Source organism: Pleurodeles waltl, chromosome 4_1 (genome assembly GCF_031143425.1).
Source record: "Pleurodeles waltl isolate 20211129_DDA chromosome 4_1, aPleWal1.hap1.20221129, whole genome shotgun sequence".
NCBI lineage: Eukaryota > Metazoa > Chordata > Amphibia > Caudata > Salamandridae > Pleurodeles > Pleurodeles waltl.
The window spans coordinates 56,759,208-56,903,386 of NC_090442.1; the positions used below are offsets into that span (position 1 = coordinate 56,759,208).

Sequence of the window (144,179 nt, forward strand, 5' to 3'; positions counted from 1 at the left end):
TGCCCTCCCAGGGGGCTGTGGTTCTATGCAAAATAGGGGGTGCACCACGGGCCGTCCCCTTTCCTCTCTCTCGCCAATATCTTTCACCAAAGCTGAGCCCTGCAGGTAAATGTATCTATCTGGCTGAGGGGCCAGGGAGGGCCTTTGCCTGCAGTCTTACAAGCCAGAGTGCAGAGAAGGCAGCAGCTCTGGGACCGGGACTCTGCTCAAAGACATATCTAATATGCCACAGTGGAGCTGAGATGGGCAAGACACGTGTCTCACAGGCTGGCAGCACACCAAGACAGTGGCAGGAAACTATGCTAACAAGGAAAGAGAAAAGTCACGTGTCTCGTGGCCTTCCCACCATTAGACAGTAGTCTGCGCAAGAAAACATCCAACAGTGACAGGACAACCAAGCAAATGACAAACGCCGTGCTGAATAAAGTCATCTTACATGACATTTCGTACAAAGGCCCAGATCATGGGGATGATCGCGCAGCAGAAGCAGCAAGTATCAGAGCCACCGAACCTGGGGTGAGTTACACGAGGAGAAAGGGCGACATGGGGACAGGGGCTATGGGCTCAGGGAACAGCTACCACAATGCAACCTAGGGTGTGGGGATGCCACTCATTGCGGGTACCGCCCTGGGATTTCCTTTTAGAAAGAATCGCTGGTTAAAGTGTAGTGCACAAAAAACCCAACTCCTCGATTACACTATTAGATAACATCCTTTAACTGCCCCACCCACCCTGTGTGAGTCTCACCCACTTCCCGCCTGCTCCCTCTAGTCTGAGAGTTGTATCTCCACAAAAAACACACAGTGGGGCTCAATGAGCTGCTCATGTCTGACATGGACACCTAAGCAGTGCTGGATTCACAACCTGAAAGCCTGCAAAGGAAAGTGTGCCCGGCAGAAGATAAGCTGCCTGGCAACTCAGAACTTTCTTCTAAGAGAAGTAAGACATGTCACAATGGAGTCTAAGCCTACCTGTCTTATGCCAGGACCTTAGAGCTGCAGACAGGAGCACAAAGGTAAAAACATATATCGAGTCCCAACACGCTCACTGCAGTGGTTGGTCTCTGTGGCGCAATCGGTTAGCGAGTTCGGTTGTTAACCGAAAGGTTGGTGGTTCAAGCCCACCCAGGGACGTATGCTTTTGCCTACATCAAGTCCTGAATTAAAACACAGCTGTCTGGCTTTGCTCTTAGAGCTCTCGCTTTGCCTGCATGACATGCTCTATCTCAACATTTCTATCTTCTCTCATCTCTTCACCTCTGGTCATTTCCACCAATAGGACTGGAAACGGGACACCAAGCCTTCTACTTTAACCACAGGCGTACTGAGGGCCAATAAAAGGCACAGAAGCATTTCTTGATCCGGGGCTGAGAACTGCACTCACAGGGACCTCGTGGCGCAACGGTAGCGCGTCTGACTCCAGATCAGAAGGTTGCGTGTTCAAATCACGTCGGGGTCACTCTTTGACATTTTTTACCCCACCAAATCTCTATCTCTGACTTCTAAAGCAAAGCCAAAAGAAGGGCGCTTTGCATTGGCTGGGAATCGAACCCGGGCCTCCCACGTAGCAGGCGAGAATTCTACCACTGAACCACCAATGCTTCCCTTACTTAGGCTGAGCAGAGAGCCCTGCCGTAGACAGTAGTGATGAGGTCCATGCATTCGCATGGGACACCTATGAACAAAGTTTGCATGGCAAGCCTTGGACTGCCAAACGTTCACATGCTGATGGTAGGAATCAGATGCAGGAGACTGAAAATATGAATGTTTCTGCTTTAGCTAAGGACAGTGGTTTGGGGCCAGTGTTGTGCTTGACAGAGCACGACATCAGCCTGCTCTCTGGCTGCTCCCGGGAGAAGTGGCTGACAGAAAGCACCCTCCAGACCACCAGCAATCTTGTGTTTCACAACATGCCACTGTCACTGGACTTTCCTCCTGGGAAAGCCTAGTCACTGACCTGGCCAGATTCCCTGTCCTCCCCAAAATCCTGGGGAGAAACGGGCAGAGTTCTGCGCCCTGCGCCCTCTTTCGCGTCCCTAACGCGCTCCCAACGCGCCCTACAGCCCTGGTCGGGCACAGCCCTGGTCGGGCTCATACCACTGGGGCCTCTGCCGAGGAAGAGCCCCGGAAGCCTAGGGCCAGGCCTATTGCACAGGCATCTTAGAGCAGGCCATTCCGGGATTGCTGTGTTTCACGTCCTGCCCTTCAACACTCCTGGGAGGGCTTTCCCTGAGAACCCTCATGTCTCTGCCCTCCCAGGGGGCTGTGGTTCTATGCAAAATAGGGGGTGCACCACAGGCCGTCCCCTTTCCTCTCTCTCGCCAATATCTTTCACCAAAGCTGAGCCCTGCAGGTAAATGTATCTATCTGGCTGAGGGGCCAGGGAGGGCCTTTGCCTGCAGTCTTACAAGCCAGAGTGCAGAGAAGGCAGCAGCTCTGGGACCGGGACTCTGCTCAAAGACATATCTAATATGCCACAGTGGAGCTGAGATGGGCAAGACACGTGTCTCACAGGCTGGCAGCACACCAAGACAGTGGCAGGAAACTATGCTAACAAGGAAAGAGAAAAGTCACGTGTCTCGTGGCCTTCCCACCATTAGACAGTAGTCTGCGCAAGAAAACATCCAACAGTGACAGGACAACCAAGCAAATGACAAACGCCGTGCTGAATAAAGTCATCTTACATGACATTTCGTACAAAGGCCCAGATCATGGGGATGATCGCGCAGCAGAAGCAGCAAGTATCAGAGCCACCGAACCTGGGGTGAGTTACACGAGGAGAAAGGGCGACATGGGGACAGGGGCTATGGGCTCAGGGAACAGCTACCACAATGCAACCTCGGGTGTGGGGATGCCACTCATTGCGGGTACTGCCCTGGGATTTCCTTTTAGAAAGAATCGCTGGTTAAAGTGTAGTGCACAAAAAACCCAACTCCTCGATTACACTATTAGATAACATCCTTTAACTGCCCCACCCACCCTGTGTGAGTCTCACCCACTTCCCGCCTGCTCCCTCTAGTCTGAGAGTTGTATCTCCACAAAAAACACACAGTGGTGCTCAATGAGCTGCTCATGTCTGACATGGACACCTAAGCAGTACTGGATTCACAACCTGAAAGCCTGCAAAGGAAAGTGTGCCCGGCAGAAGATAAGCTGCCTGGCAACTCAGAACCTTCTTCTAAGAGAAGTAAGACATGTCACAATGGAGTCTAAGCCTACCTGTCTTATGCCAGGACCTTAGAGCTGCAGGCAGGAGCACAAAGGTAAAAACATATATCGAGTCCCAACACGCTCACTGCAGTGGTTGGTCTCTGTGGTGCAATCGGTTAGCGCGTTTGGCTGTTAACCGAAAGGTTGGTGGTTCAAGCCCACCCAGGGACGTATGCTTTTGCCTACATCAAGTCCTGAATTAAAACACAGCTGTCTGGCTTTGCTCTTAGAGCTCTCGCTTTGCCTGGGTGACATGCTCTATCTCAACATTTCTATCTTCTCTCATCTCTTCACCTCTAGTCATTTCCACCAATAGGACTGGAAACGGGACACCAAGCCTTCTACTTTAACCACAGGCGTACTGAGGGCCAATAAAAGGCACAGAAGCATTTCTTGATCCGGGGCTGAGAACTGCATTCACAGGGACCTCGTGGCGCAACGGTAGCGCGTCTGACTCCAGATCAGAAGGTTGCGTGTTCAAATCACGTCGGGGTCACTCTTTGACATTTTTTACCCCACCAAATCTATATCTCTGACTTCTAATGCAAAGCCAAAAGAAGGGCGCTTTGCATTGGCTGGGAATCGAACCCGGGCCTCCCACGTAGCAGGCGAGAATTTTACCACTGAACCACCAATGCTTCCCTTACATAGGCTGAGCAGAGAGCCCTGCCGTAGACAGTAGTGATGAGGTCCATGCATTCGCATGGGACACCTATGAACAAAGTTTGCATGGCAAGCCTTGGACTGCCAAACGTTCACATGCTGATGGTAGGAATCAGATGCAGGAGACTGAAACTATGAATGTTTCTGCTTTAGCTAAGGACAGTGGTTTGGGGCCAGTGTTGTGCTTGACAGAGCACGACATCAGCCTGCTCTCTGGCTGCTCCCGGGAGAAGTGGCTGACAGAAAGCACCCTCCAGACCACCAGCAATCTTGTGTTTCACAACATGCCACTGTCACTGGACTTTCCTCCTGGGAAAGCCTAGTCACTGACCTGGCCAGATTCCCTGTCCTCCCCAAAATCCTGGGGAGAAACGGGCAGAGTTCTGCGCCCTGCGCCCTCTTTCGCGTCCCTAACGCGCTCCCAACGCGCCCTACATCCCTGGTCGGGCACAGCCCTGGTCGGGCTCATACCACTGGGGCCTCTGCCGAGGAAGAGCCCCGGAAGCCTAGGGCCAGGCCTATTGCACAGGCATCTTAGAGCAGGCCATTCCGGGATTGCTGTGTTTCACGTCCTGCCCTTCAACACTCCTGGGAGGGCTTTCCCTGAGAACCCTCATGTCTCTGCCCTCCCAGGGGGCTGTGGTTCTATGCAAAATAGGGGGTGCACCACAGGCCGTCCCCTTTCCTCTCTCTCGCCAATATCTTTCACCAAAGCTGAGCCCTGCAGGTAAATGTATCTATCTGGCTGAGGGGCCAGGGAGGGCCTTTGCCTGCAGTCTTACAAGCCAGAGTGCAGAGAAGGCAGCAGCTCTGGGACCGGGACTCTGCTCAAAGACATATCTAATATGCCACAGTGGAGCTGAGATGGGCAAGACACGTGTCTCACAGGCTGGCAGCACACCAAGACAGTGGCAGGAAACTATGCTAACAAGGAAAGAGAAAAGTCACGTGTCTCGTGGCCTTCCCACCATTAGACAGTAGTCTGCGCAAGAAAACATCCAACAGTGACAGGACAACCAAGCAAATGACAAACGCCGTGCTGAATAAAGTCATCTTACATGACATTTCGTACAAAGGCCCAGATCATGGGGATGATCGCGCAGCAGAAGCAGCAAGTATCAGAGCCACCGAACCTGGGGTGAGTTACACGAGGAGAAAGGGCGACATGGGGACAGGGGCTATGGGCTCAGGGAACAGCTACCACAATGCAACCTCGGGTGTGGGGATGCCACTCATTGCGGGTACTGCCCTGGGATTTCCTTTTAGAAAGAATCGCTGGTTAAAGTGTAGTGCACAAAAAACCCAACTCCTCGATTACACTATTAGATAACATCCTTTAACTGCCCCACCCACCCTGTGTGAGTCTCACCCACTTCCCGCCTGCTCCCTCTAGTCTGAGAGTTGTATCTCCACAAAAAACACACAGTGGGGCTCAATGAGCTGCTCATGTCTGACATGGACACCTAAGCAGTACTGGATTCACAACCTGAAAGCCTGCAAAGGAAAGTGTGCCCGGCAGAAGATAAGCTGCCTGGCAACTCAGAACCTTCTTCTAAGAGAAGTAAGACATATCACAATGGAGTCTAAGCCTACCTGTCTTATGCCAGGACCTTAGAGCTGCAGGCAGGAGCACAAAGGTAAAAACATATATCGAGTCCCAACACGCTCACTGCAGTGGTTGGTCTCTGTGGCGCAATCGGTTAGCGTGTTCGGCTGTTAACCGAAAGGTTGGTGGTTCAAGCCCACCCAGGGACGTATGCTTTTGCCTACATCAAGTCCTGAATTAAAACACAGCTGTCTGGCTTTGCTCTTAGAGCTCTCGCTTTGCCTGCGTGACATGCTCTATCTCAACATTTCTATCTTCTCTCATCTCTTCACCTCCAGTCATTTCCACCAATAGGACTGGAAACGGGACACCAAGCCTTCTACTTTAACCACAGGCGTACTGAGGGCCAATAAAAGGCACAGAAGCATTTCTTGATCCGGGGCTGAGAACTGCACGCACAGGGACCTCGTGGTGCAACGTTAGCGCGTCTGGCTCCAGATCAGAAGGTTGCGTGTTCAAATCACGTCGGGTCACTCTTTGACATTTTTTACCCCACCAAGTCTATATCTCTGACTTCTAAAGCAAAGCCAAAAGAAGGGCACTTTGCATTGGCTGGGAATCGAACCCGGGGCTCCCACGTAGCAGGCGAGAATTCTACCACTGAACCACCAATGCTTCACTTACATAGGCTGAGCAGAGGGCCCTGCCGTAGACAGTAGTGATGAGGCCCATGCATTCGCATGGGACACCTATGAACAAAGTTTGCATGGCAAGCCTTGGACTGCCAAACGTTCACATGCTGATGGCAGGAATCAGATGCAGGAGACTGAAACTATGAATGTTTCTGCTTTTGCTAAGGACAGTGGTTTGGGGCCAGTGTTGTGCTTGACAGAGCACGACATCAGCCTGCTCTCTGGCTGCTCCCGGGAGAAGTGGCTGACAGAAAGCACCCTCCAGACCACCAGCAATCTTGTGTTTCACAACATGCCACTGTCACTGGACTTTCCTCCTGGGAAAGCCTAGTCACTGACCTGGCCAGATTCCCTGTCCTCCCCAAAATCCTGGGGAGAAACGGGCAGAGTTCTGCGCCCTGCGCCCTCTTTCGCATCCCTAACGCGCTCCCAACGCGCCCTACAGCCCTGGTTGGGCACAGCCCTGGTCGGGCTCATACCACTGGGGCCTCTGCTGAGGAAGAGCCCCGGAAGCCTAGGGCCAGGCCTATTGCACAGGCATCTTAGACCAGGCCATTCCGGGATTGCTGTGTTTCACGTCCTGCCCTTCAACACTCCTGGGAGGGCTTTCCCTGAGAACCCTCATGTCTCTGCCCTCCCAGGAGGCTGTGGTTCTATGCAAAATAGGGGGTGCACCACGGGCCGTCCCCTTTCCTCTCTCTCGCCAATATCTTTCACCAAAGCTGAGCCCTGCAGGTAAATGTATCCATCTGGCTGAGGGGCCAGGGAGGGCCTTTGCCTGCAGCCTTACAAGCCAGAGTGCAGAGAAGGCAGCAGCTCTGGGACCGGGACTCTGCTCAAAGACATATCTAACATGCCACAGTGGAGCTGAGATGGGCAAGACATGTGTCTCACAGGCTGGCAGCACACCAAGACAGTGGCAGGAAACTATGCTAACAAGGAAAGAGAAAAGTCACGTGTCTCGTGGCCTTCCCACCATTAGACAGTAGTCTGCGCAAGAAAACATCCAACAGTGACAGGACAACCAAGTAAATGACAAACGCTGTGCTGAATAAAGTCATCTTACATGACATTTCGTACAAAGGCCCAGATCATGGGGATGATCGCGCAGCAGAAGCAGCAAGTATCAAAGCCACCGAACCTGGGGTGAGTTACACGAGGAGAAAGGGAGACATGGGGACAGGGGCTATGGGCTCAGGGAACAGCTACCACAATGCAACCTCGGGTGTGGGGATGCCACTCATTGCGGGTACTGCCCTGGGATTTCCTTTTAGAAAGAATCGCTGGTTAAAGTGTAGTGCACAAAAACCCCAACTCCTCGATTACACTATTAGATAACATCCTTTAACTGCCCCACCCACCCTGTGTGAGTCTCACCCACTTCCCGCCTGCTCCCTCTAGTCTGAGAGTTGTATCTCCACAAAAAACACACAGTGGGGCTCAATGAGCTGCTCATGTCTGACATGGACATCTAAGCAGTGCTGGATTCACAACCTGAAAGCCTGCAAAGGAAAGTGTGCCCGGTAGAAGATAAGCTGCCTGGCAACTCAGAACCTTCTTCTAAGAGAAGTAAGACATGTCACAATGGAGTCTAAGCCTACCTGTCTTATGCCAGGACCTTAGAGCTGCAGGCAGGAGCACAAAGGTAAAAACATATATTGAGTCCCAACACGCTCACTGCGGTGGTCGGTCTCTGTGGCGCAATCGGTTAGTGCGTTCGGCTGTTAACCGAGAGGTTGGTGGTTCAAGCCCACCCAGGGACGTATGCTTTTGCCTACATCAAGTCCTGAATTAAAACACAGCTGTCTGGCTTTGCTCTTAGAGCTCTCGCTTTGCCTGCGTGACATGCTCTATCTCAACATTTCTATCTTATCTCATCTCTTCACTTCTAGTCATTTCCACCAATAGGACTGGAAACGGGACACCAAGCCTTCTACTTTAACCACAGGAGTACTAAGGGCCAATAAAAGGCACAGCAGCATTTCTTGATCCGGGGCTGAGAACTGCATGCACAGGGACCTCGTGGGACAACAGTAGCGCGTCTGACTCCAGATCAGAAGGTTGCGTGTTCAAATGATGTCGGGGTCACCCTTTGACATTTTTTATCCCACCTAGTCTATATCTCTGACTTCTAAAGCAAAGCCAAGAGAAGGGCACTTTGCATTGGCCGGGAATCGAACCCAGGCCTCCCACGTGGCAGGCGAGAATTCTACTACTGAACCACCAATGCTTCACTTACATAGGCTGAGCAGAGAGCCCTGCCGTAGACAGTAGTGATGAGGCCCATGCATTCGCATGGGACACCTATGAACAAAGTTTGCATGGCAAGCCTTGGACTGCCAAACGTTCACATGCTGATGGCAGGAATCAGATGCAGGAGACTGAAACTATGAATGTTTCTGCTTTTGCTAAGGACAGTGGTTTGGGGCCAGTGTTGTGCTTGACAGAGCACGACATCAGCCTGCTCTCTGGCTGCTCCCGGGAGAAGTGGCTGACAGAAAGCACCCTCCAGACCACCAGCAATCTTGTGTTTCACAACATGCCACTGTCACTGGACTTTCCTCCTGGGAAAGCCTAGTCACTGACCTGGCCAGATTCCCTGTCCTCCCCAAAATCCTGGGGAGAAACGGGCAGAGTTCTGCGCCCTGCGCCCTCTTTCGCGTCCCTAACGCGCTCCCAACGCGCACTACAGCCCTGGTCGGGCACAGCCCTGGTCGGGCTCATACCACTGGGGCCTCTGCCGAGGAAGAGCCCCGGAAGCCTAGGGCCAGGCCTATTGCACAGGCATCTTAGACCAGGCCATTCCGGGATTGCTGTGTTTCACGTCCTGCCCTTCAACACTCCTGGGAGGGCTTTCCCTGAGAACCCTCATGTCTCTGCCCTCCCAGGAGGCTGTGGTTCTATGCAAAATAGGGGGTGCACCACGGGCCGTCCCCTTTCCTCTCTCTCGCCAATATCTTTCACCAAAGCTGAGCCCTGCAGGTAAATGTATCTATCTGGCTGAGGGTCCAGGGAGGGCCTTTGCCTGCAGTCTTACAAGCCAGAGTGCAGAGAAGGCAGCAGCTCTGGGACCGGGACTCTGCTCAAAGACATATCTAACATGCCACAGTGGAGCTGAGATGGGCAAGACAAGTGGCTCAAAGGCTGGCAGCACACCAAGACAGTGGCAGGAAACTATGCTAACAAGGAAAGAGAAAAGTCACGTGTCTCGTGGCCTTCCCACCATTAGACAGTAGTCTGCGCAAGAAAACATCCAACAGTGACAGGACAACCAAGCAAATGACAAACGCTGTGCTGAATAAAGTAATCTTACATGACATTTCGTACAAAGGCCCAGATCATGGGGATGATCGCGCAGCAGAAGCAGCAAGTATCAGAGCCACCGAACCTGGGGTGAGTTACACGAGGAGAAAGGGCGACATGGGGACAGGGGCTATGGGCTCAGGGAACAGCTACCACAATGCAACCTCGGGTGTGGGGATGCCACTCATTGCGGGTACTGCCATGGGATTTCCTTTTAGAAAGAATTGCTGGTTAAAGTGTAGTGCACAAAAAACCTAACTCCTCGATTACACTATTAGATAACATCCTTTAGCTGCCCCACCCACCCTGTGTGAGTCTCACCCACTTCTCGCCTGCTCCCTCTAGTCTGAGAGTTGTATCTCCACAAAAAACATACAGTGGGGCTCAATGAGCTGCTCATGTCTGACATGGACACCTAAGCAGTGCTGGGTTCACAATCTGAAAGCCTGCAAAGGAAAGTGCGCCCGGCAGAAGATAAGCTGCCTGGCAACTCAGAACCTTCTTCTAAGAGAAGTAAGACATGTCACAATGCAGTCTAAGCCTACCTGTCTTATGCCAGGACCTTAGAGCTGCAGGCAGGAGCACAAAGGTAAAAACATATATTGAGTCCCAACACGCTCACTGTGGGGGTTGGTCTCTGTGGTGCAATCGGTTAGCGCGTTCGGCTGTTAACCGAAAGGTTGGTGGTTCAAGCCCACCCAGGAACGTGTGCTTTTGCCTACATCAAGTCCTGAATTAAAACACAGCTGTCTGGCTTTGCTCTTAGAGCTCTCGCTTTGCCTGCGTGACATGCTCTATCTCAACATTTCTATCTTCTCTCATCTCTCCACCTCTAGTCATTTCCACTAATAGGACTGGAAACGGGACACCAAGCCTTCTACTTTAACCACAGGAGTACTAAGGGCCAATAAAAGGCACAGAAGCATTTCTTGATCCGGGGCTGAGAACTGCCCGCACAGGGACCTCATGGAGCAACGGTAGCGCGTCTGGCTCCAGATCAGAAGGTTGCGTGTTCAAATCACGTCGGGGTCACTCTTTGACATTTTTTACCCCACCAAGTCTATGTCTCTGACTTCTAAAGCAAAGCCAAAAGAAGGGCGCTTTGCATTGGCCGGGAATTGAACCCAGGCCTCCCACGTGGCAGGCGAGAATTCTACCACTGAACCACCAATGCTTCACTTACCTAGGGTGAGCAGAGAGCCCTGCCGTAGACAGTAGTGATGAGGCCCATGCATTCGCATGGGACACCTATGAACAAAGTTTGCATGGCAAGCCATGAACTGCCAAACTTTCACATGCTGATGGCAGGAATCAGATGCAGGAGACTGAAACTATGAATGTTTCTGCTTTTGCTAAGGACAGTGGTTTGGGGCCAGTGTTGTGCTTGACAGAGCACGACATCAGCCTGCTCTCTGGCTGCTCCCGGGAGAAGTGGCTGACAGAAAGCACCCTCCAGACCACCAGCAATCTTGTGTTTCACAACATGCCACTGTCACTGGACTTTCCTCCTGGGAAAGCCTAGTCACTGACCCGGCCAGATTCTCTGTCCTCCCCAAAATCCTGGGGAGAAACGGGCAGAGTTCTGCGCCCTGTGCCCTCTTTCGCATCCCTAACGCGCCCTACAGCCCTGGTCGGGCACAGCCCTGGTCGGGCTCATACCACTGGGGCCTCTGCCGAGGAAGAGCCCCGGAAGCCTAGGGCCAGGCCTATTGCACAGGCATCTTAGACCAGGCCATTCCGGGATTGCTGTGTTTTACGTCCTGCCCTTCAACACTCCTGAGAGGGCTTTCCCTGAGAACCCTCATGTCTCTGCCCTGCCAGGAGGCTGTGGTTCTATGCAAAATAGGGGGTGCACCACGGGCCGTCCCCTTTCCTCTCTCTCGCCAATATCTTTCACCAAAGCTGAGCCCTACAGGTAAATGTATCTATCTGGCTGAGGGGCCAGGGAGGGCCTTTGCTTGCAGTCTTACAAGCCAGAGTGCAGAGAAGGCAGCAGCTCTGGGACCGGGACTCTGCTCAAAGACATATCTAACATGCCACAGTGGAGCTGAGATGGGCAAGACACGTGGCTCACAGGCTGGCAGCACACCAAGACAGTGGCAGGAAACTATGCAAACAAGGAAAAAGAAAAGTCACGTGTCTCGTGGCCTTCCCACCATTAGACAATAGTGTGCGCAAGAAAACATCCAACAGTGACAGGACAACCAAGCAAATGACAAACGCTGTGCTGAATAAAGTCATCTTACATGACACTTCGTACAAAGGCCCAGATCATGAGGATGATCGCGCAGCAGAAGCAGCAAGTATCAGAGCCACCGAACCTGGGGTGAGTTACACGAGGAGAAAGGGCGACATGGGGACAGGGGCTATGGGCTCAGGGAACAGCTACCACAATGCAACCTCGGGTGTGGGGATGCCACTCATTGCGGGTACTGCCATGGGATTTCCTTTTAGAAAGAATCGCTGGTTAAAGTGTAGTGCACAAAAAACCCGACTCCTCGATTACACTATTAGATAACATCCTTTAACTGCCCCACCCACCCTGTGTGAGTCTCACCCACTTCCCGCCTGCTCCCTCTAGTCTGAGAGTTGTATCTCCACAAAAAACACACAGTGGGGCTCAATGAGCTGCTCATGTCTGACATGGACACCTAAGCAGTGCTGGGTTCACAACCTGAAAGCCTGCAAAGGAAAGTGTGCCCGGTAAAAGATAAGCTGCCTGGCAACTCAGAACCTTCTTCTAAGAGAAGTAAGACATGTCACAAAGGAGTCTAAGCCTACCTGTCTTATGCCAGGACCTTAGAGCTGCAGGCAGGAGCACAAAGGTAAAAACATATATTGAGTCCCAACAAGCTCACTGCGGTGGTTGGTCTCTGTGGCACAATCGGTTAGCGCGTTTGGCTGTTAACCGAAAGGTTGGTGGTTCAAGCCCACCCAGGGACCTATGCTTTTGCCTACATCAAGTCCTGAATTAAAACACAGCTGTCTGGCTTTGCTCTTAGAGCTCTCGCTTTGCCTGCGTGACATGCTCTATCTCAACATTTCTATCTTCTCTCATCTCTCCACCTCTAGTCATTTCCACTAATAGGACTGGAAACGGGACACCAAGCCTTCTACTTTAACCACAGGAGTACTAAGGGCCAATAAAAGGCACAGAAGCATTTCTTGATCCGGGGCTGAGAACTCCACGCACAGGGACCTCGTGGCGCAACGGTAGCGCGTCTGGCTCCAGATCAGAAGGTTGCGTGTTCAAATCACGTCGGGTCACTCTTTGACATTTTTTACCCCACCAAGTCTATATCTCTGACTTCTAAAGCAAAGCCAAAAGAAGGGCGCTTTGCATTGGCCGGGAATCGAACCCGGGCCTCCCGCGTGGCAGGCGAGAATTCTACCACTGAACCACCAATGTTTCACTTACATAGGCTGAGCAGAGAGCCCTGCCGTAGACAGTAGTGATGAGGCCCATGCATTCGCATGGGACACCTATGAACAAAGTTTGCATGGCAAGCCATGGACTGCCAAACTTTCACATGCTGATAGCAGGAATCAGATGCAGGAGACTGAAACTATGAATGTTTCTGCTTTTGCTAAGGACAGTGGTTTGGGGCCAGTGTTGTGCTTGACAGAGCACGACATCAGCCTGCTCTCTGGCTGCTCCCGGGAGAAGTGGCTGACAGAAAGCACCCTCCAGACCACCAGCAATCTTGTGTTTCACAACATGCCACTGTCACTGGACTTTCCTCCTGGGAAAGCCTAGTCACTGACCTGGCCAGATTCTCTGTCCTCCCCAAAATCCTGGGGAGAAACGGGCAGAGTTCTGCGCCCTGCGCCCTCTTTCGCATCCATAATGCGCTCCCAACGCGCCTTACAGCCCTGGTTGGGCTAGCAGGGTCCCAGTGACACATATCAAACACAGTGACAAATAGGGTTTCCACTATGAGCACTGGGGTCCTGGCTAGCAGGATCCCAGTGAGACAGTAAAAACACCCTGACGTATACTCACAAACAGGCCAAAAGTGGGGTTAACAAGGCTAGAAAGAGGCTAACTTACTACACTAAGCTGCTAGAACACTACTACATTTGACTAATAAGGGATAACTTGATCTGGTGTGAGGTTTAAGTACCCCCCAAGGTACCCACTACAAACCAGGCCAGCCTCCAAATTGGTGGTTCAGCGGTGGGATAAGTACTTACAATTGCTTTACCACTTTGTTACTAGTGCTTTTCACAAAAAAGGCTTGCTCCAATACTTCGAGCTATACATAATATATGCCTAGAAGTAATTTCTAACTTCTATAAAGTTCTTTAAACTTTGCAAAAGTTTTACAAAGTTTCTGAAAGGTTTTCTTTTCTCTATAAAGTTAGCTCAGTTAGTCTACTAACTTTTTATTCACTTTCCTAAACTTTTTCTCTTTCAATGTGTCTTCTGTAGAAGATATCCCTAGAGTTGTAAAAACTACCTATGAGAATGTAAACTTTAAAAGTCTGAGGGGTCTCTGTATTGAAAGAAGTTTATGGATTGGGAAGAACCCCAATAAGGAGTTCCTCTTAAATCTTCTCCTCCAAGATGACCAGTGCTTCAGCACTGGTCCAGATCAGACAGAGGGGGGCGTGGTAAAGGAACATTCCAACCAGGCAGGCTCAGAGGAGCACACTGATAATCCTGGGAAGGGTCCTTCCACTGATCTTTCTGTTACCAGGCCCCCTAGTATATAACTGGGAGAGGGAAGGGTTCACACACTAGTAGGGCTCCCTTCACCCCTAAAGGCCAGGTGTAGGAAAGTACCATCTTGCCTGGCATGTTACCCCCATTTTTACTTGTGTGTCAGTTTGTTTTTGCCTGTGTCACTGGGATCCTGCTAGCCAGGATCCCAGTGCTCATAGTTTGTGGCCTATATGTGTTCCCTGTGTGGTGTCTAACTGTATCACTGAGGCTCTGCTAACCAGAACCTCAGTGTTTATGCTCTCTCTGGTTTTAAAAGTGTCACTGCAGGCTAGTGACCATTTTCACCAATTCTGATTGGCACACTGGAACACCCTCATAATTCCCTAGTATATGGTACCTAGGTACCCAGGGTATTGGGGTTCCAAGAGAGCCATATGGGCTGCTGCATTTCTTTTGCCACCCATAGGGAGCTCAGACAATTCTTACACAGGTCTGCCACTGCAGCCTGAGTGAAATAACGTCCATGTTATTTCACAGCCATTTTACACTGCTCTTAAGTAACTCATAAGTCACCTATATGTCTAACCCTCACTTAGTGAAGGTTAGGTGCAAAGTTACTAAGTGTGAGGGCACCCTGGCACTAGCCAAGGTGCCCCCACATTGTTCAGGGCAATTTCCCCGGGCTTTGTGAGTGCGGGGACACCATTACAAGCGTGCACTACATATAGGTCAATACCTATATGTAGCTTCACAATGGTAACTCCGAATATGGCCATGTAACATGTCTAAGTTAATGGAATTGTCCCCCATGCCAAATCTGGTATTGGGGTGCCAATCCCATGCATCCCCGGGGCTCCAGCATGGACCCCGGGTACTGCCAAACTAGCTCTCTGGGGTTTTCTCTTAAGCTACTGCTGCTGCCAACCCTCAGACAGGTTTCTGCCCTCCTGGGGTCTGGGCAGCCCAGTCCCAGGAAGGCAGATCAAAGGATTTCCTCTGAGAGAGGGTGCTACACCCTCTCCCTTTGGAAATAGGTGTTAAGGGCTAAGGAGGAGTAGCCTCCCCCAGCCTCTGGAAATGCTTTGAAGGGCACAGATGGTGCCCTCCTTGCATAAGCTAGTCTATGGGCATACCAGTTCAGGGATCCCCCAGCCCCTGCTCTGGCGCAAAACTGGACAAAGGAAAGGGGAGTGACCACTCCCCTGTCCATCACCACCCCAGGGGTGGTGCCCAGAGCTCCTCCAGTGTGTCCCAGACCTCTGCCATCTTGAATGCAGAGGTGTGAGGGCACAATGGAGACCTCTGAGTGGCCAGTGCCAGCAGGTGATGTCAGAGACCCCTTCTGATAGGCTCTTACCTGGTTAGGTAGCCAATCCTCCTCTGAGGGCTATTTAGGGTCTCTCCTGTGGGTTTCTCTTCAGATAACGAATTCAAGAGCTCACCAGAGTTCCTCTGCATCTCTCTCTTCAACTTCTGCCAAGGATCGACCGCTGACTGCTCCAGGACGCCTGCAAAATCGCAACAAAGTAGTAAGACGACTACCAGCAACATTATAGCACCTCACCCTGCCGGCTTTCTTGACTGTTTCCTGGTGGTGCATGCTCTGAGGGCTGTCTGCCTTCACCCTGCACTGGAAGCCAAGAAGAAATCTCCCGTGGGTCAACGGAATCTTCTCCCTGCTAACGCAGGCATCAAACTTCTGCATCACCGGTCCTCTGGGTCCCCTCTTATCTTGACGAGCGTAGTCCCTGGAACACAGGAGCTGGATCCATGTGACCCTGACAGTCCAGTGGTCCTTCTGTCCAAATTTGGTGGAGGTAAGTCCTTGCCTCCCCACGCCAGACAGTAATACTGTGTACTACGTGATCTGCAGCTACTAGAGCTTCTTTGCACTTTTGCAAGGATTCCTTCGTGCACAGCACAGCCCAGGTCCCCAGCACTCCGTCCTGCATTGCTCAACTCACTGAGTTGACCACCGGCTTTGTGGGACCCTCTTTTGTTGTGTTGAGACGACGGCCATGCTCAGATCTCTTGAGCGCTTGTTCAAGTGCTACTGCGGGTGCTGCCTGCTTCTACATGGGCTCTCTGTGTCGCTGAGCGCCCCCTCTGTCTCCTCCTCCAAGGGGCAACCTCCTGGTCCTTCCTGGGCCCAGGCAGGCAGCACCTATTTTCTTCAACCATGGCTCTTGCAGCTAGCAAGGCTTGTTTGCGGTCTTTCTGCGTAGAGCAACTCTGCATCCTCCAGCATGCCGTGGGACATCTTCTGACCAAAGGAGAAGTTGCTGGCACCTTCCGTTGTTGCAGAATCTTTGGCTTCTTACACCCAAAGGCAGCCGTTTTGCACCTTCATCCGGGGTTTAGTGGGCTCCTGCCCCCCCTGGACACTTGCGTGATTCTTGGACTTGGTCCCCTTCCTTTGCAGGTCCTCAGGTCCAGGAATCCGTCTTCAGTGCTTTGCAGTCAGTTGTTGCCTTTGCAGAATCCCCTATCTCGACTTTACTGTCTTTCTGGGGTAGTAGGGTAACTTTACTCCTACTTTTCAGGGTGTTGGGGTGGGGTATCTTGGACACCCTTAGTGTTTTCTTACACTCCCAGCGACCCTCTACACACTACACTAGGCCTGGGGTCCATTTGTGGTTCGCATTCCACTTTTGGAGTATATGGTTTGTGTTGCCCCTAGGCCTATTGTGTCCTATTGCATCCTATTGTATTCTACATTGTTTGCACTACGTTTCTAACTGTTTCCTTACCTGATTTTGGTTTGTGTGTATATTTTGTGTATTTTACTTACCTCCTAAGGGAGTATATCCTCTGAGATACTTTTGGCATATTGTCACTAAAATAAAGTACCTTTATTTTTAGTAACTCTGAGTATTGTGTTTCTTATGATATAGTGCTATATGATATGAGTGGTATAGTAGGAGCTTTGCATGTCTCCTAGTTCAGCCTTAGCTGCTCTGCTATAGCTACCTCTATCAGCCTAAGCTGCTAGAACACTACTAATCTACTAATAAGGGATAACTGGACCTGGCACAAGGTGTAAGTACCACAAGGTACCCACTATAAGCCAGGCCAGCCTCCTACATTGGTGGTGCAGCGGTGGGATAAGTACTTGTAACTGCTTTACCACTTTGTCATTGGTGCTTTTCATAAGAAAAGCATATACCAAATACTTCAGAATATACACAGTTAACCTGAACAGTTTAACTTTCCTTCTTTAAACTTTCTAAAAAGTTTTAGAAAAGTTTTCAAAAGTTTTAAAAAGTTTTTCTCTTTTCTCTAAACGTTTCTAAACTTTTTTCTCCCTGTCTTAAACCCTTTTTAACTATCATATCTACAGTAGAACTTGCTCCCACACTTGTCCAGGCAACCTATGGTAGTTTAAACTTTAAAAGTTTAAGGGTTCTCTGCATTGAAAGAGGTTTAAGTTTTGGGAAGAGTCCTACAAAAGATCTTCTCCTTAGCCTGCTCCTAGAAAGTGACCAGAACCAGTCTGGTCCATCCCAGGATCAGGAGGTAGAGGAGGGGGGTACCCAGCCAGACTCAGAGGAGTCCCTTGAGGATGCTGGGGAGGGTTCTTCCAAGAACCTGTCAGCTAACAGGCCACCTAGTGACACTGGTAGTGGGAGGGGGGTCACACACTAGTAGGGCACCTTTCACTCCAAAAGGCCAAGTTACTAGAGTCCAGCAAGTTAGGGACAGGTCTAACTCTCACAATTCCCAAGCCTCCCACCCTGAGGATAACTTAATAGAAAGGGAACTCAGAAAGATGAGGTTGGAAGAGGCCAGGCTGAAGCTTAAACAGCAGCAGCTGGCCTTAGACAGGGAATCTCTGGATGAGGAAAGGGAAAGACAGAGGTTGGGGTTAGTTCCCCATGGTGGCAGCAGCAATGTTTTTATAGCACTCCCATGAGAGAACAGGATTACAGAAACCTGCATAAGATAGTCCCCCCTTACAAGGAGGGGGATGACATTAACAAGTGGTTTGCTGCACTTGAGAGGGCCTGTATGGTACAGTTGGTCCCTCAAAGGCAGTAGGCTGCTATCTTGTGGCTTTCACTGGTAAGGGTAGGGATAGGCTCCTTACTGTCAGAGAAAGTGATGCTAATAACTAAAAAGTTTTGAAGGATGCACTCTTGGATGGATTTGGCTTAACCACTGAACAATACAGGATTACGTTCAGAGACACCAGAAAATAGCTAGCCCTCTCAAGACTGGACAGACTTTGTAGACTGTTCAGTGAAGGCCTTGGAGGGTTGGTTACATGGCAGTAAGGCCACTGACTATGAAAGCCTGTATAATCTAATCCTGAGAGAGCATATTTTGAATAATTGCGTGTCTGATTTGTTGCATCAGTACTTGGTAGACTCAGATCTGACCTCTCCCCAAGAATTGGGAAAGAAGGCAGACAAATGGGCCAGAACAAGAGTGAACAGAAAAGTTCATACAGGGGATGACAAGTATGGCAAGAAGAAGGATGGTAAGTCTTCTGACAAGGGTGGAGACAAAGATAAAAAACATTCTGAGTCTTCATCAGGCCCACAAAAATCCTCTTGGGGTGGTGGGTCCAAATCCTCTTCTCACATTCAGAAAAAGCCATGGTGTTATTTATGTAAAGTAAAAGGCCATCATGCAAGTGATGCCACTTGTCCAAAGAAAAACACCAAGGCTCCCACTACCACAACCTCAGCTGCAACCTCTAGTGCCCCTAGTAATAGCAGTGGTGGTGGGAAGTCTACTACAAATACAATGGTGTAGCTGGGCTCACTATTGGCAATGTAGTTGGGGTTGGTATTGTTAGGGAGACCACAGAGGCTGTTTTAGTCTCTGGCGGTGGCATTGACTTTGCCACCTTGGTTGCTTGTCCCCTTAATATGGGTAAGTACAAGCAACTACCCCTAATCAACGGTGTTGAGGTTGAGGCCTACAGGGACACAGGAGTCAGTGTAACTATGGTGATAGAGAAACTGGTTCACCCTGATCAACACCTACTTGGTCAGCAGTACCAAGTGACAGATGCTCATAGTAACACACTTAGCCACCCCATGGCTGTTGTGAATCTCAACTGGGGGGGGGTTACTGGTCCAAAGAAAGTTGTTGTGGTAGCCACTGAATTACCTGTAGATTGCTTAGTAGGCAATGATTTGGAGACATCAGCTTGGACTGAAGTGGAGTAGGAGGCTCATGCAGCAATGCTGGACATTCCTGGGCATATTTTTGCTTTGACAAGGGCTCAGGCTACAAAGCAAAAAGGACAGGGAAACTTGGATCCTGGAACAATGGGCCAAGTGCTCCCAAAAGCTAGGGGTAGAAAGGGTAAATCCCTGCCCTCTATCCCTCCCTCTCCAGAAGATTCCCCTTTTGAGGAAGAGGAATCCTCTCCCTGTGTAGAGCCTACACCAGAGGAGCTGGCAGCAGACACTGCTGAGCTTTTGGTGCAGGAGGTGCCTGCTAAGGAAGAGCTGAGTGTGGTACAGCAGACCTATCCCACACTAGAGGGTTTAAGACAGCAAGCTGTCAAGCAGCAGAATGGGGATGTCAGTGATAGCCATAAGGTGTATTGGGAAGACAACCTCTTGTATACTGAGTCAAGGGACCCTAAGCCTGGAGCTGCCAGGAGATTGGTCATTCCCTTGCAATACAGAGAGTTTCTTCTTACCTTGGCACATGACATTCATTTGGCTGGGCATTTGGGCCAAAGTAAAACTTGGGACAGACTTGTTCCCCTGTTTCACTGGCCTCATATCTCAGATGACACTAAAGAGTTTTGTCGCTCTTGTGTGATCTGCCAAGCCAGTGGCAAGACTGGTGGCACTCCAAAGGCCCCCTTAATTCCACTTCCAGTGGTGCCCTTTGAAAGGGTAGGGGTTGACATAGTTGGCCCCCTTGACCCTCCAACAGCTTCAGGAAATAGGTTTATCCTGGTGGTAGTGGACCATGCCACTAGGTACCCTGAAGCCATCCCCTTAAGGACCACTACAGCTCCTCCAGTGGCAAAGGCCCTCCTGGGAATCTTTTCCAGAGTGGGTTTCCCTAAGGAAGTGGTGTCAGACAGAGGTAGTAACTTCATGTCTGCATACCTCAAGGCAATGTGGAAGGGGTGTGGTGTAACTTACACGTTTACTACTCCTTATCATCCACAAACAAATAGTCTGGTTGAGAAGTTTAATAACACTCTCAAAGGTATGATAATGGGACTACCACATTGGGTCCTGATCTAAGGAAAAGATCGTAAAAAAGAGAGAAGAAAGAAGAAAGAAAGCCAGGTCCCTGGAAAATTAATTATTTTGGAACAAGAGCCCTCACTCACCAAAGGTGACATGCTTCATCCTCGGGCTTTGCTCCACGTCAGGCCGGCGCTGCAATGCCTGACGGGCCCCTCAAGGGGGGCTCTTTGCCGGAGATCTTTTGAGATATATGCCCGGTTTAGAAAGAATAGGGTATAGGATTGGAAAAATTCTATTTAAAAATAACTAGAGGTTAGGCAAATTTTATTAAATAATCCAACCACTGTCATGATTAAAACCAAAGAGCGGGGAGAGAAAAGAACAAGGTCTACGCTCCCCAAAATATTATTCACTTCCTCACTCAATTTGAGGTTAGGAATTGTACGCACAGGATCCCCTGTACGATTCACCAGAAGGTCAACATGTTTCTCGCTATTGATGTCCTATGGATCTAACGCGATTCTTCAGGACCTAAACTACCTAATCCTATGTGTAAATATAACCTATAATAAGGAATATTAGTACAATGCAGGGACCTGAAATGAGAAGAATAACAAACAAAAAGAACAACACATTATTCACATGCACAATATCAACAGCAATGTGCTCTGTGCAAATCCACACATAGGTGAAGTATGCCCACTGTGGATCAACGTGTAAATCAATGTGAAAATAATGATGAAATAAATGCTTACCCTCCTCATACTAGTGGATGGGCCGCATCAGGTAAAGCACCAAGTAACGGAGGTCCTACTGAGCTAAATGCGTGAGTTCAATTATCCTCTGATACTTCCGATGACTCGGACAGTTCACTACATAGACCTCGGGGCTCACATCCCAGCTCCAGTTCGGATGAATGGAGCAGTGATGAAGGCCGAAAATCTTATCAGAATCGTCGGGTCCCATTAATGAATATGACACCGAATTTCCCATACCATCAATTTCCTATGTGGCAACAACCGCCATACCCATTTTTCCAACCGCAACCCCAGTTTGGTTTCAATCCTTTTTTAGGGAGAGGCCGGGGCAGAGGCAGAGGCAGAAACAAAAGAAGAGGCAGGAACGTGCACTGGGCCCAGGAAGAACCACAAATGGTGACCAGGAGCCGCAGTGCGACACCAACAAACAATCCTTAGTGGTTAACCTGTCTGGCACCATACTATCTCCCTCTGAACTGTCAGTTTTGGAAAAGGGCTTAGGTTTTGTACCTACCCCAAAAGAAGACCAGTTCCGGCTAAATTGCGAAATTTCAGCAATGTTTAGGAAGGTACGTTTACACTTCTTCTTTAAGGATCGTATCCCCTCGATACCCCTGGGTGATACGAATTTAAGGAATCCGTCATCCTTCATGCCTCCGTCCACTTCTGTTCCAACAGAAGTTCTAACCTTTGAGAAGGCGATACGGCATGAATTACAGCATCTTTTACCTACTCGTCCTTTTCAGAATATGTCTAGATTAGAAAGAACAGCCATTAGTTCTTTATCTTCGAATCCTGACATTACCATCAAACTTGCGGATAAAGGAGGTGCTATTGTGATACTCGATACCACCTTCTATAGACAAGAATGCCTGAGACTCCTAAGTGATGATACATACTACGAACCTATTAATGTTGATCCTACAGCCCGCCTTCAACACATCATTCGTGGAATGATTAGCGAAGCAGAATTAGCAGGTTGGATCACACAACAGGAAGCCAAATTCCTTGACACCAAAGAACCTAGGGTGCCATACTTCTACTGTCTCCCCAAAATTCATAAGGGCACCCCCCCTCCAGGCCGACCGATTGTATCAGGGATAGGATCCCTGTTGGAACCTCTCTCTAAATTTTGCGATTTCTTCTTTAAACCTATTGTACAACAAACTTCCACTTTCCTAAAAGACACTAAGGATACTCTCGTCCTTTTAGATCACATTAACACTACAGGCTTAACGGATATGTTAATTTGTCTTGACGTTGAAGCCCTATATACTAACATACCCCAGGAAGCTACACTTACAGCAGTACAAGACACATTGATGTCCACTCCCTGGACTCGCAATACCCCCATCAGTTTTATAATGCAATGTGCGAGCCTGGCCCTTAAAGAAAATTTCTTCCAATTTGAAGATAACTTATATCACCAGGTACAAGGTACATCTATGGGCAGCACTTTTGCACCGAGTCTGGCTTGTCTGTATATGTACACCTTCGAACAAAACAACATACTGGTTCCTACTCAACCCTTCTTTTCCAACATCAGACTGTGGCGTCGTTATATTGACGACATACTAGTGGTTTGGAAAGGAGATGTGGATCAAGTTAAAGCCTTCATCCAGTGGATTAATACTCTTGACGTGCATCTTCGCTTCAGTGCTGAATATTCTGACAAAGAAGTTTCCTTTTTAGATCTACGGATCATACTTACAGATGGAGTACTACATTCATCCATCTTTCACAAACCCACTGACAGGAATAGTCTCCTGCTCTACGACAGTCACCACCCTAAATCCTTAAGGAACAATCTTCCATTCGGCCAATTCTTAAGGACAAGACGTAACTGTTCTGATTTGGCTGATTTTCATACACAGGCAGATATTTTGAGTCAAAAACTTAAAGAGCGGAACTATCCCAACTCTGTTATAAAACAGGCTAAGAAGAGAACTAAGAATATCCCAAGGGATACATTGCTAGCCACCAATGTCCGAGAACCACTAACCAGACTGACATGTGTCACTACCTTTACTCCTCTGAGTAACCGTGTCAAGAAGGTCATTTTGAGACACTGGAGTATCCTGAACAGTTCGGGAGAATCCCTAGAACGTCCTCTTTTTGCTTTCAAAAGAACTCAAAACATTAGAGATTTACTAGTCCATACCAGACCTGTTGTGCCAAAACCTAGAGAATTGATAAAGACACGTTGGCTGGGGGTCAGGGGACATCATCCTTGTGGTGGGTGTAATGTTTGTTCACTTACCACTACCACCCAAGAATTAGATTTGGGAGAACCCTATACCTGGCAGTTAAGGATACATACCAATTGCCGTACTAAGAATTGTATCTACATGATCACTTGCCCGTGTAAACTACGATACATAGGGATGACCACTAGGATGATCAAGATTCGGATAAATGAACATCGCAGTACTATTAGATGTCAGAGGTCCTCCACAAAATTGACGAAACATTACATTGATTTACATCACACCCCTAATGATCTCAGGTGGGTTATACTTGAGACCATCAGAGACCAAAGAGAATCCACAAACCGCCTTTTTGAAAAAGAGCAACGTTGGGTCTATCGACTTAAGACACATATTATAGGACTTAATGATGACATACCATGGACAGACTTTGTGCATCGATCATGATTAAGGAATCTCTTGACCAGGTTTAAGTACACTCACTACTGGTTGTGGCTATTCCATCTCTTTCCATAGATTTTATGCTTATTTAAGTCTGAGCAATTTGCCTCTTAATCCCATTCTTTTTTCCGATACATATATTTGAGCCTTAGTTCTGTGTCTTTTAAATTGGTTTTCTGTAACACTAAGATGGCCGACCCCTTTCTTCCTTTTTTTTGGGGCTTACATGATGGAGTCCCTCTTTAATTTCTATCCCACTGCTGGACCTAACACAAGATGGCCGCCATTTCTGTCCTCTTTCTATGCTGAGGCTTGAAGATATATAGCCCAGCCTACCGGGTGCTCTTTCCTATTCCAGGAACACCGAGACGGGGCAGGTGATGCCGCAAACTTCGGACAGGTCCCAAGTAAGTGGATGGTAATATTGTTGGGTGTTTAGATGGGAATCCTTAGGATCATTTCACGTTACTTTGGGAAAAGGCAGTTATATACCCTTTGATTTGGTCCTTTGTTGTTTACACGCATTTCCCACCACGAACACTCGTGTGTAGACACTGCCGCTGCATACTTGGCTACAGCGTTTTTGAGCACGTTATATATACTTATACATATATGTGTCTATGACATTCCTTATATATGCTGTCAACATCTGCAATCAGCACACCACGTATTTTACGTTTATTTGATGTTTTCTCAGCTAAGTGAACTTTAAAAACCTGGTCAGTCAGAATATGTGTACCATCCTGCTACATTTGATTATGGGACACGTGAATGTTTGGCAAACGCTATATCCCTCAACTTCCCGGTATTACTGTTTTTGTCTTTCTCCCTAAATACAATCTGATAATTGAACTCACGCATTTAGCTCAGTAGGACCTCCGTTACTTGGTGCTTTACCTGATGCGGCCCATCCACTAGTATGAGGAGGGTAAGCATTTATTTCATCATTATTTTCACATTGATTTACACGTTGATCCACAGTGGGCATACTTCACCTATGTGTGGATTTGCACAGAGCACATTGCTGTTGATATTGTGCATGTGAATAATGTGTTGTTCTTTTTGTTTGTTATTCTTCTCATTTCAGGTCCCTGCATTGTACTAATATTCCTTATTATAGGTTATATTTACACATAGGATTAGGTAGTTTAGGTCCTGAAGAATCGCGTTAGATCCATAGGACATCAATAGCGAGAAACATGTTGACCTTCTGGTGAATCGTACAGGGGATCCTGTGCGTACAATTCCTAACCTCAAATTGAGTGAGGAAGTGAATAATATTTTGGGGAGCGTAGACCTTGTTCTTTTCTCTCCCCGCTCTTTGGTTTTAATCATGACAGTGGTTGGATTATTTAATAAAATTTGCCTAACCTCTAGTTATTTTTAAATAGAATTTTTCCAATCCTATACCCTATTCTTTCTAAACCGGGCATATATCTCAAAAGATCTCCGGCAAAGAGCCCCCCTTGAGGGGCACGTCAGGCATTGCAGCGCCGGCCTGACGTGGAGCAAAGCCCGAGGATGAAGCATGTCACCTTTGGTGAGTGAGGGCTCTTGTTCCAAAATAATTAATTTTCCAGGGACCTGGCTTTCTTTCTTCTTTCTTCTCTCTTTTTTACGATCTTTTCCTTAGATCAGGACCCAATGTGGTTTTCCTGATTATACTTACGTTGTGGAACTTTGTATACCTTGTTTTTGTACATGTATTGGGAGCTCTATACACAGGACCAGGATTTTTTTATCCAAATCTCCCTTTTTCCAAACCCCTCTTTTAGTTGGTTTTTGATGATAATGGGACTCCCTGAAAAACTCAGAAGGAGATGGGATGTCCTGTTACCGTGCCTCCTTTTTTGATTACAGAGAGGTATCCCAAAAAGGAGTGGGCTTTAGCCCCTTTGAACTCCTCTTAGGGCACCCTGTGAGAGGTCCCTTGCTCTTGTTAAGGAGGGTTTGGAACAACCTTTAAAAGCTCCTTGTACTTGCGTGAATCTTGGAATTGGTCCCCTTCCTTTACAGGTCCTCGGGTCCAGGAATCCGTCTTCAGTGTTTTGCAGTCAGTTGTTGTCCTTGCAGAATCCCCTATCTCGACTTTACTGTCTTTCTGGGGTAGTAGGGTAACTTTACTCCTACTTTTCAGGGTCTTGGGGTGGTGTATCTTGGACACACTTAGGGGCTCATTCCGAGTCCGGCGGGCGCCGCCCGCCGGGCAGAAACCGCCCAAAGACCGCACCGCGGTCAAATGACCGCGGGGGTCATTTTGACTTTCCCGCTGGGCCGGCGGGAAAGCCCCTGCAACGAGGAAGCCGGCTCCGAATGGAGCCGGCGGAGTTGCAGGGGTGCGACGGGTGCAGTAGCACCCGTCGCGATTTTCACTGTCTGCATAGCAGACAGTGAAAATCATGGTGGGGCCCCACGACGCCCGTTCCCGCCATCCTGTTCCTGGCGGGTTTTACTGCCAGGAACAGGCTGGCGGGAAGGGGGATGGAGGATTCCCTGGGCCAGGGGAAAACCGGCGGGAAACCGCGGTTCCCCTTTTCTGACCGCGGCTTTACCGCCGCGGTCAGAATAGCCCTGGAAGCACCGCCAGCCTGTTGGCGGTGCTTCCGTTGCCCTCCACGGAATGAGGGCCTTAGTGTTTTCTTACACTCCCAGCAATCCTCTTGGAATTGGTCCCCTTCCTTTACAGGTCCTCGGGTCCAGGAATCCGTCTTCAGCGTTTTGCAGTCAGTTGTTGTCCTTGCAGAATCCCCTATCTCGACTTTACTGTCTTTCTAGGGTAGTAGGGTAACTTTACTCCTACTTTTCAGGGTCTTGGGGTGGTGTATCTTGGACACACTTAGTGTTTTCTTACACTCCCAGCAATCCTCTGCACACTACCCTAGGCCTGGGGTCCATTCGTGGTTCGCATTCCACGTTTGGAGTATATGGTTTGTGTTGCCCCTAGGCCTATTTCTCCCTATTGCATTCTATTGTGTTCTACATTGTTTGCACAACTTTTCTATTACTTACCTGATTTTTGGTTTGTGTGTATATATTTGGTGTATATTACTTACCTTCTAAGGGAGTATATCCTCTGAGATACTTTTGGCATATTGTCACTAAAATAAAGTACCTTTATTTTTAGTAACTCTGAGTATTGTGTTTTCTTATGATATAGTGCTAAGTGATATAAGTGGTATGGTAGGAGCTTTGCATGTCTCCTAGTTCAGCCTAAGCTGCTCTGCTATAGCTACCTCTATCAGCCTAAGCTGCTAGAACACTTCTAATCTACTAATAAGGGATAACTGGACCTGGCACAAGGTGTAAGTACCACTAGGTACTCACTATAAGCCAGGCCAGCCTCCTACAGAGACGAATTGTTAAATACCTCAGGACATGTCTGATTAGGCTTGTGTGTGCATCTTATTTCTAAGGAGTCCTGATCTCTGCGATTCGGGGCCACGTGTTGGAAACCATGTTGTGTTTATCCTAATGTTATGGTGGATCCTCTTAACTCCAAAAGGATATGTACCCTTGACAGATAGGAGGAGAACTTGGCAGTCCCTCTTCGAGCAAGTCATGCTTGGTTAGAGTTTTAGGACTCAGACAAATCTTTCAGAGAATCTCTTTTTTGCTGATGATAATAAAATGGAGCTCCATCCTTGTACCCCAAACTAATATGCACACACAATGGTTGGTATTTTACTATCACACAATCACTTGTTTTGCAGTATTTGTCTACAGTCTATCAAAATGATCATTATTATAAACAACTCAGCAGATAATGTGCAAATTAAGATAAATGTTCCATCAGCCCGTTGCCATTTTTAATCATTCATCCCTAATATTATTCTGTTCCTTAAGAAAGTGTCTAAATGTTGCCAGCCGTCTAACCTATGTGGCTGCTGTCAGACTCCATTCAGGGGGCCACTGGGCAGGTGGGGGCTACTTAGTGGGCGTCAACTGCAGGGGTTGACGTAGTTTGCCTAAGATATCCCACTCCCCATCCTACTATCGATCAGATCTGGAAACTGTGCCAAGTAAAACTCTTTTTACACTGGAGTCTCGTGGCAGCAGAGGTGAGCAGTCACAGGCTTCTTAGGGAGGTAGTGTGGGTGCACTCAAGCTAAACAGTCGACCAACTAACCTAGTAAAGTGAATGTCCATTACTCACACAATGGTATTCAAAATTACACACTACAATAAACAAAAACAAGTGTCTCTGGGTGCTTTGTTGGCAAGAGCTGCGCCTTCCAGCTCCGTTTTTGTCCCCTGGTTCTCTTCATTGGTTCTTTGTTCCCACTTTTTTCTACTGGGATTTCAGACGTAGCATAAATATAGTACAGGTGCAGATGAATTTCTTCCTGTGTATTTGGAACCCTCTGGGTTGTCAGGCCACCTCGTACTCTATTACTATGCTAGCACACTTAAGAGAGTAGTAACACCACTAGACATTTGTAGAGTTCCTTCGGCGCGGTGCTGCGACCTGCCGCATGCCCACTCAGTCTTCACTTTGCAGTTGCTTGAAGATCATCAGTCCTCAGAGTTGCGGTCCACCCTGAACTGTTGGTAGGTGCGGCCGTTTGGGTACCTGGCAATTGCTGCCAATGCCTTGCCAGGCTGGACTACAAGTGTAGCCCTCAACAGGGCTTTCAGCACTTGGCAGTTATAGCACTGTACCTTGTAGAAGCAGCCCCACCTGAGCCAGACAGGAATTCAGCAGATGCAGCCTTGTAAGGACCAGTCAGTAATTTGGCAGATGAAGTCCTATGTGGGTTAAATAGGAATTCAACAGATGCAGCCCCAAACGCACTAGTCAGGAATTCAGCAATACACAAATACAGCCCAATCTGGGCCTCAACAATCGTCATTGTGGAGTTATGGGTATCCTGTCTGAAACAGGAGAGCCTGCAAAGGCCATTTGACACCCAGGTCCTCCTGAACCACTCTGTGTAACAGCCAGCTGTTTTGGGTGTCCCATACCAACCAGAGACGTGCTGAACTTTGCTCTTTGCTGGACATTCTCTCCTCCTGAAGGCTAGGCAGGCGCCTTTCCTCTCTAACAACGCTGGCAGACTTCTAGGTGCTTCAGAACAGCTTCTGCAGCAAGTGATCCATTCTTCAGATGATGTCCTCTCTCCTCTGGGAGACTGGCTGTCCTGGTTGTGCAGCAGCCCTCAGAGTACGCTGCAGAACACTGGTCAGACAGGACTTGTAACTGGAACAACAAAGTATAGTTGTGAGTCCAGTTTTTTAGACAATGGCAGACCACTCTCTCAAACTGTAGAACTAGTTAGGGGTGGTTCTTCTTTTAGGTGTCCTTTCCTGGCTGTTCTCCAGCCTTTGTGTAGAAAGATGTCTATCATAGCACGGCCGTGTCCATCCTTCTCCAACCCAATAAAGTCTACTGCATAAGGCTGTCATCAGTCCAGGCATTATGAGGGAACGCTTTCCTGACATGGTCACGTTGGGCAGGGTCACAGCTGTGATTCGAATGTAGGATACATTGCTATGCCAACATCTGCTCTGCCCTCTTCCTTCAGCTACTCCTCCTCCACCCCTGGTCCATCTGCTGGCCTCGCTACCAGCCAGGACATCCGTGGCCCCCCTCTTGCAACAATCTATCCTCTGAGCTGTCAAACCACATATTAATTTGTGTGCGAACGGTGAATTTGCTACTACCAACGCAAGCCTGCCTTTGCATGCCTTGATCCCAAAGAACACCAGGGAAAAGAAACCCTCTGTTGTGCGCGAGTGGGCGAGCAGATGGCGAGATAAACAAAACCCAAAGAATTGTTGTTAATGTGGGCCTGGACCAGATCTACATCCAGGCATTCAGTTTCACACATGATTCTGTCTCCCACTTGGAGATCTGAGGTTAGCCCCCATACATAGAGGTAGTCTAAATTGGCACTGAGAACAGATCTTACTGCCAGCTGTTAGTTGGAAAACAGGCTAGTTTATTCTGTTAGAAGCTTCATGACTTGTGGAAATTAAACTAACCTGCATTCGTTATTGCCGCTACATTTATCTTTCTAGACATTTCCAACTTTATCATTTAGTTTGCTAAGGTGTTAAATAGACGTTTTCTGATTGCTTGAGGCCATCATATTTCCACAAGCACCTGTGACTTACCGGGTACATCCTTCATCCATCCTGCACATGGGTTAGGCTAATGCTGGACACCTACCATTTAATGGTAGGAGGACAAAGTCATGTTTACCATCCATTCACACGTTTAGATTCTGCTGGTGTTCTCACAGTACAAGAGAAACCTGCTAAGGGCAAAGAAAAGTTGAGCAATATATATTTTAGGGTATAGCAGCAGGATCCAATACTGATTATCTCGTAGGTTTAGGCTATGATCTTCTCTGGATTGTACTGTTAGGAATCAGCCTGAGGCTTGGAGTTCTTAATGGGCCACCGCTACAGAAAAATATTTCCAGCAATTTAGCATGTCTCTTTCCAAGGTCCTAGCAAATTACAGCAGTGCCACAAACACATACAGGCCTGGAAGCTTTGGAAGAGGGGGACGTGTAGACTGGGATGGCATTTTACATCTGGGGCTGCCAAGTTCAGGTCAGTGGCAATTAGGAACTAGTTTATCTTCTGGGCTATGAGGCAATGACATTTAAAATGACATTGAGCATGGTGGACTGTGCTTGTCAACAGAGGTAATTAGGCTTCCTTTGCTTCTGTTTCAGTTTGCACTTGTTTGGCGTTCACACATGTTTTTTGTGTTCTCCCTTTGATCGGTTTCCTCAGCAGTTAGTTCCGCCTACCATTTTTACTCAACCTCCCAGTTTCCTGCAGTCCCTTGTAACTTACCAGTTGGTGTTCCTCCAGTGTGTTGGCTTGCTTACAGAAGAGTGCATTTCTGAAGGTTCACTTGACCGATACTCCATACCTTCTTGGTTCTCAGGCTTATCCTGATAGCTGAGGGATTAGTTACAGAGCGTCCCTTACCAGGCCCTGGGAAGCACAACCTTGACCTTTGGCCCCTCATCAGGAGGCCTCAGCAGCTTGCACCACCCATTACTAGAACCACTGCTGCCAATGACAGTACCATCACACTGCTACAAATGTGACAATTCAGACTATTTGAGGCCCCAAAGCTATAAGCTATAAGAATGGCGTGGCAGCAGGTGTTATTTGTTGTTAATGTATACTAAATTAATAAAAAACATTTTGTTCTGCTCATGTTGAAATTACACAAACAGCACCACAATGTACCAGCTATCATAAGCATGGGTGTTGACAATTAAGTGCCAGTGCCAAGCATCGGAAACCACCGGTTCAAATTCAGCACTAATGAAAGGGCACCGTTGAGAGCTCCAAGGCTAAAGGCAGTACTAGTTTTTCACAGTGCCTATCAGTGGGTCATAAAATTATTCAGAGGGTATGCATTTTCAACTCTTGGCCTCTGCAGACAAACAGTGCCATTTGTAGCTGTGTGAAAGATGTACACAGCTGTCTAAATACTCACTGTGGGTGGTGTTGAAATGGTAGAGATGCAAGAAAATACATACAGGAGAGTGAAAAGATGGTGTTGAAGAGGCAGGAGTGTTATGCAGTACCTAACTTGATAGTAGGACTGCATGTTTAAGACGTCAGGACTACAACGTGTTGGAGACTGAGTCTATCCATGCAGTGAGTAGCTGCTGGTCTAACCCCTGGCTAGCTCACAGTGCCTCACTAAACCTACATACTCACTGGGGAAAGGGTGACTGGCAACCTGGCTCCCTTAGAGAAGTAATGGAAATAGATGGTACCTCTTTCTCTCAGTTACTTATGCATGCTGGGGCGAGACAAAGATGTGAGTAAAATTATCAGTTTCAATGCATTTATTGAAACAATTGCAATCTGAAGTATAGTGAATGAGCTGTGATTATTAGGCAGATGAAGCAAAGCAATGTAATCTGGTTTACGAGCATTGTAAAAAGTGTGTGGTTCTAGAGAGTGTAGAGGTTCCTACCTATTCCTATGCCTATCTCTGAGAGCATAGTGGTTGTAACCCTCTGCCTGGCCCGATTTAAGGGATGAGCCCCAGCCCCATACCTGGATAAAGGGTATCAGGAATCAGTCTGTCATGAAAATGGCAGTCCTCTCAGAGGGATGTCAGGTTAGCACCAATCAAGCTGCGTGTTACAGAGCATATGTCCCAGGGAACAAAGGCAGGAAAGCCCTCCCCCTGAGAGGACGGCCATCTTCATGACAGACTGACATGCAGCCCTGCTGGCCCGACCTTCATCTTGTCTTTCGTTTTAGCACCACTCTGTTTTTTAGTGCACTTGTGGTGATTGGTGCTTGACACTATTGGTATTTTGGCACAACATATGGGAATGTACTTTGCAGTATCCACGATATGAGCACTTGACTATAATTTGAATGGTTTGGATGCTTGGATCATATACTCTCACCCTGATATGCGAATAAATTGATGTTATTACTTGTTTTACAAGTAATCCCTGAGCATTTGTGCAAGAAGTGGTGAGAAAGGTCACTGCATGAGACTCTGCCACCACGTATCATACAAATTTCTGATAAAGAGGTGTGGTGAGTGTGAGTCTAGGGTTCTGAAACCTGAAGAAGGCCAACGACCCAGAGTGGTGCTAGCTAGGCCGAAACATGTTGACAGCAAATGCGATGACAGGACAATAATGTCCCTAGTTAATCACAGGAGATGTTTCTAACCCTGCCTTGGGAACCCAAAGTAAAATGGAACAGGGTCACTCCTAAGGTAGTTTTAACTGTATAGACTGCACAGTCGTTCCCTTTAAGCATTTATTTTTAAACTACAAAATAAAAACTGTTGCTACACCCCTAGCATTGGTCTGCGAATGGGTGTTACAGAACGCCCAATGATGAAACAGGCCTCTATTGGGGGGAGTAATTTTAAAACAATTTATGGTCCCACAGAGGGTGATATCCTTTTAACTTTACCTGCTCATCCCTTAGTGTACTAGGTTATTAGTCAGTGAGGACGGTTGAGTAATTGTACCTCTGACCCCTTTTTCTTGTGTGTATGGAGACATACTTACCACCAGACAACATCAAAACCCTCTTGTTGATGTTCTAGAGCAGAAAGCAATCAGTAATAATATTTTCATTGAGGCTGTGAAGGTCCACACAAAATCTCAATCCAATTTTTTGGTGATGACTACGGGGGTAAGCCATTCAGCAGCTTCCAACGGCTCTATAACACCTTCTGCAACCATGTGTTCCGAAATGTCCTTCACATCGCCTCTTATGGCGATTGGAATCCTCCCAGTCATATGTCTGACGGGTATGGCTCCTTTCTTCAGAAGGATTTTGTGGACATATCCTTTAGCTTCACCCAATCTGTCTTTAAATATAATTTCACATTTGTGTAGGATATCGTCCATACCCAAACCATCACCTGAATTTCAGTCCTAGGATTAACAATTATATGCAGATCATATTGATGCACCCACCCCAATATGGGCAGAAGTGATTCTGCAACATATACTTTTCCAGATATTTAACATTCCTTGAATTTGATCCTTCCTGACACAAATCCTATGACATCAGTGTTCACTCCCTGATAACCTTTCAAATAAGTAAATACATGTTTATTGCATAGTTAATTAAAACCTATCCAGAGCAAATTACAGTATAGTAGAATATATAAAAAAAAAAGGTATACAATATACAGCAGCTAGAATACATTGTTCGATTAAAACCAACTTATTCTATGTACAGGGCTCAGATACCGTAGTACGCAACAGTTTACACACACTTAGAATATGTTTTTTTTATTTAAAAAAAAGAAAAGCCAGCGACACAGTAGGTAAAATGCATTGTTCAGTAAGAAGACCTCAGTAGAGAAAGGTGCCCAAGTGTCGAGGTGACAACCAGGGTACCAATAAGGATTCTGTTTTCCACCCTATTGTTGGAAAGAAGGCACTCTCACCGATATTCCCTACATTGTTCACAATAGAATGTTAAAGTGCAAGGTGCCAAAGTGCATACGTAGAAGTTCTTTATGAACAGATGCATCATTCTTATTGTAGCCAGGTTTTATTGTCCCTGAAGGCTCCTATGTAGTAATGGTTAGCATTTGTGATGCCAAGGCCAAAAATGTCATAGTTTGGGTGTTAAGGTGAAGGTTAAGCCCATTGTAGCACTCAATAACAGCTTGCTTGCACCTTTGTTCCCCCAGTTGTTTAAAGTGGGGTGCGCAGCAACCATCTTCGTTCCTAGAGCAGTGCAGGGCAAATCAATATTACATGAATTACTGTCTCCTGTGCTAGATGGCACCAACTGCATAATTTATCAGAAGACATGTTCCGCAATCAAGGTTGGTAATCCATAGTTGGCAACCCCCCACCCAGATGTTTATTTATGGAATGCATTTTGATATGTTTTGAATAGCAACTAGCTAGATAGGGTTGTATGCCAGGCTGGCAACAGCTCTTTATCATAATCCATGCATGTGACCTACTTGCAAACATTTGTCTTCGAGGAAAGAAACAGAGGCAAGGGACCCAAAACCTGGTGCCACCAGGAGAGTGGTCATTCCCTTACAGTATAGTGAGTTTCTTTTGACCTAAGCACATGACATTCCCCTTGCTGGGCATCTAGGGCAAAGCAAGACCTGGGACCGACTAGCCCCTCACTTTCACTAGCCTCACATGTCAGAAGACACAAAAGAGTGTTGTCGCTCTTCTGTCACTTGCCAAGCCAGTGGTAAGACTGGTAGCACCACAAAGGCCCCCTTGATCCCACTATCAGTGGTTGGGGTGCCCTTTGAAAGGGTAGGGGTTGACCTTTCTGGTCCCCTTGACCCTGCTACTGCTTCTGGCAATAGGTTAATTTTAGTGGTACTGGATCATGCCACTAGATACCCAGAAGCAATACCTCTGATGACCACTACAGCTCCTGCAGTGGCAAAGGCCCTCCTGGGAATATTTTCCAGAGTGGGCTTTCCAAAATAGGTGGTGTCATTATCATGCCCAAACAAATGGGTGGGTTGAGAGGTTTAATAAAACTCTCAAAGGTATGATTATGGGACTCTCTGAAAAGCTCAGAAGGAGATGGGATGTCCTGTTACCATGCCTCCTTTTTGCCTACAGGGAGGTACCTCTGAAAGGAGTGGGCTATAGCCCCTTTGAACTCCTTTTTGGTCACCCTGTTAGGGGTTCATTAGCTCTTGTGAAAGAAGGGTGGGAGCAACCCTTGAATCCCCCTAAACAAGATATAGTGGACTATGTGCTTGGCTTAAGATCTAGAATGGCATGACCATGGATAGAATGGCTGAGTACATGAAAAAGGCCACTAAAAACCTTCAGGGACGCCAGGAGTTACAGAAACAATGGCATGACCAGAAGGCTGTCCTGACTGTGTACCAACCAGGACAGAAGGTGTGGGTACTGAAGCCTGTGGCACCCAGATCACTCCAGGACAAATGGAGTGGACCACACATAATAGTGGAGAAAAGGGGTGAGGTCACTTATTTAGTGGACCTAGGCACTCCAAGAAGTCTTCTTAGAGTACTTCATGTGAACCACCTAAAGCCCTACTATGACAGGGCTGATCTAACCCTGCTCATGGCCACTGATGAGGGACAGGAAGATGAGAGAGTGACCCTCTCTCTGATCTCTTCTCCAACACTGAAGCTGATGGCTCAGTGGAAGGAGGTATTCTTGCAGACTGCCTCTTAAGACCAGAAGGAGGACTGCAGGACCCTCTTGGGTCAATTTTCAGAACTCTTGTCTCTGGCACCTGGTCAGACTACTTGGTGTGAGCACACCATGGATAATAGAGACGGTTTGCTTGTCAAAAGTAAGATTTATAGACAGCCTAACCATGTCAATCTGAAGTTCAGAAAATGCTTGACCTATGAGTGATTGGGCACTCTGATAGCCCCTGGGCCAGCCCAGTGGTGCTTGTACCCCCCCCCCTCATTCTCAAAATGGAAAAAAAAGAGATTAGGTTTTGTGTAGATTACAGAGGGCTCAATACAGTCACAAAGACTGATGCTAATTCTATACCCAGGGTAGATGAAGATGAGCTTATTGATACACTGGCATCTGCCAAGTACCTCCGCACTTTTGATTTGACTGCAGGGTATTGGCAGATCAAACTATCAGAAGATGCAAAACTCAAAACAGCTTTCTTTACTATTGGAGGGCACTATCAGTTTACTGTTATGCCCTTTGGTATGAAGAATGCACCTGACACTTTTCAGAGGTTGGTGAACGCAGTCCTCCAAGATCTGGAAGCTTTTAGTGCAGCATATCTTGATGATATTGCTGTCTTCAGCTCCACCTGGGATGACCACCTGGTCTACCTGTGGAAAGTTTTGGAGGCCCTGCAAAAGGCAGGTCTCACTATCAAGGCTTCAAAGTGCCAGATAGGGCAGGGAAAGGTGGTTTATCTGGGACACCTGGTAGGTGGAGAACAGATTGAACCACTACAGAGGAAGATCCAGACTATTTTAGATTGGGCTCCCCCTACAACACAGACCTAGGTCAGAGCCTTTCTTGGTCTCACTGGGCATTACAGGAGGTTTATTAAGAATTATGGCTCCATTGTTGCCCCTCATAATGACCTCACATATAAGAAAATGCCTAAAAAGGTATTGTGGACAGCTAGCTGTCAGAAAGCTTTTGAGGAGCTAAAGCAGGCCATGTGTTCTGCACCTGTCCTAAAAAGCCCAAACTACTCAAAGAAGTTTATTGTCCAAACTGATGCTTCAGAGGTAGGGGTTGGGGCTGTGCTATCACAAGTAAATTCAGAGGGCCAGGATCAACCTGTTGCTTTTATCATCAGAACGTTTCCCCATAGAGAAAAGCATTGGTCAGCCACAGAGAGGGAGGCCTTTGCTGTGGTCTGGGCCTTAAAGAAGTTGAGACCATACCTCTTTGGGACTCACTTCATAGTTCAAACAGACCACAAACCTCTCTTATGGTCAAAACAAATAAAAGGTGAAAACTCTAAATTGTTGAGGTGGTCCATTTCCCTACAGGTATGGACTTTACAGTGGAACATAGACCTGGGAGTAAAAACTCCAATGCAGATGGACTCTCCAGATATTTCCACTTAGACAATGAACACTCATCTGGGCAAGGTTAGCCTTATTGTCCCTCGTTGGGGGAGGAGGGGAAAGGGTTATGTAGGAAAGTACCCTCTTTTTGGCATGTTACCCCCAATTTCTGCCTGATGTCAGTGTATTTGACTGTGTTCACTGAGATCCTGCTAACCAGGATTATGCTCTCTCTCCTCTAAATGTTGTCACTGCATACTGGTAACCCAGTATTTCACCCAAAATTGGCATACTGGTGCCCCCCTATAAGTCCCTAGTATATGGTACCTAGGTATTGGGGATCAGGGAATCCCTATGGGCTGCAGCATTTCTTTTGCCACCCATAGGGAGCCCATGCGTGTTCTGCACCTGTCCTAAAAAGCCCAAACTACTCAAAGAAGTTTATTGTCCAAACTGATGCTTCAGAGGTAGGGGTTGGGGCTGTGCTATCACAAGTACATTCAGAGGGCCAGGATCAACCTGTTGCTTTTATCATCAGAACGTTTCCCCATAGAGAAAAGCATTGGTCAGCCACAGAGAGGGAGGCCTTTGCTGTGGTCTGGGCCTTAAAGAAGTTGAGACCATACCTCTTTGGGACTCACTTCATAGTTCAAACAGACCACAAACCTCTCTTATGGTCAAAACAAATAAAAGGTGAAAACCCTAAATTGTTGAGGTGGTCCATTTCCCTACAGGTATGGACTTTACAGTGGAACATAGACCTGGGAGTAAAAACTCCAATGCAGATGGACTCTCCAGATATTTCCACTTAGACAATGAACACTCATCTGGGCAAGGTTAGCCTTATTGTCCCTCGTTGGGGGAGGAGGGGAAAGGGTTATGTAGGAAAGTACCCTCTTTTTGGCATGTTACCCCCAATTTCTGCCTGATGTCAGTGTATTTGACTGTGTTCACTGAGATCCTGCTAACCAGGATTATGCTCTCTCTCCTCTAAATGTTGTCACTGCATACTGGTAACCCAGTATTTCAGTCAGTCAGTCAGTCAAATAACTTTATTCGGCAATTGCCATAAAAGTACAAACCAAGACACATTTCCCAATCTATAAATAGTAAAATAAAACTTTAAAACCATTACTGGAAGCACCAGATGAACATCCAATCTGAAACCCCTTGACATACATAGATAAATATACTAGACATGATTAAAAATCACAAAGTCAGAAAAGTACAAATGTTAGCGTTAAAAAGATATACTATACGTACATAAAATATTTAAAAAGGAGTAGGCCTTTTCCTAATGCGTAAAGAAGCTGTGACAAAGTCTAATACATGGTGACAAATTTGGATATTAGGCAATCTCTGAAGGTATAGCAGGGCTTCCTTATAATGAATAGGTCTAAAAAGACGTAACGTGGGTAAAATAAAGGCCCCTCTAGGTGCAGCATATAAAGGGCAAAAAAGAAAAATGCAAAGTGCTCTGGGTTGATTTGGAGTCACAGGGACAAAGCGGTAAATCCTTTTTCCAGAAACATGGTTCAGGGAAAGCTACCTTAAAATGAATTAGATTAAGTCTAAAAAGTGTTAAAAAGGAAATTATTTTAAAACTTGAAAACCAAGACAAATAGGGTTCAAGGCATGGAACAGTCACAATCCGAGAATAAGAATCAAAAGATTTCAATTTCAGGGAACTATAAAATCTCAGCTCTGATATGTGCTTGGAATAAGTAGACTTCAAAACAGACCTAGAGTTTGTGGTTAATAGATGGGGATCATCAAACATATATCTAAGCCCTAGGTTCTCAAAGGAGTTTTGCAGAAACATAAGCCAGGGAATCCTATTTGAGTATTCCAATTGAAGACAATCAGTGATACAGTCTTGGACCAAACTTGCCATAGGGTTTGACCAACATTTGATCCACAGCAGTAGGGGAGCCATAAAGACCCTGTCCTCCAAAAAGCACTGACCCAGTTCTTCATGGCAGATTATGTTTGCGAACCCAGTATTTCACCCAAAATTGGCATACTGGTGCCCCCCTATAAGTCCCTAGTATATGGTACCTAGGTATTGGGGATCAGGGAATCCCTATGGGCTGCAGCATTTCTTTTGCCACCCATAGGGAGCCCATGCAAAGGCTTCTATAGGACTGCCATTGCAGCCTGTGTGAAAAGGTGAATGCACCCTTTCTCTGCCATTTACACTGCACCAGGTCACTTATAAGTCACCCCTATAGCAGGCTCTTCAAGTACCTGTGTGTGAGGGCACCCATGCACTAGCAGAGGTGCCGCCATGAACTTCAGGACCATTTTCTCAGACTTTGTGAGTGTGGGGACGCCATTTTACGATTGCACTGAACATTGGTCACTAACTATGTCCAGCTTGACAATAGTAACTCTGAATATGGCCATGTTTGGTATCAAACATGGTGACATCATACCCCAAGGCTTTTGCAAACATTGTTTGTATGTTTCTATGCACTCTGGGGTCTCCTTAATGGACCCGCAGTATTGCCATTCCAGCCTTCTGAGGTTTTCCAGGCAGCCCCAGTTGCTGCCACCTCTCAGACAGGTTTCTGCCCTCCTGTTGCTTGAGCAGCTCAAGCCCAGGAAGGCAGAACAAAGGATTTCCTTTGGGAGAGGGATGTTACACTCTCTCCCCTTGGAAATAGGTGTTACAGACATGGGAGGGGTAGCCTCCCATAACCTCTGGAAATGCTTTGAAGGGCACAGATGGTGCCCTCCTTGCATAAACCAGTGTACATTGGTTCAGGGACCCCCAGTCCCTTCTCTGGTGCGAAACTGGACAAAGTAAAGGGAAGTGACCACTCCCCTGTCCATCACCACCCCAGGGGTGGTGCCCAGAGCTCCTCCAGAGGGTCCCTGGGTTTCGCCATCTTGGATTCAAGGTTGGCAGGGAACTCTGGGAGCATCTTAGTGGCCAGTGCAGGCAGGTGACATCAGAGCCCCCTCCTGATAGGTGGTCACCCAGCTAGGTGATCAATCCCCCTATCAGGGCTATTTAGGGTCTCTCACTTGGGTGGTTCCCCAGATTCGGTTTGCAAGACTCAAGCAGGATTCCTCTGCAACCTCCACTTCGACTTCTGACCAAAGAAACTGATCTGGACGCTCCAAGCACTGACAAGCTGCAACAAAGAAGCAAGAGGCCTCCTGAAACATTGTATCGATAGCTCCTTCCAGCAACTGCAACATTTCTCTGGTCGTGCATCCTCTGAGGACAGCCAGTCTTCAGCCTGCACCAGAAAGAAGAAGGAATCTCCCTTGGGGTGAAGGAGTCACTCCCCTGCATCTGCAGGCACCAACCGCAATGACAACCGGCTGTGTATCCCCTCTCCTGCTGACCTGCTTGGATCCTGCCTCACGGGTGATGGACTGAAGTGGTCCCGACGGTCTTCTCTTCTAGATGTCCAACTTGGGTGAAGGTAAGCCCTTGCCTGCCCACGCAGGATAGTACCCCCATGCACTGCATCATTTACAGCTGCCAAGGCTTGTTGGCATCTTTTCCAAGGGATCTTTATGCATCTTGAAGCTCCAGCCCCCAGCACTCCATCCTGCGACGCACAGCTCCCTCAGTGGTTCTTCGACTGCGTGGGATCCCTTTTCGTAGTGCTACATGGGCTCCTTCTTCGACTTTTGTATCCCCATCCTGTGGGTGCTGCCTGTGCTTCTGTGGGCTCTCTGTGTTGCTGGAGGCCCCCTCTTACTCCCTCTCCTGGGTAGAGTCCACCTGGTCCTTCCTGGTCCAGGGCAGCTCCACTTTCCACTAACTGCGAGTTTTGTGTGTGCCAAGGCTTGGTGGTGGAATCCCAAGATGCAAACCGGACTGCAATCCTCCTTTCGGCGTGGGACATCACCTGCATCCTCCAGGAACTCAACTTCGTCTTCTTGGGTGCAGTGCTGACTCTCCTTCATCACTGTCGACTCATCTTTTGCACCTTCAGTCTGGTGGGTAGGGGCTCCTGCCCTTCCTGGACTCTGATGTGCTTGTTGGACTTGGTCCCCTTCTTCCACAGGTCCTCTTGTCCAGGAATCCACATTTATGGTAATACTGTTAGTTCTTCTTCATGAGGCTTTAAAAAAAATATAATTTACCTTAAGAGGTACAGCATAGGTTAGAAGAGTAGGTGATTTCTGAAACTACTTCAGTACATTTCTAGATGCAATACAAGAGCTTGGCTAATGCTTTTAACCTGTACTGCCAGCCTAAGTGTTCTTTCTGACTAGTGTTGAGTCTAATAGCATTTGTACCTCCTTCCATGAATGAAGGTAACCAATTTAATTTATCACTGGCACTGCAATCTTAAAAGGCATTAACTAAAATGGAACATTCAGTGCAGTATGATTTATTACTAGGCAGTTGTCTATGCCTTTTTGTGGGAAGATGGGTTTTGGTTGTAGTAACACGCACACTTTTTGCCTAGAACCTGATGTGGTTTTGAACTGTAAGTGCCTTGGGCCCCTGCTAGACAGGTCCCCAGGGCCAGATCTCTTTTCCCAAAACTGTACAATGTTTGGCACTTCAGCCACCTTTGTAAGTCACCAGACAATGGTACCCGTGGTACCTATGGCATGGATACTGAAGATGGTCCCTCAGAGCTGCAGCACCAATTTTGTGTGCCACTCTGAGAGCCCCCCACACCACCCTCATGCAGATTGCCAGTGCAAGTGCATGACCTGGTGTATTTAAAAGTTACCAACTCCACATGGCACTCACCAAGAGTGCCCTGTCCACTAACACTGCATGCACTATAGGTAAGTCACCCCTCTGGCAGGCCTTACAGTACTTAGGCAGGGTGCACTATAATGCTGTGAGGGCATATGTTTGCATGAGCAACTATGCCCCTACTGCGTCTTTACAAAACCTTAAGGCATAGTAAGTGTAAAGGGAAGCCATAGCAAATACATATGCTGGATGCTGGTCATTATACGTTTCCTAGTTACATGATGGCTTCCCTGAGCCCTGTGTTGTTTGGTATCAAACAACTCAGTATAATAAATCCTCACTGGTATCAGTGGTGGATTTATTATGAAATGTACCCAGGGACCACCTTAGAGGTGCCCGTGCAAAACCTACACCACCCTGGCAGGGTTACTGGCTCGTCCAAACCAGCCTGCCATCCCCAGACATGATTCAGGATCCCTGGGGTAAGAGCTCCTGCTCTCTGGGACCAGAAGACAAAGCCTTTCCTGAGCAGAGGTGTCACACCTCCTCCCCCAGGAATGTGCCCTGCTCTGGCAGGAAGCTTCAATGGCCATGCGTCTTTCAAGCACCGCTCCAGCCATTTGCTGCTATCACCTAGACGCCACTTTTGGCTGGAGGAACGGCGGGAAAGCTCACAAAGGATAGGGGTATTGACCACCCTCAGCCTGCACCACCCCTCAGGTGTGGCAGACCAGGTGACCACTCCATTTCATTTTCCTCTATCTTGGATGGCAGGAAAATAGCCAACCAGGGTTAGGGATATGATCCCTTGCCACAGGAGGTGGTCTCATAGTGGGTGTAGCCACCCAAAGGTAAGTGGCCCATTGGCCACTACCAGGAACCCCTCTAAGGGTCACTAAATACAGTATTTAGTGGGCACCCCAAGACCCGAACTGGAATTCAGATTCGACAGACAGAAGAAGGCCAGTGACAAAGAAGACCCAAGGATCGAGAACAGAAGTCCTGCTACCAGAAGAAAAAGGTGCCAAACCCTGTCTGCTGCACCCAGAAGTCAACAATCACTGCTGAGGGGTCAGTAGATAAAGGACGGACTCTAAGAAACCCCAGAGAACCTCTAACCTTTTAAAAATCGCCAAGAACCTCCCTCTGAGTGAAGGCATCACTTCCTGCACAGAGAAAGCAGGAAACCAGTGAAGTCCAGTTCACTGACTGGCCATTGACCAATGAACCGGACACAGCAACCAGACCAAATTTAACCCAACGGACCCGGATGACAAACCCTATAAGTGTGCCCAGTTTTGTGGCACTACAGCCTCCAGTGGCGGAGATGTTTCGTAGCCCAGGGTACTGGACCCCCAATGCCAGACACCCAGAAGAAAAGTCCACGCCAGACTCTCCGAGGACCAGAAGGAAGCTCAAGATGAAAGACTTCAGGACACCCAGGAACCACCCCCCAGAGTGGCCCTGCAGACCTGCTATTCACCCTCAAAGTGACCTGCACCTGGCTCCAAAGAGTCCTTGATGCATGACCCTTGGCTGTTCTACCTGCTCTGCACCCGGCCTCCCTGGCCCCTGCATTGGAGAACCAGCTGTGCTCTAGAGGTCCCTAACCCCTTGCAACCTCAACCCTCCAAGGGAACCCACCGGATTTACCTCTAAGTCCCCTTGTGCAGTGTGTTTTTAAGTGGTCGCCTTCCCTGTGATGCACCTGATCTAAGACTTTCAGCCCCTGCTCCCGTCGGAACGGGGGGCTGCCCGAACTTGTCCGGCTGGCCCACATGGCATCTCAGTGAACTCGACCTAGAAACAAAAGGTGACACTTGTGATTTTATATGCAATTTTAAAGTTTTCTCCCATTGATTAATATGGTGAATAATTGCGTACAGAAACAGAACATTTTTTAAACTTAGAAAAATCATAACTTAAAAAGTACTTACCCGATTTTGATGATCTTTGTCTTACAACTTCTATAAAAATCAAAAGTATTTTTGTAAATTGGTCTCGAGTTATTGTTCCAAGTGTGTGTCCACATTTATTGATACTGTGAGTACAACAAATGTTTAGCATATCTCCTGGATTAGACTAACTGCTCAACCAAGCTACCCCAAAAATGGAGCATTGGATGATCTATTGTTGCCTTTGGAATCCAAGGTGGGGGATGCTCAGATTCCCTGCACAGTGTACATCGTTTTTGTACACTATATAGAGAGCCAGCCTCCTACACTTTGATCACAACTTGCATATATATTTTACATTCCATAAGTGGAATATGGTGACTTTGTCAGGTTTTGTAAATTCTCTGCCCGGGGTACATGGAATAAAATGAATGGAACCACACTGCCTTTCTTGGTAGGAGTAGCATATCATTCAGTTAGAAAATGGTATTTTAAACCTACAGATGCCTGTGAAAAGGTTTCTATCTGAACTGCAACCCACTGCACCCTTTATTGTGGGCAGGGAAAAAGGGTCCATCCCTGAATGGCATATTATTGTTATACCACTTTAATGAGCTTTGTTTACTTTCACTGGGAGAGGGGAAGGGAACAAAGTGCAAAATGTTTCACATGACTCTTGCTGAAGCCCAAACCTCTCACCCGGAGTAGATGGAAAAAAGGAAAAAGAAATACTGTTGAGACAGGAATGCCTACTACATAATGTACAGTCATGTGCTGAATGTAAGTATCTGGTATGCTGGTTTTTGATTTTTGCCTGATCTTCACACTAATAATAATTTATAACGCATATGGCTACTCCGATAGAAGTGTCCCAGCACTGGGTAAGTGTGAGTCAGGAGCCTAAAGCAGAGAAACCAATGACGGAGAGCCACCTGTAGGAAACTGGCCCCTTGTTTGCAGTCAACCCCCACACGTTTTGCCTGGTATCTGATGCTAACTTGACTGAGTGTATGCTGGGATCCTGCTAACCAGGCCCCAGTACCAGTGTTCTTTCCCTCAAACTGTATCATTGTTTCCACAATTGGCACACCCCTGGCACACAGTTAAGTCCCTTGTAAGAAGTACCAGTGGTACCAAGGGCCCTGTGGCCAGAGAGGGACTCTGAGGGCTGCAGCATGTATTGTGCCTCTTGCCAAACACATGCAACACCAAACACATGCACACTGCCTTTGCACCTTGTGTGTGCTACTCAGGGAGCCATGCCCACAAACCATTGCCTGTGGCATAGGTATGTCTCTAGCAGACCTTCTAGCAAACCTTTCAGCCCAAGGCAGGGTGCACTATACCACAGATGAGGGCATAGCTGCATGAGCAATATGCCCCTACAGAGTCTAAGTCCATTCCTAGACCCTGTAAGTGCTATGTAGCCATAGTGAGTACATGGGCTGGGAGTTTGTCATTACGAACTCAACACCTCCATGTTGGCTCAAATGAAGACTGAAAATTTGATATCAAACTTCGCAGCACAATAAACCCACATTGAGGGCAGTGTTTGATTTATTGTAAAATGCACACAGAGGGCATCTTAGAGAGGCACCCCGTACCCTTAGCAACCCTTTAGTGTTAGGCTGACAGGTCTGTGTCAGCCTGCCACTAACAGACGAGTTTCTGACCCCCATGGCGTGAGAGTCTTTGTGCTCTCTGGGGTCAGAAACAAAGCCTGCTCTGGGTGGAGGTGCTTCACACCTTCCCCCTGCAGGAACTGTAACACTTGGAAGTGAGCTTCAAGGGCTCAGGCCTCCTGTTACAGTGTCCCAGGGTACTCCAGCTAGTAGGGATGCCTGACCACTCCCGGGGCCCTGTACACAAGAAACTCCAAAAGGGACTCCAGAACTGCCCCGGGTCCACGAGCCTTGACCACTCTGCACCCGATACCACTGCCCGCTTCCAGGTGGCCCACAGGTCCAGAGCAGGTCCCCAGGCGATTCCAACCTTGTGTCCACCCTGGGTTGACCCCTCCTGGCCAACACGCCGACCCCTGCTACCGGACCCGATGAAGATTCCGACACCTAAATATACTGCTGCATCCGCAGCCCCCAGGCCTTGGGGAATCTGACCGATGGTTCAGCTACATTCAGCAGGCAGTCCACCTCCTTGTCCAGTCTTTGGTTTTCCAGAACCGACCACCTGGACCCAGCCTGCAGCATCTTTGTGATCCCCGGGGCTCCCCTATTGAAAAGCATTGGGAGCCCAACGCTGTGTTTGCATTCTAAACCCGGCCGCCCCTGTGCCACTGAGAGTGTGTGTTTGGTGCTAACCTGCGGCCCCATCGATGCTCACCTAAACACCCCAGGTCTGCCCTCCGAAGTCACAGGTACTTTACCTGCCAGCAGATCTGTTTACGAATGCCCTCAGTCTCCATAGAATCCTATTCTAAATTCAACACCAATTTTGACCTCTGCACCTAGCCAACTCCATGTTGCTGGTGGTGCATGTTTGGGGTCATCTTGAAGTTTGACCTGTGGACATCCTAACCCCAGGAGACTGGAATAGTAAGTCAAGTTAACTATACTAGTACACCCTGTAGGAGGCTGGCCAGGCTTGTAGTGGGTACCAATGTTACTTACACCTTATGCCAGGTCCAGTTATCCCTTATTAGTAGAGTGTAGTAGTGTTCTAGCAGTTTAGGATGATAGAGGTAGCTATAGCAGAGCAGCCAAGGCTGAACTAGGAGGCATGCAAAGCTCATGCAATACCACTTATATCATATAGGTAATATATCATAAGAAAGACAATACTCATAGTTACTAAAAAATAAAGGTACTTTATTTTAGTGACAATGTGCCAAAAATATCTCAGAGGATATAATCCCTTAGGAGGTAAGTAGCATACATAAAATATACACAACTAACCAAATCAGGTAAGTAAAACAGTCAGAAAATAGTGCAAACACTGTAGAATAGAATAGAATGCAATAGGCCTAGGGGCAACACAAACCATATACTAAGAAAGTGGAATGCAAACCACAAATGGACCCCTAGGCTAGTGTAGTGTGTAGAGGGTGGCTGGGAGTGTAAGAAAACACTATGGGTGTAAAGGAGACCCCACCCCAAGACCCTGGAAAGTAGGAGTAAAGTACTACTATTTCCAAGGACCAAAACAGAGTGCAAAGCACTGAAGATGGATTCCTGGACCTGAAGACCTGCAAAGGAAGGGGACCGAGTCCAAGAGTAGCTAAAGTGTCGGGGGGGGCAGGAGCCCACTAAACCCTGGATTAAGGTGCAAAATGGCTGCCTCCGGTTGGAAGAAGCTGCAGGTTTTGCAACAACGAAAGGAGGTAGGAGGTTCTTCTTCATGCAGAAGATGTCCAACGCCGTGCGGGAGGATACAGAGTTGTTTCCTTGGAAAAATACCGCCAACAAGCCTTGCTAACTGCTAGAGTCACAGTTGGAGAAAAAGGGTGCTGCCCGGGCCCGGGAAGGACCAGGATGTCGCCACTTGGGAGAGGAGACAGAGGGGGCCCTCAGCAACGTAGAGAGCCCTCAGACAGGAAGGAAGCACCGGCAGAAATCCTTGAGCACGGGTTCAAGAAGGCTGAACACGGCGGTCGTCTCAACACTGCAAAGAGAGGTCCCACGACACGGGAGATCAACTCAGAGAGCTGAGCATCGCAGGACGGAGTGCTGGGGACCGAGGCTCGGCTGTGCATGCAGGATTTCTTGGAAATGTGCACAGAAGCCCTTGTAGCTGCAGATCACGCGGTGCACAGGATTACTGTCTGGGGAGGGGAGGCAAGGACTTACCTCCTCCAAATTCGGACAGTTGGACCACTGGACAGTCTGGGTCACTTGGGTCCACCACCTGTGTTCCAGGGGCCACGCTCGTCAGGATGAGAGGGGACCCAGAGTACCGGTGAAGCTGTAGTTTGGTGCCTGCTGGAGCAGGGGGAAGATTCCGTCGAACCACGGGAGATTTCTTTGTGGCTTCCAGTGCAGGGTGAAGGCAGGCAGCCCCCAGAGCATGCACCACCAGACAACAGTCGAGAAAGCCGGCAGGATTAGGCGCTACAATGTCGCTGGTAGTCTTCTGCTACTTTGTTGCAGTTTTGCAGGCGTCCTGGAGCAGTCAGCAGTTGATCCTTGGCAGAAGTCGAAGAGAGAAGTGCAGAGGAACCCTGGTGAATTCTTGCAAGTCGTAATCTGAGGAAAAGCCCACAGGAGAGACCCTAAATAGTCCTCAGAGGAGGATTGGCCACCTAGTCAGGTATGCACCTATCAGGAGGGGTCTCTGACGTCACCTACTGGCACTGGCCACTCAGAGGCCTTCAGAGTGCCCTCACACCTCTGGAAACAAGATGGCAGAGGTCTGGGATACACTGGGGTGGGGATGGACAGGGGAGTGGTCACTCCCCTTTCCTTTGTCCAGTTTCGCACCAGAGCAGGGACTGGGGGTTCCCTAAACCGGTGTAGACTGGCTTATGCAAGGAAGGCACCATCTGTGCCCTTCAAAGCATTTCCAGAGGCTGGGAGAGGCTACCCTCCCCAGCCTTTAACACCTATTTCCAAAGAGAGAGGGTGTGACATCCTGCTCTCAGAGGAAATGCTTTGTTCTGCCCCCCCTGGGACTGGGCTGCCCAGACCCCAAGAGGGCAGAACCCTGTCTGTGGGGTGGCAGCAACTGTAGCTGCAGAGAAAACACCAGAGAGCTGGTTTGGCAGTACTGGGGGTCCATAGTGGAGCCCCCAGGATGCATGGAATTGGTTCCCCAATATCAGATTTGGAAGGGGGGGACAATTCCATGATCTTAGACATGTCACATGGCCATATTCGGAGTTACCATTGTGAAGCTACATATAGGTATTGACCTATATGTAGTGCAAGCGTGTAATGGTGTCCCCGCACTCACAAAGTCCGGGGAAATGGCCCTGAACTATGTGGGGGCACCTTTGCTTGTGCAAGGGTGCCCTCACACTTAGTGACTTTGCACCTAACCTTCAGCAAGGTGAAGGTTAGGCATATAGGAGACTTATAAGTTTTTTAAGTGCAGTGAAATGGCTATGAAATAACGTGTGCGTTATTTCACTCAGGCTGCAATGGCAATCCTGTGTAAAGGTTTGTCTGAGCTCCCTATGGGTCGCAAAAGAAATGCTGCAGCCCACAGGGATCTCCTTGAACCCCAATACCCTGTGTACCTAGGTACCATATACTAGGGAATTATAAAGGTATTCCAGTATGCCAATTAAAATTGGTAAATGTAGTCACTAGCCTATAGTGACAAATTTAAAGGCAGAGAGAGCATGAGCACTGAGGTTCTGATTAGCAGAGCCTCAGTGACACAGTTAGGCACTACACAGGTATACACATTCAGGCCACAAACTATGAGCACTGGGGTCCTAGCTAGCAGGATCCCAGTGAGACAGGCAACAACATACTGACATACATGTAAAATTGGGGGTAAAATGCCAAGAAAGATGGTACTTTCCTAAAAACCCGCGCAGACTCTATGGACTAAAACTAAAATCAAACAAAGTACATTTGCTACATATGCTTGGTACCTACTTACAACAGTACTTACTTTCCGGTTCTAGTAATAAAATAAAAAAATATATATTTTTGCTATATAAACACTATTGGCCTGGAGTTAGTCCCTGAGTGTGTGCCTCATTTATTTACTGTGTGTGTGTACAACAAATGTTTTGCACTACCCTCCGATAAGCCTAAATGCTCGACCACACTACCACAAAAGAGAGCATTTGTATCATCTACTTTAGCCTCTGTTAAGCCTCTGGGGAACCCCTGGACTCTGTGCACAATATACCTCACTTTGGTATAGAGCCAGCTGTCTACACTGCCGGCCGATAGAAGTGACCTAACCAACCAGGTTTTTAGCTTTTTCCGGAACACTAGTTCCAAAGGTGCAGGGATTTCCATCGTTTGGCAGCTAGGAAGCTGAAAGAACAGCCTCCAATTCGTGCCTTTCTGACCAGGGGCACCACTGCTAGAAAAGAGCCTGCAGATCTTAAGTTCCTCACAGGAACGTAAGGCTTGAAGAAAGGATGCAAGTAGCGAGGACCCTTATTTCTCAGGGTCCCGTGACAGAAGCACAAAGCTTTAAAAGTAAGTTGTTTTTCGAGAGGCAGCCAGTGCAATTTTGACAAAGCCAATCCCAGAGATGACCGTCTAAGGATATTCAAGAGCAGACAAGCTGCCACATTTTGTACCCGCTGGAGTCTCATCAGCCGGGTCTGCACCACTCCTAAGTAAAGGACATTACAATAGTCCAGCCTTGAAATGACCAAAGCCTGGACTTCTGTCTTTCTGCCAGCCTCCAGAAGAAAAACTAGAATTTTGCTAAGGACTATTAAGATTCTGAAGCACTTGCCAGCTAGGGCTGTGATCTGGTTATTTATAGAAAACTTCATGTCGAACCAGATCCCAGGGTTCTTGACTTTTGGTTTCAAGGAGCCAACTACTTCTGGCCACCAGACAGAGAACCAGATAGATGGCTGGTTCCCAACAATAAGCACCTCCGTTTTCCCAGCAGTTCATGTCCATCCATTGGGCTACCTCCAGTAGGCAAGCCCGTAGAAGCGCAGCAGTGTCAGTGTCCTCCTGAGCCAGGGTAATAACCAGAGGAAGAACTGCGATTGAAAAGATTTTGTCAGCATCTGAAAGGATCAATCCTGCAAGAAGGAGGCTAACCCCTGCAGATCCTTGATCCCAACACCGCATTTCCAGAGTTGTTCAAGCAGAAGGTTGTGTGACACGGTGTTGAAGGCAACGCCAAAATCTAACATCAGCTCCGCTACTGTGGTGTCCCTGTCCGTAATTTGATGAATGGACTCTGATGTTAGCAGCAACGCCGACTCTGTACTGTAGGAGGGGCGGAAACCAGACTGAGTTCTATGGAGAAGCTCTTTCATCTCAATGAAACCAGCCAATTGCTGATTCACCCATTTGTCAGCCACCTTAGAAGTGAACGCCAGTAGCGAGATCAGCCTAACGTTTTCTGGTTTAGTTGGATCAATTCCCGGTTTCTTCAAGAGGGCAAAACCATGGTGTGCTTCTAAATTCAAGGAACCTTACCCATATCGAAAGAGGTATTCAAGAGGTCACATAACAAGAGTGCTATAACAGACATACCCCGCTCCAGGTCCTCCGAGGCTGCCAGGTCGGCAGGGAAGCCAGACTTCAATGCTGCCACCAGGAAAAACAACTCCTTTGGTTCAATAGCTTTGAAAGAGAGTAGCCCAGCATCATCTGATAGGGGACCAAACCATAAGCTGCAGCATGATGCAGACCTAGCCACCTCAGGACATGTAGAGTAAATGGCTGCAACCTTGTCAGCGAAAAACTGAGCTATTGTATTTCAACGTTCCTCTGAAGGTGTTGCTGTTGCTGAGACACGATCTAAAGAGGACAGAGATTTTGCAATTGAAAAAATTTCACGCATAGAATTATGCGCTGCCCCAATTTTATCAGCATAAAAACATGATGGGTCGCCTTAATACATCTCTGATATCCCTTCAGGGCCAGCTGATAGCTGGACTTGATGGTTGGGTCAAATTTCCTGCACCAAATGCGCTCTTGGCACTTGCAATCCTTTTTTAAGGCAAGTAATTCATCATTAAACCATTTGACCGAAGGTTTGTATCGCTTAATAGTGTGATCAATATTGGGTGTAATTTGTTCAAGTGCATCCAATATCTAATCTGCCAAATGAGCATTAGTTGTGTCGACACATTTATCAAGGCTTGGGCGTTTCCAGGCCAGAGACTGAGGAAAGTTGGCCAAAGTTACCCTTGCCCATTTGCCAGTCCTTGCCACCTGACCAAGACCAGGTAAACGTATAGAGTTAACAACAAGCACCTGAAAAGGAGTGGTAATATGGTTGAACTATATCAGAGGCAAGGGACAGTCTACTGAAAGACGTGTTGAGTTTGAGAAGACCGGGTCCAAGATATGACCCAGTGTGTGCGTGGGGAGTCTTACAGTTGAGTAAGTTGGAGGGCTTCTAGATCTGCAGTTAGTGAGACCACCACACCGCCTGAGAAGCCACCAAAGTGGAGATTAAGATTCCCCACAACCATGCAGTTGGAATAACGCATAACAAAAAACTGCAGTAGCTCAGTTAATACAGCCTTAAAGCCGGTGTTCTGTCTTTAGCCGCTCCCCATCTGAATCGGGTCGGCTCTGTTATGTGCGCATGCGCACCAGCGATTTTGTCAATTTCGCTGTCTGGAACTGCTCCCCTCAACAGGCACATCTGGAGCGCATGCGCGCTTTGAATTTTACTGAGGATGACGCGCATGCGCGTTTTTCATTCCAACGGTCGGCATTACCAGGGGCACAACAGATTGCGGTCGGAGCAGCATTACCGCGTTACGGACACATCGGAGCGGCGCTATCCCTTCTCTAACGTCAGCACTCGGGCCGATTATATATTACATTATATATATAATCTCGGCTTTCCTCTTTTACTGAGTTTCTTTTGTGTCACTGCCCTTCTACTAGTTACCTGTTCCCGAGCTGTGTCGCGGTGTTCTGCCTTTAGCCGCTCCCCGTCTGAATCGGGTCGGCTCTGTTATGTGAGCATGCGCACAACTGTGCGCATGCGCACCAGCGGTTTTGTCAATTTCGCTGTCTGGAACTGCTCCCCTCAACGGGCACATCTGGAGCGCATGCGCGCTTTGAATTTTACTGAGGATGACGCGCATGCGCGTTTTTTATTCCAACGGTCGGCATTACCAGGGGCACAACAGATTGCGGTCGGAGCAGCATTACTGCGTTACAGACACGTCGGAGCAGCGCTATCCCTTCTCTAAGGTCAGCACTCGGGCCGATTATATATTCTATATATATAATCTCGGCTTTCCTCTTTTACTGAGTTTCTTTTGTGTCACTGCCCTTCTACTAGTTACCTGTTCCCGAGCTGCGTCGCGGCACCCCATTGGGCCATTAAAAGCAGCTCGGGACGCCGCACGCATTTTGTGAGCACTAAATAAATGGCAGTTAGCGCGATTACCCTTATAAAATGCGAGCCTCTGTTTAGGTGGGGCCAGGATCGCAGGCATGAATGTTACTGTTATTAGGGTGACCACCTGTCGGTAATTTCCACGGACTGCCCGTAATTTGGCCTTGCCGCCCGTTGTCCGCGATGAAAGGGTTAAGGGACGGTATTTGTCCGTTATTTTAGCCTTTCACCAAAAGGACAACGGAGGCAGAGCCAAATTACAGGCAGATTAGTTTCCCCAACTGGACTGAAAGGCAGGAGGTCTCCTGTGCTCAGAGGCAGGGAGGGGCAGATAGATAAGAAACTGCCTTCTTGCCAGGGGGTCTCCTTCCCTGAAGAAATGCAAACATGGGCAACTGGTAAATCTGCAAACATAAAGGGGCTTGAAAACCTGCATTGACTTTCACCAAAGGAGTCACTTGAAGTTTTCTAATAGCAAAGATATTTTCTTTCAGAGAGATACTGTAATGGTGTTCCAAGGTGATCTGTGGAGTGTGTGGTTTTATTAGACTGTTATAAAAAATGTTAGTACTAGGTATAAACTATATATTAATCAAATCTGTATTTGAAAAACACTTTTTTTTAAATTTAACTGAAATGTATTTGCGTATTTTGTAGCAGCCTATATTATGATGTAATTGTATTTATATAGCATTTACTACCCCCGACGAGGCATCAGTTGCATGTTTAAAACAAGGACTTACACATTCACAGTTCTTTCAGGGACCTCATACCTCATAGTACTAACAGGCATTGGCAAAGCCAATAGGTCTTGTCTACGCAAGAGTTATTGGCTTTGCCAATGTGTTTTAACCAGAGTGGCTGCTGTTTAGCATGGCTATAAGTTAGTGGCATAGTGGCGTGAAGTTCATTTGAGTGGCGTAGAGTACAGTGCAGTGGGGTACTGTGCAGTTGTTTAGAGTGCATCTGCGTAGAGTGCAGTGGCATGGGACAAAGTAGAGTAGAGTGGCATACAATAGAGTGGCAGAGTGCAGTAGTGTAGAGTCGTGCAGTGGCATAGAGTGCAGAGTAGACTTGCGTGGCAGAGAGTGCAGTGGCGTAGTGTTGAGTGGTGCAGTGCAGAGTTGATTATAGTGCTGTAGAGTGGATTGATGTAGAGTGGCACAGAGTGCAGTAGCGTAGAATGCAGTAGTACAGAGTAGATTGCTGTACAGTGGCGGAGAGTGCAATGTTGCAGAGTAGAAGGTAGTGGTGTACAGTGTAGTTTAGAGTGCAGTGGCATGGGGTAGAGTAGCATAGAGTGGAGTAGAGTGGCATACAATAGAGTGGCAGAGAGTGGAGGGAGGGGCTAAAATGGCGTCCGGGGCGGTCGCTTGAACTGAGCGCTCCGTCCCGGGCTTCACCGAAACTATCCTGAAAGGCGCCCCTCGGGATGTCGCGGCCGCGCTCGAGGCGGGGGTCCGCCCGGGACGGTCCGGCGCTCTCGCTGGGGGCCGGGCTCGGGCCCGTCAGGAGTTTGGAGCCGGGGACCGGCCAGGAAGGACCCGCCCCGAACAAGGCGACCGGGTGGAGTTGCTACGGCAGCTCTACCCGCGCCTTCATTTTGCACGGCCGGCGCCGGCCTGCCTCTGGTGCGATCGCGGGTGCCGGAGCACCGCGGTCGCGCCTATTGACTTTGGGCCGCCGACCGGGCCCGGTTCATTGCTCGCCGGGACCCGGGGACGGTGCCTTGAGCCCTCCCGGCGCGGCAGTCGGCCGGCGCGAGGTGGGAGCAAGAGCTGTTGGACCAAGGCAACAGGTCATCAAGGCGCCGTTTAAGGAATCGCTGCGGCGGCCCAGGAGGGGCTCATCTCGTTGGGCAGTAAGGGCACTCCTGCCCTGGATTAAAAAAAATAATAATAAAAAAAAAACACAACGGCTGGAGGACTGCAGGGAAGCTAAGGAGCACATCTACAGGACAGTGTATTGCGGTAAGGGGGGGTGAGCTGGAGGGGGTAGCTTCATCTACGTGGCCGGGACATTATTGAACCTATGGGCACCCCCCCTCCCCCCCCTGAATGGACGGCCCCACAACAGTCCTGTGCCCCTTATAGTGGAGGCAAGCAGCGCTGGAGGGCTTATGCCCAGTGCGTGCCGCAGACCTCTGCGGACTCTGCCTAAGTAGCTCGCACGGAGTGAACGTTCCCCAGGCATTGTGTATCTTTGATATAATAGCAAAGCTAAGTTATAGGGGTTGCGCGGGGGATAGACTGTGGGCGGCGGGTGGCGTTGGAGAGAGCGGTCTTGCGTCCCGGGGGGCGCCTAATGGTATAAGCAGACTAAGCGGGTCATTCTGACCCTGGCGGTAAATACCGCCAGGGCCGGGGTCGGCGGTAGCACCGCCAACAGGCTGGCGGTGCTCCGCCGGGCATTCTGACCGCGGCGGTACAGCCGCGGCCAGAAGCGGAAAGCCGGCGGTGTACTGCCGACTTTCCGCTGCCCATGGGAATCCGCCATGGCGGCGCAGCTTGCTGCGCCGCCATGGGGATTCTGGCACCCCATACCGCCATCCAGTTCCTGGCGGTTCACCCGCCAGGAACAGGATGGCGGTATGGGGTGTCGTGGGGCCCCTGGGGGCCCCTGCAGTGCCCATGCCAATGGCATGGGCACTGCAGGGGCCCCCGTAAGAGGGCCCCACAAAGAATTTCAGTGTCTGCTTTGCAGACACTGAAATTTGCGACGGGTGCAACTGCACCCGTCGCACCTTCCCACTCCACCGGCTCCATTCTGAGCCGGCTTTCTCGTGGGAAGGGTGTTTCCCGCTGGGCTGGCGGGCGGCCTTTTGGCGGTCGCCCGCCAGCCCAGTGGGAAACCCAGAATGACCGCCGCGGTCTTTTGACCGCGGTACGGTCTTCTGGCGGTTCCTGCTTGGCAGGCGGCTACCGCCGCCCGCCAAGCTTAGAATCAGGGCCTAAGTCTGCAGAAAGATGTGTGCCCCTTGTAAGAGCCACATCTGGAAGATATGAGAATCCCAATATGCAAATCCAACCGGATATGGGTTAGTTTATGTGTGTTTAGGTTTAGTAGTTTTATGCTAGTGGTAGGTAGCAATGGGGTTCTATCGTGGGGAGTTGGGGATTGTAGTTTAGCAGTAATGCATGTATCCAAATCACTCAAAACACAAAATAAACAGCTGCACTCGCTATATCTAATAAATAGCTGCTGTAGAAGGGTAGTGACCAGGTGGGCCAACACCAAAGCTCAGATCTTAAGCGCAGAGACTTATCCCCCAAACTACGTAGGATTCCCCCTGGGATTAACAATAAAAACCAGTATATCATAGTGACATGGAATGACTAGGAGTGCACATTGCCATATTACAAGAGGCACATATGCTAGAAGGGGACTTACACGACCTGCGCGCGAAATGGGGATGCCTACTGATAGGCACAACGTACTCGGCCTATGCCAGAGGGGTGATGGTCTGGATAGCGGTGGGAGTCCCATTCTTATTAACAGCACATAAAATAGACCAAGGCGGAAGGTACGTAGTAGTGGAGGGCAGATTAGATGGCAGGCAAATAGCAGTGGTTGGCATATACGCTCCAAACAGTGGTACTACGGGATTTCTCAGCACCCTCACTCCAACATTATTGTCTCACCCCATGGCCCTGGCCCTCTGGGGCGGCGACTTCAACAGCACACCATCTGCAATATTGGATAGATCCTGTACCCAAGCGAGCTCACCAGTAAACAGGAAACCCACAGGCCCCCTACAAGACTGGGCAAGCGTAATGAGTCTACACGACATATGGCGACTAGGTCACCCAAAGCAAAGGGAATACTCATTCTACTCAGCACCACACAACACCCACACCAGAATAGATATAATATGGGGCACCCGAGATATAGGGACACTGGTCAGCGAGTCGGAATATTTAGCAAAAACTCTGTCAGATCACGCACCACTGAGAATAACACTGAACTGGGGTAGATCACGACAGGCGATTCCCACCTGGCGGTTCCAAGCGGAAGCACTTCACGACCAGGCATTCGCCGAAACATTGAAAGAATCTATAAGCCAATACTGGGATATTAATGCCATGTCTGCAACAACGCGCGCAACAGAGTGGGCCGCCCATAAAGTAGTAGTACGCGGAGTATGCATATCCTCCACGTGGGGAGTGAGACGCTCCTTGCAGGCGGAGATCGGCAAACTAGAGAAGGAACTCAGAGCAGCAGAAATAGCGGTAGCACTAGGAGAAGTCCCTCATACTGTCCTAAAAGAGAGGCGCTCAAAATATAATAACGCCGATAGCAAACTCCGTTGCCATGACTATAACTATCACTTAATAAGGCTGCTAACAGAAGGGGACAGATCAAGCAGATTGTTAGCTTGGCTGCTCCGCGAGGACAGACAGCAATCTCCAATAGGGGCCATACGTGTGGGTGCTCAAGCTATGGCCACCACGCAGGCAGAGATAAACGAGGCGTTTAGGAAATACTATTAAAACTTATACACCAAACGCACCTCATGCATTACTCCACAACTTGAGGCCTTTCTCGCTGACTCCCTACTGCCGCAATTATCACAAATAGACAGAGAAAAAATAGAAGCCCCCATGACAATGGATGAAATAGAATTAGCCCTTGCACAGCTGCCTAGAAATAAAGCGCCTGGCGCAGATGGCCTCCCGTCGGAATATTACAAAGCCCATCTAGCTTGCCTGAAACCTCATCTTTTAAGGGTGTTTGCAGAAGCGTGGACTAATGAATGCCTGCCCGCATCCCAAAGAGAAGCTATGATAGTGGTACTCCCTAAAAAAGGTTGTGATCCCACTGATGTCAAATCCTATAGACCACTATCACTTCTAAACGTAGACTGTAAAATACTAGGCAAAATACTAGCCAACAGATTAGCCCCCCTCATGCACTCACTGATACATACAGACCAAAATGGCTTCATTCCGAGGCGCAACACCTTTCTAAATATTCGCAGACTACTGGGCATAATGGGGGATACTCCCCGTGACACACAAGAGGAAATAGTGCTTTCATTAGATATCGAAAAAGCCTTCGATACGCTCGAGTGGGATTACCTCTTGGCTACAATGGCCCGCATGGGATTAGGTCCCAACTATATCCGCTGGGTCCGGACATTGTACTCCAGCCCAAGCGCAAGGGTGAAGACGGGTGGGGTGATTTCCGACAGCTTTTCGATTTTCCGGGGTACGAGGCAGGGCTGCCCCTTATCCCCGTTACTGTTTGCTATGGCAATGGAACCTCTAGCGGCAAGAGTACGCCTTATGGAACACGAATGGGGAATAACCAGGAACGGGCTCTATCACACGATCTCGCTATACGCAGACGATGCCTTAATATATATCCGGAATGACCGTGCACTCGTTCCCTTTGTGATATCCTTACTGGCTGAGTTTGGAGACCTGTCAGGCCTAGTGGTAAATTGGGAAAAGTCGTGCGCGTTTCCTCTGGCAGGGCGGTCACCCATGAATCAGGATGCTCCTCAGATAGGGCGTCTAAAGTGGTGCCCGGAAACGTTCAAATACCTCGGGATAAACATATACCACAACACAGAAGACCTGAGAGATGGAAACCTGGGGAGGGCGCTGACCTCCATAAAAGGCTCACTGCAGTTCTGGAACAAAGTCCTGCTCTCGCCGCCTGGCAAGGTGGCGATCGCAAACATGTTGATCCTACCCAGACTCCTATACTATTTCGCGGCCCTACCGATAACCATTCCCAAAAGCTTTTTCCGAAACTTAAACACAGTGCTGCTGCAGCTCATTTGGGGAGGAGGCAGAGCACGTGTGGCCCTAGCCACGCTACAACGGCCGGTTGATGTGGGCGGGCTGGGAGCCCCCAACTTCGAACGTTATTATGCAGCTGCACAGCTGCAATGGGTCCAAAACTGGATCCACATGCCAGCGCAGGCAGAATCTACGGGCTTGGAGTCCTGGCTGAAGGGGACCCCCTTGATAGGGTGGCTGACATCTAAACACCCTAAGTCGGAACACGTCAGCCCACTGCTCGCGGTGGCACACACGTGCTGGGCTAAATTTGTGCAAAGAGGAGCGGACACGCTCCCCTATTCCCCACACATACCATTGGACTACCTAATGGGGGGGATTACAGCTGCAATGCGGGCGCCGCGGGCATGGATGGAGGTGGGAATACAGACAGTGGGCGACTGCTTCGAAGATGGCAAGCCTATGTCGTTTGAGGCTCTTCAGGCCCTCACAGAGATAAGCCCCGGCCAGATCCTGACATACCACGCCATATGCCACACAATAAAAAAGATGTGGGGGGCAGGCACCTCGGAACCAGCGGTCTCCCCCGTGATACACCATCTTTTACAATACAATGACCAAGTAAAAATAGTATCCAATCTGTACAAAATCCTAAACAAATCTCCTGAGCCACAAGCGGAGAAAGCCCGGGAGAGATGGAACGCTGTACTTCCCGCCCCAATCATACAGGCGGACTGGCCAAAAGCCTTGTATCACGCCCGGGGCGTCTCAAGAAATCCAAGATTCAGGTACACTCAATTTAATTACACGCACCAAACATACTTATCCCCAGCCAGGATAAAGCGAATGTTCCCCGGCTCTGAGCCAGTATGCCCCAGATGCAAAGCAGCGTCAGCATCCTTCTACCACATGGTATGGGACTGCCCCAACATACAAACAGCCTGGTTGGAGGTGGTACGGGAGATCTCCGAGTTAACAGGGCTTGAGCTGATAGCAGACCCAGGGTCTTGTTTACTGGGATTAAGGGAGAGACCTAAAAAACAAAGGGGGTTATTCTAACTTTGGAGGAGTGTTAATACGTCCCAAAAGTGACGGTAAAGTGACGGATATACCACCAGCCGTATTACGAGTTCCATAGGATATAATGGACTCGTAATACGGCTGGTGGTAAATCCGTCACTTTTCCGTCACTTTTGGGACGGATTAACACCTCCTCCAAAGTTAGAATAACCCCCAAAAACACTTGCACAAATTCGTAGATCTTGCCTGTTTAATGTATAAGAGATTGATAGCGATGCATTGGAAAGCCTCCAGTGCTCCTGATCGTTAATCTTGGTACATCCTAATACTGCGGTGGGCCCGCACCGAATACCAGGTACTAAAGAAACTGACGCGCAAGGGGCGGTATCACACAGGTTGTTCCACCTGGGACACCCTGGTATCTAAACTTGAAGCCAAAAACGATGATATGCCCCCATGAATCAGTGAATACACACCTGCAAAACACACAATATAAATCTCCCCACGCCTCCCACAATAGAGGCGCAGCCCGCAGGGTGGCCAGCCACAACGGCACCAATATCTCCCTCCCCCCCCCTCTTCCTCCTGTATTCATGCCCCATTAGCTCTCTAATGTAGGATCACCAACAATGCACAGGGCGTGGTATCACTCTGGGGGCCTCCCACGCCCACTAGCCTAAACGGGGCCCCTGGCAGAAGGCAAAATATACAGGCCCGGCAGCACATGGTCCACGCTGGACACGCGTGTACACCCCCAAAGATAGTCCACACACGTCAAGCTTCAGGCAATTGCAGCAAGAAATGATACTGAAGGATTGGTAGGATTCCGAGATGTGTTCAATGGGGGGAGGGGGGGAGGTCTGTGGTTGTTGTTAAATGGTTTAAACACTGTATAATGCTTTAAGTGATCCTGCTACTGATAATCTAACAGTTTGTATTGCATACCTGAAACATAAAACCAATAAAAATATTTAAAAAAAAATAAAAATAGAGTGGCAGAGAGTGCAGTAATGCAGAGTGGTGCAGTGTCATAGAGTGCAGAGTAGACTCATGTTGCAGAGTGCAGTGGCGTAGAGTGGTGCAGTGCAGAGTATAGTGCCTAGAGTGCAGTGACATAGGGTGCAGTGATGCAGTGTAGTGGCATAGAGTGCAGTAGTAAAGAATAGTGTGGTGTAGAGTGCAGTTTTGTAGTGTCAGTGCAGTGATGTGGAGTGGCACAGAGAACAGTGGTATAGAGTACAGTGGTGCAGAGTAAAGGGCAGCGGCATACAGTGCAGTTGTTTAGAGTGCACTTGCGTAGAGTACAGTGGCATGGGGCAGAGCAGTGTCATAGAATACAGTGGAATAGAGTGTATTGGTGCAGAATGTATTAGTACAGAGTAGAGTGGTGTAGAGTATGGTGGCGATCAGTGCAGTGTTTCTCAAGGATTCATAAATTAAATGGCCTTTTTTCAGAGGATTTAAATGATCTTGTATTGTCTGACATCTGCCCCATTACTGTTTCTTTCAAGGAAAGAAGAGTGACCTTCATTTGTATTACGGACATTTGAGATAAGTAGGTGAGGTACTGGTTAGTTGAGGTACATCATCATACTTAGTATAACTCACATATAGTATGGCTCCCCTGTTAATATAGTTGATGTACAGTTAGCAGCTGAACTTCATTGTGTATGGGCAGTCAGTTTCTTCTTTCAGTTAATTGGTTAGTCCAGTCTACTGGTATTTTGTAAGAGCATCTATCCTATCTGCTCAGTTTATATTTTTTTCTGCAGGACATATTGTTACAGTGGTTCAAAAATGAGAATCAAATACAATATCTGTATGTATTTTGCATTTTGCTTATTGTCAAATGTCCTTCTCTTAAGGTTCACCCCCAAATGTTGGCCTTCCTTCTCTTTCTCAGACTTTTTCTTGTTGTCGGGCCTCTGAGCACTTCACCACTACTAACCAGTGCTGAAGTGCATGTGTTCTTGCCTTAAAATATGGTGATGTATGCTTAACACAGTTGGCATATTTCATTTACTTATGAGTCCCTAATAAATTGTACTTACCTATGCCCTGGATTTGTAAATTAAAGGCTACTAGTGCGCCCACAGTAATGATTGCGCATCCCAATTAAGTCGTACGTCAACATAACTTGCTTGTCATTCCAGAGTCTGTGTGTGCAGTTCTAAACTTCCATTTTGATCTGTCAAGTTAAGTCTTTCCAGGTTCAAACCTTTATTTTTAAAACATATGTAACCCCTTTAGTGGGCCTGGGACAGATCAAAGGGCAGGGGCAAGTTGGATGTGTATTTTTAATTTTAACCTGTTGTGGTAATACAAAAAATTTTACACTTGTCTTTCACCACCGCAAGGCCTAACTTTCACTTAAGCTAACATCAGGGTTACCTTGAAGCAGCCTGTCTAATTTCGAATTGAAAAAACAAAATTTGGACTTTGGTGCCTATGGACTCGCAATTCAAAATCACAACTTATGGTCAAGTCTAACATTAATTTGTGTGGCTGAAAATGTCACATTAATAAATTTGCCGTTTTATTTTCTTAAATATTTACTGCCTACTGGCTGCCCCTGTCTACATGTTTGGGTGGGTGACGCATCATCTCTCGTGCATTCCCTCCAGACAGGCACACGCCAAGGGAGCTCAGGTATGACTGGACCATAAATATCCTGATGGCCCACCCTTGGCAGGATGAAATGGTGCAGCTGGCACATCTAAATGGGCTGGCTATTCTTCCCACACAAGGATGCATAATCCCCCTTAGCGAGTCTGCAACTAGTCACTGCACTTCCTGTCCTATTTGCACTTTCTTCAAAGGCCTCTTTTTCAAGTCTCCCCCATTTCAGAGGCACCACTGGGCATAATAATTGGACTTTTTTTCCCTTTCGCTTGCTGCTTTTCTGTCCTTTTCTCTTTTTCTCCCTCTTGTGTTTACCCCGCACTGCTGGTGTCCCAGCATCCCCACCGCCCCATGCAAAGCGCTTCTCCCACCTCCTTATCGCTGGACCACCGCCTCCATACCTCTCTTCCTTAACGACGGCCGCCACGCTAGTGCGCCACAGGGAAGCCTGTTTGTGCATGGACACCACCCAGCACCAGGGACCCTGGTTCTCACCCCTTCTGCTGGTTTAACGCAAGCACTCTACGTGCCCTCAACCCCATAAGATCATCAGCATGCCACCAAGCTGACCACATGTACAAACATGGATCATTTTCTTGCTGCGTCTGCTCCAGCATACTCCCAAGTACCACCCCATGATTCCTCACTGCTCCTTAACACATACTCCCTCGTCAAGCATGCACTACAAGTCTGAGACCTCGACTCAACAGCTCTGGACGTCACCATTTCGCTATGAGTTGGATCACCCCTGCAGCTACCACGGACATTGCCACAGCCATTACGCACAACTACAAAATCATATACAAGGACAGAGCCAACCTTCCTGGAGGTGTCATTGCCATAATCTACTAGAACAACCTCCGCCTTTCATCATCTAGTCGCATTCTGTCAACGCACGAGCATCGACATTTCCACATCCTGACCAACCGAAACACCTTCCTACGTGGCACCCTCATCTACAGGCCACCTGCACCTCAACCCCAGTCTTTACAAGACCTTGTCAACCTCATTGCCCCTCGAAGCATTCACTTCCTCCTGTTACATCCCACTCTGTGATCTCGATTTACAGCTTGATACTCTCAATGACCCCCAATACATCAAACATCCTGTATGACCCCACAATTCTCGGCGTCAAACAACTAGTCAACGTCCCCACCCACAAACCCCTTCACATCCTCTACGCCATTCTCTCAGCAGGGGACAACCTCACCTTCATCCACACCTCCAAACACTGTTGGCTTGACCAAGTGCATCTACTTAACCTACTCAAACACTGCACGCCACCACATTCCCTAACCCCCTGGCAAACATTGGGGTATAGTCACAGAAGCACAGATCACCAAACACTGTCAACCACTCCCTCCAATGAATCCGCAGGCAAACTAAAGCGCTGCCTCTGAATGTGCAGCCAATGTAGCCCCCCTAAGGAAATTGGCATGGAATCTACATAGCAAAACTCCCAAGTTGTTTACGCAAGACCTACATCAATCCAAGCGCGCCTGCAGACGATTGTAATGCAAATGGAGCCTCTGCAAATCCACCAAACCGCACCGCCTGCAAAAATACTGACACTACGTACCACCAGAACATACGAACCACCCAAAAAGCTGCATTTCAAGCATGCCTCAACACCAGCACTCGCAATATCAAAGAGTTCTTCATCCTTGTCAAAGAGTTCACGAACCGCAGGGCAGAAACCTCATCCATCCCTCCATCCCAAGACCTCCGCAACGATCTTCCCCACCTTCTTTCACTGTAAGATCTGGGACATCTACAAAGGCTTCAGCATACAGAGCCCGCCTTCACCGCTCAGCACCATGGACCTTGCTCCCCCACCAGATACGAACTGCTGAACCACCATTACTGTAGAGGACACCCAAAGAATAATGAACTCCATCCACTTGGGAGCACCCCCAGATCCATGCCCTCATCACTTCCTCAACCTTGTCATTCCCATCATTTCATCAGAGCTTTGCTGAACCATCAACCTATCATTTAAGACTGCCACATTCCCCTCATACTGTAAACACGCAGAAATCAGCCCGCTACTCAAGAAACCCAAAGCCGACCCTAGGGAGCTGAAGAATTACTGACCCTCTGCTCACTTTCCCAGCCAAGGTAACGGAAAAAGCCATCAACTAGGAACTCGTAGAGTTCCTCGAGAGACACTGTATCCTAGAACTTTCCCATTTCCAATCTGGAAGCAACCACAGCACCGAAACGGCACTTTTAGCCACCACCAACGACATACGCATCATACTGCACAGCGTAGGCACTGCCACACTCATCCTTCTAGACCTCTCTACTGCATTTTAGACAGTCTCCCACTTCTGCCTCTGTGACAGGCTGCTCGACGCTGGCATCTGAGACAAAGCCCTGAGCTGGATCTGGTCCTTCCTCACCAGAAGAACACAGAGGGTTAGACTACCACCATTCACATCAGAACTTAGACACTTGCTGCAGAGTGGCCCAAGGATCCACACACTGCCAGAAGCTTTTTAACCTCTACATGGCTCGCTCGGTAAGATCATCAAACAACAGGAGGTAAAGATAGTCTCCTACGACAATGACACCCAACTGATCCTCTCCATGTCGGACGACTCTGCTCAAGCCAAGATGCATTTTCCCAATGGGAGGAGAGCAGTCTGCCCTTGGATGGACGTCAGCTGCCTCAAGCTCAACTCAGACAAGAAATGCTTGTGATTGCCTACACCCTATTCTGCCTGGAACGACTCCTGGTGGACCCCCCACTCATGTTAATGCCCCCGCCCACATTGACCAATTGCGTAACCTGGCCTTTACCCTTGGCTTCTCTATCAATAACACAACAAATTAACGCTGTCTCCTCAACAAGCTTACACACCCTCTGTAGGAAAATGCCTCATTTTTTCAGTCCACAACCCCCACCCACCCCAAACACTTTTTTCCTGCTATTGGTGCTGACTCTACTGAGTACTGAAGTGTGCTGAGATCCTGCTAACCAGGCCCCACCACCAGTGTTCTTTCAGTTAAAAATGTACCATTATTTCCACAATTGGGACACCCCTCGCACACAGATAAGTCCCTGGTAAAAGGTACCAGTGGTACCAAGGGCCCTGTGACCAGGTAAGGTCCCTAAGGGCTGCAGCATGTGTTGTGCCAACCTAAGGGATCCCTCACCTAACACAGGCACACTGCCATTGCAGTTGGTGTGTATTGGTGGGGATAAAAAGGCAAAGTCGACATGGCATCCCCTTCAGGATGGCATGTACACCAAATACTGCCTTGGCATATGTAAGTCACCCCTCTAGCAGGCCTTAATGCACCCTGCCTTAGGGCTTTATTCCACAGGTGAGGGCATAGCTGCATGAGCAATATGCCCCTACAGTGTCTAAGTCCATTCTTAGACATTGTAAATATAGTGTGTCCATATTAAGAACATGGTCTGTGGGTTTGTTAAAAAGGAACTCCACAGCTCCATAATAGCTACACTGAGCACTGTGAAGTTTGATATCAAACTTCTCCAAATAAGAAACCCACACTGATGCCAGTGCTGGATTTATTACAAAATGCACTCAGAGGGCATCTTAGAGATGCCCTCTGTATTTTACCCAATCCTTCAATGCAAGACTGACTGGTCTGTGCCAGCCTGCCACAGAGGGACTAGTTTCGGACCTCCTGGCGTGAGAGCCTTTGTGCTCTCTGAGGCCAGAAACCAAGCCTGCACTGGGTGGAGGTGCTTCACACCTCCCCCTGCAGGAACTGTAACACCTAGCAGTGAGCCACAAAGGCTCAGGCTTCGTGTTACACTGCCACAGGGCACTCTGGCTAGTGGAGATGCCCGCCCCCTGGACACAGCCCCAACTTTGGGCGGAAAGTCCGGAGGAGATAATGAGAAAAACAAGGAGGAGTCACCCCCTCAGCCAGTTCCACCCCTAAGTTGACCAGAGCTGTAGTGACCCCCTCCTTGGAAAATCCTCCATCTTGTTTTGGAGGATTTACCCAATAAGGATAGGGATGTGCCCCCCTCCCCAAAGAGAGGCACAAGGAGGGTGTAGCCATCCTCAAGGTCAGTAGCCATTGGCTACTGCCCTCCAGCCCTAACACCCTCCTACACTCAGTATTTATGGGCGACCTTGAACGCAGGATTTCAGATTTCCTGAAAACCTAAAGGACTGCTGACCTCAAAACACCCGTGGAGAAGATGGAGACAACAACTGACTTGGCCCCAGCCCTACCTGCCTGTCTCCAGACTCAAAGAACCTGCAACAGCGACGCATCCTGCGGGACCAGCGACCTCTGCCGACTCGGGGGACTGCCCTGCAACCCAAAGGACCAAAAAACTCTAGTGGATATGGGCTCAGTCAAACAACAAGGAAGAAACTATCTTTAAAGGGACACCCACCTCACTCTTGAAGCATGAGTCCCCACCACTCTGCACCAACGCCCCCAGCTTGTGTCCAGAGAAACCAACACTGCAGCGTGGACCCCCAGGTGACTCCAACGACGTGGCCACCCTGAGACAATCTCCCTGCATCCCCACAGTGAAGCCTGCAGAGAGAATCCAGAGGCTCCCCCTAACCGCAACTTCCTGGTAACAGAGACCCCAACGCCTGGAAGAAGCACTGCCCCTGCAGCCCCCAGGCCCGAGAGGAAGCAACTACCGGTCCAGAAGTGACCAGCAGGCGTCCCTCATCCTAGCCCAGTCGGTGGTTGGCCCAAGAAGAACCCCATGCCCTGCCTGCATGACCAGAGTGACCCCTGGGTCCCTCCATTGATTTCTATTCAAAACCTGACACCTACTTTGCACAATGCACCTGGCTGGCCCTGTGCGCCTGTTTGGGACACCCCCCAACCCAGTGCTCTACAAAACTCCCTGGGTCTGCTCCCAGAGGACGCAGGTACTTACTTACCTGCTAGCAGAGTGGAACCGGAGCACCCCTTTTCTCCATAAGCGCCTATGCCACTTTGACCTCTGCACTTGACCGGCCCTGTGTTGCTGGGTGTTTGTGGTTGACTTGAACCCCCAACAGTCGGCTACCTATGCCCTGGAGACTGAACTTGTAAGTGCTTTAGTTACCTGCTAAATTAACTTGTACTTACCTCCTACAGGAACTGTTGAATTTTGCAGTGTCCTCTTTTAAAATAGGTTATTTGCATATTTGCCAAAACTGTGTACCTTACTTTTTTCATTCCAAGTTCTATATTTGCTTATGCCAAGTACCTTACAATTTATGTACTTACTTGAATTCAGAATCTTGTGGTTCTAAAGTAAATTAAGAGAAGACTATTTTTCTATATAAAAAAACCTATTGGTCTGGGGTTAAGTCATTGAGTGTGTGTTCATATTTACTGCCCGTGTGTGTACAACAAATGTTCCATTTAATACTTGTCTTTTAATTAAACATCACTCGCAAGATAGAACATAGTGTGGCAAAATAATAGTCTTTCTTAGAACTGTAGTCTACAACTGTTTGTGTGGGCTCTTTGTCTCTTACCCACTATTATTCCTCAGTCTAGTGTGGTGACATACAGCCTGCTAGTCAATATGAGTCTTTAAAGTCACAACATAATCTGGCTGAGGTCTATGCGTTTTTGTGCCCTCTGTTATAAAGTTTCAGTTTTAGACACCCACAGGCTCTGCACCAGAAAGTTCAAGCTTGTACACACCATGGAAGATCCACAGGCAGCTATCAAAATGTTCTGCGCTTGTGTGACTAACGCCGCAACATTTGGTGCTGGCAAGGAAGAGCAGGCTATTTGGGATCGGCTCTGGATGTGGATTTCCGCAGACTTGGCGGTAAAGTGCCTTTGGCTTGGTATTTTTTATTTTTTCAGTGCCAAGGTTTGTGCTGACTAACAGAAATGGGAGGGGATCATTGGGAGGAATGGAGTTGGCAAAAGCAACAGCAGTGGTCATCTACGTTTAGAAACCTGCGAAGCTCATGACCTGTTGCTATGTCCATTCAGTGTCTGATGGAGAGCTAATCTTCCTTGCTCCAGCGGGTGTTTCTATCTCTCTTGTGCACAAGCGCAGAGTAGGTTGTCCTACCTCCAGAGATAGGTTGTGGTTCTTTTTCTTTTTCATTTCTTTGTGCAGAAAAAAAACAAAAAGGTCCTTTTTTTTTGTGGTCCGTCAACAGCTACCTCCACAAAGACAATTTCTAAATGCACACCCTGTCTGAGGTGTTGTCAGTGCTCAAACTGGATACTTTATAGTAGTGCTGGACCTTTACAATGCTTATTCACACACCCGCATCCTGACACTCATGTTAACTGTGTTTCAAAGTGAGCAAGTAGGTTTTTAAGTTTACTGTGATCCTCTTTCGTGTCTTCACAAAACTGATGATGGTGGTGTCAGCTCATTGGCATGGGACTATCGTCATCTTTGAGCACAAACAAAGGTTATCTTTCAGTGTTTCCAGCCTGTTTGCGGGTGCCTGACCGATCTTCCATGTTAGTCACCAGCTGTCGATAGTATTTCAAGCAGCTTGTTTCACTAGCAGCCGTAACATGTTTTTTTAGAGCACACTGAAATCTTACATTTGTTTTTGGAGATTTTCTCGTGAACTCCATTTGAGCCTAATCACTATGGCCCTCATTACAACATTGGCGGTAACACCAAAGGTCAGTGATAAACTTGCGATAACACACCGCCGCGCTCAAAATACACTCTCTTACAAAACACAACCACATTGGACAATTCCAAATACACGCACCTTATACACATACACACACCACTCCCACATCACCCACAAACCCTTACTACCTAAAATATTGACGAAAGCCAGAGAGACAGCACAGCAAAGATGACAACACCATACAGAGGCACAAAACACCATCACACACACATCCACGCACAAAACACCACACACCCCTAAACATCACCTCAGACATCACCCACACCACCCCATGTTCACCGCAAAGACACCCCAGGTTTTCTGAGGAGGAGCTCAGGGTCATTGTGGAGGAAATCATCCGTGTAGAGCCACAGCTATTCGGATCACAAGTGCAGCACACCACCATAGCCAGGAAGATGGAGCTATGGCGCAGAATCGTGTACAGGGTCAGCGCAGTGGGACAGCACCCAAGAACACGGGATAACATCAGTAAGAGGTGGAACAGCCCACGGGGGAAGGTGTGTCCGTGGACTCAAGACACCACATCGCAGTTCAGAGGACTGGCGGCGGACCCCCACCTCCTCCCCCACAACTAACATGGGAGGAGCAGGTCTTGGCTATACTGCATCCTGAGGGCCTCACAGAAGTAGCTGGAGGAATTGGTAAGTCAAAGCTTTCACTACTTCATCCCACACCCTACTAGCATGCAATCACATACCCTCGCCCTCACCCCCATCACTCCAACTACTCACAGGTGTCCCACTATCACAAACCACACATCCCAACACCAGGCCCTGCATGCAACAACAAAGCATGGGTACCCGTCATAAATGCATGTCCACTGCACATACCCACACAGACCCCTAAACAATAAGCACACAAGCTCCTACACAGGAATGCAACCACTGGTGTACAGGGTCACCCACCCATTGCACACCATGGCACACACAGATAAAAAACTATGCCTTTAAACCCCCTGCAGGACCCCTAACTAACGTCACCGGACAGGAGGTTCCAGACATGTCCACTCCACCCACAGAAGAGGCCCACAGTGATGACAGCAGCTCTGTCCAACTGGATCTAGATGACCAGCCCGGCCCATCTGGGACCTCAGGACAGTCGGTTCCCCTCACACTGGCAGAAGCCACAACAGAGCCTCCCCCCTCTGGAAACACCAGCACCCACCGGGCCCATACCTCTGTCCCCATGACACGTCAAGCAGCAGTGTGTCCACCACTACAGGGAACTCAGGCTAACCCACCACCCCAAGAACAGCAGGGACCTGGGGACATTGGCAGTGGGCACACGGTTCAGGGGACTGAGTCCCAACACAGGGGAACTGGGAGGGCTGCTGGGCGACAGGGGGAGGACAGGCCTAGGGAACCCACTCTCCATGAGGCCCTCCAACATCATGGGAGCCTATCACTATTCCCAGGAGACGATGGCAACAGTACTGTCCAAGTTTCAGGAGATCCAGCGGCTGCAGGAGGAACAGTATTTAGGGTTCAGGGAGGAACTCGGATCCATCAATACCACCCTGGGCACCATTGTAGGGGTGCTGAAGGAACTCGTGAACACCAGGAGGGACACTGTGGCACAACAAGGGGCCCCTGACACTAGCCTGGACGATGAACTGCCCACCGCCAGCGCTAGTGGACAGGAGGCACCGCCACAGGACCTTGACACCAGCACCCCACCCCCTGCAGATGAGAACCACCCCGCAAGCGGTCCCTGAGATCTAGGACAAAGACAAAGCACGATGCCAAGACCCCCGTCAAGAAATGAGACCACCCTGATTGTCATCCTTCTGTCCCACTTTGTCACCCTGTCCATCCATCAACTGCCCCAGCTCCACTTCCTATGCCCCTTTGGACAATGCACCTGTGAAACAAATAGACTGGACTCTGCCATGGACATTCCTCCACCATCACCCCTGATCATTTTACAACCCCCTCCACTATTTAGCACTTAAATAAACACACTTTAATCACAAAACAATCTGGAGTCAGCCTGTGCTTTCACAAATGTGTATTTGCAATAACTGAGGAAAATAGCAATATCCATTGTATTGTCAGCATACCTATGTCACACAGCTCTAGTCCATGAGGAGACATAGCAGAGGTCACACAGTGGGACCCACATCTGTGAAATCGAAAGGGAAAGTGACAAATCAGGGTCCATACACTGGGTGAAAGTGACAGACAGATGAGAGGTAGAACAAGTGTATGAGATGTAGAAGGCAGTGATGTCGTCTTACCTGTGTCTCACTGGAAGTATTGATGAATCACCTTGTTTCTGTTGTCGATTTCCTGTTCTGCTTCCTCGTCTTCACTATCCACAGGCTCCACAGCTGCCACAAGACCTCCTTCAGGACCATCCTCCTGCAGAAAAGGCAGCTGTTGTCGCAAAGCCAAGTTGTGCAGCATACAGCAGGCCACCATGATCTGGCACACCTTCTTTGGTGCGTAGAATAGGGAAACACCCGTCATGTAGGCACCTAAACCTGGCCTTCAGGAGGCCGAAGGTCCCCTCTATAACCCTCCTAGTTCACCCATGTGCCTCATTGTAGCGTTCCTCTGCCCTTGTCCTAGGATTCCTCACTGGGGTCAGTAGCCATGACAGGTTGGGGTAGCCAGAGTCATCTGCAAAAGTCGTTACAACTGTTAGACACACACTTACCCTTAGGGGCAACCCCATTCCCAGACACCTAGTCACACTGTATAGGGTCCATGTCCTCACCTAATAGCCACACACAGTGCCTCTGGAGTTGCCCCATCACATAAGGGATGCTGCTATTCCTCAGAATGTAAGTGTCATGCACTGATCCAGGAAACTTGGCATTCACATGGGAGATGTACAAGGCGGCCAAACACACCATCTGCACATTCATTGAATGGTAGCTCTTCCGGTTTCTGTACACCTGTTCACTCCTGTGGGGGGGGCCAAGGCCACATGTGTCCCATCAATGGCACCTATGATGTTGGGGATATGTCCCAGGGCATAGAAGTCACCTTTCACTGTAGGCAAATCCTCCATCTGAGGGAGCACGATGTAGCTGTGCATGTGTTTCAGCAGGGCAGACAACACTCTGGACAACACGTTGGAGAACATAGGCTGGGACATCCCAGAGGCTATGGCCACTGCCGTCTGAAAAGACCCACTTGCCAGGAAATGGAGTACTGACAGCACCTGCACTAGATGGGGGGGATACCTGTGGGATGGCGGATAGCTGACATCAGGTCTGGCTCCAACTGGGCACACAGTTCATGGATTGTGGCACGGTCGGTCCAGTCTGTAGGTGACAATTACATGTCGCTCTTCCATTGTCGACAGGTCCACCAGCGGTCTGTACACCGGAGGATGCTGCCATCTCCTCACCTGCCCCAGCGGACGTACTCTGTGCAGGAGAACAGCAAGCAGAGGGTCATCCAACACTGATGTACGAAAACACAACTTTATTGCACATATTTTTCAATCCGCTATGTGCCTGTCTTAGTGTGTATGCAAGGCCTAGGTATGTGTGACGCATTTAAAAATAATGCCATGTGGCCCCCTGAAATGGCGGCTGCCTGACCTGTAGGGTGGGACAATGGGATATGAGGTAACTACGCTGGCGTTGTACACCGTCGCAGTAGGCGGTCGAAGACCGCAGCGCAATCCTGCATTGGTTAACATTGGGCCTTATGGGTCCCAGGAGCCAATGACGATGTACGCTGGCGGTGACGGTACGCACCGCCGCGGACGTGACCGCCATTTTCTATCTGTTCACTCACTTGATACCTGATGTTCAACAGGAGATGACCTACACTGCAAGTGCTGCTGTGACCTCAGTCTGGAAGAGACAATAGCTCATGTGTCTGGGAAAAGGGCCGCTGCCTTCACCACGGAGGAGTTGGAGAAACTAGTGGATGGGGTCCTCCCCCAGTACACGCTACTCTACGTTCCTCCAGACAAACAGGTAAGTACACTGTGAGCATGCTGTATGGGCAATGCCTGTGTGGATGGAAGATGGGGGGGAGAATTAGGCGTGCATGAAACGACGGTGAGTGTATGTGTTTCATGGCAAGGGTAGGAACGCGGGCCAATGACTGTGACGGTGCGGACAGTTATATCTTCTCCTTTTCCGCTGTCCTATTCCTGTAGGTCAGCGCCCACCAGAAGAAGGATATTTGGCGTGCCATTGCCATGGAAGTCAGGCCCCTGGGTGTCCACCACAGACGTAGCACCCACTGCCGGAAAAGATGGGAGGACATTCGCCGCTTGAGCAAGAAGACGGCGGAGGCCCAGCTGGGGATGGCCTCCCAACGTGGTGGGGGGTGCCTGTCGCACCATGACACCCCTGATGTTCCAGATCCTGGCGGTGGCATACCCGGAGTTGGATGGGCGCTTGAGAGCATCACAGAAGCCACAAGGGGGTGAGTACACTCTCATTCAGCTGATTCAGCGCACATTGGAGGTGTCTGGTTGGGGGAGGTGGGCTGTGGGTACCCCTTGGCCAGGACGAGTTTTGTAGGCATGTTCCCTTCGTAAGGCAGGCTATGTGGCACCCCACCAGTGTTAAGAGCCATCTACACCTAGTCAGGCTCCTGTGACTCATGGGTGCAGCAGTCGGACATAGGCCTTGTACCCCATGTCCCTGTGATTAATTAGGGAACTCTAAGTGCATGGCGTAGTGCAGAGGGCTGCTGTGTCTGTAGTGTCCGCCAACTGTAGCGGTATAGCATGCACTGAACATGTCTTTGTTCTGTCTTCCCCACCTTTTTGTGGTCTACCTGTTCTTGTGTGCATTAGCATCATCAGGCAGAGGAGCAGTGGCACCGGAGCAGGAGGGAGCTGCATCCCACATGGCCCTGGAGGGCGAAACAGCTGAGCCTGAAGGCACCAGTGGGACGGAGGGCGAGGGGAGTTCCACAGCGGGGACAGGAGCTGAGACCAGCGACACGGACTCCTCCTCTGATGGGAGCTCCCTTGCGGTGGCGGGCCCCTCTGTGCCCCCTGCATCTACAGGTACAGCCGCCACCCCCCCTACCAGCGCCGCCCTCACAGCAGCACCTCAGCCCCTGCCCCTGTCAGCCCTGCTGCCCTCAGTGAGGAGGCCATTGACCTCCTCAGATCCCTCACTGTTGGGCAGTCTACCATTCTGAATGCCATCCAGGGTGTAGAGAGGCAGTTGCAACGGACAAATGCATACCTGGAGGGCATTCATTCTGGTCAGGCAGCCCAACAGCGAGCTTTTCATACTCTGGCCTCAGCACTGATGGCAGCCATTGTCCCTGTGTCCAGCCTCCCCCCTCCAACTTCCTCCACCCAGACCCAATCGCCTGTACCTCAGCCTATCCCAAGCACACCATCAGACCAGCATGCACACACCTCAACACACAAGGGTAGCTCTGGCGAACATAAGCACCACACATCCCACAGGCACTCACACAAGCATCATACCCATGCAGACATACCAACATCCACTGCCTCCACTGTGTCCCCCTCCTCCTCGTCTCCCTCCTCCCTCCCTGTCACGTCTCCACTCACACCTGCATGCACTACATCTTCAGCCACTACGTCCATCACCACACACCGCTCATGTGCACTCACCACACCACTACCATTCACACATCCCCAGTTTCCTCTCCCAGTGTGTCTGTGAGCCCTCCTCCCAAAGTACACAAACGCAGGCACCCAACAGCCATCCACCTCACAACAGCCTCCAGCCCATGCACCTTCACCCAAATTCAGCAGATGTACACCCCCTACAACCACTACCTCTCACTCCACTCCCAAACCCCCTCCATCTACCCTTCCCAGTGTGTCTAAAGCTTTTCCTGTCAAACCTTGACCTCTTCCCCCTCACCTCCCCCACCCCTTCTGTCCCCTATGGCACGGCTTTCCAGGTCACAACCCAGCACCTCAGCCACCACATCAACGGGAACAGTGGTGCCAGCAGTAACCGGCTTCTGGAGTGCGCCAAGCAGCCGGGCAGCCAGGGTGCCAAGGAGCCAGACCACAGACAGTCCCCCACCTCAGAAACATAAGAAGTTGGCCACAGCCCGGAGGGAGAAGGGCAAAACACCTGCCACCAAGGGCTCTCCCAGGACTACAGTTGGGAGTGTGAAGACAGCTGCACCACCATCCAAGGTGGGCAAGGGGCACAGAAAGAAAGGGAAGTCGCCGCCAACCTGCACGGCGGACAAGACCGCTTCCCAGGACACCGCCGCCACCAGCATCGCTTCCCAGGACACCGCCGCCACCAGCACCACTTCCCAGGACACCGCCGCTACCATCACCGCGTCCCAGGACACCGCCGCCACCAGCACGCTCACTGAGCCACCCACCAGCACTGCAGGCCAATGAGCGCCGCAAGCACCGCCGCTACTGAGGCTGCCACAATCACCGCCAGTGGACATGCCACATGTGCCAGTAGCACCACCGCAGATATGGCTGCGATCCTCCGTGGTCAGTCGTACGAAGCTGGTGGTCAGTTTCAGGGGCCTGGACAGCTTCCATGGCCCACCGTGAGTGGAGATTCACATCCACTACCTCTGTCCTTGGCAGGATGAAGCACTCTGGGCACCAAGCCCCCTCCAGAACCAGTGGAGATTCACATCCACTACCTCAGTCCTTGGCAGGATGAAGCACTCTGGGCACAAAGCCCCCTCCAGAACCAGTGGAGAAAAGCATCCACTACCTCAGTCCTTGGCAGGATGAAGCACTCTGGGCACAACCCCCCCTCCAGAACCAGTGGAGACTGTTATTCACTTGTGAGACTGTGGCTTTGCACTCCCCAGGATGCAGCAGTGGGCAAACCACCCACTGAAAAGACTTGTGAGACTGTAGCGTTGCACTCCCCAGGATACATCAATGGGCATGGAGCCCCCTCATGGATCTGGCTTTGTGCACTCATCCGGCTGAGGTGCCCCCCTTTCCCTTCCCCCTGAGGTGCCTGTTGTATTTCGATCTGATGCCCCTGCAGTGTTCACTCCGTTTTGATCGGATATCTTGTGTGGGCCTCGCCCATGCATTTTGGGCCCAGTGGTCCACGGACTATGTATGCGCAGCACATGGACTTTAATTCTTGGTGTATATATTTGTTAATAGTGTGTATATATATTTATGAGTACTGGATATTTATTGATCAGAATCGTTACAATCATTTCCATTGCCCTTGCATTCTTCCGGGGGCCTTGGGGGGTGTAACTGTGTGTGTGTCACTCTTTTCCCTCCCCTGTGTCGTAAGTGCAGTACTCACTGTGGTCTTCGCCGCTGGCGTTCATGCTCCTGGTAGAGGAGCAGGAAGACAATGGCTTGTAGAATATGGAGTTCCGGCTCCATGGCATCCTGGTTCCTCGTATGGTGTGTAGAGGTGAGCATTTTTCCTTCCAAGTTCTTTTTCTGCCGTGTTTTTGTTCGCGTTGAATCCGCCCTTGAAAAGGTGGCGGATTGGCCTCTCATGATACTGTGGGCGGTACATTGTTTTCCGCCTGTCTGTTGGTGGTGACCACCATGCTGTTTGTTTGTACTGCCGTGGCGGTCGGAGTGTTAAAGTGGCTGTCTATGTTGGTGGTTTCCGCCATGGTCGTGATTACATTTTTTTTTTAACCGCCGGCCTGTTGGCTGTTTTACCGCCGCTTTAACACCGACCGCCAGGGTTGTAATAAGGACCTATAGGTTTGTTGACGATACAATATTCTTTTTTTTCCCGTAATTACTTCTTACATAAGGGTTAACGAGCATCTAACCCTCTCTGTAGCCACACATTTAACTACCATCTATTGAGGCAAGCTGGTTCTCTTTTTCCAAAAGTGTTCACTCTTTCACGTTGGTCTAAATATTGTCCTGACGACTTTTTCTCTACCTCCTCATTCTTACATATATTTGACCCACATCGGTCATTCATTGTACTAAACAACGCTAAATGGATGATCAGCTTTTTATTTGCTTAATTGCTGTGAAAATTAGGCAAGCTGATGAGAAAAGAGGACCATCTCCAACTATCTTTTTCTTCCTATTAAAAGGTGCAATGCCTTGGCGAAGAAGCAGACTTCTGATGGCTTATGTGCTCCTCCCACCAGAGCGGAGGCAGCTACTGCGGAGAGATATTCTTATGGTATCCATTCTCAAAAAAACAAATGTGTGGGTGCAAATTGTCAATCAGAGGAACACATTATTTACCTTTGTTAACGTATATTCATCCATGTGATTTTATTTTTTTACTATTACGATGTTTAGATTTTCTTCAGTTTATATTTATTTTGTTATTGTAAAGAACAATGGATGCTACAGAGTACAACCAGATTCTGAATTTTATATACGCAGTAATGTGTACCCTGATGATTTCAGTAAAATAATGAAGCATGGATTACGGAGACTTTCCAAAAAAATCACCATTGATGGTAAGTTATTTTTCAAATTACTTTGGAATTAGAAAATTGTTATACATTCATACAATTTACTGTACTTGTTTGAATGAAGCTTCATGAATTGGTGATCCTTTCAATTATATTGATCTACCTACTTATGTGTTAACAAATATTGTTTAGTCTGATTAATTTCATTATATTTTATTTTTTTAAATGATTGTTAGCGTGTGTGTGTATATATATATATATTTATTACGTGCTTTTAATGTATCTCTCGTGCAACATCTGCAGTAAATAGAAATCGTCCTTTAAACGTTCTCATGTTTTTTTGGCAAATTAGGTGAAAAGGTGTTCTTTGTAGGAAAGGGGAAGAAGGCACAAGTTATCGTTGGTGAAGAATTGGCAAAACACATTTTTTATAAATTACATTCCTCACTAATTGGAGGTCACTCTGGAACTAACAAAACTAAAAAGAGTATTGGCAGCCATTTCTAGTGATATTGAACAGTGGGTGAGTTATGTGTTGCTAATCTTTCAAAATAACTTCTAGGTAAAACATTTCTTTTCTTTTATGTTTTTATTGAGACATACTCGTAAAGCTATTGTTAGGCAAGTTTTTCATTCCTAATAAAGGTATTTTTGCACACATCAGTCATTTGAGCAATCAGACGCTTATAAAGGGCGGCTTATCACCCATGGAGGCTCAAATAGCTGTTGGGGACGTGCTGCACACTCTGCGATCCATGTCTGTTGATCCTTTGTGAGCTGGTTCAGTGAGTCTGAGTTTGAGTGGAAGCGTGTTTGACTGGGCTACAAGGTAAGAGAAGCATCTGCCTTCAGATGTGCTCTTCCTGATTCTGTGGATGGCAGCAAGGGTGGGTTTGGAGCATAAGACCTGCCTGGTGTTCTTTCCCTAACTGGTACCCACAATTGGCACGTCCCTGGCACACAGATATGTCCATTGTAAATGGTACACCTGGTACCAAGGGCCTCTTGCCAAGGAAGGTCTCTAAGGGCTGCAGCATGCCGTATGACACCCTGGGGACCCCTCACTCAGCACATGCACACTGCCTCAGTGTGTGTGTGCTAGTGGGGAGAAAAGTACTAAGTTTACATGGCACCCCTTTCAGAGTGCCATGCTCACAACCTACTCCCTGTGGCATAGGTAAGTCACCCCTCCAGCAGGCCTTACAGCCCTAAGGGAGGGTGTACTATACCACAGGTGAGGGAATAGCTGCATGAGCACTATGCCCCTACGGTGTCTTAGCAAAACATTGTAATTGCAGGTTAGCCATAAGAGTATAAGGTCTGGGGGTTTAACAAACACAAACTCCACAGTTCCATAATGGCTAAACTGAAATATGGGAAGTTTGGTATCCAACTTCTCAGCACAATAAATACACACTGATGCCAGTGTGGTATTTGTTTTAAAATACACACAGAGGGCATCTTAGAGAGGGACCCGGAATACCAGTCCGACTCCTAGTGCTAGGTTGACCAGTTTCTGCCAGTCTGACACAACCAGACGAGTTTCTGGCCACATGGGGAGCGTACCTTTGTCAATCTGTGGCCAGGAACAAAGACTGTACTGGGTGGATATGCTTCTCACCTCCCCCTGCAGGAACTGTAACACCTGGCGGGGAGCCTCAAAGGCTCATGCCTTTTGTTACAACACCCCAGGGCATCCCAGCTAGTGGAGATGGACCCCCCCCCCCAGGCATTGCCCCCACTTTAGGTAGCAAGGCTGGAGGAGATGATGAGGGAAACAAGGAGGAGCCACCCACCAGTCAGGACAGCCCCTAAGGTGCCCTGAGGTGACGCCTAACTTTTATAATTCCTCCATCTTGAGATTGGAAGATGCCCCCAAAAGGAATATGGATATGCCCCCATCACCTCAGGGTGGAGGCACCAAGAGGGTGTAGCCACCCGCAAGGGCAGTAGCCATTGGCTACTGCCCCAAGACCTAAACACACCCCTAAATTGAGTATTTTGGGGCGACCCTGAACCCAGGAAATCAGATTCCTGCAACCTGCACAAATAAGTTCTGCTGACCTGAAAGCCCTGCAGAGATGACGGAAACACCAACTGACTTGGCTCCAGCCCTACCGGCCTGTCCCCAGACTCAAAGAAACTGCACAGCGACGCATCTGTCGGGGAACAGCGACCGCTGAGGACACTGCAACATTTTAGCAAGTTTTGAAAGAACTCTCCCTTCCCGCCGGAAGCGTGAGACTTCTCACTCTGCATCCAATGCCCCCACCTCGAGCTCCAGAAAACAAATACCGCAGAGGGGACTCCCAGGCGACTGCGATAACGTGAGTAACCTGAGTTGAATCTTGTGGTTCTAAAATAAATTAAAATATATTTCTGATGGATACAACTACCTGTGGATTCCTCACCTTATGAATTGCATCCTTGCGCCAGCATCCAACGGAATGTCTTCTTCCTAACTGTCTACGTCGACGAGGACGTCATAATGGTACGGCTCCACGTGACTCCGTCTGACGTCAACGTGCCAATAAGAGGTCCTCGTCGGCATACTGACATCAGTTTTCCTTTTTTCCGTGCCTTCGACGCCAACGGTTTTTCTTCCTGGCTCGTTGTTAACTGTAATGATTTTTGGTGGTTACAATGTCGCCTCCGAAGAAGTCCGGTTTCAAGTCGTGTAGAGAATGCGGGGGTCGGATGTCAGTGACCGACCCCCACTCGGACTGTATTTGGTGCCTTAGTTCAGAGCATGATGAGGAAGGTTACTCTTCGTGTCAGAGCATGAATCCAAAAGCTCTGAAGGAGCACAAGACGAAGCTCTTCTTAGCCAAAGCAAAGAAGAAGGGCCATAAAAAGGATTCCTCCCATGCTTCTCCCAAAAAGCATAAGAAGCAGCGTCATCATGACTCTCTGCGCCGTTCGGAGCGGAGCCGATCGAGGAGCCGGTCGAGGTCTCGATCTTCACGATGCCAGAGGACATGGGAGATGAGTCCTACTGTCACGCCTCAGCAGGAGAGTCCGGAATTGTCACTGGTGCCTTCAGTTTTTGAGGTCGCTCAAAGTAGCCCTCACTTTTTGCCGGCGCCGAGGGATCCTGATGTTCTGCAGGCAAACTATTGGACTTGGGTTAAGTCTTTTGAGTTTGTATTCCTCATTTATTGCCTGTTTGTGTACAACAAATGTTTAACACTACCCTCTGACAAGCCTACTGCTCAACTACACCACCAAAAAATAGAGCATTCAAATTATCAAATTTTGCCACTATCAACCTCTAAGGGGAACCTTTAGACTCTGTGCACACTATCTCTCACTTTGAGATAGTATATTCAGAGCCAACTTCCTACATACATCAAAATAGAACCTCATATATTGTAAATGTGAGGGTGTCACACAGATTATTTCCATGAATAGTAGTGAGCTGCTCCCGTGTTACAATAATAGAAAGACCTCCCTATCCCTGAAAATGAGATGTTAAAACTTTTAGAATGTAGACCAGTGTGCCAGTGACCTGGCCAAAGAGCAAAAGGCAGAGTGGGAAGGGGAACAGGGTCATAGAGAAGCAATCACCAGGAGAAAGTAGAGAAGAAAATGAACCTGCAAGGATAAAATAAGGAGAAAGGAAGAGTAGGACGGTAGAAGAAAATGGGATAAGGTGAAACCAAGTAAGTCTTGGTTGCCTTGGAACTGAGCAGCCCCATATTTAACAACTTAGGCCAAGGTCATAATACATTCAATGGCAAGATTTTTTTGGCACCACGTGCCATACTCACAAATTCATCTCAACGCCCAGCCCGTCCTCCTTGTGTAACATTACAACCAATTAACGAACATCACCAAAAAGTCATACTCACACTTGTACGTAGCTGTCCGTCCCTTGCTCCCTCGCAACTTGTTGCCAAGTTTTGATGCAGCTTTAACTGAAGTGCACTGGCTTCCTGGTAAGCAGGTCCCCAGTGCCAGTCTTTCCCCAAAACAAGACACCTGATCCCTTGATCCCAAGTGATAAGGCTCTGTAGCACCCTTCTAAGTCCCATAGTAAGTGTTACCTAGAGTGCCTCGGTACTGCAGAGGATCGCTAAGAGCTGTAGCAGAACTTGTTCTTCTCTAAGGGACCCAGCACTGACCTCATGCAGACTGCTTGACAAGGTGCCCCCTAAAAGTGAAAACGCAACATAACTTATGGACTGTGTGCCATGTCCCCAAAACACTGTATGTAATATTTGTAAGTCACCCCTATAGCAGGCCTTATAGCCCTAAGGCAGGGTGCATATTATTATATGCGTGGTCATATCTGCAAGAGCAGATATGCCCCTGCTAGGTCTGTCATTTCTTAGATATATTAGGTGAACAGGGAATCCATTTTAAATAGATGTGTTGGCCACTGATTAATACAAGTTGCCCAGCTCCATGATGTCTTCAATGAAAATAGGGATGTTGAACATCTCATGTTTTATAAGCCCTGGCGATGGATTTATTAATGCACGCATCCAGAGTGTACCTTACAGATTCCTCCTGAAAACATAACAACTGCTTCTGAGCTAACTGACCAGTTCTAGCCAGTTTGTCACCAACAGACTAGAGTGAGATCCAGGGGTGAGATCCTTTGCTCTTTGGAGGTCAGACACAAAGGGGGTCATTCCGACCCTGGCGGCCGGGGACCGCGGAAGCACCGCCAACAGGCTGGCGGTGCTTCCTGGGCCATTCTGACCGCAGCGGTAAAGCCGCGGTCAGAAAAGGGCAACCGGCGGTTTCCCGCCGGTTTACCCCTGGCCCAAGGAATCCACCATGGCGGCGCTGCTTGCAGCACCGCCATGGGGATTCCGACCCCCTTCCCGCCATCCTGGTCCTGGCGGTAAATACCGCCAGGAACAGGATGGCAGGAACGGGTGTCATGGGGCCCCTGGGGGCCCCTGCACTGCCCATGCCACTGGCATGGGCAGTGCAGGGGCCCCCTCACAGGGCCCCATAATGATTTTCAGTGTCTGCAAAGCAGACACTGAAAATCACGACGGGTGCCACTGCACCTGTCGCACACCAGCAACTCCGCCGGCTCCATTCGGAGCCGGCTTCATCGTTGCTGGGCCTTTCCCGCTGGGCCAGCGGGCGGCCTTTTGGCGGTCGCCCGCCGGCCCAGCGGGAAAGCCAGAATGGCCGCCGCGATCATTCGGCGGTAACCGCATGGCGGCCAGCGTTTGGAATGACCGCCAAAGCTTCTCAGGGTGAGGTGTTGGACACCCCTTCCCATAGCATGATCTGCATTCCGAGACAGATCTAGTCTCTGAGAGGGAGATGCCCACCCCCAGACCCCATCTGGCACCTGGATATTCAGGAACATTAGCTATGTAGGAGGCATTTTGCATTTCGAGGCTGGACACACCCCTAGGGTGACCAGCCCGAAATGGACACAGCCTAGGAAATTCTACTTGTGTCTGGGGGAATTTAGGACCTCTGGACATGGTGTTGCCCACTCCCCACAGAAAGGGGTCATCTACAGGGTGTTGTGACTCCAGGGTATGTAGCTGTAGCAAAGTACCCTTATTGTGGCATGGTTACCCCCACTTTTTGCTTGTCGGTATGCAAACCAGGACCCCAGTTACTGTGCACTCCCCTTGTACATTTGTTTGCTATGACTTCATACCTCCCACATTTGCATACTGGTGCCCCCATGTAAGTCCCTAGTATATGGTGCCCAGGGCGGGGAGACACCAGGGGTTCCCCATGGGCTGCAGCATGTTATGCCACCCATGGGGACCTATGTAAAATGTGTTTGCAGGACTGGCATTGCAGCCTGCATGTAAAGGTGCATGCACCCTTTCACTGAAGATCACTGCACCAGGTCCCTGTAAGTCACTCCTAAGGCAGGGCCTCCTAGCCCAGAGGGCCTGCTGCAAGTACCGATGTCGGAGGGCCCCCCTGCATGAGCAGAGATTCCCCCACAGACTCATCTCCATTTTCCTGGACTTCATTAGTGCGGGGATGCCATTTCACGCATGTACTGGACATAGGTCACTACCTTTGCCAGCTACATAAGGGTAACTCTGAACATGGGCATGTTTGTTATCAAATGTTTCCGACTTGTAGTCCAGGAAGGCAGAACAAAAGAATTTCCTTTAGGTGACGGAGGCAACACCCTTTTCCTTTGGGTAGAAAAAAGGTGTTAAATGACTTGGGAGGGGTAGTCTCGCCAAGCCACTGGTATGCTTTGATGGCCACCATTGGTGCCATCCTTTCATAAAACCAATCTGCACCAGTTGAGGGACCCCTAATCCCTGCTCTGTCCTGGGAATGACCACTCCCCTGTCTATCACCACCCCAGGGTTGGTGCCCAGAGCTCCTCCAGATGGCCCTTTGATTCTGCCATCTTGACCTTAGGGTGGGCAGAGGCCTCTGGGGGCATCTTAGTGGCCATGTGGTTAGGTGACCAGTTCCCCTTCCAGGGCTATTTAGGGTCTTCCTCATGGGTGGGTTCCCAGATTCGACATGCAAGACTCCAGCAGGAATCATCTGCATCGTTTACTGAAACTTCTGGCCTCTTGAAAAGCAGCTGGACTCCACAGGGACCTACAGTCCGCATCTACAGCTACGCCTCTGCTCTCCAACATTGTTTCTCTGGCTTCTTCTGGCAACTGAAACATTTCCCCGGCTGTGCATCATATGAGGGTGGCGAGTCTTCAGTCTGCCCTAAGAAGCAAACTTCCAGTGGAAGGAAAGAGTCGCTCCTGTGCATCTGCAGGCATTCTGCTGCAATGATGACCGGCTGCATGGATCTCCTCTTCTATGGAACTGTGTGGATCCTGCATCACAGTTGGTGGTCCTTTGCGTCCTCCCTACCAGCTGTCCAACTTGGGTGAAGGTAGGACCTTCCCTTCTCCATGCATAGTGTCTCTTGCAACTGACAAGGCTTGATGGCACCGCCTCCAGGGGAACTTCAGTCTTTGTGTAGCTCCTGTCCACATCACTCTGCGACACTCAGCCCTTTGCATGGTTATTCAGCGACGTGGGACTCCTTTTTAAGTGTCCTGCATGGGCCTCACCGTGACTCCTGTGCTCCTTGCCTGCGAGTCATCTGTGTGGGCTGCATCTTCTTCTTTGGACTCTCCGCACTGCAGAGGGTCGCTAGGGACATCCCCTGTGGGTTTAGTTCCCTCTCCCCCTCCCTTGGCCTTACTGGTCCCCAACAGCTCTACTGCTAGCAACTGCGATATTTGCCTTTTTCAGGTCTTGTATGTGTTTTTTTTCACTCCACAGACTGACTGCAATCCTTCATCCAGCGTGGGACGTCGACCGCATCAGCCAGGAACTCTTCACCTGCCCCAGTGTTGACCGTCTTCTTTCCACCGTCGACCAACTCCTGCATCCACCTAACCACAACACCACCCCACCCCCACTCTCCCTGGTTTTGAGTGTTGTCTGCTGTTTTTCAGTGTTCTCAATTGCTTTTTAAGCCTATTCCTGATTGTTACTGTACATGTATAGTATGTTTACTTACCTACAATTAGAGTATTGCCTAACTAGTGTTTGTGTTTGTATTACTCTAATAAAGAGCCTCTATTTTCGTAGCACTGAGTGCCTTCTTTCATTTGTGTAAGTGCTGTATGACTACAGTGGTACTGCATGAGAGCTTTGCGTGTCTCCTAAATAAGCCTTGGCTACTTATCCACAGCTACCTCTAGAGAGCCTGGCTTCCTTGACACTGACTCCACTTCACTCATAAGGGATACATGGACCTTGTATAAGGTGATCATACCATAGGTAGTTAGCACACACCAGGCCAGATTCCTACAGTACTCCAGTGATTACTACCCTTCACTCTCAATACCGGTTCCCCTAAATTGGCTATTTAGGGGAACCACTGATAAAAGTTTGTAGGAAGATGGCTCTGGATATGATATATCAAATTGAGATATAGGGGGTCATTCCGACCCTGGCGGTCATAGACCGCTAGGGCCGGGGACCGCGGATGCACCGCCAACAGGCTGGCGGTGCATCCAGGCCAATTCTGACCGCGGCGGTAAAGCCGCGGTCAGAAAAGGGAAACCGGCGGTTTCCCGCCGGTTTTCCCCTGGCCTGCGGAATCCTCCATGGCGGCGCTGCAGGCAGCGCCGCCATGGGGATTCCGACCCCCTTCCCGCCAGCCTGGTTCTGGCGGTTTTCACCGCCAGAACCTGGCTGGCGGGAACGGGTGTCGTGGGGCCCCTGGGGGCCCCTGCAGTGCCCATGCCACTGGCATGGGCACTGCAGGGGCCCCCTAACAGGGCCCCACATAGATTTTCAGTGTCTGCGTGGCAGACACTGAAAATCGCGACGGGTGCAACTGCACCCGTCGCACCCCTTCCACTCCGCCGGCTCCATTCGGAGCCGGCATCCTCGTGGAAGGGGGCTTCCCGCTGGGCGGGCGGCCTTTTGGCGGTTGCCCGCCCGCCCAGCGGGAAACTCAGAATTACCGCGGCGGTCATTTGACCGCGCAGCGGTATTCTGCCGGGGGAACTTTGGCGGGCGGCCTCCGCCGCCCGGCAAAGTTAGAATGACCCCCATAGTCTGTACAGGGATTCACCAGAGTTTAGAGGCAACAAATATGATACTAATGCTGTTTTGTTGTACTGTGGTCGAGCAGTTAGGCTTATCAGAGGGTAGTGCAAAGCAATTTTTGTACACACATAGGTAATAAATGAAGCATGCTCTCAAAGACCTAACTTCAGGGCAATTCTTTTTAGGTACCAAAACTTGTTTTTGTCCATTTATTTCTAGAACCACAAGATTCAATTTGCAAGGAAAGCACATTTACAAGTAAGTATCCAAAATATGTATCAATATCTATTTGTTTTAATTTGGCAATATAAATGGCTTATGTGAATATAGCAAATATGTTTTAAAAGTTGACAAACTGCAATTTTCAGGAACAGTTCAGTAGAGAATAAAAGAAAGTACAGTTTTGGCGGTAAGTACCAGACCTACAGTTCCATTCTCTGGGGGTTATAATACCATGGGTCTGAGTTTGAGTTAGCGCCAAGCACCCTCCACCAGCCACACGGGGCTGGCTTTATGCAGAGGTCAACGTTGCTGCCGGGTTTTACAGTGGGAACCTATGGAGACTGGGGGCACTCAGAATCAGGCCTGCTTCTAGGTAAGAAGCCTGATCATTTGAGGCTCACCACCAGGTGTTAAAATTCCTGCAGGGTGGAGGTGTGAAGCACGGACACAGTGTCGGTTTTGTTTCTGGCCTACGAGAGCACAAAAGCTCTCACCCCATGGAATCAGAAACTTGTCTGTTCGTGGTAGGCTGGCGCAGACCCGTCAGTCCTGCATTAAAGGAATGGGTAAATACAGGGAGCATCTCTAAGATGCCCTCTGGGTGCATGTTTCAATAAAACCAGCACTGGCATCAGTTTGGGTTTATTGTGCTGACAAGTTTGATACCAAATATTCTAGACTTTAGTTTATGGATCTGTGGAATTCAGAATGACAAACTCCCAGCCCATATACTTAATATGGCCCCACTAGACTTACAATGTCTAAGAATGGACTTAGACACTTAGGGGCATATTGTTCATGCAGGTATGCCCTCACCTATGGTATAGTGCACCCTCCCTTAGGGCTGTAAAGCCTGCTTGAGTGTTGACTTACGTATACCATCGGCAGTGATTTGTGGTGTGGCACACAGAGGTGCAATGTTGATTTTGCCTTTTTCTCACTACCAGCGCGCACAAGCTGCAATGGCAATGTGCATGTGCTAGGTGAGTGGTCCCCAGGGTGGCATAAGTCATGCTGCAGCACTTGGGGACTTTCCAGTTAACAGGGCCCTTGGTACCATGGGTACTTTTTACAAGGGACTTAATTGTGTACCAAGGGTGTGCTGTTGTGTGGACACAATGCTACAGTTTTGGGAAAGCACACTAGTGCTTGGGCCTGGTTAGCAGGATCCCATCACGCTCTGTCAAGTTATCACCAATATCAGACAAAAAGTGGGGGGCAACCATGCCAACAAGGGCACTTTCCTACACTGATTCTCTGACTTTCTTCCATGACACAAAAGGAGTGTGCAACAAGACTGCAAAACCATAGACCTAAGAAGCACGACTGACGTGGTGCCAAGCCTGCTGCGCCTGGCCCTTGAGGAGCATCTGACCTGTCCTGCCACTGCAGGTTCCAAAAATCAGGGAGCGCTGTCCGTGCTTCACAAATCACCAAGAAGAACTCTTTTGGATTACAGGAGCTGCTGCCCTGCATCTGCAGGCACCCAAGGAAGAACCATGAGGACCTTGACTGCCAAAAACCCAACACTGGGCAACATCACTGCAGCTGAGCTGGCTTGCCCGAGTTGAAGTGGGCCAGTGGTGTCACCATGGTCCCCAGGCCGTTCAGACACAGCCTACCCAGAGCTTGCCCTATGTGGACTTCCTGACAGCGTTTGCAGCCTGATTCTGCAGACCCCTAGCAACAGTGAGTGACAAAGACCCCATGCCTCAGGACACCTCTGCACCCGTCTGCCGTGGGCCTAGGAGAAGAGGACCAAGGCTGTCCCCACATCTCTCTGCCTCATGAGACCTGAGCCCACTTGTTGGCTTGTTCGGACTAAACCCCAAGTCCATGCCTATAGACTGTTTCTGCGGGGCTCCTTACAACCACAAGGAACTCCAGCACCAGACCTTATGCGAGAAAACACCACTGCACCTGCACCCCACAGCCTGAGGTGAAGTGGACTGGTGGTGTCCCTACGTGCCTAAGGGTCTCAAGTTTCGAAACCCACGTGGGTGCCTCTGATGTGGACTCCCAATCCATCCCTCAAGCAACTTTGTGACCAAACCGGTCCCCATAGACTTACATGGGGCACCTGACGCTGAGCTGTACCCATGCACCCTGCTGCCTGAGGTGAATGGTCCGTGTGGCCGAAGTCCAGGAGATTGATCACGTAAGTCGCTTTACTATACCTGTATGCAGTGCTAGTTCTTCCTTCATAGGATAACTTTACCACATCTGAAAAATGCACTGTATCAAGTTTTGCAAGCTGTAAAAATTCATAAATCAAAATATCAGACTTTATAGAAAAGTACATGTTATTTGTATAAATTGGTGTGATTTCTTTCAGTGTGTGTTTCCTCTTTACCGTAGGAGTCGCTTGACCACACTACCGAAAAAGGGAGCATTTGGGATGTAATTTGTTCCTCTGATTGCTTTGACTTTTTGCGCAGTGTACCTCGTTTTGGTTCACTATATATGCTGATTCCTACAATACTCACATACTCATGCACCCAGTAGGGGCCACTTGGAAAAGATGGTTTCTGGGGGTCCCCTGGGGCTGTCGAGGTCGCAAGGGTTTGGGGATCAGTGGAGCACAGCTGGTTCCTTGTTGCGGGCGCAGAGCGGCCGGATGTGGGGTGAGATCCAGAGCTGTGCACAACTGAGTCCTTTTGGAGGTGAGTCTCTCTGGCTGCTTACAGGACACTGTGAGCATTCTGGTGGTAGGTCCCAGGGTGTTATTAAAGTCCCTCTACAGGGGCTTCCTCCTGATCCTTTCAGCTCTTGGGGAGCTGGTTTGAGGTTGTCCCAGGGAATTGGCGTAACTCGGCCACTGGAGGGCACAGTGCCACCAATCTTGGCACACTTGTAGGTCACGTCCGGGACGGTAGTTAGTGTGTCGTGGGGTCCAGCTGCAAATTCCGGTTGTGGACATATCGGCCAGCCAGTGAAGCGACCTTCACTGGCTTATTGGATTTTGCTTGGTTTTTGAGTGGTGCCTCCACTCAAAAGGGATATCTGGGGTGATTCTTTAAGCCTGGATATTACCTGGGTTTTCTTGAGCTCGGTCCAGTGTCCAGCTCCTCCACAGCAGCAATTTGCATGTCCTGGGTGCAGCAGGCAGGGTTTGGCGCCTTTTCTTGTGCAACAAGTCTGTAGTTCTCTTGCTTTGGATCTTCTTTGGTGCAGGTCTTCTTTGTATTTTGAAATCTGATTTCTTGTTCTAGGGATGTCCAATAAATACAGAATTTAGTGGGCGTTCTAGGGGAAACCTGGTAATGTCCAATGGGACACTTACCTATGGGTGGCTCCACCCACTTTAGTGTCCACTTCCTTTGGGAAGGGTGACTTCCCTAAACTTGATTGGCTAGTTTCCTCCATTTCAAGATGGAGGAAACTGAATCTGAGGGTCCACTTCGCAGACAACACCTTAGAGGTGGTGCATGCTAGGCCGCCACTCCTAATCTTTGTGTGGTTTCCCACCTTTGCTCACTCAAAAAGTGGGTGTTTTGCAAAGTGGCAACCCCTCAGATGCGAGCAGCAGGCCTGGAGGCTCGAGTTTCAGGGGCTGTAGCCATTTGAAGCTCACTACCGGGGTTTTGCACGTTCATGGGGGAGTAGGAGGTTAGCTCCTCCACCAAGGGAGGGCATTGGTTTACGAACCAGGGAGACGGGGCTCTCCACCAAGGTTTGTATATGGACTGTGTGAGTGTGGCAGGCTGGATGAAACCAGACAGAAAATATGCCAGGATAGTTGGCTTTTGCAGGGGACACCTCTAAGGTGATCCCTGGGTACATTTTATTATAAATCCAGTACTGGTACCAGTTTGAATTTATCATTCGGAGTGGTTTGATATCAAACAACCCAGGGTTCAGAGTAGCCATTATTTTGCTGGGAATCTCGTGTTGGCCAGTGTCCAGCACATACATTAAAATGGCAGCTCTATTCACTCACTATATCCCAGGTTTGCCAGGGACACAGTGGGAACATACTGCTCATTCAGCTGTGCCCTCACATATAGTATGAAGTATCCTGCCTTAGGTCTGTAAGGCCTGCTATAGGGGTGTCTTAACCATAGTTAATGCAGTGTACGGTGGACCGGCCAAGTAGAGTTTATATTTTAGGTCTGCAGCAGGAGACTCTGGGGGTCATTCCGACACATCTGCAAAAGATCGCCCGCCAGCCCAGCAGGAAAGCCCCAGCAAAGATGAAGCCGGCTCCGAATGGAGCCGGCGGATTTGCTGCGGTGCGACGGGTGCAGTGGCACCCGTCGCGATTTTCAAAAATCTTTATGGGGCCCTGTTAGGGGGCCCCTGCACTGCCCATGCCACTGGCATGGGCAGTGCAGGGGCCCCCAGGGGCCCCACGACACCCGTTCCCGCCAGCCTCTTCCTGGCGGTGTAAACCGCCAGGAACATGCTGGCGGGCTTTGGCCAGGGGAAAACCGGCGGGAAACCGCTGGTTCCCCTTTTCTGACCGCGGCTTTATCGCTGCGGTCAGAATTGGCCAGGAAGCACCGCCAGCCTGTTGGCGGTGCTTCCACGGTCCCCGGCCCTGGCGGTCATGGACCGCCAGGGTCAGAATGACCCCCTCTGTCTGCTATGGCAGTGCTGTGCGCATCTTGATGCATGTCCCTTGAGGTTGACACAATCAGTGCCACTGCCACCAGGGGCTTATCCAAAGTACTGCATGCCCTGGGTACCTAAGTACCTTTTACTAGGGACTTGTAGTAATAGCTAAAGATGTATCCAATCACTTTTAAAATGTTTTAGGGAAAGAACACTGGTACCGGGAACCTAGTTAGCAGGATCCCAGTGCCCTCCAGTCCAAGTTGCATTCGGAAACCAGGCAAAAATGTGGGGGAGTACTGCAATAAGGTGCCAGTCTCTCACAGTGCGGGTATATTCATCCAGTGCTTTCGCGGTCAGGGGTCGGGGTCCTCGGTCTTCCCTCTGCAGGCATCTTTGTGGAGGGGTCGAAAGGTCAACCCAAGGTGGGCACTTGCTCACAATCATCTGATGATTCTTTATCTGGTTGGGCCACGTGGTCACCGGCCGTAGGGTGTCTGGTGCAGGGTGGTCAGGACTCGCGTGTCTGGAGGTGTGCCAGAGTCCCTGGATGTTTCCTTCTTGGACAGGGCCACTGTCCACTGCAGTTCTTGGTCCTTTTGGGTGCAGGACAGACTTCTATAACTTGGTCGAGGTGGCTGGTCCCGCTGGATGCCTCACTGTTTTTGTGCAGGTTTTTTGAGGCAGTCAGTTGTCGTTGTCTTCTCTGCGGGGGTTCAGCTCAGCAGTCCTTCTTCTTTCTTGTTAGGTCAGCCGGAATCTCATGAGCTGGGTTCAGGGAAGCCCTTAAATCCTGGATTTAGGGGGATTACAGGGGTCAGAGGGCAGTAGCCAATGGCTACTGTCCCAGAGGGTGGCTACACCCCGTTCTTGTGTCCACTACCTTTGGGGAGGGGGACGCAAACCTAACCCTATTGGTTTCTGTTCTCCAAACTAAGATGGATGATTCTGCAGGAAGGGGGGGGCAACCTCTGCTCTGGACACCCTAGGGATGGCCCTAGCTTTGGATGGCAGGGGGAGGGGTGGGTTTTGGGGGGTCACTCCTCCCTGCTTTCCATAATTTTCCTGATGGACTTGCTGCCAAAAGTGGGGCTTTGTCCGTGTGCGGACAACTCCACTAGCTGGAGTGCCCCATGGCACTGTAACAAGAGGCTTCAACCTTTGAGGCTCACCATCAGATGTTACAGCTCCTGCAGGTGTGATATTGGAAATGGCCCTTTTTGCAGGGTTATCCCCAAACGTTTTGCTGCCTTCCTACAATATTTTTCTGGTCCGTTTTTGATGGTTTATTGTCTGTGCACTTCACCACTGCTAATCAGTGCGCAAGTGCTCCCTATAGAGCTTGTACCGTTGATTGGTTTATCCATGAGTGTCATATTTGATTTACTGGTAAGTCCCTAGTAAAGTGCACTAGAGTTGCCCAGGGACTGTAAATCAAATGCTACTAGTGGGCCTGCAGCACATTAGTAGCCATGTAACCATGTTCCAGACCGGCCACTACAGTGTCAGTGTGTGCAGTTTTAAACTGCCAATTCGACTTGGCAAGCTTACCCACTTGCCAGGCCTAAACCTTCCCTTTTACTACTTGTCAGGCACCCCGAAGGTAGGCCCTTGGTAGCCCCATGGGCAGGTTGCAGTGTATGTTTAAGGGAGTACATATATGTAGGATGTTGACTCTGTATATACTATTTCAAATTGAGTAGTAGTGTGCACAGAGTGCAAGGGTTCCCCTTAGAGGTACGATAGTGGCAAAAAGAGATAATTCTAATGCTCTATTTTGTAATAATGTGGTCGAGCAGTAGGCTTATCAGAGGGTAGTGTTAAGCATTTGTTGTACACACACAGGCAATAAATGAGGAACACACACTCAAAGACTTCACTCCAGGCCAATAGGTTTTTATATTGAAAAATAGCTTTTCTTAGTTTATTTTAAGAACCACAGGTTCAAGATTTACATCAAACACTTTAAATGCAAGGTACTTCACTTCGATACTTTAGGAACTTTGAATAAACACAATATCATGTACAGTCTTTGTAGAAATGTCAATAAGCTATTTTAAAAGTGGACACAGTGCAAAAATCAACAGTTCCTGGGGGAGGTAAGTAAAGGTTAGTTTTGGAGGTAAGACAGACACTTACAAGTCTCAAGTTTGGGGTATAGGCAGCCCACCATTGGGGGTTCAAGGCAACCCCAAAGTTACCACACCAGCAGCTCAGGGCTGGTCACGTGCACAGGAAAGAGGTATCCAAAACACATAGGCGTCTATGGGGAACAGGGGTGCTCCGGTTCCAGTCTGCCAGCAGGTAAGTACCCGCGACCTCTGGGGGGCAGACCAGGGGGGTTTTGTAGAGCACCAGGGGGGGACACGAGAAGGCACACAAGGTACACCCTCAGCGGCACAGGGGCGGCCGTGTGCAGTGAGTAAAGCAACCAATGCGGGGGTCGGATGTCGGTTACCGACTCCCACGAAAACTGCCTCTGGTGTCTTAGTTCCGATCATGAGGTCGAGGCATGCGGTTCGTGCCAGCGCATGAACCCTAAGGCACTCAAAGAAAAGGAGGCAAAGTTATTCTTGGCCCGGTCCAAGAAGAAGAAAGAGGCGTCATAGGAGGGAGTCTTCGTCGAGATCCTCTAGGTCTCGTCATCACCATAGTGGCTCTCGGCGCTGTCATGGATCTCGGCGCCAATCGAGCAAAGGACGGTCCAGGTCCAGATCGGCTTCTCCGTCGACTCGGCGTCATCCGACGTGGGAGATAAGCCCGACCGTCACCCCTCCACCTCCGGCGACCCCGACGTCACCTGGGTCGGTCTTTGAGGTCGAGCCTCCCCAGAGGCCTGAAGGTTCTCCTGGCCAGGAGTTACCTGGACCCTCTTCGGCAGCTTTGCCGGCGCCGGTGCAGCAGCAACAGTACCCAGTTTCCCGACTCCGGGATCGGATCCTGCAGCGTTTTTGAACGCTATGTTTAACATCTTTGCTTCCATGGCGCCGGGTTGAAGTCATGCAGGTCCGTCTGGTCCTTTGGCCTACGACTTGGGTGTTCCGGCGTCTTTCAAGTCGGCGCCGTTCACCCCGTTTATGTCTGCTACCTCTGAAGCGGCGCCGATGCCTACGACGTCGATCAGGATGGCTACACCGTCGGATTCGCCTCTGATCCCATCGACGTCCAAGAACGCTGTGGAGCCGGAGCCTCCGGCTTTGGACGAATCCGAGGTTCGGCGTCGGCTGACGCCTTGTCGACTCTAGGCTTGGAGTCCAGACTTAGATCAAGGCGCCTGGCCCTTCGTCTCTTGGAAGAGGAGGAGTACGCGAGGCAGCACCTGGAGGAAGGAGAAGTTGTAGAGCCCTCAGGTGACTTCCAGGGTCTGGACTCAGCTAGTGGCCTTGACACTACCCCGGAATGGGATCTAGCTTCTCCTGGAGAGATCACAGAGGAGGCAGCTTCTTTCCATAAGGTCATTCGTAAGGCTGCAGACTTTTTGGATATTACTCTTCCTACCGCGGAGGTTAAGAGAAATTTATTGACGGAGGTCCTCCATCCAACATCTGCTTCTGCTGAGCCTCTTCTTCCATTCAATGAGGCTCTGCTGGACCCTATTAAGGATATTTGGATGAAACCTGTATCCACTGCTGCGGTCAACAGAGCGGTGGCTCGGCGTTACAGGACGGCGCCTGGGGATCCGGCGTTTCTTTCCAGGCAACCATCTCCGGAGAGCCTTGTGGTCCAAGCTTCATGTTCCTCCAGATCCTCTCCTGGCTCGTTTCCTGGGGTTCCTGCTGATAGAGAGTCGAAAAAGATGGACAATACTGCTAAAAAGACATTTTCATCGTGCAGTATGGCCCTAAAATCTTCCAATGCCACATGCATACTGGGACGTTACATACATGCCCTTATGGAAGAGGCAAAGGGCCATCCTAATATGTCACAGGAGATGCTGCAACTCTTTTTGGATGCTCAGGCGGCTGCGACGCAAGTGATCCAGTCTGGTTTGGACACCTCGGACTCGGTGGCTAGGGCTATGGGCACAACCATAGTCTCTAGGAGGCAGTCTTGGCTTCGATCATCGGGCTTCTCGACAGACGTGCAGGCTACACTCCTTGATCTTCCGTTTGATGGGGAAAAGCTCTTCGGTTCTAAGGCTGACTCAGCCTTAGAACGTTTTAAAGAGAGCAGAGTGACAGCTAGATCCTTGGGACTCCAGTCGTCGGCCTCATCAACCTTTAGAGGCTTTCGGAGATTTAAAGAATTTGGACGTGGTTCCTTTCGAGGAAGACTGCAAGGACCACAACAAACTGCTTCTACCCTGCCTTACAGATCCTTCAGGGGCAGGGGCAGAGTCCGTACGAGAGGAGCCACCTTGCAGCACTCTGCCTCTTCCTCGGGAGGGGTGCAGCAAGGAAAGCAGCCGTAGTCCTCCACCATTCCCTGTCCATTCGTCTCCAGTAGGGGGGAGACTTACCCTTTTTCTTCCAATGTGGGAGGTCATAACATCAGACTCCTGGGTCATCGACATTGTGAAGAGGGGGTACGCTCTTCCCTTTTGGGAATTTCCTATCACCCTCCCTCCCAGCCCATCCTTCTGTTCGGAAGACCATTTTCTCCTGTTACAGCAGGAGGTATTATCCCTATTACAAAAAGGTGCAATAGAGTTGGTTCCCGAGCAAGAGAGGGGCCAGGGGTGCCATTCAAGATACTCTCTGATTCCCAAGAAGGATGGTCGGCTGAGACCGATTTTGGACTTGAGGATTTTGAATTGGTTCCTCAAACAGGAAAAGTTCAAAATGATGACCCTCTCACAGGTTCTTTTGGCATTGAACAAAGGAGACTGGATGGTGTCGGTCGATTTGCAGGACGCGTATTTTCATATTCCGATCCTCAGATCGCACAGGAAGTATCTCCGTTTTGTGGAGGGATCACAACATTATCAGTTTGCGGTCCTCCCGTTTGGTCTTACTTCAGCGCCTCGAGTTTTCACGAAGGTGTTGGCGGTGGTAGCGGCAGAGCTCAGAAGAAAGGGGATCGCTGTGTTTCCATATCTGGAGGATTGGTTGATCAAAGCCAGTACTCCAGAGCTCGTGCGGTGCCATCTCCAGTCGACAACTCAATTGTTGTACGACCTGGGGTTTTCAATCAATGTACCCAAGTCTCACCTGGAGCCCTCTCAACGCCTCCTGTTCATAGGGGCAGTATTGGACACGACATTGAATCGGGCCTTTCCTCCGCCACAGCGGGTTCAGGATATACAGGCTTTGATTCCAATGTTTCGAAATGGAGCGGCAGTTCCAATCCTCAAAGTCCTTCGTCTGCTCGGTCTGTTTGCTTCTTGCATACTGTTGGTCACTCATGCACGCTGGCACATGAGGGCTCTCCAGTGGTGCGTCCGCAGGCAGTGGTTTCAGCACAAAGGGGATCTCGAGGACTCGATAAAGATCTCGAGAGACACTGCAGTGGATCTTCAATGGTGGGCAGCGGTCGGCAACCTGTCTCAAGGAAGGCCGTTCTCGCTACCCCCACCAGTGGCTTCAGTGGTAACGGATGCTTCCACTCTAGGGTGGGGAGCTCATCTGGGGGACCTGGAGATCAAAGGCCTTTGGTCTCCAGTAGAACAGAAATTACACATCAATCTGTTAGAATTGCGGGCAGTACGGCTGGCACTCAAGGCCTTCCTCCCTTCCATTCGCGGTCAGTCAGTCCAGGTTCTAACGGACAACACGACCGCGATGTGGTATATAAACAAGCAGGGAGGAGTGGGGTCGTATCTTCTCTGCAGAGAAGCTCTTCGACTCTGGTCCTGGCTTCAGGACCACAAGATCTGCTTGATTGCACATCATTTGGACGGATTCCTGAATGTGCGTGCAAACATTCTCAGTTGACGCAGCTCGGTCGACCACAAGCGGCGTCTTCATCCAGATCTGGTTCTGTATATCTCCCACATGTGTGGATATCCACAAATAGATCTGTTTGCAACTCAAGAGAATGCGCAGTGCCCGCTGTTTTGCAGCCTCCAGTATCCGGTGCAAGGAGCTCTGGTGGACGCGTTTCAGATGTCCTGGAAGGGTCAGTTGCTTTACGCGTTTCCCCCCATACCCTTAATTCCTCGAGTTCTGAGGAAGATCCGCCAAGACCGAGCGCAAGTCATCTTAATAGCTCCGGATTGGCCGAGAAGGGTGTGGTATTCGGACCTACTTCAACTCACTCAGTGCCCTCCGCTCCGTCTCCCTTGCAGGGTGGACCTCCTCTCGCAATCGCAGGGGCAGATTCTACACCCCCACCTCCAGAGCCTGCATCTTCATGCCTGGAGATTAAACGGGGCAATCTGAGTTCCTTTTCTCTCCATCCAGATGTGGTGGAAGTTATTCTATCGGCCAGGTGACACTCCACCAAGTCAATCTATGCGAATCGTTGGGCTAAGTTTACAAGCTGGTGTGGAGAGAATAGTTTAGATCCTTTTGCGCTCTATTTGGCACAGAAAGGTTTTTCAGTTGCCACTGTTAAGGGTTATTTGTCTGCACTATCTGCTTTTCTGTGCCTTCCTGATCAACCATCCTTCTTTAAATCACCAATTGTTTTAAAATTTCTAAAGGGACTCTCTAATAAGTATCCACCCACGCCATTCGTTATGCCTCAGTGGGACCTTAACTTGGTTTTAACTTTTCTTATGGGGGCCCGTTTGAACCCATGCACTCTTGTTCTTTATGGTTCCTAGTATTTAAAACTGTTTTCCTGGTGGCAATAACATCTGCCAGAAGGGTTAGCGAGCTTCAGGCTCTAACTGTAGAAACCCCATTCCTTTCCTTCTTCAAGGACAAAGTGGTGTTGAGGACCAAGGCGGCTTTCCTACCGAAGGTTGTTACACCCTTTCACCTGGGGCAGTCAATTACTCTCTCTTCCTTTTACCCTCCACCTCACCCATCCAAGGAGGAAGAGCGGCTCCATCGGCTGGATCCGCGAAGCGCACTGAGCTTCTACGTCGCCAGGACGAAAGAGTTCAGACAGGATGAACAGCTCTTCGTTGGATACGTGGGGAAGAGGAAAGGTAGAGCGGTCCACAAGAGAACGCTATCCAGGTGGGTCATTCTATGTATTAAGATTTGCTATTCTTTGGCGAAGAGAGATCCACCTGTGGGGCTTCGGGCCCATTCCACCAGGGCCAAAGCAGCTTCATCGGCTTTAGCTAGAGGTGTTCCTGTGGCTGACATCTGCAGGGCAGCGACCTGGGCATCCCTCCATACTTTTGCCAAGCATTACTGTTTGGACTCTGAGGTCAGGAGGGATGGCCATTTTGCTCGCTCGGTGCTGCAAGATTTCTTGGTTTGACCATTCGGGCACCCACCACCGGAGGTTATACTGTTTGGGGACTCTATTCTTTTGGTGAGGAATCCACAGGTAGGTGTATCCATCAGAAGAATAAGTTACTTACCTTCGGTAACGCTTTTTCTGGTGGATACAGTAACTACCTGTGGATTCCTCACGGTCCCACCCACCTCCCCGTTGCCTGACTGGTCAAACCGGGATCTCTTTGGGTGCGCATCCTTGGACTTGTATATGTATGTATACAGCTTTCACTTGCATATGGTTGTATTCATTGTATATACTTTTCCTTCGCAATTTAAGATAGTGAAAAGGATATTTTGGACTGGAATTAGACTTATATTTGTTATTTCTATCTCGAATTGAGCATTCATAACTGTGATTTATATTGAGTTTTATATTAAATGTTTTATTTTAGTCCATTCTGGATTAATGTGTGCTCTTTAGGTTTAACCTGTTCGCCTCTATGGCACGTAAAAAATGGTGATAACTGGCGTCTGCACGTCGTCGACGGCTTCTTATTGCCTAGATGACGTCATGTGGCATCGCGTGGAGTCGGGCGATTGTGACGTCATCATCGATGTGGAGAGCTAGAAGAAATTTCCGTTGAAGGCTGGCGCAAGGGGAGAATTCTTTCCATGAGGAATCCACAGGTAGTTACTGTATCCACCAGAAAAAGCGTTATCGAAGGTAAGTAACTTATTCGTTCCCCAGCTACATGATGGCTTCACTGAAGATAGGGATGTTTGTTATCAAACATCTTGTATTGATAAACCCTCACTGAATCCTGTGATGAATGTAATAATAAATGCACCCACAGGGCACCTTAGAGGTGCCCCCTACAAACCTACTGTAGGAAGCTGGCTCTGTCTGTACAATATCAAAATGAGATACACTGTGCACGGAGTCCAGGGGTTCCCCAAGAGGCTTGACAGAGGCAATAATAGATAATAATAATGCTCGGTTTGTGGTGTGGTCGAGCAGTTAGGCTTATCAGAGGGTAGTTGTAAGGGAATGCCTCCTTGGCATTGTTACCCCCTGACTTTTTGCCTTTGCTGATGCTAAGTAATGATTTGAAAGTGTGCTGGGACCCTGCTAACCAGGCCCCAGCACCAGTGGTCTTTCCCTAAACTGTACCTTTGTCTCCACAATTGGCACAACCTTGGCACTCAGATAAGTCCCTTGTAACTGGTACCCCTGGTACCAAGGGCCCTGATGCCAGGGAAGGTCTCTAAGAGCTGCAGCATGTCTAATGCCACCCTGGGGACCCCTCACTCAACACATGCACTCTGCTTCACAGCTTGTGTGTGCTGGTGGGGAGAAAATGACTAAGTCGACATGGCACTCCCCTCAGAGTGCCATGCCAACCTCACACTGCCTGTAGCATAGGTAAGTCACCCCTCTAGCAGGCGTTACAGCCCTAAGGCAGGGTGCACGCTACCACAGGTCAGGGAATAGCTGCATGAGCCCTATGCCCCTACAGTGTCTAAGCAAAACCTTAGACATTGTAAGTGCAGAGTAGCCATAAGAGTATATGGTCTGGGAGTTTGTCAAACACGAACTCCACAGTTCCATAATGGCTACACTGAAATCTGGGAAGTTTTATATCAAACTTCACAGCACAATAAATGCACACTGATGCCAGTGTGCAAATTATTATAACATATACCCAGAGGGCATCTTAGAGATGCCCCCTGAACGCCAACCAGAGTTCTAGAGGTAGGCTGACCAGTCCCTGCCACAAACCAGACAACTTGCTGGCCAAATGGGGACCCTGTACTGAGTGGAGGTGCTTCACACCTCGCCCTGCAGGAACTATAACACCTGGTGGTGAGCCTCAAAGGCTCACCCCTTTTTGTTACAGCACCACAGGGCATACCAGCTAGTGGAGATGCCTGCCCCTCCGGCCACTGCCCTCACTTTTGGCGGCAAGGCTGGAGGAGATAATGAGGAAAACCAGGAGGAGCCACCCACCAGTCAGGACAGCCCCTAAGGTGTCCTGAGGTGACCCCAGCCTTGAGAAATCCTCTATCTTGAGTTTGTAGGATTCCCCCAATAGGATTAGGGATGTGCCCTCCTCCCCACAGGGAGGAGGCACAAAGAGGGTGTAGCCACCCTCCAGGACAGTAGCCATCGTCTACTGCCCTCCCAGACCTAAACACACCCCTAAATTCAGTATTTAGGGGCACCCCAGATCCCAGGAAATCAGATTCCTGCAACCTGAAGAAACGAGGAGGACTGCTGACCTACAAGCCTTTATCCCCAGCCCTACCGGCCTGTCTCCAACTTCGAAAACCTACAACCAGCAGCGCATCCATCAGGGACCAGCGACCTCTGAAGCCTCAAAGGACTGCCCTGGACTAAAGGACCAAGAAACTCCCTTGAACAACAGCCCTGTTCAAAACCAGCTACTTCTTTGCAACAAAGAAGCAACTTTCAAAGACTTCACGTTTCCCGCCGGAAGTGTGAGACTTCACACTCTGCACCCGATGCCCCCGGCTCAAGATCCAGAGAACAAACACTGCAGGGAGGACTCCCCGGTGTCTGCGAGCCAGTGAGTGACAAGAGACGACCCCTCCCTGAGCCCCCACAGCGATGCCTGCAGAGAATCCAGAAGCACCCCCTGACCGTGACCTCCAACAAGGGTCCGGCGCCTGGAACCAACACTGCACCCGCAGCCCCCAGTACCTGAAGGAACCGAACTTCAGCGCAGGAGTGACCCCCAGGTGACCCTCTGCCTTGTCCAGGTGGTGGCTGTCCCGAGAAGCCCCCCCTGTGCCTGCCTGCACCGCTAGAGTGACCCCCAGGTCCCTCCATTGAAACCAGACGCCTGCTTTGCACACTGCACCCGGCTGCCCCTGTGCTGCCGAGGGTGTATTTTGTATGCCTACTTGTGCGCCCAATCCTCTCCCCCTATCCCTCCCCCCCAGTCTGCCCCCAAGGACGCAGGTACTAAATTGCTGGCAGACTGGAACCGGAGCACCCCTGTTCTCCATAGGCACCTATGTGTTTTGGGCACCACTTTGACCTCTGCACCTGACCGGCCCTGAGCTGCTGGTGTGGAAACTTTGGGGTTGCCTTGAACCCCCAACGGTGGGCTACCTAAGCCCCAGAACTGAGACTTGTAAGTGTTTTACTTACCTCCTAATCTAACCTTTACTTACCTCCCTCAGAAACTGTTGATTTTTGCCCTGTCCATTTTGAAAATAGCTTATTGCCATTTTTACAAACACTGTATATGATATTGGTTTTATTCAAAGTTCCTAAAGTATCTAAGTGAAGTACCTTACATTTAAAGTGTTAACTGTAAATCTTGAACCTGTGGTTCTTAAAATAAACTAAGAAAATATTTTTCAATATAAAAACCAATTGGACTGGAGTAAGGCCCTCATTATGACCCTGGCGGTGTTGCACCGCCAGGGCCAACGGGGGCGGGAGCACCGCCGACAGGCCGGCGGTGCTCCCTTGGGCATTCTGACCGCGGCGCTTTGGCCGCGGTCAGAAATGGAAAACCGGCGGTCTCCTGCCGGTTTTCCGTTGCCCATTTGAATCCCCCTACCGCCATCCTGTTCCTGGCGGTTCGCCCGCCAGGAACAGGATGGCGGTAGGGGGTGTCGCGGGGCCCCTGGGGGCCCCTGCAGTGCCCATGCCAATGGCATGGGCACTGCAGGGGCCCCCGTAAGAGGGCCCGCTAGTATTTCACTGTCTGCATAGCAGACAGTGAAATACGCGACGGGTGCAGTAGCACCCGTCGCACCTTCCCACTCCGCCGGCTCGATTACGAGCCGGCTTCATGGTGGGAAGGTCGTTTTCCCCTGGGCTGGCGGGCGGCCTTTCGGCGGCCGCCCGCCAGCCCAGGGGAAAAGTCAAAATACCCGCCACGGTCTTGCGACCGCGGTACGGTATTTTGACGGCAGGACTTTGGCGGGCGGCCTCCGCCGCCCGCCAAGGTCCGAATGAGGGCCTAAGTCTTTGTTCCTCATTTATTGCCTGTGTGTGTACAACAAATGCTTAACACTACTCCTTTGATAAGCCTACTGCTCGACCACACTACCACAAAATAGAGCATTAGTATTATCTGATTTTGCCACCATCTTACCTCTAAGGGGAAACCTTGGAATTTGTGCAGACTATTTCATACTTTGAAATAGTATACACAGAGCCAACTTCCTACACATGGCCCCAGAGATTCACACTCATACTAAAGTCTTCTGCCCACCTCAAGGACCGATAGGTTTTGTGAATCCTAAGGACTTGCGGTTCTTACTCCCTATCAGTTGGTGGATACTGCTCAGAACTCCGAGGCTACAGCTCACTGTTAGGTGCCTTTGGATTCCAGCTCATCTTCTGATCACCTGATTTCATTGGGCGGACTGCATAAGAACCAGTTTTTTCATCCATACAATGTGAGTCATAAAACTTCTTGGTACTAGAAATCGTTTATCCTCCAAATCCAGAGGGTAAAGTACATTGCGTATTTTGTTCATCATCAGACAACCACATGAAGTCTTGTGTTTTTCCTTCACTTTCATTTGCCTGTCATTGAAAGTCTTACTGTTACAGAAGCGGCAGCCTCCACTTCATATGTTCTGGAGAATGTAGCAAGGGTGAAAAGGACACTTTGTGATTTCATACCTGAAACACCTAAAAAAGGCTCAACCACGTTGTAATTCTAAAGTCTGACCTAAGCAGGGGAAAAGGCTGTAGAGTGTTGTTTGCTGCCCCCAGTTCCCATCTCAACCAGACCTGTATTTTCCTACTTGTATCTCGTTGTATCATACAAAAGTTAAGTACTTCGAAATTGACTGAGGTTTACCTTCCACTAGGGAAACCTTTCAAAAGTCTGTGTATGGATACCTAACTTCCATAAGCCACTACTTTGCCATGCAATCATCCACAACATTTTAGTTCCACTACTTGAGGAAATCGGCGTAGTGATGTCGTTCTTTTCTGTGCCACACGCTGATCTGGAGAAGAGATACCCTGTTAATTTTTTAAGTGTATTGGACCCTTTTGTCAGATTTTTGTGTTGACCCTTGGCGCATCATGATGTCCCCGAAGAACGGGTTCAAGCCTTGCGAGGGCTGTCACCATATGATGTCGGGGACAGATCGGCATCCGGTCCGTTTGTGTTTGTAGTGCAACCCGAAGTTGTGCTTTGAGTGCCAGGCCATGCACCCGAGGGCTTTGACGGAGCGGTCCCTAAAGCTCATGAAGGCCCGATGCTCGACTCTGCATCGTTCATGGTGTCACTCATGAGGAGTGTCTTGAGACTGTTCGCGGAGTCACCACCACTCATCATCATAATATTTGTGTCATTCAGGTCAGAGAAAGAAGTCGTCGAAGAAGGCCAGACGTTTTCCAACTTCACTGCATCGCTCAGCCGATGCGTCGTGGGAGGAGTGTCCTTGCTGTGCTCCGCACCTCCCCAATTTTCCGTGAGCCAGGGCAACCCTTGCCAAACTCAAGGAGTTTTGAGGCCATGCGTCTCATATTTGGGCATTCTGACCCTTCTGTGGCACCTTCGAGGCCTAGGGGTTCATATGAGGGCCCTTTTGGTTCCACGCCAGCGTCTTTGGCCTCTGCCCCCAGTGGTCCCTCCGGATCCTTGCTGACCCTGGTCGTGCCATCGCAACCTTCCCCGACACCAGCTAGGTCATTAGTGCTCCCGACATTGGTGGTGCACACGATCGAGGTTGACCCAATTCGTACCCACGATGACCCGGAGAAAGAACTGCGCCGGCCGACGCTGCTTCTGACTTCGATGTGGTTCTCACCCCAGATTGGGTTTGGACCCTTATTACTATGGGTACAAATACAAGGAAGGATAGGAGGGGACGCTGGACCAGCTAGATAACCCTGATTTGGACTGGGCACAGGAATAGGGTGAAGCTAATGGTCTAGATACTTCTCCAGACGCTGGCATGCATTCTCCTCCTACCGTGGCTACGGCAGAGGGAACCTCTTATTCTGTGGTGGTCAGTAGGGTGGCTGAGGTCATTGGCATGGAGCTGTCCACTGTAGCGGTCAGGACGAATCTCCTGACGGAGGTGCTTCAAGCTGGGGCTTCTACCGCCAAGCCTCCCCTTCAATGAAGCCCTCATTGATGTCCTTCCGGGTACTTGGTCCAGACCCAGAACATGGGTTCCTGTAAACAGTAGAATCGCTCGCCCCCATCAGCCTGCTCCAAACGACCCTAAATTCCTGGCCCAACACCCCTCACCTGAGAGCCTTTTCATCCAGGCATCATTGTCATCTGGTGCATTACTTTCCACTCCCCCGGATAGAGAATCAAAGACCAACTTGGTAAGAAGATGAGGTTTTCTTCCTCCAGTCTGGCATTGCGGTCGGTGAGCACTGCATGCCTTTTGTGCTGCTTTAACCACTGCTTGTGGGATACGGTTGTGCAAGTTCTGCCGCAGATCCTGGAGAAGACCCGGGCTAACATCTTCCAAGCCTTTGCTGATGGGAGAGAAGCAGCTAAGTTCACCATTCCCTGTGAAATGGACACAACCAATTCTACAGGTAAATCGGATGCGTTGACGGTGGCCTTGAGGAGCCATGCCTGGTTGAGGGCATCTGTTTTTCCAGGAAATGTCCAACAGACCCTCATGGACATGCCCTTTGATGGCACCTGTCTCTTTGGGGACAAGGCGGACTCGGCGCATGAGCGGTTTGAGTGCCGGGCTATGGCTCGATCCCTTGGCCTCTCGGTTTCACCTCACCACCAACAGTCCATATTTTGCCCCTTTCGTGGCAACGGAACGGGCTTCCTGTTGTGTCCCTTTTACAGCCACCGGGGATGCAGAATCCTGCAGGCCCATGGGACATGAAAACACAGGTTTGCCCACTCCACCCTGGTGCAGCCTCCAAACCTTCCTAGTCCGTACCCACCCTCATATACCAGTTGGTGGCAGGATTCGCATTCACCTGCCCCACTAGGAGACCATCACGACAGACAGGTGGGTTTTGCATATCATACAAAGGGGGTAATCCCCACCGGCCATGCCTCCATCTTACGGCCCCTTACCAGAGGATCATCTGGCAATTCTCTGCTAGAAAGTCACGGCTCTCTTCGCCACAGGGGCCATAGAGAGGGTCCCTGTGCCAGAAGTAGGTTGTAGTTGTTATTCCTGCTATTTTCTGGTGCCCAAAAAAGGCAAAGACTTATGTCCTATCCTAGACCTTCGGGCCCTCATTCTCTTCTGCAAGAAGAAGTTCAAAATGCTCACTCTGGCTCATGTCTTGTCTGCCTTAGACCCAGGGGACTGGATGGTAGCGTTATACTTGCAGGGTGCTTGTTTCCATATTCCCATCCTGCCTGCCCACGGGTACTGTCTACGATTCCTAGTAGATCACGAGCACTTTCAATTTACTGTGATCCCTTTGGGCCTTACCAGCACCCCTCAGGTGTTCACGAAAGTGATGGCGGTGGTTGAAGCTCATCTGCGCAGGTTAGGGGTTTCGGTCTTCCCCTATCTCGACGACTGGCTGTTGAAGGCAAGCACGCCCCAGAAAGTTGTCTCCCACCTTCAGACTAAGGCGAACCTCCTGCATACATTGAGGTTCACTATAAACATGCCAAAGTCTCACCTGACTTCCTCTCAGATGCTCCGTTTAATCGGGGCTGTTCTGGACACAGTGCAGTTTCAGACCTATCCTCCCGAAAAGCGAATCAAGAATATTCATGCTATGATTCTGATGTTTCAGCCTCTATCCTGGCTTTTGGTGAAAACAACTCAGAGGCTGCAGGGCCTCATGGCATCCTGCATCCTGCTAGTGACACATGCCAGATGGCATATGCGGGCTCTTCAATGGGACTTAAGTTCCAGTGGGCACAGCATCAGTGTAATCTCTCCGACATGGTCTAGATCTCGGAGGGGACTGTGAAAGATCTGCTGTGGTGGCTTTGGAATCTGGATCTCTTGCTTCCCCAACCAGATATCTCAGTAGTGACAGATGCCTCACTCCTGGGATGGGGCGGCCACATAGGAGAGGCGTAGATCATAGGCCTCTGGTCTCATGCGGATTCTGGGCCCAACATCAACCTTCTGGAGCTCCAGGGAATCACGCTTGCATTGAAAGCATTCCTTCCCTCTCTCAAAGGGAAAGTAGTGCAAGTTTTCACAGACCTCACTACTGGCATGTGGTACTGCAACAAACAGGGTGGAGTAGGGTCCTGGACACTTTATAAAGAGGCTCTGTGATTCTGGACATGGCTGGCACATCAGGGCATATCACTGGTGGTTCAACATCTGGTGTGATCCCTAAGCGTCAGAGCAGACAAATGCAGCCATTGAGTCAGTCGATCTAGAATGGCGTCTACATCTAGAAAAGGTGCAAGATCTCTTTCACAAATGGGGAGAGCCTTGGTTATATCTGTTCGGCTCTGTAGAGAGCACTCAATGTCAGCTGTTTTGCATGTTGAAGTTTTCATGACTGCACTCGCTCTGCAACGCTTTTAGTCTTGAGTGGATCTCGGGCTTCCTTTACGCCTTCCTGCCAATACCACTTCTGGTCGGAGTTCTGAAGAAGATCAAGAATGACCGGCCCAAGTAATCTTTGTGGCTCCAGACTAGGCACGGAGAGTATGGTATCCAGAGCTAGTGAGCATGGCCACCGATCTTCCAGTCAGACTGCAAATTCGGGAGGCACTTCTGGCGCAGCAGCAGGGGATGGTTCTCCATCTGAAGCTGTCCAATCTTCGCCTTCCATGGGGCGATAGAGCGGCGGCAGTTGATGGCTTTTGACCTTCCACCCGAAGTCTGTGAGTTTATCTTGGCAACCAGGAGTCCCTCCACCAAAACGGTATACGCTTGTCGGCATCAATTTGTGTCATGGTGTAGAAAGAAGTCTCTTGATTCCCCCCACCGCTTCTTTCTCTGCAGTTCTTTTGTTCATCATATCTTTCACCCAGTAGGGCTCTGCATTGGCACTGTTTAAAGGTTACTTGGCGGCTCTCAGCCTCCCTAATGTTGGCGGACCAACATTATCTTTTCAAGTCTCCTCTTGTGGGTAGATTACTTAATGGTCTTACCCATTTGTCCCCCCCCCCACTTTATCACGCCTCAGTAAGACCTTAATGTTGTTCTTACTTAGCTGATATGTGCTTCCTTTGAGCCATTACACAGCTGTCCTGTGCGGCTCCTTATTCTTAAAACTGCATTTCTGATGGATACAACTACCTGTGGATTCCTCACCTAATGAATTCTCCCCATGCGCAGCATTCAACTGAAACTTTTCTCTAGCTCTGCACGTTGGCGAGGACATCACAATTGCCCGGCTCTGCGTGACGTCATCGTGGCAATAAGAGGTCCTCGGCGCCGTGCTGACGTCAGTTCACTTTTTTCTGTGCCTTCGATAACGGTTACTTTTCTGTTACCTGTATCATTAGCTCTTCGGAAGGTATACTTTGTGTATTTCCAGGATGTCGGCTCCGACAAAGTCGGGGTTCAAGCCTTGCAGGGAATGTGGAGGTCGCATGTCTGTGACTGATCCGCACAACGATTGTCTTTGGTGCCTCAGTTCCGATCACGACTTCCAAGAATGCGGATCCTGCCAAAAGATGAATACGAAGGCATTGAAGGAACGCGAGGCAAAGCTTTTCTTGGCAAGGTCCAAGGAGAGGAAGCGGCACCATCGGTCCTCTTCTGGAAAGTCATCCCATAAGAAGTGACGTCATCGTGACTCCCGACGTCAGTCCAGAAGTCGGTCAAGGTCTCCATCGTCCTGGCACCAAAAGTCTTGGGAAGTGAGTCCGACTGTGTCCCCCTCAACCTGCGACGCCGCAAACGTCCCCGGCCCCGTCAGTCTTTGAAGTTGTGGAGCCTCAGTCATCTGGCTTCGCCGGTGCATCCTGAACCTGAAGAGTCCAGCCCGGCACCGGCTCCACAGGCTTATCCTTCGTTCCCGGCTCTGGGTACGGATCCTGCAGCATTCCTTAATGCCATGTTCAAGATTTTTCAAAATATGGCTCAGGGAGGTGGTGCGCCGGCTGGCCCCACTGGTCCCCTGGCTTTCAATCTCGTTCCAGCTCCATGTAAACCAACGCCGTTTATGCCATTTTGTTCGGCTGGAGATTCAAGTCAGGACCCTCTGCCAATAGTGCAGCCCTCAACGTCGAGGGAGAGACCTTTCATGCTGGTGTTGGAGGCGATGGGGCCGAGAGGTCGGATGTCGGCATCGGATGCGGGTGCCTTCTCCATGGCGCCGATGGATCCATCTGCGGCGTTGGTGGATCCGGAGAACCTGTCATGACGCCTTCCCGGTGCCATTCACCGATGTCGCTCTGCTCCATGACCTAGACTTTTAGAGGAGAGGGAATATCAGCAGCAATTCCTCGAAGAAGGGGAGACCACTGACCCCCAGGGTGATTTCCCTGGGTTGGACACAGCAAGTGGTCTTGATACCTCTCGAGAATAATCTGGCCTCCCCTGGTGAATATACAGAGGAGGCAGCCTCTTACCAATCTTATTAGGAAGGCCGCAGCATTTCTGGATCTTCCTTTATCGACGGCGCAGGTGAAGACCAACCTTTCGACTGAGGATTTGCATCCTGCTACAGCCATGGTGGATCCTCTTTTACCATTTAATGAAGCCCTGATGGATCCGATCGAAGAGGTTTGGAAGAAGCCTGTTTCTTCTTTGGCTGGTAGTAGGTCGGTGGCCAGGCATTATAGATCTGCGCCTGGGGACCCGGAGTTTTTATCCAAACACCCTTCACCAGAGAGCTTGGTGGTGCAAGCATCCTGCTCTTCGAGGTCGGCCCCTGGTTCGTTTCCGGGAGTACCCTTGGACCGGGAATCCAAACAGATGGACCAATCGGCCAGGAAGGTGTTTTCTTTTTGCAGCATGGCTCTAAAATCTGCCAATGCAACATGTATTCTGGGCAGGTATTTCCATGCCATAATGGATGCGACGAAGACTGTACTTCCGGACATGTGCCAGGACTTGTGTGGTCTTCTTTCGGACGCTCGGGCGGCGGCTACACAGGTTATTCAGACAGGGCTGGATACCACGGACTCTATTGCAAGAGCCATGGGGACTTCCGTTGCCTCCAGACGGCATGCATGGTTACGCACTTCCGGATTTTCGACAGACGTCCAGTCTATGTTGCTGGATCTGCCCTTTGATGGGGCAAAACTGTTTGGTTCAAAAGCGGACTCTGCGCTAGAGCGCTTTAAAGAATGTAGGGCCACAGCTAGATCTTTGGGTCTGCAGGCTGCTGCTACCCCATTTCAATCTCTTAGACGGCTGCATGTTTTTGGAAGAGAATCTTCCTTTCGTGGGAGATCGCAGCAGTCCTCCAGCCTCCCTTATCGCTCATACAGGGGGCGGGGTAGAGTCGGCACAAGAGGTGCCACCCAGCAGCAGCACCCTTCCTCTTCCGCTGGAAAGAAGCCCTAGTCCTCTCACCATTGTTTCTCATACCTCTCCGGTAGGGGGGAGGCTCTTGGGTCATCAGTTTGGTGAGAAGAGGTTATGCCCTTCCCTTTCGGGAGATTCCGCCTCCCTTCCCTCCCCGTCTTTCCTTTTTGTTCAGAAGATCATCTCCTGCTGTTACAACAGGAGGTTCTCTCCCTATTATTGAAAGGTGCAGTGGAGTTGGTTCCAGAGCAAGAAAGGGGTCAGGGGTGTTATTCCAGGTACTTCCTGATCCCCAAGAAGGATGGTCATCTGAGGCCTATTTTGGACCTGAGGATTTTGAATTGGTTCCTCAAACAGGAGAAATTCAAAATGCTGACTCTATCACAGGTGCTTTTGGCGTTGGACAAGGAGGATTGGATGGTGTCGGTCGACTTGCAGGATGCTTATTTTCACATTCCCATTCTCAAGTCGCACAGGAAGTATCTCCGGTTTGTGGTAGGATCGCAGCACTACCAGTTTGCGGTCCTTCCTTTTGGTCTTACTTCCGCACCACGGGTCTTCACGAAGGTGATTGCAGTTGTTGCAGCACACCTCAGGAGGAAGGGAGTAGCAGTAGTCCCTTACCTGGACGATTGGTTGATCAAAGCCGAGTCTCCGGGGCTTGTGCTGCGTCATCTGCAGCTGACAACCCAGTTGTTGTTCAGTCTGGGTTTTTCATTAAATGTGCCCAAGTCTCACCTAGAGCCCTCTCAACGTCTCCTGTTCATAGGGGCAGTACTGGACACAACATTGAATCGAGCCTTTCCTCCGCCACAGCGGATACGGGACATTCAGGCGCTGGTTCCAATGTTTCAAGAAGGAGCGGTAGTTCCGGTCCTCAAGGTCCTTTGTTTGCTCGGTCTGTTCGCTTCTTGCATTCTGTTGGTCACGCATGCACGCTTGCATATGAGGGCTCTTCAGTGGTACCTCCGCAAGCAGTGGTTTCAGCACAGAGGAGATCTCGGGGAATCGATAAGGGTCTCCAGAGACACTGCAGCGGATCTCCGATGGTGGGCTGTGGAAGGCAACCTTTCTCAAGGGAAGCCATTCTCGCAGCCAACTCCGGTGGCCACGGTGATAACGGATGCCTCCACCGTAGGGTGGGGAGCTCATCTGGAGGATCTGGAGATCAAGGGTCGTTGGTCTCCAGTAGAGCAGAGGTTTCATATCAATCTGCTGGAACTGCGGGCGATTCGTTTGGCCCTCAAGGCCTTCCTCCCTTCCCTTTGCGGTCAGTCAGTTCAGATTCTGATGGACAACATGACTGCAGTTTGGTATATCAACAAACAGGGGGGTGTAGGGTCGTACCTTCTTTGCAGAGAGGCTCTGCGACTCTGGTCCTGGGTGCGGGACCATCGGCTTTGTGTAGTGGCAAACCATTTGGCCGGGGTCCTAAACGTACGTGCGGACAAGCTCAGTCGCTTCTTCTCGGACAACCAAGAGTGGTGTCTGCATCCGGATCTAGTTCTTTACATCTTTCGGATGGGGGTTTTTCCCTGAATAAACCTCTTTGCCACTCGAGAATGCGCATTGTCAGTCGTTATGCAGCCTTCAGTATCCGATGCAAGGAGCGTTAGGGGGGGCGTTTCAGATGTCCTGGTGCGACCAGTTGCTTTACGCATTTCCTCCCATACCCTTGATTCCTCGGGTTTTGAGGAAGATTCGCCAAGACCGGGCCCAAGTCATTCTGCTAGCTCTGGATTGGCCATGAAGGGTGTGGTATGCAGACCTTCTCCGACTCACTGTACCCGCCGCTCCGTCTCCATCTCAGAGCAGACCTCCTTTCGCAGTCGCAGGGGCAGGTTCGACACACCCACCTCCAAAGCCTGCAGCTTCATGTCTGGAGATTGAACGGGGCAACCTGAGTTCCTTTTCTCTCCCACCGGAGGTGGTGGACGTTCTTTTATCAGCCAGACGACACTCCACCAAGTTGGTCTATGCAAGTAGGTGGGCTAATTGTGTTCGTTGGTGTGGGGAGAAGAAAATGTATCCCTTAAGTGCCCATCTTTCTGATGTTTTGTTGCTCGCGTTGTCATTGGCTCAGCGTGGTTGTGCTTTGCCCACGGTTAAGGGCTATCTTTCGTCCCTTTCGACTTTTTTTTATATCTTCCAGATCAGCCCTCCCTATTCAAATCTCCTTTGGTTGTTCGATTTTTGAGGGGGCTTACTAATAAATTTCCTCCCAGGCCTTTTATTATGCCGCAGTGGGACTTGAATTTGGTGTTGACTTCATTGCTGCCCATTAGGATATTTGTTTTTCAAAACGGTGGCCATCACTTCGGCTAGACGTGTTAGCGAACTGCAGGCTCTTTCTGCTCACCCGCCTCTCACCACTTTTTATAAGGATTATGTGGTTTTGAGGACCAGGGTGGCTTTCCTCCCCAAGGTGGTGTCTCCATTTCACTTGGGACAATCAATAACTCTATCGACGTTTCTACCCTCCTCCGCATCCATCAAAGGAGGAGGAAAGACTCCATCGTCTGGACCCTAAGAGGGCTCTCAGTTTTTATGTCGACAGGACGAGAGAGTTCCGGTTGGATGAACAACTCTTTATTGGATACGTGAGGAAGGGGAAGGCCGTCCACAAGAGAGCGATCTCCAGGTAGGCCGTTTTTGTATTAAAATATGTTACTCATTGGCAAAGAAGGATCCTCCTGAGGGGATCAGGGCTCATTCCACCAGGGCCAAGTCAACCTCATCGGCTTTGGCCAGAGGTGTTCCGATGGTGGACATCTGCAAGGCTGTGACTTGGTCTTCCCTCTACACCTTTGTGAAGCATTATTGTTTGGATGCAGAGGTGCGGAGGGATGGCAATTTTGCACGGTAGGTGCTGCAGGATTTCCTGGTTTGACCAGACGGACACCCTCCGAGGTGGTACTGCTTTGGGACTCTATTCATTAGGTGAGAAATCCACAGGTAGTTGTATCCATCAGAAGAGCAAGTTACTTACCTTCGGTAACGCTTTTTCTGGTGGATACATTAGCTACCTGTGGATTCCTCACAGTCCCTCCCGCCTCCCCGTTGTCTGTCTGGTCATACCAGGATCACCTTGGGTGTGCACTTCAGTTTCAATGTTTCTACATATGTATATATGTTTATAGTTCACATTCAAGTTATTTTCAAGTTTGCAAACCATTCATGTTGGTATGTGCCCTTATTTAAAGAACTGTGCAAAAGTTTTTAGATGAAGATTCTCTATAAAGTTTATTCTTGTTAATCTTAAAGGGTGTAGATTGTCGATGTTCTTTATGTTTTAAAGGCACCTAAAAAATTGCATGAACTGACGTCAGCACGACGGCGAGGACCTTTTATTGCCACGATAACGTCACGCGGAGCCGCGTGGAGTCGGGCAATTGTGATGTCCTCGCCTGACGTGCAGAGCTAGAGAGAGAAGCTTCCGTCTAATGCTGCGCATGGGGAGAATTCATTAGGTGGGGAATCCACAGGTAGCTAATGTATCCACCAGAAAAAGCGTTACCAAAGGTAAGTAACTTGCTCTTCTGGTTGCCGTGATCTGTGCTCGCTGGGTGAGTGAGCTTCAGGCTCTTTCTTCTAAACCCCCATTGTTGTCTGTTTTCCCTGACAAGGTGGGGCTCCATACGAGGGCCTCATTCCTTCACAAAGTGGTCACGCCCTTTCATGAAGCCCAATCCATCACTTTCCCTTTTTATTCACTCCCACATTCTTCTCACGAAGAGGAGAGACTCCACCGTCTGGATGCAAAAAGAGCCTAGGCATACTACCTCAATCTTACCAAAGATTTCGGGTTGGATGATGAACTCTTTTTTTTTTTGGGGGGGGGGGAAATGTGGGCACGAAGAAAGGGAAGGCGGTGCAGAAGTGTAACATCTCACAATGGGTGCTTCTTTGCATCAAAATGTGCTACGCTTTGGCTAAGAAGCAAGCCCCTGAGGGTTTGCGTGCTCGCTCTACATGAGCTAATGCTGCTACCACAGCGTTAGCACCTGGAGTTCCTGTCATTGATATCTGTCAAATAGCAACATGGGCATCTCTGCACACATTTAAAATGCATTACTGTCTGGACAGTCAGGTCCGCAGAGACGGCTGCTTTGGTCATTCGGTCCGGCAGGACTTTCTAGTATGAGCTTAGATTATCAGCCTACCTCAGAGGATGGTCTTGCTTGGGTATCTATTCTGAGAAAAGAATCTGCAACTAGAAGTTTCTATCAGATGAACTAGTTACTTATCTTCAATAAAAATGTATCTGGTAGAGACATTATAGTTGCAGTTTCTTTACCAACCCACCCATCCTTCCTGCTCGTGAACTGATTTTATTGGACAGGGATAACCATTACGGGGCCTTAGTTTTGGGACACCGTTCTTGGTGTTCTTCATGGCTCTGCGCTTTGGCGTCAAAGTTGTGAAAAGAAACTGGACGTCACTACGCTGAGGTGGTGCCTATATACGACCTCCTACGCCATCACGGCGACCACGACGCCAACAACAGACGCATAGACGACTGCCACCACTTGACTGTGCACAAGGGTACTGCGATAATAAAAAAATCTCCGGATCTAGTGTGACGCCTGGGAGAAATCCAAAGGTAAGGAATTTGCTATTAGAATATGTCTCTACCAGATAAATTATTACCGAAGGTTATTCTGAAAATGTATTATGTCAATGGAAAATGTTTGAAAATGATAGTGCACAACCATATCACTTTTTAGCAATATATTTTTTAAACTGAGATCTTTATCAAGAATTAACTAATTTCTGCCCCCACCCTGATGACAATGATATTAGTGAACTAGGAGGCAAGTCAGGGTTCATGTGTAGCCTAATGTGGGCTAGATTTGTAATATGCATGAAGCAAACGTTTAGCCTATTGAATCAAAAAGGTTTTTTTGTACAGCAGAAATGCTGAACTTTCATATTTGAAGGTGCTCTCATATATGATAATGAAAAAATGACAGCTAAATAAAATATTGCCTAGGATCACACAACTTAACAACTGTGTGAGGGTCAAGTATATTACAGATAGGTCAAGTAGATTCAGTCTAATCGTTCTGCAGACTGGGTAAGATATTTATGAATTTTTGATGCACGTGAAGGTTTGCAAGCTCATGTCAACAGATCTCAAGATGCGACCCCTGCGTTGGCATGAAGAGTTCTGTTACTGGACCTCTGCCAGTCAGCAGCGTCTGCTTCCTGCACACGTTTATCAGACACTACTGCCAGGTAGGCCCAGGTCCATAAAAATGAGAATTTTGCCCCTTTGGCCCATCAGGACTTCCTCCTTTGAAATTGGACTGCAAACACACCACCGGAGATGGTATTGCTTGAGTATCGATTCTAAGGTTAGGTGTCTGCGGCTAGCATCATCCCCACCTCTGGTCCTGACACCGAATATAACATTTCCCAGCTTTAATAACAAAGTTTAAATTTTACTAACCGCTTCGCTGCCAGGCCTTTCCCCCTCAGGTGCCAGGTCTTTTCTTGGCTATTTGGGGCTGTTCGTGCTTAGGCTTTCATTACTTTTTGGCCACATAAGCTACCCATGCCAAATGTGCGTTTTTTTTTTTTTATAACGTATTTTTTTTTTTTTGCCAACTTCATAGGGATTCGAGAGGTACCCATAGTTTGTGGGTTCCCCTGGAGGAGAACAAGAATTTATCCCAGACGACTCGGAGAGGCATCGGCCGAGGGCACCATCGGCTTCAGTGGGGCCTATTCACCCAAGGTCTGATTCGGACCCTTTTTCCTATGGGGAGGAATTGGATGGATCCCTGGACCATTATGAATACCAGGATGACCATGCTGTGGACTGAGAACAGGATTTGGGCAAAGCCAGTGGTCTGGATACTTCTCCTGACGCTGGCATGCTGTCTCCTCCTACCGTGGCTACGGCGGAGGGAGCAACTTACAGTATGGTGGTCAGTAGGGCAGCTGAGGTCCTCGGCCTTGAGCTACCTACTGTGGAAGTCAGGTCTAATCTCCTGACTGAGGTGCTTCAGCCTGGGGCTTCTACTTCAGAACACCTTCTCTCATTCAATGAGGCCCTCACCGATGTCCTTTTGGGTACATGGTCCAAACCCAACACAGGGGCTCCTGTGAACAGGACTATTGCTCGCCGCCATTGGCCTGCACCGACCGACCCAAAATTCCTGTCCCAACACCCCACTCCTGAGAGTCTTGTTATCCAGGCTTCCACTTCTTCAGGCGCATTCCCTTCCGTACCACAGGATAGAGAATCCAAAAGGCTGGAACAATTTGCCAAGAAGTTGTTTTCTTCCTGCAGCCTCCCACTGCGGTCTGTGAACACTGCATGTCTTTTGTGACGTTATACCCACTCCCTGTGGGATACAGTTGCGCAAGTCCTGCCGCAGATACCGGAGGAGGCCCTTGCTATCGTCTCCCAAGCAGTGAAAGATGGGAGAGATGCAGAAAAGTTCACTATCCGTTGTGGGCGGGATACGACAGACTTTCTGGGCAGATCGGTTGCAACAACAGTGGTCTTACGGCGCCATGCCTGGTTACGCACTTGTGGCTTCTCGGGGGATGTCAAACAGTCACTCATGGACATGCCCTTTGATGGCACCCGTCTCTTCGGAGACAAAGCGGACTCTGCCTTGGAGAGATTCAATGATTCCCAGTCTACGGCTCGGTCCCTTGGTCTTTCCTCCGCCACTCGCCCACCGCATTCAGCTTTTCGTCCATTTCGTGGAACACGGAAGGGGCACCCTGTCATGTCCTCAACCCAGCCACCGTGCCACGCACGCTGGGCAGCCTATGCATGGCCGAGGTCGCGGAATTCCACGTGGCTGTGAGACAGGGAACCATAGGTCTGTCCAGTCCACCTCTGCCCCCCCCCCAACTGCAGTCTCCAAACCCTCCTAGTCTGTCCCCTCACTCCCACACAGTTGGGGGCAGGATCCGCCATCACCTGCCCCACTGGGAACTTATCACCACTGATGGGTGGGTTTGGCAGATCATTCGGAAGGGCTACTCCTCCCCACCCTCCTTTCGAATCTGCAGCACCACACATGCCACCAACCTTCCATCATCTTCCGGAGCATCATTTTGTGCTTCTCCGCCAGGAAGTCGTGGCTCTCTTGGCCAAGGGAGCTATAGAAAGAGTCCCTGTGCCAGAAGTGGGTTGTGGTTGTTATTCCTGCTACTTTCTTATACCAACGAAGGACAAGGGCTTACATCCAATCCTAGACTTTCGGGTCCTGAACCACTTCCTCAAGAAGGAGAAATAAAAAATGGTCACCCTGGCTCAGGTTCTGTCTGCCTTAGTCCCATGAGACTGGATGGTAGCGTTGGACTTGCAGGACGCTTATTTTCACATCCCCATCCTGCCTGCCCACAGACGTTACCTACGATTCATGGTAGGTCACAAGCACTTTCAGTTTACCATGCTCCTTTTCGGGCTTACCAGCGCCCCTCTGGTGTTCACAAAAATGATGGCGGTGGTTGCAGCTCATCTGTGCAGGTTAGGGGTCTCAGTTTTCCCCTACCTCAATGACTGGCTGTTGAAGGCGCCTTCTCCCCAGACAGTCGTCTCTCACCTTCAGACTATGGCGAACCTCCTGCACAAGCTGGGGTTCACTATAAACGTGCCGAAGTCACACCTGACTCCCTCTCAGACGCTCACTTTCATTGGAGCTGTTCTGGATACAGTGCAATTTCTCGCTTATTCTCCAGACAAGCGAGTCCAAGACCTTCAGGCTATGATTCAGATCTTTCTTTCAGCCTCGGTCTTGGGTTTCGGTGAGTGTGAGCCTGCTGGGCCTCATGGCCTCCTGTCTCCTGCTAGTATACATGCCAGATGGCATATGCGCACGCTGCAGTGGGACCTAAAGTTCCAGTGGGCGCAGCATCAGGGAAATCGCTCAGACATGGTCCAGATCTCGGAGGGGACTGCAAAAGACCTGCAGTGCTGGCTTTAGAATCCAAATTGGGTCAACAGCAGATCCCTCTCCCTTCCCCAACCAGATCTCTCTATAGTGACAGATGCGTCACTTGTGGGTTGGTGTGGCCACATGGGAGAAGCTGAGATCAGAGGCCTCTGGTTTCCGGCGGAGTCGGGACTCCACATAAAAATGCTGGAGCTCCGGGCTACAGGCAATCAGGCTTAGGTCAAAAGCATTCCTTCCCTCTCTCAAAGGGAAAGTGGTGCAGGTGTTCACGGACAACACTACCGCCATGTGGTACTCCAACAAACAACGCGGGGTAGGGTCCTGGACCCTTTGTCAGGAAGCACTACGCCTCTGGACATGGCTGGAATATCAGGGCATTACGCTGATGGTTGAACATCTGGCAGGCTCTCAACGCCAGAGCAGACAAACTCAGCCGCCGACGCACAGTCGATCACGAATGGCGTCTCTATCAGGAGGTGACGCAAGGTCTCAAGTGGGGAGAGCCTTGGTTAGATCTGTTTGCCTCCGCAGAGAACACGCAATGTCAGCTGTTTTGCACATTGGAATTTTTTTCTAAGACGGCACTCGCTCGGAGACGATTTTCATCTCGAGTGGAGCTCCGGCCTCCTGTACGCCTTCCCGTCTAGCCCTCTTCTACGCAGAGTTCTCAAGAAAATCAAGTACGACCGGGCCCAAGTTATCTTGGTGGCTCCGGACTGGGCTCGAAGAGTGTGGTATCCAGAGCTATTGAGCATGTCCATCTATCCTCCACTCAGACTGCCTCTTCGGGCGGATCTTCTGTCACAGCAGCAGGGGGCGGTTCTCCACCGGCACCTGTCCAACCTCCACCTTCATACGTGGAGATTGAGCTGCAACAGTTGAATGCATTTGCCCTTCCACCCAAAGTCTGCAATGTTTCTTGGCAGCCAGGCATCCATCGACTAAAACTGTATATGCCTGTCGTTGGAATAAATCTTGTGGCATGGTGTCCCAACAAATCTGTTGATCACATTTCTGCCCCTCTGTCAGAGGTTCTTCTGTTCATTATTTAGCCCAGCAGGGCTCTGCTTTGGGCACCCTTAAAGGTTATTTGTCTGCTGTTTCCGCCTTTCTTAGGCTACCTGATCAGCCCTCACTCTTTAAATCTCCTATTGTCAGTAGGTTCTTAAAAGGGCTCACCCACTTATTTCCTCCCACTCCATTTATTATGCCTCAGTGGGATCTTAATCTTGTACTTACTTATTTAATGTGTACCCCCTTTGAGCCAATGCATAATTGTCCCTTGCGGATCCTCGCATTCAAACTGTCTTTCTGGTCGCTATCACCTCTGCTTGCAGGGTGAGTGAGCTCCAGGTGCTTTCTTCAAAGCCTCCATACTTGTCTGTACACCCTGACAAAGTGGTGCTACGCATTAGAGCTTCCTTCCTTCCTAAGGTATTTACACCATTTTATGTAGGCCAGCCCATCACTTTGCCTACCTTCTACACACTCCCACACCCTTCCCATGAGAAGGGGAGAGACTCCACTGTCTGGACCCAAAAAGAGTGTTGGTGTTCTACCTCCATTGGACTAAAGATTTCCAGGTGGACGATCACCTCTTTGGCTATGTGGGTGCTAAGAAAGGGAAGGCGGTGCAAAAGCATATCATCTCTCGATGGGTGCTTCTTTGCATCAAAATGTGCTACACTTTGGCTAAAAGGCAACCTCCTGAAGGCTTGCATGCTCATTCCACCAGAGAAACTGCGGCTTCCACTGCGTTAGCACGCGGAGTTCCTGTCCTGGATATCTGTCGGGCAGCTACATGGGCATCCCTGCACACGTTTGATAAGCATTACTGCCTGGATAGTCAGGTCTGTCGAGGCGGCTACTTTGGTTGTTCAGTCCTGCAAGACTTCCTAGTATGATCTTTGTTCGCAGCCCACCACATAGGATGGCATTGCTTGGGTATCAATTCTAAGGTACGGAATCTGCAACTAGAAGTCTCTATCAGATGTACAGGTTAGTTACCTTCGGTATTTGAAATATCTGGTAGAGACACATTCTAGTTGCAGCTTCCTTACCGCCCACCCATCCTCCCCGCTTTGCGAAATTATTTCTAGGGACAGGTGTTCCCCCTTTCAGGTCCTTAGCTCTGGCGCACCAATCTCAGTGTTCTTAGCGGCTCTGCGCTCTGGCGTGGAAAGTCGTTAAAAGAAACTGACGTCACTGCGCGAGGGCGGCGTCTATGTACTACTCCCGACGTCATCAAGGCGTCAGTCGATGCCTGAGGAGTCGACCAACGCCACCTACAGATGCCCGAGGGTATTGCTCGAAGAAAAATCTCCGGATACAGTCTAACGCCTGGGGGGAAATTCTAAGGTAAGGAATCTGCAACTAGAATATGTCTCTACCAGATATTTTGTTACCGAAGGTAAGTAATTTGTACTTTAGTCCATTTGGGAGCTTGCATAAGGGGTCGCTCCCCTTATCAATATAAAGGTTTAAAAAAAAAAAAAAAAAAAAAACCTGGTTTCTAGTGGCTTCTGCACCCCACCCCCCTGCCAAAAGGGGCAGATTGGCCTAATTAATATAGGCCAATCTGCCCCGTGGGGGGGCAGAAATGGTCTTTTTTTTAAATTGCTTGAGGGGGGAACAACCCTTGGCTAAGGGGTCGCTCCTGTTCTCAATATAAATAAAAACATCCCTCGTGCCTAATGGCTTCTGCCCTCCCTGGGGGCAGATGGGCCTATTTTAATAGCATTATGTCCATGGCAGTGAAGGGGTTAAGGACATGAAGACAACACCCGCTTTAGCAAGAGGTTTCTGTTGACCCGGTGACAAAGTTGATGCAGGATACATTTGGGACTTTCCTATGGTAGTAGTATGACTATTTTGCCATTATCATGCTTTTGAATACTGTATTTGAGATTTAAGGTGACATTGCTATTTGCGTGCCCTCCACTTGAACGTCATATTGGTTCTGCATGGAATAGTTACAAGGTGTATTTTCTCTTCTAGGGAATGACGGCTCCAAACAGGAATGAACAAGAAGGAACTAACCGTTTTTATCTCACGAAGAAAGAGGGGACATAAACATGGACTATGTTATGAATTTAGAGTTTGATAGGTTATGTGGAATACCCCTTCCCTAAGATTTCTGTGAAATAAAGTTTTTTTTCTAATTGTAAAGGCTGCTGATTAATAAAATGGACAAAGGAAATGCATAATCCATGGCTCCGGTCTTGAGATTGAATCATAGTTCATAATTTCAATAATTATCAAAAGTAAATGTGCTTTGCTAATGTGTCCCTCATTAGTGCTGACCTACCATTAGTATTTTTTTGTGAAAGCTAACTACCCAACTGCATCTCCAATAACTTTTTTTAACCAGTTTTAAATTGCATTTTCAATATCACAAACTTGAATACATTACATCTATGAAAGTTACATTATCATTAGTAAAATCCGCAATCCAGCTACATCGTCATTAATAAAATAGTTTCACATCAGTATCAGCAGGAGTCCTTGGTTCAGTCCTTAAACAGCAACATTGGAAAAAACAAGTCATGTGTCGATGTTAACTCACATTCTGCCATTACCATAAGTGCTATTCAATCTTCCTATCTCAAGCAAGTACTGCAAACATTGAAAATCAACAGTGACATCCATGAAGCTATAATGGCCACTAGGAAGCTATTCGTGGACATCAAAGGGTGTAACAGAAGGGTGTTGTCACTCACCCATGGACAGGCTGGAAGGGGTTATGATGGAGGTGTGGGAATGTGGATAAAAGGGGACGGGGGAGGAGGGGGTTATGTCCCCGCCAGGGTAGGTTTAAGTGACGGGCCACCAACTCTTGTATGTGTGCAAGTCAAGTAATAGTGCTTCCCATTCCACATTTTTGGGGTATTTGCGTAGTCCTCATATTTCTTGCCTCCTGAGCTCCTCTCCCTGTCCCCACTTCAGTATTGCCGCACACCAGTGGGCTATATCTAACAATACCTGGGCTTTCCAGTGCACGGCAATTAGTCTGAATGCTATCAGCAATGCTTGGTTTATAAACCGGTTAGCAGCTTTATCTGTTTTTGAGCACCTGAACAATCCCAACAGTGCAACTTCCATTGTGAACACATCCAGTCACCTCTCAGCAAGTTGGACACTGACACCCATAAGGTTACAGACTGAGCAACTCCAGAATACGTGCATCGTGTCAGCACCTGCATGTTGGCATCTCGGGCAAACAGAGGAGGACCCAAACATTTAGGACAGAGTTGCAGGAGTGAGGTAAGCTATATGAAATATAATATGCAGGATCTACTGAACTTGGTATTCTGCATCATCCTGGGGTATGTAAGTACTGTTTCCAGTCTTTCCTAGTCGACTCGCCACCTAAGCCCCACTCCCTAAGGACTACATTTAACAGGTTGTGTGCGGTGTATGCTAGTGCACAAACAAACCAGGTGACAAGACTACAGCCTCAACCCATTAAATACAGTGTGTGTATGAGAGGGTGCTTATGGGGTTGCCATGGAGCCAAAGATGGCAGCCGTGGAGTAACTTTGCTCCAGGACAGGAATGCCGCAATCAACATTAATCCTGCCATCACACACACACACCTACACACACACACCTACACACACACACACACACACACACCTACACACACCCACCTACACACACACACCTACACACACACCTACACACCCACCTGCATCAGATTGTCGACTGGCCAGAATCAACCTTGCATACCATACCGGGGCATGCCCGGCACAGGGGGAGGGTGTAGGGAGCTGGCTACTACAAAGACCACAGCTGACACTAGCAGACTTTTACCCCACGGAACATGATTGGAGTCATGCTGCATACAGTGATCCAGCAACTTACTGGCGCGGTAGACTGGGAACACACCATGGGTAAACCGAAATCACCAAAACCTCACCCCTGTCCACCCTATCCCACACTCCATCATGGGGAGGAGCCTTGACATGGGGCAAAGACCTCCAGCTCTCCACAGGACTTGGGTGAAAAACAGGCCACCGTCCTACTTACCAATAAATCCTCTTGCTCAACAGTAGAAGCGCACACAAAGGAGATATGTGTGGAATTTGCAGAACGTAATATCACAGAGATGGTACCACAGCTGAAGACCCAAAAACAGACCACCCAAGACCTTCTGGACAAAGTGCACTTGTTAGGTACATGCTGAGTCATGCCAGGCTAAAGCCAAGTGAAGCATGCCAATGGAACTCATGACCAGGTTGTGACCCTGCCATTAGCAGACTACCTGTAAAAACCAAAGACCACGGGCCAGCCCATCCACTTCTTCAACACTGTAGGCGGCTTTTTAATCAGTCTGCGCCACACTATTAACGAGGGCTTCCTGAGGCACCGTACTGCAGTATCTCTCAGATTGCCAGCCTAACTAGCAAATACACAGCTCGAATCCACTCATAAGGGGACAAACCTGGATAACTGCTGGTGTGGTAGTCCCCTACAAGAACAGAAATCGCCCTGCCTACAGGCTGGATATTACAATTGCAATCTGCCATTCTTCAGTATGTATCACTCTGACCTACACAGCTAACTGGCCACCCCTATAATATCTGTCGCCTATTCAGTGTAATAGACCAGGCCTCCCCACTATATACTAGATCAGCCTAATAGTCTGTATTGATTGACTCTTATGGAGTACCTGTTTGCGACCCTATCATCCTTCGTTCTAGGTCCATGCTTCCTAGCTTACAACAAACTACTAAACATAAACCCCTCTTCAAGGGTCCAAGTGGGCTGCCTAATATTGCCCCCCTTTCCTGTTGGTCGTGGTTAAACAGGGTTGTCCCATCTACCCAATCCTGTTCTCCATATGCATGTAGCCAATGGCGCACTGCCTCAGTTGGAAGAGCCCCGTTTGTGGGGGGGATACAGCTGCACGGAGGAACTTAGTGTTCCTTTACGCAAATTATGTTCTACTTTACATCCGAGACATGAAAATCGACACCTCCTGTTCGACATCTGCCTTTCAGGGCTTCGAAGCGGTGACTGGGCTCCAAGTTAACTGTGGAAAATTCTATACTTTCTTGTTCCGAGGTGAAACCCCACACCGCCAGCATTGCCCCTACACCCTTAGCTTGGAAGTCCACAGCCTTCCGTTACCTGGGTTTCCACTTCACCACTTGCAGGAAGGCAAATTTGAGGGCAACTCTGTCAGCAGCTCCCCAGAGCCCTCACCGGCAAGATTGCATTCTCAAAGATGATAATCCTTCCCCAATTGCAGTATTTTGTCAACGTACCAGCCTTTCCACCATACCTCTTCTGTGATCTAGATCACTTGATGGGGGATACAATCTGGAATGATGGGTTGACAGTGGTTCAGGGAGGTTTGAGGGGACCCATGTTTCGAGTCTTACTACCTGGTGGCACAGCTTGATTGGGTGGCTCGATGGCTGGTGGGCAAAAACACATTCAAGATCACCACTGATGATGCCCTGCTCCTTTCCTGGATGGTTGCCGTGGAAATGTCTAACCAGAAACTTTCGCCTCACAAACAAACCAGATTGCTCCATATGCCCCTAACATTGCAATACAGGGCCTCACCAGCATGTAGGGCTCATTGACAAGAGAGCAGCTACCAGACTGGCAGGCACACTCATTTGACACAGTGGAAGACCTCTTCTGGGACGGCCAGCTTTTGACCAGGACTATGCCATCTCCCAGGACAATTCATCAAATACTGATGCCTGCTGCCTCAATGGACTCCCTATGGTAAATCCTTACAGAAAAAACTAGACGCAAAGTTGTTTGTACAATATATCAAATGGTACACAGGTGACATCTTATCATTTGGCTTTGTAAAGCCATTGGAACACATCAACACACCCCTGATGCAACTTAGGCAGTTCTGTACGGAGAACCACAGGAGGCATTTTCATGATCATGAATGTGCCAGAGCCCTGGAATCACATAAGATGGTAACACATAAAGCATGCTAAAAGAATAACCAATAAGTGCTTCTACATAGGGCCTACCTCAAACCCTCCACCCCCTTAACAGAATATTCCTAGTGGCACACCTCACCTGCCTGAGATGCTCTTTCCTAGTGGTGCACCTTCAACACATGCTCTAGTCCTGCTCCACATTGGCACACTTTTGGGACAAACTGCATAGCACTTTGGCCACAGTCCCATAACTTAATGCACTAAAAACATGGGGGGCCACCGCACTAGGATTATTCCCATTGATGGAACCAACACAAAGTACAAGCCAAATTTGCTAAGCTGGCCCTCTTATTGGCCAAATACCTCCTCACTTTGTATTGAAAGGCCCCGCAACCGCGTCGCAGGCCCATGGCAATTGGCAGTGTCCTGCTAGGATGAGGCAGATAGGCTTGCACTACACTGGTAGGAGGCCGGCTGTATCAGACGGTGCCCCATCGCAGCAGCATGGGATGTGATGTTGCTACAATATAAGGCCCTTACAGCAGGTGCTTCCCCTTGAGAAACCCATAACTCACTAAACCACAGCCTTACCCAATGACAAAGTGGAACCTTACCCATGCCAACGGGAGGCCCCATATTGATGAAGGCATCACGATTTCATCAGTTTACCCACACAACACCTCTCAATTCCCCAGTCAGATGAGAACTTCTCTTGCAATGCCCCTATGCAGGTGTACACATCACAAAGGAGAACCGCCACCTTTCTCCTCAATCCACCCATCCCCTCCTGTTAAAGCAACCTCTCATGTAACTACCCTTTATGTGCTCACTGTCACCAGGCGCTTCATACAATTAAGAGGCCTGAAGGACAACCGACACACGGCCAAAGTTTGCCTTTCTGCTCCAATTAGAGAGTTCAACTCTTTTCCAAATAATTATTTCTGTTTATTTCCCAACACAGCACTTATTACATACAGCGTAACTACGATTGCTCCTGAATTCCTTGACCAGCAGCCTTCCACCATAGTTAGCCGCCCTCAAATTGCAAATCGAACCAGGCAATTTCCACTGCCCCAACCAGACAGCCCTCACAATGCAGTGCACATGATCCCCAAGCTGGAGTACAGCCACCCTAGAGTGACGTTCCCATGCACACGAGATTGCAAGGTACCTACATAGCTGATAGCTATGTATTGCATGATGTAATTCACTGCCAAATTTCCTTTTCCAATGTATAAACTATGTGTAATGTGTTGTTTTGTCGCTTGACTGGCATATTGTCTGTGATGGCCCAGAGTATTTCTACGGTGGCCCAGCAAGCGCCCGTATGCCAAGAAATGACCTGCTGGAAGGGCATGTTCCTCCTGTAAGCATTTATAAGAAAATAATGTACCCTCCTAATACAAAGCAACTAGTGTACTTATGCCTGCCTCTACCCAGGCCCTCGTGCCCACGCTACCAAACATTTTGCTGAATGAGGTTATGTAGCTCAGTGGTATCTCAAGCCAAGAATCTGCGTGATGTATCGCAAGCTTTCATTAAAACTCTCATGTGATCAGCAATAATCCATTAGCATCATGTGAAAGCCTGTCCTGGGGGAGGAAGATCCGCTAGACCACAAAGTGTGCTCGGGCTGCTGTGGGAGATTCAAGTTCTTCTGTGTGATGGCCTGACAACCAACTTGCCGACCAATGCACCTGGGCCGCCAACTAGTAATGTTCAAAATCTGGAGCCCCAAATACCCCTTAGTCTAGGGACAACTGTAGTTTACGGAGTGCAATGTGGCAACTCCCCTTGTTTTGAATGAAACTCCTTATGGCCAAGTGTAATGGATGGGATGTGCCTCTGGGTAACACAGACCAGGAGGTTATACGAAAAGTAAAGTAGCAGAGGGAGCATTACCATCTTGGATAGGGACACTCTACCTTGCAAAGTGCTCCAAAAAGCCATGTGGGGATGCGGGTTGCTATGCTTCTTATAAGGTTGCCATCTATTAGATACTTTGTCTCGTGATAGATGTTTATGCCAAGGTATCAAAACGTGCGGGGCTCCTAACACAAAGGATTGGAATCCACAATGAAATGCTGCTGGGGACAGTTCGGGTGCAGCATAAACAGGCATGATTTGGCACAGGTCACCCCCATGCCAGAAGCAACATGAAACTCCAGGGGTATGTCTTGGATATCAGCTATGCCCTCCTGTATGTTTCGGATGTAGAATAATGCATCATCTGCATTTAACAAGACTACATGGATCTCCCCAGACAATGGGATACTCCAGGAACGCCCCTGCTGTTGGAGCCTCAGGGACAAGGGCTCCATAGCGAGGCCAAAGAGCAGATGGGACAGCGGACAGACTTGCCACATTCCTCTGCTCACTCAGAAACAGGGGAAGATACACTGGCCACTATATTCACCCGCACTGTGCGTTCAATGTATATGAGTAAAATTAACGCATCTAGTCATCCCTTGATGCCAAAAGTAATCATGGTCAAAAACAGGCAATTTCAATCCACTATATCAAATGCTTCATGCAAGTCCAGTACCAAGCATGCAGCAAATGGCCACTGGACTAGAGGAAGCTTCATTACCCTGTGCAGAAGGTGTATATTTAAAGTGGTGGTGGACCTACCTGTGTGCACCAGACGTGGCATGTGTTCACACAGCCTGCCCGCTATAACCTTGTTCAGGATTTTATAATCAGACCTCAACATAGAATGCGGGTATTAAGAGGCAAGCTCCATGGGGTCTTTCACAGGCTTGGAAAAGGATACTAAGATTTGCGGAGGGTGGGCAGAAGTCAACCGTCCGTTTGGAACTCTTGTTAAAGTTTGAGGCGTTTCAGGGCTAAAAGGTGCTTGTAGGCTTTGTAGAAGTAGATTTGGAATCCATACCCAGTGTTTTATGAGTTGCTGTGCCCCGCATGACACCGTCTCTTTCTCTCATGACAGGGGTGCGTTAAGATCTTCCCTTTCTAGTGGACGACGGACTACTAAGTTGTCAGACGCAAGAAAGTGACATATTGCAACCTGACTGTCCATAATAGAGGGTCATATGCGGTCTGATAATGCATAGTAAATGCCTTGTGAACTTGACTGATTTGTGACAATTGCTGGTGAATCCCTGATTATCGTGATCTGTGTGGGCAGGTTCATGATGCGCAGGAGCCAGGACAATAAACATCTGCATACTGCTTCGCTTGGTACGCACGGATGTCGAGGTGTTGTAGTTGCTCACTCATTTGAGCATGTCTATGCAGTGCCTTAATCATTGCACCCAGCATTGTACAGTCAGCTTGGGCCGTAGTTTGCAGTGCACCCAGGGATGTCTAAATGCAGGACATGTCACTGTGTGGGCCTGCCTTCACCCCTACAACCGCATGGATGCAGTGACCTCTGAGGATAACTTTCATCGCTTCCAAGTCAATTACCTTGGACACAGATGTTCCCCAGTTGTCGAGTAGGCTATGGGAGAGTGTCTCTGCTGTTGAGTCACAGAATACCTGATCTCCAAGCATGGTGGGCTGTAAATGCCTAGTGGGAACCTGTGACCATGACACACCCCACTAAAACTGTACCTGGAGGGGATTAAGGTTGGAATAGATCTTCCCCCAGATATTCTGCCCTTTATGCCAATAGCCTAGTAGCTGGGACACAGAGTATCCAATCGAATCGGATACGCAAAGCATGTGGGGGGGGAGCGGGAGAATTATAGGAACATTCCCTAGAGTCTGAGTTCAGCAATCTCCATCAGTCCAACAAAGTCCAGTGTTGAAGCCTACACCGGGGAGTATGGGAGTTGTAGGTGGGATCAATCACGCTGTTGGTCAACTACACACCTAAAGTCAATGATACAGGGGATGTGTGCCCATTTAGTGAATATGGAGAACAGACGTGAGAAGTAGGCCTGCTATGTTGAATGGAGGGCCCTAAATGCTTCCTAACAAGACCGTCCTCCCATCTAGTTGCCCCTCGACCAGCATGGGACCGCCCTTCAGGTCAATTTTGATTATTGTGAGCCTGAAGGGAACACCTGGTCTAACCAAGATTATGGCTCTGCAAGCAAAGCCAGACTATGTGGTACAAAACATTTCCTTCTACAGCATTTTTTAAAACGGGAACCCTCCCCTCACATGATATGAGTCTCTTATAGCAGTGCAATTTGAACACCCCATCACCTAAAATACTGCTGAACCGCATGTCTGTTACGTGTGGAGCCCATACCATGGATATTCTACCTGATTATGCTAAGTTTAGACATGTCAGTATCCTAAGTGGGGAGGGTGTGGGCTCTGTAGCGGATCATAAGCCACATCATCACAGTTATACAAAACTGTAAAAAAAGAAATCCCTACCGTGGACAACCCTCAAACATTATGATCACCTAAACAGTAAAAAAAAAAAAAGACCAATGGATGAAAAGGTCCTGCATGTTACCAGCATGCATCATGTTTGGCCGGGTGCTAGGCAAGGGGGGTAGCCAGGCTGTCTTCAGTTTCCACAGTGTGTAAGCAGTCTGCAGTTCTACTCTCTCTGGGTCAGTTGGGACGACCTGTTACTACAATCTGAAGAATACAGATTACTTCACCTGAGGTTCTTGTTGTGATATAAGCTCCTCTGCTGTTTCCCTTGTCAGCTCCTGCAGGGTTGCTGAGACCATGCTTTGACATCAGCTATGCCATCGTCTGAACAGTAACAAGGGGTGAATGCAGTCTGCCCACAATGTAACCTCCAACCTCAAGTTTGGGCCTGTCCCTCCTTTGCCTGTTCTGGGGTAGATGCCCCTTTGAATCCAGCACCACCATGTTTGCGTGCCCAGTGCTTCTGGCGATGTGATGTTTGTGCCTCATGTTGTCGGCATGGCAGTGAAGGGAAAGCGGATGTCTCAACCCAGTCCCAGGCATCCATGGGCTTGGTAAAGCAGTAACTTTTAATTCAAACCATGGCCTTCAGTTTAACTTGAAAAAGGAGGGAATAGTGGAGGTCAGCCTGCCTCAATCTGCACGTCACCCCCAAAAAGGGAGCCCTGCGGCGCTGCACTGATATAATCCGGAAAGAGGAATACTGGCATTTTCGTAACAGAATGGCTTTGCTGTTCTAGCTGAGAGCCTGTGCACACCACTTGACCAGCAGCAATGTCAGCCCCTGCTGCACTCTACACCCAGTAATATATGTTGTAAGACCCGAATTACCACACGTAGCAGAGGGGGACAGGCAGTCCCAGTGCTGCACTGGCAAATACTCAAGTGTGGACACTATAGGCCAGGGGAAAAAATGGGTGGTAGCCCCCACCCACTTTCAGTCTGCACTCCTTCGTGAAACCCGCAGTGGGGTTGTTGGTCGAGGTTCAGGCCCACTGGGTCGCCTGGATTCTCAGTTACTGGTATCAACCAAAGTCTGTTCACTGATGTGTGGTGCAAGCTCCTATGCTACGGCAGTTCTATGTAAGATGCTATCAAAGGTCGCCTATGCCCTGAACTCCCCCGGTATCAGGCCTTGCTGTGGCCAAGAGTTTTGTGGTGGCGGGTGGGTCGCAAAAGGGAAGCGGCCTGCTTGGTCAGTTAGCATGACACCAGCACACTCTGATCCCCAAACATTCCAATTCCTTCTTGGGTGTCAACATCGGATTTGTCAATAATCCCCCACAACTAGTCTGCTTTACCAGCAGAAAAAAGATGTGGAGAGGTATATGGTGGAGAGGTAAGCCAGTGTATAATACCATTGAAAAATGATCATATAAGCTATTTTACATTGGGATAAGCTTTCTTAAGTTTTAGGTATGTCTCGCCAAAGGGGTTCCAATTGCTTAGACAAAATGCCATCTGCAGTGGTAGTCTGCCTGAAAGTTTGAAATGTGTGGGTTTGAAGAGGTGTAGAGTGTTGAATGGTCCGGTATGTATTGGAGATTAGTCCTTTAGACCCGTCATATGCGCTCACTAATTTTTCAAGTCAGTATAGGATATGGTAGCCCCAGAATAATTGGAGGGGTGCAATGCCCAATGATGCAGCTGGCAGTACTGTAGCCTTGTTGTTTCAGGGAGAGAGTAATAAGCCTTACACTGTTCAAATGACTTAATGGAGGCTCCCGCAAAGAGGTCTGTTAATTTCCTACACTCCTCTGCCTCCAAGCTAGTAAATAATGGAGGCAGTAGCACAAGAGTGAAGTCCGGGTTGCGTGCAATTGGAGTGTTGGAGGAGGGGAAGGTAGTAAGCCCTCACCTGATTCCCAACCTGTCTCATATGTCAAGTACCGTCCTAATGGGGGGTAGCTATGTAGGTGCTGAACAATGAAACGTGCTTGGGTAGCCAGGCTAGAAACCAGAGGGGCCAGCAGTCCACTGACAGATCCATGTGGAACCAGTGTTGCGGCCAACTGGCCTGCGTCCAAGGTGGCAGTGTGGGAGTTAGGTTAATACCCCAATATCTTATTGTGTTAAGAGCCCATTGGATCTACTAAGGCTTGCATATCAGGGAGGTCCTTCTTGGGTATAGTTAAATTGAGCAGTATTCCATGTAGGGGCGTGTGCATGGATCCAGCCCCCCTCCATATACGCAAGACTCCATGTTCTCATAATTTACTCAATGATGGGTTGGCCACTAATTAAACCGGGCCCTTAGTTGAGTGACACAAGTCCAGTGCAGAGTTTCTTAGCAACATAAAAAACTCCAGTTGTCTGCACATAGGATTCATTCTGCAATCTCATTTTGCACTTATCAGATACCATCTGTGACAGATGATTAGCCCTATAATAAAAACACATTTTAGGAGACGCAGGCCTTCAGCCTCTGTGTGAGCCTACGGTTTAGTCCTCCGGGTCCTAGGTTTAGTCGACCCCCAATACGAATTGTTTTCTCATTCTTTCAACACGCGTCAATAAAGATTTAGCAATTGTAAGCCACAGCATACCATGGACATAACTAAACCTTGATGAAAAGGTAATTTTTATAATCCTTCCATGACTTATTCTTTCCGGGGGGGAGGTGGGTGGTCTTGATTTCTCTTTGCCATGTTCTAGCAACAGGGCATCAAAAACTCTGCCTAGACCTTTTCTGCCAGAGCGTCCATGTAATGTTAGGTAATGGGACGCTTGAGTATTGCAGATTTAGAATTTCAGAGGGCTCACACAATAAGGCTCTGTAGTGTACCCTGGCAGTCAGACTCACCGAAGAACAAAATAGCCATCTGACATGACATCATCATGTCGGAAATATTTTACAGATTGCCCAAAAAAGTGAGGCCTATTAATATAGGATGGACATAATATGTATATCTCCACGGACTTTCAAATTGGTTAGCTTCGACTGTAACCTGGCAATATCTGTACCCCAATCAGGCGGTTGACCATAGACAAGATATATTTCATCTATACTTTTATTAGTGTTATCTACATGTTGATGAATAAAAATCAGTTCTAATATGAAATATTTTACATTGGGTGCCATGTCTAGTAGAGTAGTGTTAAAGGTTGAGATCTTCATATATAATTAACTTCCTTAAGAATCATGGCAAGTGTGTCTGTTTCTGCCCTTGAAAACAGTGGGCCACCTTCAGCCATATTTCCAACACCTGTATTGACGTATGAAAGTTTACAGTTAGCCTCTAATCTGACATGTATATTTTGCTCCACAACAAGTTAAACTCTGATTTAACTTAAAAAGAGAACAAATAAAAACATTTAAAATGATATGACGCAAACACATGTTCACCAATAAATGAAAATTAACACACAGTCTCAGCATCAGTTGCTGCGAATACAGTTATCAATGATATTGGAGGATTACCCACAGTCCAACCGTCATGATCTCTGGAGGTGGGGGCGTGAGGGGTGGTTAAAAACCCATTGCACTCAAAGATGTATCTAAAAATATGAAAGGAAAATATTTTTGGAGACCGCCCGCCTCAGACCAGAATTCCAGCCCCTTGGACTCTAATGGTCCTTCTCACGCACCCGTGGGAAAGACTGGAAGATCTGCCCTCATTATACCTCCAGGGAACACAAAGATTACGGGACGCCAAAGGTGTTGCAAAACAAGCATTGGCAAAATCAATAGATCTCACATATGCAGGGGTGGGTCCTCCGTTAGGTCGGAGGAGCATCGCCCCCGCCAGCAGCTGCCAAACCTCTACAATACAGCAATAATGAACTATGTTTATTATTGTTGTATTGTAGAAGGGGTGGGGCCACGGGCCCTGACGAGCACAGAGGGGGAATACTCAGTACTCCCCCTCAGTACACATGTATGTTTAGCCGGCCGTCTCAGGCTGGGGAAACATACATGCGCACTAAGCTCTGTCCAATCCAGCAATGCAGTGCTGGGTTGGAGAGAACAGGCAGACTCTCGCAGTCTGCCTAGGAGCACCCTGGTTTGGCACTCCCCCAAATCTGAACACTTGTATCATGATGGTAACGTTTAGATTGGCCGCAGGGCAGGCTGGGAGCCTGTGCCTGTTGCCAAGGAAAGAGGTGATGCTTGGTGGTGGTGATGGCGGCAGCGCATTCAGGTACGTTTTTTTTCTTCAATTATTAATTTTTCTTCACCCCCGCACCAGCAGCCCACGCCATGCACTGCTCCTGCACATATGTAAACTATATTGATTTAGAAGGAGTGGAGTGGCATTGCATTGCATGGCACTGTGTGGAGAGGAGTGTAGAGGAGTGACATTTTATTAAGTGGAGTTATGTTATGTTGCATGAAGTAGAGTGCACTGACTGAAGTGGAGTTCCTTGGCTTGGGGGAAGTGTCATTTTGTGGCCTGCAGTGTAGTGTATTGTCATTTAGTGGACTGGCATGGTTTGAAGTAGCATTGTGCAACATGTAAAAGAGTAGCATTGTGTGGATTAGAGTAGTGTGGTACGTTGTGGGATGGAGTGGCACTGTGTGGCTTGGAGTGTACTGGAGTGGCATTAAGTGGTGTGGAGTTGCACTTAGAGGAGTGGAGTACAGTGCCATTGTGTAGAACAGGGGGCCTTTAAACTGGGAGGTGGGTTCCCCTGGGGGGCCTCAAATGATCCCAGGGAGGTGAGGTGCCAGGCTATGGCCAAGAGAAGCATTATGCTGAGAACCGTGCTGTGTCTTAAGCTGAAAAAAATGAGCAGTACATGCCAGACCAGAATAGTATGGTTGGCATCATGTATTTGATTGCATTTTTTATAACAGTAACACAAGTTATCTGCAATATTTAAAAACGTTTAAACATTGCCCATTTAATAGAATAATTGTGAAAAAATTGGTGTGGGTGTGTGTGTCTGTGTGGGTGTATGTGTATGTGTGGGCCTGGGGTTAAAAAGTTTGAAGATCAATGGTGTAGGGTGGAGTGGCTTAGTGCTGGTGGAGTGGAGTTGGTATTGTGTGGTGTGGTATTAAGAGCGGTGTAATTGTGTGGTGTAGGGTGGCATTGTGTGGCTTGGAGTATAGTGGCATGGAGTGTAGTCATATTATGTGGTGTGAGGTGTGAAGTGGTGAAGCACTGAGTATAGTGAAGTGGCACCGTGTGGCTTGCAGTTGCATTGAGTGGAGTGGAGCCATACTGGAACCCACAGATATACATGGACTTATGAGAAAAAGAGGAATAGCAATATTCCGGCCATAGACACAGAGGAGTACACCAAGTACAAAAGAAGACTACATGTTGGAATTTGAATAAGACACTATTAAGTCAATGCAGTAGCAGCAGGACAACAATAAAAGGGCAAAATAAAATGCAAAGAGTGCAAAAGAAACACACAGACCCACCAGCCAAGACATAACCTACAACAAGCATTGAGTGACAGTGCCTAGGGGCCGAGCTGAGCAATGAAAAGGGCAACTGCAGACAAAAAACGGTGGTAGGAGATGGTGGGGCAGAGAAGGAGCCCTGCTAAACAACAAATAACAAGGCATCAACTGGACTAGCAAGAACAGCTAAGGTCACACAACCAAGGGCAAAAAGAGGCCTACCTCTCTATGTGAAGAAAGTTACATAAACACAAACCAGGCTTGGCTAACATTGAGACTCCAACAAGGTAAGTGCAAGAAATGCATCCCTGCAAGAGTGAGCTACACACTAATGAAATATACTATCATCAGGTGTGAATAAACTGTCATACAGCATGAGCATTGATACATTCAGACAACAGCTCAGCTATATAAGTAAAGATAGATGCAAATGAAGCACCTTGCAGCTGATGCACGTCTCAAAGGAGTAAGTCTGTGTTGATTGCGGTAGATAGGATTGAGGTATATCAGGGTAGATTGCAGTAGAGTGGACTGAGATACACTGGAATGGGGTAAATTGGGGAAGAGTGGATTGGGGTATACTGGAGTAGATTGGAGTGGAGTAGTTTGAAGTGGGTTAGATTATAGTGGAATAGTGTAGGTTGGAGTGGAAGAGAATGGGGTATAGTGGAGTAGATAGAGGTGAAGTAGATTGTAGTGGAGTATACTGCACTAGACTGTAATGCCGTAGATTGGGGTTGAGTGGGTTAGATTGCAGTGGTATGTGGTAAATTTTTAGTGGGATTGATTGGAGTGAAGTGGGGTAGATTGGGGTTAAATACAGAGTGGTAAAGGGGATTAGAGTGGAGTGGGCTAAATTGTAGTGGAGTACAGTGGGGTGGATTGGACTGAAGTAGAGTGGGGGTAGGTTAACGTGGAGTGTGATACTCTGGAGAAGAGTAGATTGGGTAGTTTAGAGTATGGTAGATTGAAATGGAAGGTTTGAGTGGAGTGGCATAGATTGTAGTGCAGTGGAGTGGGGTAGATTGGGTTGGATTGAATTGGAGTGGAGTGGGGTAGAATGGAGTGTAACGGTGTGGAGTGGAGTGGCGAGCCGTGTCATAGAAAGTCTTACAGTGGAGTGTCTTGGAGTGGAGTAGCATGGTATGAAGTGAGGCTTGCATGGAGTAGAAGGGCATAGAGTGGAGCAGAGTGTTGCAGAGTGAAGTGATGTAGAGTGTTGCAGGGAGGAGTAGTGTAAAGTGGAGTGGTGTGGTGTTGCCCTACGTAGGAAGCTTATGCCCAGATGTTTATCCTGTGGTCACTGTGCCACTGAATTCAAGCTAGCCTGGCCCATAGGTGGTGATAGCCTAAAAACCGTCCCAGAATGCTTGATTATGATCCAGGGAGGATCTGGCCTGGCATTTCAGGCTGGACTGTTCCTTGAGGAGTAGGGTAAAAACTGCTTTGCATATGGCAGGTTCCAAACTGGGGTGATATGTTGGCATGGTGGGCAAAAGAAAGTTGTAAGGGGATGCTGCCCGAGCAATATCTATGGGCCGGGATTAATTCAAGCATTCCATCCATCACCTTGTCGGTTTTGCGTCCGGTCCAACAGCAATCAATGGATAGGCTACAAACCCCAAAAGGTAAGCTATATATATTGCAGAGGCAGTAAATGCACTGGGGGCAGTGCAGACCTAAAAATGGAGAGGAGTTGACCCTTAAGACATCAGACGTACGTACGCTCCTAAATCCCATACATTCTTTCAGGCACCTGTGGAATTCAGCTTCCCAGAGTCTCAATAAAAACATAAAAAGAAAAGGTAACAGGATATGTATAGTCTAACACACTAGCTTTGGTCCAGGGGTCCCCCTGGGTCCCCAACAGGGCTTAAAGGTATTTTGTTTTTAAATCTCTGCAAAATCTGCGGCTGGATCTGTAGATTTTGCAGAGGTTTAAAAAAATAGTCTCCCAAGTTTCACAGTTATTTTGCCCCAGGGTTGGCCAGGTCCCCAGGGCATTATGGCTTAAAAATAGGATGGGGGCACACAGGATCCCCCTTACTAGTGCTTTTAGAAGCCCCAGAGACACCCACCTCCCCAGAGCTAAGCTTAGTAACTATGCAAGGGCTGCGCCTAGCCCCCACACCCTGGAGACCACCACTTCCGCAGGGCTACAAGTAAAATAATATGATAGAGGTTAAATATAACTTGTGCACTCGCCGTGCGCTGATAATTAACCCAGATATTACAGCACTCATTACATCTGTTATAACAAAATTGATGTGTGGCCATAACATTTGTAGTAAAATGTTCGATGACATAACTGCATGGTGGGGCAGAGGTTCTAGTTACTGTAGCACGGCTGGGTGTGTCGCGCTGACTGTGGACTGTACGGCCTAATGGGGGAACAAAACCGCACTGCAGCAAGCTGTACAGTTAACTAGTGCGCCAATACCGCGCAGGCCGGGCACCTCTTTATTTTATAACCTCCGCCCCGGACAACGTATGGTGTCACAGAGCAGGCAACAATGTAGGGGAGAGCCCGGGTGGTTGTCTACTTCCCCCCCATGTTTTAGTGAACTACTACAAAAACATTCACCCTCGAACAAGGCATATGAATAACAATAACAACCAGGGATACAAAAGAAAAGAGAGAGAAAGGAAAAGAAGATAACAGCAGGAGTTATTGGCTGTACATGAACACCAGTCACTTTTCTTTTAAACACATGAAGTCTCTTAAGACTTTGGTTGGGTTCAGGGTTGGGCAGCAGGACGTACCTTTCACTTCTCCCGCTCTGCTTCAGCCCTCGTGCGGGTTCCCGATATGGGGAACAGGACCCTTCGAGATCTCTGCTGGGACCTCCGTCACTTCCTGGTCGACATTCATCTGGAGAACTTGGCTGTGAAACGTAGCCTCCTTCAAGCTCTTCGCCACTCTCCTCCAGCAGGTTAGCTCCTGAATCGCCATCCCGAGGCTCCACCCTCCAGAACCACGACACATTCCGGGTCACCTGACGCCCCACTTTTCTGGCAGCAACGATGGTCCCAACGATCTTCTGGACTAGCTAGATGTCAGGTTCAAAAGGGGTACGGAACATCCAACCTGGGTGGCAATCCTTCAGAATGACGGATTCCCCCACTTTTAGGTCAGAATGCTTCGCCCTTCTCCTCTTGCTTGCCTAGACATTGGTCTGTTTTCGCTTCTCCTGCGTCTTGAGTATATCCAATTCAGTGGGTTGCCACTGCTCATCAGCGTATCTGCAGTCCTGTGGTGGAGAACGAAACATCAATGCTGCCGGGGCACACCCCGTCGTGCTATGGGGTGTCTGCCGGTATGCCCTCAGGAATGCATGCAGGCATATCTTTAGTTCTCTTGTTGACTTGCTCCAGTTCGTAAACCGGGGTTCAAGGACCACATGAAGTGCTCAACATCCCCATTTGCCTGGGGATATTGAGGGGTAATTCACCAGTGTGATATTGCGAACGAAACCTGAAACTCCTGGCCGTGAAATGGAGGACCATTGTCCATTGTTATGTCCTCCAGCAGACCCAGGAGAGCGAAAACCTTCTCCAAGACAGGATGGAGGAGCTCAAATGCCGTGGACGTCACCAGTTCCACCATCGGGAACCGGGCGCACAAGTCAGTCATGACAGCCGTCAGCCAGCTATCAGGAACACTACCAAAATCCAGGCTTACCCGGGGCCATGGTCAAGTGCTGGGCGGTTTGGTCATCACTGGAGCAAGGACGGGATCTCGAGCGGTGATCGCACAGGGATCACCTGTTGGTATCAGGTCATCTACCATGGCGTTCATCCTGGGGAACCACACCTTCTCACGCAAACAGGCCTTAGTCTTCGCTGTCCACTGATGACCCTGGTAAGCTAATTCTACAACTCTAAGGTGTAGACTGCGGGGTATTACTAAGCGCTGGCCCTGGAGAGGAAGACCTTCCGGACTCACAGAGAGCTCCAGGCCTCACATTTCAAATCCACTGCATCGTCTTGCGCTCCTCAGAGTCAAAATCGTGCTTCTTGTCAAGGAAACATTTCCATGACCGATTGGCTCAGCCGATGACTGCATCTCGGATTGAGGCGTCAGTGATCTCCGTCACCATCAGCGCTGTGGGACATGCTAGGTTCACAATCATGTTTACGAAACTCTCTGTCCGTCCATCCTCCTCCTCTTCTTCTACCTGCGAGCGTGGCCGCAACGGATGGAGTGATAAGTAATCCGCAGGATTGTTGACTACAGGCCAGTAGACAATGTAAAAACGGTAGGGCTGGAGGAGCACCGCCCACCTTTCAATTCTTGGCGGGGCAATTCGGGGCGTGCCCGCAAAGAGGGATACCAGTGGTTTGTGGTTGGTAACCATCATAAATTTGTGCCCTCAAAAATACAAGTTGAAATGCTGACAGGCCCGTCGTATGGCCAGCGCTTTCAGCTCAATTTGCGCATACCAGGCCTCCGCTGCCGAGAGGGCCCTGTTGGCATAGGCCACTGGCATCCACTGCTGGTGGCTCTGTCCTGCAGCAATACGGCTCCAAGCCCAATGGGGCTGTAGTCCACCATGACTTCCGTTCTCTTGTGCGGGTGGAAGTATGCCATGACCACAGAGTCCAACAGTGAACTTTTGACTGCTTGGAACGCCTTGTCCACTTCTATGCCCCACTCCCAGGGGGTGTTGTCCTTCGTGAGCTGTCGAAGAGATTCAGCAAGTGTGGCCAGATTGGGGATGAACCTCCCATAGTACGTTGCCACACCGAGGAAGCTTCTGACTTCAGTGGCGTTGCGAGGTAAGGCTGCTCCTTGGATGGCCTCTACTTTCTTGGGGTCAACCTTCAGAACTTCCCTTGAAAAGATGTAGCCAAAAATGTCAATGGAGTTGTGGTACAAGGCACATTTCTTCCGGTGCAACGTTAGTCCTGCTTCCGCTAACCTCTGGAGAGTGGCTCTCAGCTGTTTTTGATGTTCCTCTAACGTGTTGGAGAAAATTAAGATGTTGTCACTTAGATTAATGACGCCTGTCAAACCGGACAGTGTCTTCCGTATGGCATTGTGGAAGATCTGCACGGCCGAAGAGCCCCCAAAGCTAAGGCACTTGTAACGTCGCAGCACCACCTGGGTTGAGAATGTGGTGACGTTACGGCTTTCTGGGGTTAGCTCCCGCTGATGGTAGCCTGAGTATAGGTCCAACTTAGAGAACCACTGGGCCCTGCTAAGATCCACAACAATATCGTCCATGGTGGGTGTGATGTGGCGTTCTCAATTTATGGCAATGTTGGGAAGGCGCATGTCCACACACAGGCGAATGGTGTCAGGCTGCTTAGGCTTTGGGGCGATGACGAGTGGCGACACCCAGGGCGTCGGGACGGTCACCTTCTCTATGACCCCCCACTCCTCAATTGTCTGTAGTTCACTCTCCACCTGGGGTTGTAAGTGGAAAGTCACCCGCCGGTTCCTTAGGGCAATGGGTCGTACTGCAGGATCAACATGTAACTGGAACTACTTTCCTTTAGGTTTTCCTAGCCCCTGAAACAACTCCGGGAAATGGGCCAGCACCGCCTCAGCCAGGGAGTCGTGGACTTGCCGGGCGAAAAACACTAGCTCCAGGTCTTCCACCGTGTGGCATCGGAGAAGGGTTCCTTTCTTGCCTTCCAACACATGGCATTTGGCACGTGTCGAACGGCGCTCACTACCAACAGTAACCTCTATCGCCCCTCGCCGGGGTAACGGGTCCACGCCCCTATAGGCATATATCTTGGTCCAGCATGGTGTGAGCTCTGGTGGGGGAGATATCTTGCTGTATTGTTCCACATCCATAACGTTTACCGACGCCCCAGTGTGTATGAACACAGTCACTGTCGTGCCATTTACCGTTATGGTACACATGGGTGGTTGCCTCCACCTCTGGTCCAACCTGTCAGCAAACGAAACAACAAATATCTCCTTATCTTCATCATCCTCGTAGGGTTTGTTGCCTGGGTATGCGTCCACCACCACCATCCCAGTGCCATCGTCTGGCGTAACTTGCTTTATTGCCGCCTTCCGAGCCAACGTGGTCACGGATCTGGGCCACCTCCCTCTGAAAACTTTGGCAAAATCTTTGGGCTTATCACATTTGGAGTTCTTCCCCTTGGCAGGGCATATTCCTGGTATCCTGTGCTCTAGACCACAGCTACCGTACCCCTTTTCCTCCAGTCTCGGTGGTCGAGCCACTTGCGGCTGATTGTAGCATCCTTGGATGGCGTCAACCTGTTCTTCCTTTACTGGGCCCAATTTGGCCTGGCCGGGTGCTGGGGCAGATCGCGCTAGGGCAGCATCCATGTCCTCTGTGACTATTGGACAGTTTGTGTGACCTTGCAAGGATAAGTATTTCATTCAGCGATATGCCTGTATAACATCACGTTTGGGGAGGCACCGACAGACGTACAAGCTCAAACATACAGGCAGCAGCGGTATTCCTGAGCACCCTCTGACATCAGGGGCAGCGAAGACAGACGGGGATGCGCAGACAGACGGGAATGCGCAGACAGCTAGAACACCAGAAGAGAAATGCTTCTGCATTTCTCTTCCGACGGGGAGGTGGGGCGGGAGGGACAAGAAAGGAAAGGAAAGACCTTACCTTTCTTGTCTCTCACAGCATTTCTGCTGTTCGATCGCAATGCGATTGGGCAGCCGAAATGACCAGTAGACACCAGGGAATTTTTTTTTAGGTACTGTCAATAAGAGGAGCAGCCCCTTGGGCAAGGATCGCTCCCTAGGGGTCCATATTATTTTTAGGCCATTTCTGCCGCCCCTGATGGCAGATCCATCTAATATAATTAGGCCGATCTGCCCCCGGGGGGCAGAAAGCCCCTAGACACCAGGGATAAAAAAAAAAAAATATTTGTGGGGAGCAACCCCTTAGGCAAGGGTCACTCCCCGGGGAGCCAAATTATTTTTAGGCCAATTCTGCCCCACCTGGGGGCAGAAACCACTAGACACCAGGGAATTTTATTTTTTTATCATGCTGACACATAAGGGGAGCAGCCCCTTGGGGAAGGGTCGCTCCCTAGGGGCCCATAATATTTTTAGGCCATTTCTGCCCGGCCCCACCAACCCCATGGGGGCAGATCGGCCTAATATAAGCCCCTAGACACCAGGGATATTTTTTATTTTTTTTTATTTTAATTTTTTCATATGTGGGGAGTGACTCCTTAGGCAAAGGTCACCCCCTGGGAGGCCAAATTATTTTTAGGCCATTACTGCCCACAGGGGGGCAGAAACCACTAGACATCAGGGAATTTTTATTGTTTTTATAGTTACTCATAAGGGGAGTGGCCCCTTGGGCAAGAGCCGCTCCCAAGGAGGGGCAAAACATTTTTAGGCCATTTGTGCCCCCACGGTGGCAGATCGGCCTAATATAATTAGGACGATCTACCCCGAGGGTGGGCAGAAAACCCCTAGACACCAGGGATAACTTATTTTTTTGTTTATATTTTATTTTTTATATGTGGGGAGCCACCCCTTAGGCAAGGGTCACTCCCGGTGGGGCCTAATTACTTTTAGGCCATTCCTGCCCCCCCCCAATTATTTTGGGTCTTGAGAGCTTTGTAACTCTCAAAAGTGTGCCACTTGGAATGTTGAGGGCTGCGCTTTTTGGACTTTGGGACGCTGCTATTTAGAAACATCCACAACACCTAGACACATCTGAAAACTAAACATCTGGTTGATTCCAGGATAGTGTGCTTCACATACAGCCCCACACAATTTTCTTTCCCACAATGCCTTCCAAACCTCCAACTTTGCTGGGAATCACACATTTCTACTACATTTTTGTGATGGAACCTTCCGGAATCTGCAGGAATACACAAACTTCCTACCTCTCAACATTGTCTCATCTATATCGATAAAAATAATGCTGCACTTGTCAGACTAAATTTTTTTTTTTTCAAACTGCCTTTTTGGACCCGCTTTGGTTCCCCCTCGATTTCCACATGTTTTTGGCTCTTCCCTATCACAGGCACTTGGCCCACCTACACAAGTGAGGTATAATTTTTACAGAGAGACTGAGGTGAACATTGGGTGGTAGGAAATTCGTCCCGGTGGGGTGATCCCAAACAGAAATGTTGGAAAATTTCGATTTTTTAGCTAAATGTGAGGTTTGCTGAGGATTCTGGATAAAAAAACATTGGAGGATCCACGCAAGTCAAACCTCCCTGCACACCCTCTAGTGTCTATTTTTCAGAAATCTCTGGGTTTGGTAGGTTTTCCTAGATGGCTGCTGAATCCAGGAACAAAAACGCAGGTGCCCCCCCCCACCAAAACTGGTATTTTTGTATTTGATAATTTTGATGTGTCCAGATAGTGTTTTGGGGGATTTTCTGTTGCGAGACCTAGGAGTACCCACACAAGTGAGGTATCATTTTTATCGGGAGACTTGGGGGAAATGCACAGGTTTGGTAGGTTTCCCTAGGTTCCGGCTGAGCTTGAAGCCAAAATCCACAGCTAGGCACTTTGCTAAAAACAGCTCTGTTTGCTTTAGGAAAATGTGAAGTGTCCACGTTGTGTTTTGGGGCATTTCCTGTTGCGGGCGCTAGGCCTACCCACACAAGTGAGATACCATTTTTATCAGGACACTTGGGGGAACGCTGGGTGGAAGGAAATTTGTGTCTCCTCTCAGATTACAGAACTTTCTGTCACTGAAATGAGAGGAAAATGTTTTTTTGGGACAAATTTTGAGATCTGCAAAGGATTCTGGGTAAAGGAACTTGGTGAGAGCCCCACAAGCCAACCCATTCTGTATTCCCCTAGGTGTCTAGTTTTCAGAAAGGTCCTGGTTTGCTAGGTTTTCTTAGGTGTTGAATGAGCTAGGGGCCCAAATCCACAGGTAGGCACTTTGCAAAAAACACGTCAAATTTCAATGTAAAAATGTGATGTGTCCATGTTACGTATCCTGTTGCAGGCACTTGGCCTACCCACACAAGTGAGGTACCATTTTTATCAGGAGACTTGTGGGAAAACAGAATAGAAGAACAAGTGTTATTGGCCTTTGTCTTATTCAACATTTTTTCTTTCCAAATGTAAGACAGTGTGTAAAAAAAGACATCTATTTGAGAAATTACCTGTAATTCACATGCTAGTATGGGACCCCGGAATTCAGAGATGTGCAAATAACCACTGCTTCTCTACACCTTGTCATGGGCTATTTTGGAAATACAAAGGTTTTCTTGAATCCTATCTTTCAATCTTTATATTTCAGCAAATGAATTGATGCACGCCTGGTATAGAATGAAAACCCATTGCACAGTGCAGCTCATTTATTGGCTCTGGGTACCTAGGGTTATTGATGAACCGACAAGCCCAATATATCCCCACAACCAGAAGAGTCCAGCAGATGTAACAGTGTATTGCTTTCAAAAATCTAACATCTCTGAAAAAAGTTACAGAGTAAAATGTGGAGAAAAACAGTTGTTTTTTTGGACGTCAATTTTATTATTTTTTATTTATGTTGTTATTTCTGTAGGAAAACACTGTAGGATGTACACAAATGACCCCTTGGTGAATTATACATTTTGTCTACATTAAAATGGGGTATGTCCCAGTAAAATGCCAAAATTGTGTTGAAAAATTGCATTTTCTGATTCATGTTTGCCTGTTCCTGAAAGCTGGGAAGATGGTGATTTTAGCACCGCAAACCCTTTGTTTATGCCATTTTCAAGGAAAAAACACGAGCCCTCTTCTGCAGCCCTTTTTTCCCTTATTTGAAAAAACAAACTTTTTGCTGCATTTTGGCAAATTTCTTTGTCTCCTTCAGGGGAACCCACAAAGTCTGGGTACCTGTCGATTCCCTGGGATGTGGGGAAAAAAGGACTCAAATTTGGCTTGTGTAGCTTATGTGGACAAAACGTTATGAGGGCCTAAAAGCGAAGAGCCTCAAATAGACAAAAAAATTGAGATTTTCCTAGCCTTGGTGTCTGAAAGGCTAGATTTTATTAAAGACACGGAGGCGAGTATTATGCAGTCTTTTCTTGCTTTAATTTTTAATAGCAGCCAAGTAAAAAACTACAGTTCCCAGTAAAAACAAACTACAACAATGACTTCATAGATGAACAACCAATAGGATATCGAACACCAGTATTAATATCTTAACTGCGAGCAACAAGTCCTCTTTTCTTGATGCGAAACTAAAGAGGAGAAGTAACAAATAAAATGGCATAAAAAATAGAAACCAAAGTCACAATGTCCATGAAACAATCTCGAACATGGCGAGTGTGGAGTGAAGCCTGGGAAGAGTGGACGTTGATGGTCGAGTCCAATGTCGGCAGGAGCAGTCCATGAGAATCATGAGGAGCCAACGCTGGACGAAGGAGTTGGCACTAAAATAAAGATACAGGGTGGGTTAGAAACAGTGGCGGGATAATACTCGCTCCGTGTCTTTAATAAAATCTAGCCTTTCAGACACCAAGGCTAGGAAAATCTCAATTTTATTACAAGACCGGAGGCTCATATTATGCATGTTCAAAGCATAGCAATCACTGAATCTGAAACATGAGAAATTGGCTTACAATAGAAAGTTCTGAAAGTAGTTTCATTAGACCAATCTGCAGACTTGAGAATATCCTGTAAGGAGGATCCTGCCCAGAAAGCGCGAGAGGCCATAGCCCCTCTAGCAGAATGGGCACCAAAAGATCCTACATCAATGCCAGCTAGGGACATGATCCATTTGATCCAACGAGCTAGAGTAGGGGAAGAAACAGGGTTATGGGGCTTCTGAAAGGAAATAAGTAATTGGGAGGCAGAGGATGATCTCAAATCTGCAGTACGAGTCACATCAGTTTTCAAACAATTTCCAACACACAACTTGGGTTGAGAGGGAAAAAATGGGTAATTGACACAAGCTAAATTAGTTTTAGTATGTCTCTTGATCTGAAAAGAGACACCAAGGGGGGAGAAGAAAAAGGAAGTAACATCTAACGCCTTAACATCTGAAACACGTTTGATAGAGACTAGACACAAAAGCATGGCCAACTTAGCAGAAAGCTGTTTGAGAGAGAGTAGATCATTATCTGGCCAAGTGGTAAGAAATCGTAATACCAAATTAACGTCCCACATGACATTATATTTAGGAGATGGCGGGAAAACATATCTTACTCTCTTTAATA

The 144,179-nt window shown here is 48.9% G+C and overlaps 1 long non-coding RNA gene and 6 other non-coding genes across 7 annotated transcripts; 4 read left to right on the forward strand and 3 right to left on the reverse strand.

The window, feature by feature from the left end:
- The first annotated feature begins 1,386 nt into the window (after nt 1-1,386).
- On the forward strand, nt 1,387-1,458 carry TRNAW-CCA (transfer RNA tryptophan (anticodon CCA)). Its single transcript has one exon. It is a non-coding gene; the product is annotated as a tRNA-Trp (tRNA).
- A 71-nt stretch (nt 1,459-1,529) lies between these two features.
- Nucleotides 1,530-1,600, reverse strand: TRNAS-GCU (transfer RNA serine (anticodon GCU)). Its single transcript has one exon. It is a non-coding gene; the product is annotated as a tRNA-Ser (tRNA).
- Nucleotides 1,601-3,633: 2,033 nt separating this feature from the next.
- Nucleotides 3,634-3,705, forward strand: TRNAW-CCA (transfer RNA tryptophan (anticodon CCA)). The gene has a single exon. It is a non-coding gene; the product is annotated as a tRNA-Trp (tRNA).
- Nucleotides 3,706-3,776: 71 nt separating this feature from the next.
- Nucleotides 3,777-3,847, reverse strand: TRNAS-GCU (transfer RNA serine (anticodon GCU)). The gene has a single exon. It is a non-coding gene; the product is annotated as a tRNA-Ser (tRNA).
- A 1,706-nt stretch (nt 3,848-5,553) lies between these two features.
- TRNAN-GUU (transfer RNA asparagine (anticodon GUU)) lies at nt 5,554-5,627 on the forward strand. The gene has a single exon. It is a non-coding gene; the product is annotated as a tRNA-Asn (tRNA).
- Nucleotides 5,628-6,022: 395 nt separating this feature from the next.
- TRNAS-GCU (transfer RNA serine (anticodon GCU)) lies at nt 6,023-6,093 on the reverse strand. Its single transcript has one exon. It is a non-coding gene; the product is annotated as a tRNA-Ser (tRNA).
- A 45,849-nt stretch (nt 6,094-51,942) lies between these two features.
- On the forward strand, nt 51,943-119,626 carry LOC138288421 (uncharacterized). The gene is made up of 2 exons (XR_011202393.1): nt 51,943-52,038; nt 119,418-119,626. It is a non-coding gene; the product is annotated as an uncharacterized lncRNA (long non-coding RNA).
- Nucleotides 119,627-144,179: the final 24,553 nt, after the last annotated feature.